Below are 144,179 nucleotides of genomic sequence, written 5' to 3' on the forward strand. Positions count from 1 at the left end.
AATAGTGTTTAATGCAGATCTTTGATCGGTCTTTACTGGCTTTACCTTGCACTAAACATTATTCCCTTTATTGTGTATCTGTACATTGTGGACGGCTCGATTGTAATCGTATATTGTCTTTCCGCTGACTGGTTAGCACGCAACACAAGCTTTTCACTGTACCTCGCTCGGTACACGTGACAATAAACTAAACTGAACTGGGCTGTGACTACTGCTTCCATCGGCTGATGACCACAGACCACGGATTTGGAAGGGATTGTAAATGATAAGTTAGGGAGCTCGCCCGGAAACAGATTAGTTGCTGATTTATACATCTGCGAGTCGCAGCATTTTACTGCATGTAAAATGCCCACTGCATGTGTTCACATATTACCAGCACCCACATGCCTCAACATAGGTCATTGCCTGTAAGGTGCTTGGGGATGTCAGGGATGTGATGGTGTAACATAAGTGGCAGTCTGTTTTATTTCCAGAAAATATTCCCTTCATTCTTTAAACCTGTCGTATTAATACAGATTTCAGCATTAAAATAGATTATGGATAAAAATTTATTCAAATAACATTAGGGCAGCAAATGCTTATTCTATAACCTAAATAGTTGTTTTAATATCTTTCTCTCTGGTGGCACTGCAGTAGAGTTGCTGCCTTACAGCGCCAGGTTCGATCTCGACTACAGGTGCTGTCCTTACGGAGTTTGTACGTTCTCCCCGTGACCTGCGTGAGTTTTCTCCGAGATCTTCGGTTTCCTCCCACACTCCAAAGACGTACAGGTTTGTAGGTTAATTGGTTGGTATAAGTGTAAATCGTCCCTAGTGTGTGTAGGACAGTGTTAGTGTGCGGGGATCGCTGGTCGGCGCGGACTCGGTGGGCCGAAGGGCCTGTTTCCGCGCTGTATCTCTAAACTAAACAAAAAAACTAAACTGATCTTAAATTCAAAATCACTTTTAAGCAATTTGATCTTTTTTGTTGTAAAATACATCTACTAGAATAATGGAAACACGAAATGGCGTGTAAAAAAAAGTACACCGTTAGGCATGTACCATATCTAAATGTGGTAACAACAGTTTAAGATTTGGATAGATGTGATTGCTGCTGAGAAAATGGTCAATAGTTGTTTGTGATTTTCTCTGCAATAATCTCTGGTTGTCAGATGTTCTGCTGTAAATGTTTGTGGTTGCAAACCCTAATTTTCCTGTAAACCCCATTAGACATCATTCCCCCTGAGTTGACTTCCATTGGAAATTTAGTTTCACGGAATTGCAAAAATATCCAACCTAAGCCGAAACTCTCCAAACATTTTCTGATAAACCAAAAACAAAATGAACACAAGAAAATCAAAATTATTCCCACCTGCGATCATTCAGAACTCATGCCATTTATACCAAACCAAAGATAGACACAATGTGCTGGAATTTAGAGATGTAGTAGCCCTTCTGACAGCCGAGTCTGCGCCGACCAGCGATCCCCGCACACTAACACTACCTACACAGCCTACAGAATCCTTTGTTCACTGCCCCAGGGTGGAAATATCAAAGACTAGAGGGCAGTGATCTAAAGCGAGAGGGGCAAAGTTTAAAGATGTGCAGGACAAACTTTTTTATGCAGAGGGTGATGAGTGTGTGTGGAACATGCAGCGTGGTGGTGCAGCCAGATACAATACCATAGCTAAAATCAAACCATTCCTCCAATTTGACGACATTGAAAAAAATCATCCACGCATTCATCTCCTCCCGCCTAGACTACTGCAACTCCCTGTACACTGGGATCAGCCAATCATCCCTGTCCCGCCTGCAATTGGTCCAAAACGCCGCAGCGAGACTCCTGACGGGTACCCGTAAAAGGAACCACATCACCCCGATTCTGGCCTCTCTCCACTGGCTCCCAGTACAGTACAGAATCAACTTCAAGCTCCTCCTATTCACATACAAAGCCCTAAATGGGCTTGCTCCCCCCCCCCCCCCCCCCCATACAAAAATCTTCTAACCCACCACTCTATCTTCAGGTCCCTCAGGTCGGCCGACTTGGGGCTACTAACTATCCCGCGGTCTAGGCTGAAGCTCAGGGGTGACCGCGCTTTTGCGGTTGCAGCTCCTAGACTGTGGAACAGCATCCCTCTCCCCATCAGAACTGCCCCCTCCATCGACTCCTTTAAGTCCAGGCTCAAAACCTATTTCTACTCCCTAGCGTTTGAGGCCCTCTGAGGGGGCGCTGTGAACTGTTTATGTATGTGCTGTTATGTTTGTGTGCCATTGTATGTTCGTTTCTTAGTACCTGAACTGATGTACAGCACTTTGGTCAACGTGGGTTGTTTTTAAATGTGCTATACAAATAAAATTGACTTGACAACAGTGGCTTTTATGTGGCTTTTAGATCGGCACATGGATATGCAGGGAATTAAATGATATGGATCACGTGCAGGCAGAGGAGATTAATTTAACTTGGCATCATGTTCAGCACAGACAGAAAGGCCTGGATAGAGTGGATGTGGAGAGGATGTTTCCACTAGTGGGAGAGTCTAGGACCAGAGGTCACAGCCTCAGAAAAAAAAGGACCCTCTGAACCTGTCCTATCCATGTACACCTAATTGTTTTTAAACATTGCAATAGTCCCTGCCTCAACTGCCTCCTCCGGCAGCTCGTTCCATACACCCACCACACTTTGTGTGAGTTACCCTTCAGCTTCCTATTTAATCTTTTCCCCTTCACTTGAAACCTTCGTCCTCTGGTCCTCGATTCCGGGCAAGAGACTCTGTGCGTCTACCCGATCTGTTCCTCTCATGATTTTGTACACCTCTATAAGATCTCCCCTCATCCTCCTGCGGTCCAAGGAATAGAGTCCCAGCCTGCTCAACCTCCCCCTGTAGCTCAGGCCCTCGAGTCCTGGCCACATCCCCGATGTAGAGTTCTTTAGTAAGCCATCTTTATACGCAAACTCGATGATATGTATGTCCTAGTAAACGTCACTCAGTGAAATGGTACAAAAGTTTAATTTATACCCAGCAGTTTTCCTTTGTCAAAATCCTTAACTAATATCTTCGGTTGTGAAGTGGCAGAGCTTTAACACTAAGGAAGGAATGACCATTGCATCTATAAGAAAATAACTGCAGATGCTGGTACAAATCGAAGGTATTTATTCACAAAATGCTGGAGTAACTCAGCAGGTCAGGCAGCATCTCGGGAGAGAAGGAATGGGTGACGTTTTGGGTCGAGACCCTTCTTCAGACTGAAGAAGGTAACTGGAGACCATTGCATCTATAATCAATTGCAGGTTTTAAAAACATTATTAAAAAGCAGCAGTCATTTCATCTGTTCTATTGGTGATCATCTTACAAGAGAAAAAGAACTTCCGGGGAACTGAAAATATTTCACGTTTTTAAATAATGAATGAATGAACATCTTCAGAACATAGACCCAAATACACCCCTGCTGTACTTTGCTATGTTCTCTGTGTCCTGGTCCACTCCCATTTCTGGATAAGAGAGATTTAAGAGGCTTGAGAACCACAGGTTTAAGGTGAGGGGGGCAAGATTCATGAGGGGGAACCTGAGGGGTAACTTTTTATTTTACACAATGGATGGTGGGCGTATGGAACGAGCTGCCGGAGGAGGTGGTTGAGGCAGGGGCTATCATAACATTTAGGAGGCATTTGGACAGGTACATGGAGAGGAATTGTTTAGAGGGTTATGGGTCAAATGTGGGCAGGTGGGACTAGTGTAGATGGGACATGTTGGTCAGCATGGGCGAGTTGGGCTGAAGGGCCAGTTTCCCTGCTGTATGACTCTATGACTATTAAGTGATCTGAGTAAGGGGAAATACTGACTTGTGATACAGAATAATACTGGGTGGACAAATCTTTCCAAAGGATCAAACTCCCAATTCTCCTTATGTGGGGTCTAGAATAGGTGGAATTGCACGAGTTACTTTGCAACGTTTGTGCCACTTATTGAAATAGGATGTTGGGATGTTGCGTGTGAATCTGGTTTTGCAGACAGTCCCACAATAATCAAGAGTCCACATTTTCCCTCTGTTATGATGAAAACCAGCATCCCAGGGTCCAGCAGAGACGATCAAGGCTCTTTCTCAGCTTCTTTGACATTTCCAAACATCGATCTGTATAGTTCGGACCTGGAAGGGAAGAAAATAGAACATTTAGAACAAGTTCATCCAGTTGGATAAACGTAAGTCTACCTCCAGTTAGCCAATCCTGGCCCGGAAGCACTCTCACATTCTTTCAGAAGTAGAAACAGGAAAATGCAGGTGCTGCTTTACAACAACAAAAAAAGACACAAAGTGCTGGAGTAATTTAGCGGGGGTCAGGCGGCATCTCTGGAGAACATGGATAGGTGAGGTTTCAGGTCGGTACCCTTCGTCAGACTCCAGTCTCTGGGAGATGCTGGAGGTTCATGTTCTCCAGGGATGCTGCCTGAGCCGCTGAGTTACACCAGACACTTTGTGTTTCAAATTCTTTTAGCACTTTCATAAAGTTTTAATGGTTGCCTGAAATTTAATGACATTGGTAGAAACACCAATGTAAACCAGTTCTTACGGATTATTGGAGCTTGAGTTTAAATACAATTTTCCGATCCCCACCTTCACTCTAACCGTTTGCTTTTGCCCCGGAGCTGTTGGAAATAGATTTCCCAACGAGACACATCCTCACGGTGGGAATTTTGTTTCCAGTTCTTAACTTTTAATGAATGACTGTTAATAAAGCACACTCGAGCCTTGGCCTTAATAAGCGAGTTATAGTTTACAACAGCAGAGAGGTTATGCTAAAACATTGATATGGATGAGGGGGGGGACCTTGTTGAAACTTACCGAATCATGAAAAGCCTGGATAGAGTGGATGTGGAGAGGATGTTTCCACTAGTGGGAGAGTCTAGGACCAGAGGTCACAGCCTCAGAATTAAAGGACGTTCCTTTAGGAAGATGAGGAGGAATTTCTTTAGTCAGAGGGTGGTGAATCTGTGGAATTCATTGCCGCAGAAGGCTGTGGAGGCCAAGTCAATGGATATTTTTAAGGCAGAAATTGATAGATTCTTGATTAGTGCGGGTGTCAGGGGTTGTGGGGAGAAGGCAGGAGAATGGGGTTAGGAGGGAGAGATAGATCAGCCATGATTGAATGGCGAAGTAGACTTGATGGGCCATTTGTGCCTTATTGTGATCCTATCACATATTAATTTTTAAAATACAACTTAGGATTAGACTGGAGTTTGGTGACTGACACAGCCCAGACCATCACACAAACCAACCTCCCTTCCATTAACTCCATCTACACCTCACGCTGCCTCAACAAGGCCAGCAGCATAATCAAGGACCAGTCTCACTCCTGGTCATTCCCTCTTCTCTCTTCTCCCCTCTCCCATTCGGGCAAGAGGTACAGAAGTGTGAAAACGCACACCTCCAGATTCAGGGACAGTTTCTTCCTGGCTGTTATCAGGCAACTGAACCGTCCTCTCAACAACTCGAGAGCAGTCGTGAGCTTCCATCTCCCTCATTGGAGACCTGACGCTATCTTTAGAAGTTAGAAATAGCTGTGATCAGCGATTGCTTTCTGCAGTTACTGCCTTCCCCAGCACTGCACAGCACACGTAGCTAGGGTTGCCAACTTCCTCACTCCCAAATACAGGACAAAGGGTGACGTCACCGCCCCGCGTGACCTTACCCGGCCAGCGGCCACGTGCTCCCGCTCCACCAATGGCGGCCACCCGGGCCGGGAGCACGTGGCTGCTGGTTGGGCGAGGTCGCGCGGGGCGGTGACGTCACCCTTTGTCCCTTATTTGGAAGTGAGAAAGTTGGCAACCCTGCTAATACGGGACTCGGACGGGACAAACTAATTCAGCCCAAAATACGGGATGTCCCGGCTAATACGGGAGAGTTGGCAACTCTACACACAGCACAGCACAGCCCAGCCCAGCCCAGCCCAGCCCAGCCCAACACAGCCCAGCCCAACACAGCCCAGCCCAGCCCAGCCCAGCCCAGCCCAGCCCAGCCCAGCCCAACACAGCCCAGCCCAGCCCAGCCCAACACAGCACAGCACAGCCCAGCCCAACACAGCCCAGCCCAGCCCAGCCCAACACAGCCCAGCCCAACACAGCCCAACACAACACAGCACAGCCCAGCCCAGCCCAGCCCAACACAGCCCAGCCCAGCCCAACACAGCCCAGCCCAGCCCAGCCCAGCCCAGCCCAACACAACACAGCACAGCCCAGCCCAGCCCAACACAGCACAGCACAGCACAGCACAGCAGGGCAGGAAAAAAACCAATATGCTTACTAAGTGAGCTTCAAGCAGGCACACTATTTTAATTAGGGTCAACTTTCCTCTCTAATATTCAACAGAACAGACCAGATTACTCCTCTTGGGGAATGGTAACAAGGGAAAAATAATCTCCCGTCAGTAGCTGACATTAATTGCCTTTGTTCTGAAATAAACCTAAGGTAAAGCAAAGTTCTCTACAAAAACAGCAGCCAAATTGCGTCAGTCAAGATCTGCTGCTGGCCCACAAACATCACCCCCTTTCCCACAAACCAGGGTCAACCGCTATTTGTACAATGCGTTGATCCGAGGCCCTTCTACAATTTCCCAGCTCCATGTAAAGTTGCAGGAAGGACGTGGAGGCTTTGGAGGGAGTGCAGAGGAGGTTTACCTGCATGATGCCCAGATTAGGGCCATAGAACCATGCAGCGTGGAATCTGGTTCTTCAGCCCAACTTTCCCAATCCGACCAACATTCCACATCTGCACCAGTCCCACCTGCCTACATTAGGCCCATATCCCTTTAAACCAAGCTTCCACCCTCAGTTAAAAAGTTGCCCCTCAGGTCCCCATCAAATCTTCCCACTCTCACCTTAAACCCATGTTCTCTGGTTCTTGATTCCCCTGCTATGGGTAAAAGGCTCTGCGCATTTACTCTATTCCAATGCTTGTGATTTATTCTATGAATACCACATACAGATGATACAGAATCTTGAAAGCGCGCACCACCAGACTCAGGAACAGATTCTTCCCCTCTGTTATCAGGTTTCTGAACAGTCCTTCCATAAGCTAGGGTACTGTCCAATTCGTCTCTACCCCAGTGCGGGCATTGGACTTCGATTGGACTTTACTGGACTTTTATCTTGCATTAAACGTTATTCACATTTTTCCCTTTATCCTGCATCTGTACACTGTGGACGGCTCGATTGGAACCATGTGTTGTCTTTCCGTTGACTGGATAGCACGCAACAAAAGCTTTTCACTGTACCTCGGTACGTGTGACAATAAGCTGAACTAAATGGAGAGGAAAGGTTAAGAGGGATGTGGGCCAAATGTGCAAACGGGACTTGCTTAGATGGGACAACTCAGGCAGCTTCCATGCAGGGAGGAACGGCAGATCTGGTTTAAACCGAAGATAGACACAAAAAGCTGGAATAACTCAGTGGGTCAGACAGCATCTCTGGAGAGAAGGAATGGGTGACGTTTTGGGTCGAGGCCCTTCTTCAGACTCTGAAGAAGGGTCTCGACCCAAAACATCACCTATTCCTTTTCTCCAGAGATGTTGCCTGACTCGCTGAGTTACTCCAGCTTTTTGTGTCTATCTTCAGCCTGTTCCTAGGCCTCTAAAACCACTTAGGTGGCAATTTATACATAGGTTTACTTTCTCTTGCTGTAGCGTCCAAATCTCTGAACGACACAAGGTCTGTTTTCGTGAACAATAGGAAGCCTCACCAGCTAGCGGCTTGGAGAAAGTCATAGAGTCATAGTGTGTGGAAACAGGCACTTCAGCCCAACTGAAGTCCACAACAACTAAACATGTCCCATCTACACTAGTCCCACCTACCTGTCCTATCCATGTACCTGTCTACCTGTTACTTAAATGTTGGGATAGTCCCTGCATCAGCTACCTCTTCTGGCAGCTTGTTCCAAACACCCACCACCCTTTGTGTAAAAAGGTTACCCCTCAGATTCCTATTTAAATCTTTTCCCCTTCACCTTAAACCTATGTCCTCTGGTCCTCGACTTATCTACTCTGGGCAAGTGACTCTGTGCATCTACCCGATCTATTCCTCTCATGAATTTATATACCTCTATAAGATCACCCCTCATCCTCCTGCGCTCCAAGGAAGAGTCCCAGCCTACTCAACCTCTCCCTATAGCTCAGACCCTCTAGTCCTGGCAACATCCTCGTAAATCTTCTCTGTACCTTTTCCAGCTTGACAACATCTTTCCTATAACATGGTGCCCAAAACTGAACACAATACTCTAAATGTGGCCTTACCAATACCTTGTATAACTGCAACATGACCTCCCAACTTCAATATACTCAATATTCTGACTGATGAAATAGTGAAAGGCATGGATCGGGTGGATGTGGAGAGGATGTTTCCACTAGTGGGAGAGTCTCGAACCAGAGGCCACAGCCTCAGAATAAAAGGATGTACATTTAGAAAAGAGATGAGGGGGAATTTATTTAGTCAAGTGGATGGTGAATCTGTGGAATTCATTACCACAGAAGGCCTTAGTGACCAAGTCAAAGGATAGTTTTATGATGGAGAATGATAGGTTCTTGATTAGTACGGGTGTCAGGGGTTATGGGGAGAAGGCAGGAGAATGGGGTTAGGAGGGGGAGATAGATCAACCATGATTGAATGGCGGAGTAGACTTGATGAGCCGATTGGCCTAGTTCTGTTCCTACAACTTGTGAGCGTATGATGAAAGGCCAGGGTCTTTTTGACCACCTTATCCACCTGTTTGTGTCAAGACTTGTCCATGTAATCCGGACCAACTCCCCAGAGCAGAACTGGGAGGGAGGGATTTCTTAATTATTGACGGGGTTGGCTTTTGGACGAGACTTTTAAATTGGTAATAAAAAGGTCCCGAGGTAGTAAAAGGAAAGGAAAATAGTCCTCCCAGAGTCTTGGCCAACCAGCCACTCGGTTAGCATTGCCAACAGCTTCATTCATCTCATTTGCTGCTTCCAGAATTTCGCTGTGGGCAAAATTGTTATCATATTTCCAAGCATAAGAGTGATTAAACTTCAAAAAAAAAAAGTAATTTATCGGATGTGAAACGCATTCGGACATCCCGAGGATATGAAAGGTGATGCATAAATTAAAGTTCTCTTTATTGCCAGCAAAGAACAGCGTGGTGAAAGAAAGAAAATGTGCAGAAGAAAGGGGTTCAAGTGGAAGTCCATGTCAAATATATTCACAGGAATAAATGTTTTGTGAGAAAACGTGCAGGAAGGAACTGCAGATGCTGGTTTAAACCGGAGATAGACAAAAAACGCCGGAGTAACTCAGCGGGTCAGGCAGCGTCTCTGGAGAGAAGGAATGGGTGACGTTTCGGGTCTGGACCCTTCTTCAGACTGAGAGTCAGGGGAGAGAGGGGGGACATAGAGATATTGAATTGAATTGAACACGTTTATTGGCCAAGTATGTACACATACAAGGAATGTGCCTTGGTATGGAAGGTTAAGGTGTGAAAACGGCAGATCAAATCAGAAGCTGATAAGGTAATGTAGAATGGTTTTTGTGTAGGATCGAACTGCAGATGCTGGTTTACATCGAATGCTGGAGTAACTCAGTGGGACAGGCAGCATCTCTGGAGAGGAGTAGGCCCTGACTCACAGTCTGAAGAAATGTCTCGACCCGAAACATCACCTATTCCTTTTGGCCAGCTGAGTTACTCCAGCTTTTTGTGTCTACGAATGTTTGGTGATATTTGCGCACCAATAATGTGCCGAAATGTTCATCTCAGGACATCGGGCATTGTAATTTAAAGGAAGGAAGCATCAGGGCAAAGTAACACAGAATATCATTAATTAGTGTGCGTTAAACTGGCAGAACATGAAACGTTATCCACTGTAGAACACAAAGTGCTGGAGGAACTCTATGGGTTAGGCAGCATCTCCGAAGGACATGGATAGACCGTGTCTCAGGTCGGGAACCTTCTTCAGACTGATCAGGTGGATTTGGTTCTACACTCCTGCGGTTTCTTGTGTCTATTTCTGAGCTTTATCCACGTTTAGTTTAGATTAGTTTAGTTTAATTTAGTTTAATGATACAGTGCGGAAGCAGGCTCTTTGGCCCAATGAGTCCACCTCGACCAGCGATCCCCGCACACTATAACTATCTTGCACACACTCGGAACAATTTATTATTTTACCAAAGCCAATCAACCTACAAACCTCTATGTCCTTGGAGTGTGGGTGGAAACCGGAGCACCTGGAGAAAACCCACGCAGGTCACGGGGAGAACGTACAAACAGCAGCCAGGTTGCAGCGAACAGGTTGTTGGCCAGGATGCGAGCGGGCAAGATCATCCCTGACCCCTCTCACCCTGGACACAAACTCTTTGAAGCACCTCCCTCTGGAAGGCGACTCCGGACTGTCAAAGCAGCCACAGCCAGACATAAAAACAGCTTTATCCCACGAGTAGTAGCTCTACTCCATAACCAAAAGTCTGTAGTCTCTTTTTGCTCTGGTTTATTTCACTCACATGTTTAAACCGTAATGTTGTATTCGTAATGTTTAATGCTTTATTCTTAATTGTTTACTGTATGTTCGTGTTGTTACTTGCGAGCGGAGCACCAAGGCACATTCCTTGTATGTGTACATACTTGGCCAATAAACTTATTCATTCATTCATTCATTCATAGTCAGGATCGAACCCAGATCTCTGGCTCTGTAAAGCATATGCGCCAACGTGCCGTGTTGTTTGACAGCTTAACATAAAAAACATATTTTGCTCTGAAGGCTATCAAAAACCCCAAGAAACAATTCCTAGCAATTCCCAATCTGAGTTACCCTGTTCATCTGAGATTGTGGCACCTTCTACTCATTATTGTGTGTCTGTCCACAATGCTTTCAGAACTGCACACATGTAGAAGTACAATGGTCACACAAGGAACTGCAGGTGCTGGAAACCTTGAGCAAAACACAAAGTGCTGGAGGAACTCAGCAGGTCAGTGGAGGCACATGGACAGGCAACGTTTCAGGTCGGGACTCATGGTCAGACTGATGGAGTGGAGGGGGTGGGGGGGAGCTTGGACAGAGAAGGAATACGAGTTTGGTGGAAACTAAAACCTGGATTTTCACTCTGTAAATACTGCAAGAACTCTAGTAGATGAATGCTGTAAAATTGGAGCAAAATTTGAAACCTCGTTTACTTTGAAGGAAGACCAAACTTAAGAGCTTAAAAATCCATGTTCTCCAGAGATGCTGCCCGATTTGCCGAGTTACTTCAGCACATTGCATATTTTTGTGAACTTAAGAAGTTACCTCTCCTGGTATTGCACCAGAAATAACCCAGTCTTACAGAATAAATGCTACTTGTACGTATTCTATGAATTAGATTTTCTCCTTAAGTGAACCATCCCAATACTCATCTCCATAGATGTTCAATGGTTCAAAGCTACTTAATTGTCACATGTACTGGTACAGTGAAATTCATTTTTGCATACAGTTCCCTACAAGTAAGACTATGCATAAGCACATCTTCGATACAGCACGTGTATAGAACAAGAGTCTCCAGATTTTGTGCCATTTTCTCACGTCCCAGCTCGCTCGGTCGAGGCACTGTCTGCCTGTCTGCGTATCGGGCCTTTGATCCAACTCTGACACCTTCCTCTCTGGTCCTCGGAGCGGGCAGAGGCCGGGCTCGTGGCTTCCCTTTCTGAACGGGTCCACAGTTCTACGCCTGTTGCCAGGTGCGGCAGCCACTTGCCGGGTAAAGCCAAAGGCACCGTCCTGTAATGTGCGGGAGGTAACCACATTCCTACATTACAGCGATTTCACAGATGGGAAAACCGGCTCTTTGGGGGATGTTCGGTCACGTCATCAGTTGACGCAGGTTCTAATTCAAGTCTCCAGTTTGCAGTCTCCATAGATTATAAATGTCAAAATTTAGCTTTCCAAATGAAGATTTCTAACCTGGTTTTAGATTGACCCGAAATAGCAATAACGTTCATTTAGGAGTCAAACGAGCTTTTGAATATCAGTTGTCCAGGTACAATTGAAAACTAGACACAAAGTGCTGGAGTAACTCCGCGGGTCAGGCAGCATCTCTGCAGGTAATGAATGGGCAGGCTATATTTTGGGTTGGCACCCTTCTTCAGGGTTCTGACCCAAAACGCCACTTGTCCATTCCTCAAAAGATGCTGCCTGACCTGGTGAGTTTTGTGTTTTGCTCAATTTCCCAGCATCTGCAACCTCTTTTGTCTCCAATTGAAACCGATGTCCCAGCCACTAAATAACTAACATCCTTCACAACAAGAATCTTGTTTTTAAATGAAAGAATTCCTTGCGGTCAGGGCTAAGTTCAAAGTGAGGGGGAAAAAAGGCAAAGGTTGCTGGAGTAACTCAGCAGGTCAGGCAGCATCTCTGGAGAACACAGATAAGTGAGGTTTCGGGTAGGGACTCTTTTTCAGACACAAATTGAAACCTTCAGAGATACTCCAGCACTTTGCAGTTCCTTGTGCCTTCATAGTAAGGGATTCAGTTTGACCGGTTGGCAGGGTAGACTAGATAGATTGTGTAGGAAGGAACTTCAGATGCTGGTTTACAACGAAGACAGACACAAAATGCCGGAGTAACTCAGCGGGTCAGGCAGCATCTCTGGAGAGAAGGAATGGGTGGCGTTTCGAGTCGAGACCCTTTCTTAGACAGATTTGTTTTGCATATCACACAGCATCCAAAGTGTCAAGTCGACAAGATGCAGTCAAGGACTTGCTGCAGTATTTTCTTCTGTGGAACCCATCCTCGGACTGACCTCTGAAGAAGGGTTCCGACCCGAAACGTTTTGTGCCTATCTGAGACCAGATAGATCATTGGTCTTCAAGCCCAATGTTATCAGATCATTGTGTTCAATCCACATTCAATCGGCAAAATTAATTGGCAGCGACTTTGTGGCATCTGGTAACATTAGGTTGGAATCTCAGATCTGGCACGACAAAGGAAAATAATTGGGGGGAGGGGGAGGAAGAATGAGGACAAAGAATATGATTCCCCGGCAACAGAATAACCCCTGGCTCCCAGGCAAATTTAAAGAACTTTCAGAGGTGGATTAATTTCTGGTCCACTTGCAGCATCGCTGTTAGCACAATTGTGTTTGCCAGCATCAATTGATTTGTGATTTACATATAAATTAGACAATTACTACACAAGACCGTATTTAGCATATAAAATTAATTTACAACTATAACTGTTCGTAAATCTCCGCCACACATTCAAATGACACTCCGGGAAAGGGCAGGAGAACGGAAAACTTGAGGGACACAAATGATTATTCGGTAATTTCTGATCGTGAAGGAATGATTTTTTTGAAAAAAATAAATAAAAAATGAAAATATTAATACCATCTACAAATAAAGCAAATCAATACTTGATAAGAGATTTCAACCCAATGAAGCAACTGGGGCCACGAATAATGCACATCAAGATGGATTACGGCATTTGCGGTTGTCTTTTCTGCTGCTTGCTGTAGCTACACTTTTTTTCTCGCAAGGTGCACCATGCAGAAACAGAAACTCATCAATCCTGCAAGTTTAACCTTGTCACAGTTGAAATTCACCGGGGTAAGGGTACATTTTAATACTTTCATCTCCCTTAAGGCTATGCAAAATGAAGCATGATTCTTTGATTTTTCGTATTAAAAGTAGATTTGAGCCACTGATTTGTAACAGGTTTCCTCCCCCCTTCCCCCCCCCCCCCCCCCCCCCACCCCACCTTCCCAGCATTTTCTTAGAATATCATTATCCAAGGTAGGTGCAGCAAGGTATTTCACGGTTGGTACGGATTCATATGAAGCAGTACGCGTTATTATCCTGATGGTGTATTTGTGAAATTTGGTAGCTTGTGCAAGAAGTTCAAAAACTTAATATGGACGAGTGTAGTGGTGTGGAATAAATGCTAACATGTGCTTTCTGATCGAGTAATGTCAGGCAGGAAAGTGATGTGCAGCAAATGCAATGAGAGAGGTAGAAATCGCAGAGAAAGGCAGGGTGGCGCAGCTGGTAGTACTGCTGCCTCGCTGCGCCAGAGACCCGGTTTCGGTCCTGACCCCTCGTGTGCTGTCTGTGCGGAGTTTGCATGTTCTCCGGGAACCCGCCTGAAGGCTCGTCGGTCGGTCAGCGTAACCAGGAGGGAGCCGCTGGAGACGTGGAATGCCAGGAGCGAGGGCCGGTAGGAGGGTGAACCGGGGTAATGCCTCCGGCACCTGCAGGAGACGCCCCCTGGGACACAAAGATGGCCGGCCGAGGAGAGGAGAGGAGAGGAGAGAGACGTCAGTTCGCGGGAACTGCTCCAGTAGACCGAGGGTGCAGGCCAACTGGACTTTGGAAATGAAGCTAAAACATGGCGGTTATAAAAACATTTGGCTGTAAAAATATTTTTAGACACCATTTGCAATCATGTCGAGTTACAGGGATAGGTAATGCACAGATTTTGTTCTCCAGTTATTAGAACATGGATGTGTACAGCAATACCCTCTAATCCAGGCAGCATTCTGGTAAACCTCTAGCCTCCACATCCATCCTATAATGGGGAAAGCAGACCTGACCACAATACTCCAAATGCAGCCTAATCTTAGTTCCACAGAACTGAACCACGACACCCTGCCACTTATACTGTACTCAATGCCCCGACCGATGATGGCAAGCATACGATATGCATTGTTTACCATTCATTAGCTTCGTTTAGTTTAGAGATACAGCGTGGAAGCCAGCCCTTCAGCCCACCAAGTCCGCACCGACCAACGACCACCCATACACTAGCTCTGTCCTACACGCAAGGGACAATTTATACAAGACCCGCACGTCTTTGGAATGTGGGAGGAAACCGGAGCACCCGGAGAAATCCCACGCAGGTCACGGGGAGAACGTACAAACTCCGTACAAACAGCACCCATAGTCAGGATGGAACTCAGCTCTAGAACGGAGATGAGAAAAATGTTTTTCAGTCAGAGAGTTGAAAATCTGTGGAATTCTCTGCCTCAGAAGGAAGTGGAGGCCAATTCTCTGAATGCATTCAAGAAAGAGCTGGATAGAGCTCTTAAGGATAGCGGAGTCAGGGGGTATGGGGAGAAGGCAGGAACGGGGTACTGATTGAGAATGATCAGCCATGATCACATTGAATGGTGGTGCTGGCTCGAAGGGCCGATTGGGCTACTCCTACACCTATTGTCTATTGTCTCTGGTGCTGTAAAGCAGCAACTCTACCGCTGCATTGCCCTTGCATTTAATCTCTTCAATACATGCTACTATAAGGGAAAGCCAAGCCTTTTTGATACACCATACTCGAAATGTAATTCTGACACTGACTTTGGTTGTAACTATTCACATAAATATTCAAGGTGTAGCGCGGTAGAGTTGCTGCTTTACAGCGAATGCAGCGCCGGAGACACAGGTTCGATCCTGACTACGGGTGCTGCACTGTAAGGAGTTTGTACGTTCTCCCCGTGACCTGCGTGGGTTTTCTCCGAGATCTTCGGTTTCCTCCCACACTCCAAAGACGTACAGGTATGTAGGTTAATTGGCTGGGTAAACGTAAAAATTGTCCCTAGTGGGTGTAGGATAGTGTTAATGTACGGGGATCACTGGGCGGCACGGACTTGGAGGGCCGAAAAGGCCTGTTTCCGGCTGTAGATATATGATGATGATGATGATAACTATTCAGAATGTGGCCACCAGATGGCAGCATCTAATGGCCGCTCCATCAACTAAAACAACACTGAACACCGCACAAGTCAAAGTACATAATGAAATGATCCTGACAATTTAGGGAAACTTCAATTGTCATGTGGACTTTTAACCAGGTACTAAATAACAGCACACTGTATCCAGTGTACAGTACCCTCATGCTCTCCATAGAGTCACAGCATCACGCAGCATGGAAACAGGCCCTTCGGCCCAAATTGCCCATGCTGGCCAACATACACTGGTCCCACCTGCCCGCATTTGGCCCATGTCCCTCTGAACCTTTCTTATCCATGTACCCGTCCCAATGCCTTTTAAATGTTAACATTTTAAGCGAGGTTTTAACAACAGTCACTCACAAGTTGCAGACCATCTCCAGATTTAGACACAAAATGCGAGAGTAACTCAGCGGGCCAGACAGCATCCCCTGGAGAACATGGATTGGTGATGTTTTGGGTCGGGACCCTTCTTCAGACTATCTTGTTTTGTAAACCAGAGTCTCCAGTTCCTTGATTCTGCAGATCTCCAAAATCAATTGAGCGACCACCAGGTTTTGTAAGCCCGATACAGAAGATAATGGAGGGGATTTGTTCATCTTTGTTCAGTGTTCATCTGTTCACTGAAAGGACATTGGAAATTAGCTGGGAGCAGGGACTGTGGCAGGTCATTTCATAAGTGATAGGAGCAGAATTAGGCCATTCGGCCCATCAAGTCTACTCCGCCATTCAATCATGGCTGATCTATCTCTCCCTCCTAACCCCATTCTCCTGCCTTTTTTCCCCATAACCTCTAACACCCGTATTAATCAAGAATCTATCTATCTCTGCCTTAAATACATCCACTGACTTGGCTGCCACAGCCTTCGGTGGCAAAGAATTCCACAGATTCAGCACCCTCTGACTGAAGAAATTCCTCCTCATCTCCTTCCTAAAAGAACGTCCTTTAATTCTGAGGCTGTGACCTCTAGTCATACGACACTCCCACTAGTGGAACCATCCTCTCCACATCCACTAAGCCTTTCACTATTCTGTACGTTTCGATGAGGCAGGCTTTTATCCACCTGATTGCATTGATAAAAGTACAAGCATAGACCAAAAGATTTCTTTGAGTAAGCAGAGATCAAAATGGATACCTATTGAGGAGAACTATAAAGAGGTACACGTTGCCAAACCTACAGCATTATAGGATCAATCAAAAGGTACAAAAGCCAGGAAGAGACACAAGGAAATGCAGATGCTGGAACAAGGACTATTGTGTCAAGTTAGAAATGAACAGTCTTGAGCAAAAAAACAAAGTGCTGGAGGAACTCAGTGAGTCAGGCTGCATCTGTGGAAGGGAAAGGACAGGCAACAATTTGGGTCGATCTCCTTTCAGAAGAAGGATCCCAGCCTAATTCCATTTCCATCCGCAGATGCTGCCTGAGCCACCGAGTTCCTCCAGCAGATTGTCTTATGCTCAAGATTCCATCAGTCTGGTATCGCCAATGAACAACCTTGACTGATTTACTCTACCAAACCGAGGAGATACAATCCAAATTCAACCTCACTAATGTCACAAAAGGCACGACCAGGTAATGTCACAGAGATGGCGCGGAATTGAACGGAAATCCTTTCACATCCACACCCTGCCATGTACAAGTTGGTGCAGAGCATGGAGTGGTACTGCAAAGGGTAAAGGAAAAACAACCTCCCTTCCATTGACTCAATTTATACCTAGCGCTGCCTCAGCAAGGCAAGGCCAGCAGCTTACTCAAAGACCAGTCTCACCCTGGCAACTTCCCCTTCTCCACTCCTCCATCAGGCAAAAGGCATAGTGTGAAAAAACACACACCTCCAGATTCAGGGAGTTTCTTCCCAGCTGTTATCAGGCAACTGAACCATCCTATCAACGACTGGAGAGAAGTCCTGAACTACTATCTACCTCATTGGAGACCCTTGGACTACCTTTGATCGGACTTCACTGGCTTTACCTTGCACTAAACGTTTTCACGTTATTCCCTTTTCTCATGTATCTGTGCACTGTGGACGGCTCGATTGTAAACATGTATTGTCTTTCCACTGACTGGTTAGCACGCAACAAAAGCTTTTCACTGTACCTCGGTACACGTGACAATAAACGAAATTACTTTTTAAAACTTGGAACCTGGGATAAGGCCAAGAAGTATGCTAATAAATTACGCCTTGCATAGCAATGGGATGCATGGGGGAATGTCTTTGGCATATATTCTTTGCACACAGTGTGATGGTAGTCCAGGGACCCAGCAAGCTGAGTATCTGAGAAACACGCACTTTATCAATGGTTTTCTTGCTCTTTTATTTCTAACAGATACATAAATAATTCATAAACCTAAGCTACGCAGTACAATTGAAATCGAGCTTTGGAAACTACAATGCCAGATTTAACAAAAACAGTGTACTTTTGATCATTACTTCAAAACAGCTATCACCAATTGTGATGTCTTAACAATGTGGGATGGATGGACCTAGATGCTGTTTTGGAAGATCATTATTAAACCAAATAGAAATCAAATAATATTCCAGAAATACTTACGAAGAAAAACACTTTGATTTAAGCTAAATGCACACTATTGCTTCCAAGCAATGATAAAACGATTACCTTGGGCAAAGCCGATATGGCCACCAAATACTCGTGACAACTCACGTCTATGAGAATTTAATAACTTCTGTATCATGCTACACAAATTAATTTCTTATGGTAGATATTCTAAATAATTATTTTACGAAACAGGTGTCACAGTTTAAGGATAAAGGGGAAGTCTTTTAGGACCGAGATGAGGAAACATTTCTTCACACAGAGAGTGGTGAGTCTGTGGAATTCTCTGCCACAGAAGGTAGTTGAGCCCAGTTCATTGGCTATATTTAAGAGGGAGTTAGATGTGGCCCTTGTGGCTAAAGGGGTCAGGGGGTATGGAGAGAAGGCAGGTACGGGATACTGAGTTGGATGATCTGCCATGATCATATTGAATGGCGGTGCAGGCTCGAAGGGTCGAATGGCCTACTCCTGCACCTATTTTCTATGTTTCTATGAAACAATATTTACACACAAAACTGTTCTTTGGTGATATATCTGATGTCTGCAATTTAAAAAAAACTTAATGGATAATTTAAATATTCCAAGGAATATTCAGTCTGAAGAAGGGTCTCGACACGAAACGTCGCCCATTCCTTCTCTCCTGAGATGCTGCCTGACCTGCTGAGTTACTCCAGCATTTTGTGAATAAATACCAAGGAATCAAATGATCACTGCGATTTCCAAAGATATGTTGAGGAATTGGGAAATAATGAAACAAGCCCCTTTATCTTTTAAGTTTAGACTTTAGAGATACAGCGCGGAAACAGGCCCTTTGGCACAGCGATCATCTTACACACACTCAGGACAATTTACAATCTTTACCGAAGCCAATCAACCTACGAACCTGTATGTCTTTGGAGTGTGGGAGGAAACCGGAGCACCCGGAGAAAACCCACCCGGTCACAGGAAGATCGTACAAGTGCATTGATTTTTATTTCTTTGCAGGGCTGGAGCACATACAAACGATCATGAAGTTAAAAGATCACTAAAAGGAAGAAAAATCTATCATGGTTGGGAAAGGTTTAGAGGGATATGAACCTAACGTGGGTAGTGAGACTAGTGTAGATGGGGCATCTTAGTCGCATGGGTGTTGGGCCGAAGGGCCTGATTCTGTGCTGTTGACCATATAAAAATACCTACCTTTTTAAACATTTATTATAACTAAAACAAAATAACCAAACATGCGCTAATATTTAAGAGAAGGCATTTTTTGATGTATAAATTCACAAGTGACAGGAGCAGAGATGGGCCATTCGGCCCATCAAGTCTACTCCACCATTCAATCATGGCTGATCTATCTCTCCCTCCTAACCCCATTCTCCTGCCTTCTCCCCACAACCCCAGACACCCGTACTAATCAAGATACCTTTTCAATTTATTATAGAAACTCTCTATTTTAATTTTTAAAAGTACTGCTGTGTGCTTCTGCAAGAGCAAACGGAGTAATCAGTAAATCGGAGCAAAGATAATTTAATGCAGAAAATAAGGCATTACAAGCTATTACGGCATGCACAGATTGGGCACTTCCCCACAGCAAAAAGAGGGATGCTAGGAATCGTAAACTCCCATCCTGTACATCCTCTATTAGCTGGTTACACTACACCGAGCAGAAGGGGGCAATGCATGAACAGCTTGAACAAGATCAACAGCAGTTAAGTCTGGATACAAAACGCAGCGTTTAGCATATGGTTGTTCTTCAAAACTGCCAGTCTGGCTACTCCAGCCTAGCGGTACGAATATTGATTTCTCCAACTTCTAGGAACCCTCTCCCTCCGTCCCTTCCCTATCCCAGTCGTTGCACTAGTTTCACTGTCGATCCGCTGAGTTTCACTGTTTGTATTACTCCTTATCACCCTCCCCACAGCCAACAACAGACCATTGTGGGCTCCACCTTCCCTTGATCATCGTTGCCGTCTTTGTGTCTTTTTGCATATCTTTCATTAATTGGTTCCATGTACCTTTTCATATCTCTCGGTTCCCCTCTCCCCTGACTCTCAGTCTGACGAAGGGTCTCGACCAGAAACGTCACCCATTCCTTCTCTCCATAGATGCTGCCTGACCCGCTGAGTTACTCCAGCACTCTGTGAAACGTCACCTATCCATGTTCTCCAGAGATGCTGCCTGACCCGCTGAGTTACTCCAGCACTCTGTGAAACGTCACCTATCCATGTTCTCCAGAGATGTTGCCTGACCCGCTGAGTTACTCCAGCATTTTGTGTCTGCTCTGTTGGGATTCTACCCACCATCCCATTTCACTGATTACCAAGTCATAGAGTGACATACAGCTCAGAGGCAGCCCTGCGGTCCACTCTAAACTTTTCCTGTGCATGTACAGGTCCACCACCGATTTTCCGGCACCCTTGATTCCAGAACCTTGAGGGATTATCCGTTTTTTCCGGAAAGACAGAGGTCACGGCCTCCGGGAGAAGTCGAACGTTACCGGAACATTCCGCCTGGGCCGCCGAGATACCGGCCCGCAAAGTTGGCCGCAGAAGTCGGCTATGGGAATGGATCTGCCGGCTCCGGCCGGGCCAGAGTTCCAGAGCCCCAGCCGCAGGGGGCAAACTTGTCCTGCCGGTCTGGGTACAGAACGGTCTTTTCATAAACTAGGACCTCCACCCCATTGCAGACATTGGAGTTCGTCATAGAGTCTTATAGTACGGAAACAGGCCCTTCGGCCCCACTTGCATCAGCAGAATGACTAAGCACTTCATGCATTGTTTCGGTGGACCTTGTGGAATAAGCTGCCAGAGAAAGTAGCTGAGGCAGACACAAAATGCCGGTGTAACTCAGCGGGTCAGGCAGCATCTCTGGACAGAAGGAATGGGTGACGTTTCGTGTGTCGAGAGCCTTCTTCAGACTCTCTTCTTCAGAAGGGTCTCGACCCGAAACGTCACCCATTCCTTCTCTCCAGAGATGCTGCCTAACCCACTGAGTTACTCCAACATTTTGTGACTACCTTCCATTTAAACCAGCATCTGCAGTTCTTTCCTCCACAGAATAAATAGCTTAGCCTTTCACAGCACAGTGGATCACTTGGTTTACATCACCACACCATCTTTTCGAAGGTGTCGTCATGTTAGTCTCATTCCACTGCCTTTTTCCATGTTGCAGTCATCTTTCATCCTTCAAAGATTCATCCAATCCTGTTTTGGATGTTTAGATCAATTCTGCCACTAATACCATTTCAGACATTGCATTCCAGGTCATAATGACTTAGAGCAAAAATAATTCTCATCTCACCTCTTGCACTTATATCAATTATCTGTGTGGGACTGTGTTCTCTTCAGCCAGAGAAAAGTTCCTTCTTATTTATTCGAACAAAACCTCTTATTATATCAAACGCATCTGTCAGAACTCCCAACAGTATTTGTGTTCCAGTTCTCTCTCGTCTCCCCATGTAATTGAAGTCTCTTGTCCCCTGTATCATCCTAGTAAATCTCTTCTACACCCTCGGCAAAGCCTTGACATTCTTCCTAAAGAGAACTGATCTAACGAGTAGCTATAAATGTCAAATCTGGTTTATTAAAAGTAACAATTACCTAGCAGCAGAAAAATCAATGTAGAAGGGTTCACTTAACTGAGATATTAAAAGAAAATAACAAAAAGTCTTGAATTTAAGTGTAGATCGGGATACCCTTCCCTTGATGGCATTCGACTGGGATGAGTACTTATAACAAAGGCTTGTACAAGGTTTTATCCGACGGAGAAGGGTCTCGACTCAAAACTTCACCCATTGTTTTTCTCCAGAGATGCTGCCTGACCCCAGAGTTACTCCAGTACTTTGAGTCTTTCATCCAACAAAATCTTCTGAGTGCTCAACTCCATTTCAATGTTCTCTCTAAATCTGCGGAGCTGGGAACATGCTGTACGAGACACGAGGATCGTGTCCTGAACATTGCCTATCCATTCCCTCAGATGCTCTTCGATACGCTGAGTTTCTCCAGCATTTATTAATTGCAGATCTCTGAAGATCTATCCTGGACCCAGCACATTGATGCAACCTTACAGATCACCAATGCATCTCCTATCCTCAGATGATTGAGGGGACTTGATATGTCGATGAATACTTCCTTGAACTTCTAGGGGTGTACGGTGGGGAGCATGTTGACTGGTTGTATCACGGCCTGGTTTGGCAACTCGAACGCCAGGAGTTTCAGTGTCAGTTTAGTTCGTTGTCACGTGGTACAGTGAAAAGCTTTTGTTGCGCGCGGACCAGTCAGCAGATAGACAATACACGATGACAATCGAGCCATTACACCAGCAGAGGGTAATGGACAGATGGCATTTTGGGCCAGGAACCCAGACCGAAGAAGGCTACTGACCCAATACTTCATCTGTCCATTTCTCCACAGATGTTGACTGACCTGCTGTGTTTATAAGACGTAGGAGCAGAATTAGGCCATTCGGCCCATCGAGACTGCTCCGCCATTTGATCAAGGCTATCTTATTTTTTTCCTCGCAGTGCCTCCAGCGCTATGTTTTTTAAACCAGATGAAGAACATACATATGGACACTGCCCATGTGAAAATACACGTGCAAAAGACTTGAAAAACTGGTGTATCAAAGAACTGCAGATGTTGGTTCAAACCAAAGATAGACACAAAAAGCTGGAGTGACTCAGGAGGTCAGGCAGCATTTCTGGAGAAAAAGAATAGGTGGTGTTTTTCAGGTTGAGACTCTTCTTCAGACTGAGAATCAGGGGAAAGGGAAACGAGAGATATAGAAGGTATAACAAATGAATGAAAGATATGCAAAAAGCAACATTGATCAAGGGAAGGTGGAGCCCACAATGGTCCATTGTTGTCTGCGGGGTAGGTGACAACAAGTTATACCGACGGTGAAACTCAACAGGACGACAGTGAAACTAGTACAACAACTAGGATGGAGGAGGGATGGAGAGAGAGGGGATGCAAGGGTTACATGAAGTTAGAGAAATCAATATTCATACGGCTGGATTGTAAACTGCTCCAGTGAAATATGAGGTGCTGTTCCTCCAATTTGAGTTTGGCCTCACTCTGACAATGCTGCCTGAACCACTGAGTTATTCCAGCTTTTTGTGTCTATCTTGATTTGAAAAACTGGAAGTGTTTTCAGAAAAAAAAGGAACGCAAAGTGCGGATTGGTAGAAATGCTTAATAATTACAAGAATTTGGACAATATCCCAGAAGCAGATTGTTTCCACTGCTCATGCGGTCTGGAAATGATTGGTGGCTTTGAACAATCTGTTTCTGTGTCGTGAATTCAATGTAATTTTAAGTAATAGCAGCAAACAGTTGGCCAATCTCAGAATCATGTATCTGTAGAGTATGGCATTAGGCCCACAGCTAGGGTCTGGGTAAACAGTTAACATACATCTATCTGCCAAGGATGGCTGTTTGGACCAGGATATTCCTCGTAGCCAAACACATTTTACCAAGCCAATTAGCCTAAAAAACATAAACATCTTTGGAGTGTGGGAAAGCCCACGCAAGTCACGAGGTGAACGTACAGACTCTGTACAGAGTGCACCATAGTTAGGATCGAACCCAGGCCTCAGTCTGAAGAAGGGTCTCGACCCGAAACGTCACCCATTCCTTCTCTCCTGAGATGCTGCCTAACCTGCTGAGTTACTCCAGCATTTTGTGAATACCTCCGATTTGTATTAGCAACTGCACTTATTTTCTTATAGAACCCAGGTCTCTGGTGCTTTAAGGCTGTAAAAAAATCTTACAGTTTCGGTCACAACTTTGCGGTTTTACTTTACAGTTTATTTTAGAGATACAGAGCAGAAATAGGCCCTTCAGCCCACTGAGTCCTCGCCGATCAGCGATCACCCGCACACTAACATTATCTTGCACACTAAGGGCAATTTACAGAAGTTAATTAACCTACAAACATGTGCGTCTTTGGAGCATGGGAGGAAACCAGAGCTCCCAGATACAAATCACACAGACCTAGGGAGAACGTGCAAATTCCGTACAGACAGCACCCGTAGTCAGGATTGAACCAGCGTTTCTGGAGATACGAGGCAGCAACTCTACCATTCTACCTCCCTGAGGAGGGATTTTATGGAAACAACAACAGCAATAATAATAGCATTTATCACCATTAAGAAACCAACTAGAGATTTCCTCCAAAGTGTCGTTTAATATGGAAATTCACAAATTGCACTCAACTGGGCCATTTGGTGTGTTTACTGTCACCGTCAGGCATATGCAGTTCATTCCTACACAAATGAAAGTTTAACATATGTACAACATATGTAGTTTTACTCTAAAACAAAGATGATTTTGCATTTTGTTAGATGAGGTATGAGAAAGGTTTTAATGTTAGAATTACTGCTTACCAAACTGCTTCTAAAATGCAAATTTTACTTAATTTCTTTACGTGAAATTATCAAAATGAGATTTTTTAAAAATGTCTTAATTATGCGGCACGGTGGCGCAGCGGTAGAGTTGCTGCCTCACAGCGCTAGAGACCCGGGTTCCATCCTGACTACGGGTGCTGTCTGTACGGAGTTTGTACGATCTTACCGTGACCGCGTGGGTTTTCCGCGGGTGCTCTGGTTTACTCCCACACTCCAAAGACGTGCAGGTTTGTAGGTTAATTGGCTTCGGTAAAAAAATTGTAAAATTGCTGAGTTACTTTAGTTTAGTTTAGTCAACTCAAGCCAATAGGAATGACCATTAAATATGAAGTAAAGCCCCACAAAAGAATGGATTTTCCCCCTCAACCTGATATTTTTGGGAATAACTTTGGAATCGCCACTTTCCCAATTGTGTGAGCAACATATAGTTCAGATCACTTCCTAGAGTGGAGCTGTAAATTGTGAGCCATAAACTATGTGCATTTAGTAATTAAGCACATGGGCTAAACAAGGGGAGTTTGATGGGAAGATATTGGACTCAAGTTTAGTTTAGAGATATAGCGTGGAAACAGGCCCCTTCGGCCCACCGAGACCGCGCCGATCAGCGATCCCCGCACATTAACACTATCCTACACACACTAGGGACAATTTACAATTAAACCAAGCCAATTAACCTGCAAACCTGTACGACTTTGGTGTGTGGAGGAAACCAGAGATCCTGGAGAAAACCCTTGCAGGTCACGGGGAGAACGTACAAACTCCGTACAGACAAGCACCCGTAGTTGGGATCGAACCGGGGTCTCTGACGCCGTGAGGCAGCAACTCTACCGCTGCGCCACTGTTAGTGGTTGGTCAGGAAAAAATGCAATTCCACAATAACAAGATGAATCTATTTGAGCATATAGTTAATAACGAGGATATGGGAGTAGGATATGTTCATTATCAACATAGCCACTGCTCCCTGCATCCTAGATTACCTGAACAGTGGATCACTCCACTCATTGATTTAGAATTTATTTCTGACTGGAAACAGCTTTCATTTTTAGTAATCATCACTTGTGGAAAGCTCAAAGAAAAGATTAATCCAATTAGTTGCAATTAATGGTTGTCCAGTTGAATGCTGGCCAGGTCTGTATAATTTCAGCTGCTTTAGGCTGCAGTCTTTAGCAGATGAAATCTCCATATTTTTGGCAATTGACTTTAAAAATTCAATGCTGTTTTTTTCCTTTGGTATTCTTTGCCTTCTGCAGATTTTACTTACAAATCTTAAGGTGGTAAAAATCTTAGGACACGGTACTGAAGTGAAATGTCAAATTGTTTGTGGACTTGAATTGAAAGACAAAGGCCCTTCAGCCCACCGAGTCCATGCTGACCATCGATCACCCATTCACACTCACTAGTTCCATTGTAATCAAATGGAACTGCAGGTGCTGGTTTATACCAAAGATAAACACAAAATGCTAGAGTAACTCAGCATGTCAGGCAGCATCTCTTGAGAACATGGATAGGTGACATTCCGGGTCGGAAGCCTCGGGAGATGCTGCCTGACCCGCTGAGTTACTCCAGTATTTTGTGTCTATCACACTAGTTCTCTGTTATCCCCACTTTCACCCACACAGCAGGGGCGATTTTACAGAGTCCAGTTAGCCGACAAACCCACGCGTCTTGGGGATGTTGGAGGAAACCAGAACACCAGACGGTCACAGGAAGAACGTGCAAACTCTGTACAGACAGCACTCGAGGTCAGAATCGAACCCGGGTCTCTGGCACTCTTGAGGCAGCAGCTCTACCCACTGCGCCACTCTGCCAATTTACCAGAACATTTATTGAAGAATTATTTTCTCAATAGCTACTATTTTGCTTTAACACCAAAGAATGAAAAACAACGGCAAAATTAATTAAACCTGTACTCTTTGCACACTTAAATAGACACAAAGTGCTGGAGTAACTCAGCGGGTCAGGCAGCATCTATGGATAAAGGATGCTGTGACGTTTCCGGTAGGGTCTGAAGAAGGATCCTAACCTGAAATGTCGCCCATCCTTTTTTTTCTTTTTCCGCACCTGGAGTATTGTGTGCAGTTTTGGTCTCCTACTCTGAAGAAAGACGTTCTTGCCTTAGAGGGAGTACAGAGAAGGTTCGCCAAATTGATCCCTGGGATGGCGGGACTTTCATATGAAGAAAGACTGGATAGACTAGGCTTGTACTCGCTGGAATTTAGAAGACTGAAGGGGGATCTTATAGGAACATATAAAATTCTTAAGGGGTTGGAGAGGCTAGATGCGGGAAGATTGTTCCCGATGTTGGGGGAGTCCAGAACCAGGGGTCACAGCTTAAGGATAAGGGGGAATTCTTTTAGGACCGAGATGAGAAAAAAATTCTTCACACAGAGAATGGTGAGTCTGTGGAATTCTCTGCCACAGAAGGTAGTTGAGGCCAGTTCATTGGCTATATTTAAGAGGGAGTTAGATGTGGCCCTTGTGGCTAAAGGGATCAGAGGGTATGGAGAGAAGGCAGGTACAGGTTACTAAGCTGGATGGTGAGCCATGATCATATTGAATGGCGGTGCAGGCTCGAAGGGCCGAATGGCCTACTCCTGCACCTATTTTCTATGTTTCTATGTTTCTATGCTGCCTGACCCGCTGAGTTACTCCAGCACTTTGCGGCTACCTTTGGTGTAAACCAGCACCTGCAGGTCTGTGTCTACTCTTTGGTATAAACCAACCCCTGCAGTTCTGTGTCTACTCTTTGCGCATCAGTTCTGCTGACAAAATCAGGTTCAATCTCGTGAACCTGTTTTTGGAGCAAATCGCTGTTTCCTTTGACTGCGTTTTACATGCACACGCCGCTCTCAACTTAAAGGACAATTTCAAAGAGGTGACATTGAATGGCAGATGGCTTGGATAGAGTGGATGTGGAGAGGATGTTTCCACTAGTGGGAGAGTCTAGGACTAGAGGTCACAGCCTCAGAATTAAAGGACGTTCTTTTAGGAAGGAGATGAGGAGGAATGTCTATAGTCAGAGGGTGGTGAATCTGTGGGATTCTTTGCCACAGAAAGGCTGTGGAGGCCAAGTCAGTGGATATATTTAAGCCAGAGATAGGTAGATTCTTGATTGGTACGGGTGACAAGGGTTATGGAGAGAAGGCAGGAGAATGGGGTTAGGAGGGAGAGATAGATCAGCCGTGATTGAATGGCGGAGTACATTTGATGGTCCAAACGGCCTCATTCTACTCCTATCACTTATGATCTTATGACAAGTGAGATTCCCATCAAGGTTGAAACATGGCGACCAGACACGTCCCACTCTGACAGATAAACATATCTAGCGTCAAAGCCCAGAGGGAGCAGCGGATAAAATCAGGAAAAAGATTCTTCTGACACTCCCACTCCCCATAAACCTTATCCTATTTGTGAATATGTTTCATGTTCAGTTCTGTAGATCACAAAATAATTTAACGTTAATTTTAAAATAGTGGCCAATTGTCTTCATCTTAATACTTATTTCATTGGCATGTCTACACTAGATGTTAAAAATCAATAAACCTCATTTATTTCAGCACATGATTCAGCTATAGTGTTACGAGGAATTAATGTGCAGAAATCTTTACTGATTCCATACGAGTAATCATTTTTGGTGTGATAGAGATTGATTGGCAATCATTAACGTTTATCAATGTGTTAAAAATGGTAGGTATTCTCAGAATTACTAGTGCTCCTAACATTTAGAAACAAGGAACTGCAGATGCTGGTTTACCAAAAAAAAGACACAAAGTGCTGGAGTAACTCAGCAGGTCAGGCAGCATCTCTGGAGAACGCGGATACATGGATAGGCGATGTTTCAGGTCAGGTCCCTTCTTCAGATTGATGGGGGGGGGGGAGAAAGCTGGAAGGGAGGAGTGGCAGGCCAAAGCCTGGCTGATGAAAGACACAAAAAGCTGGAGTAACTCAGCGGGACAGGCAGCATCTCTGGAGAGAAGGAATGGGCGACGTTTCGGATGGAGACCCTTCTTCAGACTAGTCAGGGGAAAGGGAAACATGAGATATAGACGGCGATGTAGAGAGATAAAGAACAATGAATGAAAGATGTGTGAAAAAGTAACAAAATATGAGATGCTGTTCCTCCAATTTGCATTTAGCCTCACTCTGACAATGGAGGAGACCTAGGACAGAAAGGTCTGTGTGGGAATGGGAAGGAGGATTAAAGTGTTTCGCAACCGGGAGATCAGGTAGGTCCAGGCAGACTGAGCGAAGATGTTCAGCGAAACGATCGGCCAGTCTACGTTTTGGTCTCGCCGATGTACAGGAGTCCATATCTCGAACAACAGATACAGTCGATGAGTTTGTGGTGGTGCAAGTGCACCTTGTCGCCTGGTCGATGCTTTTTCTCGCTGATGTACAGGAGGCCACATCAGGGACACCGGATGCGGTAGATGATGGTTAGAGGATGTGCAAGTGAACCCATCTTATAGCATTGGGTTGTAAGCTACCCAAGCAGAATATGAGGTACTCCAGCACTTTTCTATACCATTTACTCCATAAATAAAAGATACCACCACTAGCCTAGCCATGGAGACACACAGAAGATTATTAAGGGGTTGGACACGTTAGAGGCAGGAAACATGTTCCCAATGTTGGGGGAGTCCAGAACAAGGGGCCACAGTTTAAGAATAAGGGGTAGGCCATTTAGAACTGAGATGAGGAAAAACTTTTTCAGTCAGAGAGTTGTGAATCTGTGGAATTCTCTGCCTCAGAAGGCAGTGGAGGCCAATTCTCTGAATGCATTCAAGAGAGAGCTGGATAGAGCTCTTAAGGATAGCGGAGTCAGGGGGTACGGGGAGAAGGCAGGAACGGGGTACTGATTGAGAATGATCAGCCATGATCACATTGAATGGCGGTGCTGGCTCGAAGGGCCGAATGGCCTCCTCCTGCACCTATTGTCTATTGTCTATGGAACCACAGATGCTGGAATCCTGACCTAAAGACAAATTGCTGGAGTAACTCAGCAGGTCAGTGCATCTCCAGAGGGAATGGAGAAGTGATAATTCAGTTCCGAAGAAGGGCCCCGACCCTGAACGTCGCTTATCCATTTCCTCCAGAGATGCTGCCTAACCCGCTGAGTTACTCCAGCACTTTATGTATCTACCGAGCCATTGTTGACAGCAGAGCCGATATATTTCAATAGAAATCTGGAGAGTACAAGTCATCAAGGGTCTCAACCTGAAACGTCACCTATTATTCCTTTTCTCCAGAGAGGCTGCCTGACCCGTTGAGTTACTCCAGCACTCTGTGAAAAGACACCTATCCATGTTCTCCAGAGATGCTGCCTGACCCGCTGAGTTACTCCAGCACTCTGTGAAACGTCACCTATTCCTTTTCTCCAGAGATGCTGCCTGACCCGCTGAGTTACTCCAGCATTGTATGTCTATCTTCGTGAAAATCTGAAGTGCTTCACAATTGAACAAAAAGAAAACCCTTGAAAATTAAGTCTTAAAATTATATTTCAGTACCAAAACAATTTTGGTGAAAATGAAAGAACAAACTTCATTAAAAGCAGCATGCCACTGATACTCATTTGTTAGGTTTTCAATTGAACAAAATGTACTGCAGTTGTGCAGCACCCACTGAAGGTTTCTGACGCTGCCATAATGCTCAAGTATTCATATTTAAACTGGACTTTAGATTTCAGCTTGCACTTGAAAGTGCCTCCTTTGTCCTTCGTGACAATTACTGCAGGAAGACCCTGTGGCTCTGGCTCTTTTGTGAATGCCATCTTTAACGATGATGTATGGTTGTCCCTTTCCTCTTCGCCGCTGCAGGTCAAACGCATGACATCGCTGCATGTGTATCAACAAGCAAATTATAAACCGTGTCAATCTGAGTTAATGCAAGGCTATAATCCCCTTACAAGAGATCTAATATGTGGCGTGAGTTATGTTCATTTTGTAATCTGATAAGAATGGAGTGAGTTACAACGGTCTAATAAAAGAGTAATGAGGCTCCCTAATGACACTGTTAAAAGGTAAAATAACTTAAAATATTGCTCCTGTAAAAACTGATTAAATCTGCGTTGCATACTTGTACTGTCCATGCTACTTGTCAGATAGGCCATAGATAAGACTAAGGCATCCCACTGTTACAGGCACTGTAATCAGCCAAACTCAAAGAAGGATGTGTATGATAGCTGGAAGAAAGTATGAGATATTTAATAACGTCCATATAAGCAAGTAGATAAAATAATAATGAAAATTAAAGATGAAGTTAAGCTGGAATCTAATTCTGAAATGTAAATTTTTGTCATGTGAGAAACCGTCGAATTTTTAAAAATTCAGTTAGTTTAGAGAATGGAAACAAGCCCTTCGGCCCACCGAGTCCATGCTGACCCGCGATCCCCGCACATTAACGCCATCCTACACACACTAGGGATAATTTACAATTTTGCTAGCCAGTTGGCCTACAAACCTGTATGTCTTTGGAATGTGGGAGGAAACCGGGGCTCCTGGGGAAAACCCACGCAAGTCAATTGGAGAACTTAAGAACTCTGTACAGACAGCACCCGTAGTCAGGATCAAACCCTGGTCTCTGGTGCTGGAAGGCAGCAACTCTACCGCTGCGCCACCGTGTCACCCTGTGCTCTCAGAATACATTATGGTAGGTGATTTAGCAGCTTTATCAGACTCTAGATCTTCCTTTCATAAGTTACAGGAGCTGAATTAGGCCATTCGGCCCATCAAGTATACTCCACCATTCAGTCATGGCTGATCTATCTCTCCCTCTCAACCCCATTCTCCTGCCTTCTCCCCATAACCTCTGACACCCGTACCAATCAAGTATCTGTCAATCTCCTCCTTAAAAATATCCATTGACTTGGTCTCCACAGCCTTCTGTGGCAATGAATTTCACAGATTCTCCACCCTCTGACCAAAGAAATTCGTTCTCATTTCCTTCATAAAGGTGCATCCTTTTATTCTGAGGCAATGCTCTAGTGGGAGAGTCTAGGACCAGAGCCCATAGCCTCAGAATAAAAGAACATACCTTTCGGAAGGAGATGAAGGATTTTCTTCAGTCACGATGTTGAATCTGTGAAATTAACTGTCACAGACAGTGGTGGAGGCCAAGTTATTGGGTATTTTTAAAGCGGAGATTAACAGGTTCTTGATCAGTGGGGGGGGGGGGGGCAGGGGTTATGGGGAGAAGGCAGGAGAATGGGGTCCAGAGGGAAAGATACATCAGCTATGATTGAATGGTGGAGTAGATTTGATGGGCCGAATGGCCTAATTCTGCTCCTATGTCTTATGTGTATAGGTTAAGATAAACACGTGAAAAGACAGCTACATCTCCCAGCAGGACTGGTAGCACCAACTGTGAGGAAGCTGTTGGACTTTCCTCATTGCCCGGATAACACTGGAGATAAAACCTAAACTAGGTGGCTCTAAACTGAAGCACAGCAGTCCAAGCTTCTGTCAGCACATTTATCAGCCAAGGTATTCAACAAGATCAGACTGAGGAAGGATCCCAACCCAAAACTTCATCTGTCCATCCCCTCCACAGATGCTGCCGGAACTAAGGGGTTCCTTCGGCACGATGTTTTGCTCAAGATTCCAGCATCTGCAGTTCCTTGTGTTTCCATTTCTTGAATTGTGATTTGTTCACACCTTCTTAGTTTAGTTTAGATACAGAGCGGAAACAGGCCCTTCGTCTCACCAAGTCCACACCGACCAGCGATCCCTGTACAGTAGCTCTATCCTGCACTCCATTTTTACAATTGTTTACGAAGCTAATTAACCTGCGCGTCTTTGGAGTGTGGGGGGAAAACCGGAGCACCCGGAGAAAACCCACGCGGGTCACGGAGAGAACGTACAAACTCAGTCAGGATGGAAGCCGGGTCTCTGGCGTTGTGAGGCAGCAACTCTATCGCTGCGCCACCGTGCCGCCCATTCACTTGCACATTGTTAAAATTAGTTACTGCTCTAATCCTTTGCAATTAGGGATGAAAAATGGAATTACAATCGCAATGAAGACTGTTGTTCTGACCTCTAAATTAGAAATAATAGTTGTAATTGGTCTCCGGAGATGAGAAAGTGTTATTATTTGAGTAAATAAAAGTTGCGGAATCAGAGAAAGCAATAAAAAGGAAAAAAAAAATCATTTCAGTTTAGGGAATTTTACCTGAATGTAACTATATTTACTTTGATGAGTGGGAAGGCCTAATAGGGGAAAAAAAGCTAAACAACTGGGTTTTAAAAGATCCCTGGTAAGTTATTTCCATCTGTCTCACTCACACTATAATCAATCTGACAAAGGGTCCAGACTCAAAACTGTCCATTCCCTCCAGGTTTTGCCTGACCCACCAAATTTCTCCAGCACTTTGTGTTTTGGTTCATCCAATTGCACTAATAATGAATACATTTACCGACATGAATATCCATTGTAACAGATGTGGACGTTGTGGGCCGAAGTGCCTGTGCCTGTACTGTACTGCTCTATGTTCTATGAGTAATTTGCTGAGGAATCGAGGGGCGGCAGAGTGGCGCAGTGGTGGAGTCGCTGCCTTACAGCGCCAGAGACCCGGGTTTGATCCCGACTTCGGGTGCTGTCTGTACGGAGTTTGTACGTTCTCCCCGTGACCTGCGTGGGTTTTCTCCGAGATCTTCGGATCCTCCCAAACTCCAAAGATGTACAGGTTTGTAGGTTAATTGGCTTGGTATAAATGTAAAAATTGTCCCTAGTGTGTGTAGGATAGTGTTAGTGTGCGGGGATCGCTGGTCGGTGTGGACTCGGTGGGCCGAAGGGCCTGTTTCTGCGCTGTGTCTCTAAAGTTAACTAAACTAAACAAAATGCTTCTTAGAAAAGGTCATACTCCCAAATATGGAAGATACTTGGATTAAAAATGAAGTTTAAAATGTAGTGTAGGAAAATAACTGCAGATGCTGGTACAAATCGAAGGTATCACAAAATGCTGGAGTAACTCAGCAGGTCAGGCAGCATCGCAGGAGAGAAGGAATGGGTGACGTTTCGGGTCCTGAAACATCACCCATTCCTTCCCTCCTGAGATGCTGCCTGACCTGCTAAGTTACTCCAGCATTTTGTGATACCTTAAGTTTAAAATGTATATGCTTTGCGTGATGGAGAGGTTCATAATTCAGTTGCGTATTATTAGCTTTACCCGTCACTTATATCAGATGCACTGAAATTATTCATTTACACCTTATTAATTATCCAGGTCTGATACACAAATGATAGACTGGCATTCCAGAGCTCACAAAACTATCTATTCCATTTCATCACTGGTTCTTGTACAGTCAGGGAAGTATATTTTACAAAGTAGAGAAGGTAGCTTGCTTGTTCACTATACGTCATTATCCAGCCTGGTACATACAGGACCAACAAAATAATTTCCTGCTGTCTTACTACAATCTGAAAGCATCTTCCTTTACGATGCTTTGTTCTGACACAATCCAAACACATAACTCCTTTAGAACAGAGATGAGGAAAAACTTTTTTAGTCAGAGAGTTGTGAATCTGTGGAATTCTCTGCCTCAGAGGGCAGTGGAGGCCAATTCTCTGAATGCATTCAAGAGAGAGCTAGATAGAGCTCTTAAGGATAGCAGAGTCAGGGGGTATGGGGAGAAGGCAGGAACGGGGTACTGATTGAGAATGATCAGCCATGATCACATTGAATGGTGGTGCTGGCTCGAAGGGGCGAATGGCCTTCTCCTGCACCTATTTTCTATTGTCTATTGTCTATTGTCCATAACAGCAAGGTGTTAGTTTTTAAATGATGCCTATAATAATCAGCCATTAATACATGAACAACTTACAACATTTGGAAGGTCACAGCATTTCAAGCCACAGGTGTTATCATCACTGTTCACATTTAGTCAAAGAGATACAGCGTGGAAACTGGCCCTTCGGCCCACCGAGTCCATACTGACCAGCGTTCACCCCATACACTAGCATTACCCTACGCACTAGGGTCAATTTATAAAAGCTAATTAACCCACAAACCTGCACGTCTTTGGGGTGTGGGAGGATACCGGAGCACCCGGAGGAAACCCACGTGATCACAGGGAGAAGTCTGTACAGACACGTTATTATCACATGTACCGTGACACAGTGAAAAGCTTTTTGTTGCGTGCTAACCAGTCAGCGGAAAGACAATACATGATTACAAACAAACAGTGTGTGGATATATGATAACGTGAATAACATTTAAAGCAAGAGAAAGTCCAGTAAAGTCCAATTAAAGATAGTCTGAGGGTCTTCAATGAGGTAGATAGTGGCTCAGGATCACTCTCTAGTAGTTGGTCGGATGGTTCAGTTGCCTGATAACAGCTGGGAAGAAACTGTCCCTGAATCTGGAGGTGTGCGTTTTCACACTTCTGTACCTTTTGCCCGATGGGAGAGGGGAGAAGAGGGAGTGACCGGGGTGAGATTGGTCCTTGATTATGCTGCTGGCCTTGCCGAGGCAGCGTGAGGTGTAGATGGAGTCGATGGAAGGGAGGTTGGTTTGTGTGATGGTCTGGGCTGCATCTGCAATTCCCTGCATTTTCTTGCTGTCCTGGATGGAGCTGTTCCCAAACCCTGCTGTGATGCATCCTGATGCCCTCTAATCTTTTACATTGCTCATTATGACTATGATATAAATAATAAAACTCATTACCCGAGTGGTCTATTCCACTACCTGCACATTTTTATTGGATTCTGAATGCTTTCCTTCTATTTCCTTAAGCTGGTGGAGGCTGATGCTCCTCATAGAGTCATAGAGTGATACAGCATGGAAACAGGCCCTTCAGCCCAACTTGCCCACACCGGCCAACATGTCCCGGCTACACTAGTCCCACCTGCCCGTGTTTGGTCCATATCCCTCCAAGCCTGTCCTGTCGATGTACCTGTCGAACTGTTTCTTAAATGTTGGGATAGTCCCAGCCTCAACTACCTTCTCTGGCAGCTTGTTCCATACACCCACCACCCGTTGTGTGAAAAGTTACCCCTCAGATTTCTATTAAATCTTTTCCGCTTCACCTTAAACCTCTGTCCTCTGGTCCTCGATTCACCTACTCTGGGCAAGAGGCTCTGTGTGTCTACCCGATCTATTCCTCTCATGATTGTATAAACCTCTATAAGATTACCCCTCATCCTCCTACACTCCAAGGAGTAGAGTCCCATCCTACAAAACCACTCCCTTGAGTCCTGGCAACATCCTCGTAAATCTTCTCTGTACTTTTTCCAGCTTGACGACATCTTTCCTATAGCGCGGTGCCCAGAACTGAACACAGTACTCAAAATGTAGCCTCACCAACGCCTTGTACAATTGCAACATGACCTCCCAACTTCTAAACTTAATACTCTGACTGATGAAGGCCAATGTGCCTGAATACTGACCAAACAGAGTCACTATAGTTCACCTTATAGACAAACCACTTGGTTTTAGCACTTTCTTGGAGGAGCAGAAGAATATGACAATTAATTGGAAAGAGTTGAGTAATTAACAAGAAAGTCGCCTCACCTTATTTTTTCATTTCATTTTAATTTCATATATACATATACATATGTATATACATATATGTATATATGTGTATATACATATACATATACATATGTATATACATATACATATATACATATACACATATATTCTTCAGTGAAACTTAACCTTTACTTGCACTTTGATGCACTCAGCATTAATCACACCAATATTGCAAGGAATGCCAAAAGCTATACTTTATATAATATTGTATAATAGTCAATTTATATAATAGTCAATTTATATTCAAGGTTTCCCACTTATTCTAAAACCATCTTGTTGAGGACAATGGATATTTAAAGTACCGAGATAGAAATGAAGAACTGCAGATGCTGGTTTTCAAAAAAAGACACAATGTGCTGGAGTAACTCAGCAGGTCGTGTAGCGCCCCTGGAGAACATGGAGAGGTGATGTTTCGGATCGGGACCATTCTTCAGAGCAAGTGTTCACTGACATTTAAAGTAAGTCTTCACACCAAAACAAGGCAGAGATAGACAGAGATAAGGCAGAGATAGACAAATTCTTGACTAGAACGTTGTCAAGGGTTATGGGGAGAAGGCAGTAAAATGGGATTAGTAGGCAGAGATCAGCCACGATTGAATGGCGGAGTAGACTCGATGGGTCGAATGGCCTAATGCTACTCCTATAACTTGTGAACTTGTGAAAACCTGGGAGATTTTGCAATATAAATACCTTCCAAATAGAAACTGGATTCATTTCAGCAAAATAACCATCTTTCACCTAGTTAGAGCCCAGGTGAGCTTGCTGGTGAGGAGTCACAGTTTATGACCAGTAGTCTGTAACAGTTTTCTATTACCTCTGGAGATCCTAATCTCAAAAAGGTAAGTAACACTCTGTCCTCAAAGCTGACCATTATTAATAGACTACATTCAGTGCATATTTGCCAATATCACCTTTGGCAAGCTCAGTAGGGCCAACAAAGCAAAACGTAGGGAGGTCTTGTGCGTGCAGATAGAAATGTAGTTACATGGAGGTTTATTGCTAATATTGTCAGAGAAGTTCATAAGTTCTTAAGTGATAGGAGCAAAATTAAGCCATTCAGCCCATCAAGTCTACTCCGCCATTCAATCATGGCTGATCTATCTTTCCCTCTCAACCCCATTCCCCTGCCTTCTCCCCATAGCCCTAGAAGCCTGTACTAATCAAGAATCTCTCAATATTTGTTGGAAAAATGTCCATTGACTTGGCGTCCACAGCTGTCTGTAACAATGAATTCCACAGACTCGGCACCCTCTGACTAAAGAAATTCTTCCTCATCTCCTTCCTAAAGGAACGTCCTTTTAGTCTGAGCATAATATGGCTCTCTAATTCCCCGGTCTATGGTGTTAAGGTTTGAAGTGAAAGTTTTCAATGATTTCCCCCAGCTTTATCATTAATTATTTGTACAGCAGAAGTGGCCACGGTGGTGCAGCGGTAGAGTTTCTGCCTTACAGCACTTGCAGTGCTGTCTGTACGGAGTTTGTACGTTCTCTACGTCACCTGCGTGTGTTTTCTCCGAGATCTTTGGTCTCTTCCCACACTCCAAAGTAGTATGGGTATGTTGGTAAGTTGGCTTGGTGTATGTAAATTGTCCCTAGTGTGTGTAGGATAGTGTTAATATGTAGGGATCGCTGGTCGGTGTGGACCCGGTGGGCCGAAGGGCCTGTTTCCGCGCTGTATCTCTAAACTAAACCAAATTAAAGTAGAATTATTCTTCTTCTGTCAAGTGAAGACTAAACAAAATGCACAATATCTTTACAGATACAGTCACCTCTGTGAACATTGTTTTACTAAATTGGGGCGGCACGGTGGCGCAGCGGTAGAGTTGCTGCCTCTCACTGCACTAGAGACCCGGGTTCTATCCCGACTACGGGTGCTGTCTGCACGGAGTCTGTACGTTCTCCCCGTGACCTGAGTGGATCTTCACTGAGATCTTTGGTTTTCTCCCACACTGCAAAGATGTACAGGTTTGTAGGTTAATTGGCTTGGTGTAAATATAATTTGTCCCTAGTGTTTGTAGGATAGTGTTAATGTCCGGGGATTGCTGGTCGGCGCGGACTCAATGGGCCGAAGGGCCTGTTTCCGCACTGTATCTCTAAACCAAACTTTAAACAAAAATAAACTAAACACTCGGAAAAAAAAGCATCACCCAAAACAATACTTGTATGAATAACACAGATTAATTTAAACACTACTGAATGAAAAACATTTCGTAGTTAATACATTAATGCAAAGCTTTGAAAATATCCTTTCCCAAGAGTAGCGCACTGTGACATAGAGTTATTGCAGTGCCTTCACTGCCCATTATGAAGAATGGTAAGTGCTTTTCTCTCGGTTTCCAAATCCAATATACATTTTACATTGTGACGACCCAGTTTCTTCAGCCACACAGCACAGCGATGGGAGTCAATCCGTACAGCAATGAACCCGGGGCCAAATCATAAATTTGCAATTATTTTTCTTTTACTAGCATTATAATTAGAGGGATGAAAGAAGCCAAGATCACTTTGGTAGATCTGGCATGGGCTGGACTTTGATGCCAGTGACAAATGGTGATCTGATAACAAGAGAAGGGGCAGGTGATGGGTTGAAGAACAGGTCAATATCACCATGCCACGAGACGCTTTTGATGACCGTAATTTATTACTTGCCTCGCATCATCGTTCATTGTAGCCTGGTCAATAGGTGCCATGAAACTCACTAATTTGTTGTGGACATGGAATCTGTTGGAAAGAATTGAAAATGTTATTTGCTTCTGATTTCTTTACCTCAGCCAATTTAATTCTGGCTCTGCATAGTCACACTCCCAAATCACACTGACCATGTGGTGTACTAATTGTATGGTAGATTTATTATCCCATTGGTAACTGGATTATTTTTTTTAAAATGCACGATATCTTTACAGATTCAGTTCAGTACAGGTTCGGATTCGCAAACATGTTCACACATGTTTAGACACAGATGCAGTTTTTGATGACTTGTTATGGCTCAAGTACATCAATTTAAATTGGTAGTTGGCCCTTTCAATATTATTAAAGTGCGATGCCTTAACAAAAAATTAAGGTATCTATCTGGTTTGTTTCATATAGACAACACTTGTTTTAAATTATAGTTCAGTTGCAGATCTTGTTATTAATCAGGTCTTGTTATTAATTCTAATTTGAACAATGCGTCAGGGTATTGAAATACCAGTTTACATTGAGAACTTTATTAACTTAATAAACTCTCAATGCCAATAAAGGGAGGGGTTGCTGGAGAAGGCATGTTTTAAGGGTGAATTACACATCAGGGCGGCATGGTGGCGCAGCGGTAGAGTTGCTGCCTTACAGCTCCAGAGACCCGGGTTCGATCCTGACTACGGGTGCTGTCAGCACGAAGTTTGTACGTTCTCCCCGTGACTGCGTGGGTTTTCTCCGAAATCTTCAGTTTCCTCCCACACTCCAAAGATGTACAGGTTTGTAGGTTAATTGGCTTCGGTAAAAATTGTAAATTGTTCCTAATGTGCGGGACAGTGCTGGTGTGCGGGATCGCTGGTCAGAGTGGACTTAGTGGGCTGCAGTGCCTGTTTCCGCGCTGTATCTCTGACTGAACTAAAAAAATTGCGCCAATCCAAAGGAAAGCAATTTATCCCTATCCAGGTCAGCCACTGCTCACTCTCTTTAATACCCGACTATTCTTTGGGTAATGGATCTTGGTGTAAATACTGAAAAGCAAAATTGCCGTACAAATTACCTTATTTTTCTGCCCTTGCTTGCTCTGGTATCAACTTTTCTCTTAATCTTACTCCGTAGTTTTTGAATAGCAAGCCACTGTCTGCATAAAGAAGAAAAGATTAATATGGTAGTGAAAAAATAAAGGAAGAAAACCATAGAAAATTAATTATAAAGAAAATTCTAGGTCAGGCAGAGCTTAGATTTTCACTTTACACAGTTCCTACATTTGATCAATTAAATACTGAGGTTATCCATCCAGCGTACAAACCAAACCATCTACAATCAAACAAGACTGGACCAGTCTCACTCCCTCTTCTCCCCTCTCCCATCAGGTAAGAGGTACAGAAGTGTGAAAACACACACCTCCTGATTCAGGGACAGTTTCTTCCCAACTATTGCCAGGCAACTGAACCATCTAGAGAACGGTCCTGAGCTACTATCTACCTCATTGGTGACCTTCGGATTATCATTTATCATTCCATATATCCTGTGGTCAGTTTGAAAAGTCCGGGAGCAGAGCAAGGACGCCCGTTGGCTGAGAAGAAAAGTAAGTGTTAATTACAGTGGAAAAGGCAGTTTAAAAAGAGCGCCAAGAGGAAGCTAGTAGTCAGTTTGAAAAGTCCGGGAGCAGAGCAAGGACGCCCGTTGGCTGAGAAGAAAAGTAAGTGTTAATTTAAGTGAGAAGTCAGGTAAATTGGACAATCAGGCAATTTAATTGGTGATATAAGCAAGACTTGCAAAAGGGTGCAGCCCTGTTCGGGTAGTGCCCAGTGAGAAAAGTGCCCAGTGAGAAAAGTGCCCAGTGAGAAAAGTGCCCAGTGAGAGAAGGGCCCAGTGAGAGAAGGGCCCAGTGAGAAAAGTGCCCAGTGAGAAAAGTGCCCAGTGAGAAAAGTGCCCAGTGAGAAAAGTGCCCAGTGAGAAAAGGGCCCAGTGAGAAAAGGGCCCAGTGAGAAAGGGGCCCAGTGAGAAAAGGGCCCAGTGAGAAAAGGGCCCAGTGAGAAAAGGGCCCAGTGAGAAAAGGGCCCAGTGAGAAAAGGGCCCAGTGAGAAAAGGGCGAGTCTTTGGCTGCGCGGCTTTGGCGAGGAGGCTGAGGTGAGGAGGTTACAATTGTTTTAAGCCAGAACTGTTTATAGACACAAGGTAATGGTGGAAAAGTTGGTGTTGTGTGTTTCCTGCAGGATGTGGGAAGACAGGGACGTCGCTGGAGCTTCTGGGAGCTACACCTGCAAGAACTGTGTCCAGGTGCAGCTCCTGAAGGGACGTGTGGTGGAGTTGGACAGGCAGTTGGATGACCTCAGGGCCATCCGGGAATGCGAGAGTTTCCTCGACAGGACCTATTGTGAGGCTGTCACGCCAAGGGTCCAGGTCGAGCGAAGGTGGGAGACTGTTTCAGGGGGGAGTGGACGAGGACTACAGGACCCTCTTGGGAACTGTCGGGGCAAAAGACGTTTCCAGTCCGAGTGGCGGACCTGTTGGCAAGGATACTCGACAGGGGAGACCGAAGTCAGGAAGAGCCGTAGTGGTCGGTGACTCCATCGTCCGAGGGACGGACAGAAGATTCTGTGGCAGCAGGAGGGACTTGAGGATGGTCTGTTGCCTCCCTGGTGCCAGGGTTCAACACATCACGGACCGGCCTCAGAAAATCCTAGTGAGGGAAGGCGATCAACCTGAAGTCGTTGTGCATGTGGGCACGAATGACGTCGGGCGGAAGAGGAAGGAGGTGCTACAGCGGGAGTTTAGAGAGTTGGGAAAAACACTGAGAAGTAGGACGTCGAAGGTGGTTATCTCTGGACTGCTACCGGTACCTCGTGCTGGTGAGGCCAGGAACAGAGAGATAGAGGGTATGAATTTATGGCTGAGGGGCTGGTGCAGAGAGCAGGGATTTAGATTTCTGGACCACTGGGATCTCTTCTGGGCTAGGGGTGACTTGTACAAAAGGGACGGGTTACATCTTAACAGCAGGGGGACAAACATTCTGGCAGGCAGGTTTGCTAGTGTGACACCTGTGGCTTTAAATTAAGTAGTGGGGGGAGGGGTTAACAAATTGTGAATATGAAGATGAGGTAAAAAAAAGGGAATACAGGAGATATTGCAAAAGACTCTTGGAAGAATGGGAACAGAAGTTCTAGAGGGGAAAAGAAATTAAGGGCAGGGCCAATTGTGACCGATGTGAGAGGGGAGGTAAATACAGAAGTTAAAGTGTTGTACTTAAATGCGCGTAGTATAAAAAATAAAGTGGATGAGCTTGAGGCTCAGTTAGTCATGGGCAAGTATGATGTTGTAGGGATCACTGAGACATGGCTACAAGAGGACCAGGGCTGGGAACTGAATATTCAGGGGTACACAACGTATAGAAAAGACAGACAGGTGGGAAGAGGGGGTGGGGTTGCTCTGATGGTAAGGAATGATATTCATTCCCTTGCAAGGGGTGACATAGAATCAGGAGATGTTGAATCAGTATGGATAGAAATGAGAAATTGTAAGGGTAAAAAGACCCTAATGGGAGTTATCTACAGGCCCCCAAACAGTAGCCTCGACATAGGGTGCAAGTTGTATCAGGAGATAAAATTGGCGTGTCAAAAATGTAATGCTACAGTGGTTATGGGAGATTTCAACATGCAGGTAGACTGGGAAAATCAGGGTGGAAATGGACCCCAGGAAAGAGAGTTTGTAGAGTGCCTTCGAGATGGATTCTTAGAACAGCTTGTACTGGAGCCTACCAGGGAGAAGGCAATTCTGGATTTAGTGTTGTGTAATGATCCTGATCTGATAAGGGGACTAGAGGTAAAAGAGCCATTAGGAGGCAGTGATCACAACATGATAAGTTTTACTCTGCAAATGGAAAGGCAGAAGGGAAAATCGGAAGTGTCAGTATTACAGTATAGCAAAGGGGATTACGGAGGCATGAGGCAGGAGCTGGCCAAAATTGACTGGAAGGAGGCCCTAGCAGGGAAGACGGTAGAACAGCAATGGCAGGTATTCCTGGGAATAATGCAGAGGTTGCAGGATCAATTTATTCCAAAGAGGTGGAAAGACTCTAAGGGGAGTAAGAGACACCTGTGGCTGACAAGGGAAGTCAGGGACAGCATAAAAATTAAGGAGAGGAAGTATAACATAGCAAAGAAGAGTGGGAAGACAGAGGATTGGGACTCTTTTAAAGAGCAACAAAAGTTAACTAAAAAGGCAAAACGGGGAGAAAAGATGAGGTACGAGGGTAAACTAGCCAATAATATAAAGGAGGATAGCAAAAGTTTTTTTAGGTACGTGAAGAGGAAAAAAATAGTCAAGGCAAATGTGGGTCCCTTGAAGACAGAAACAGGGGAATTTATTATGGGGAACAAAGAAATGGCAGACGAGTTAAACCGTTACTTTGGATCTGTCTTCACTGAGGAAGATACACACAATCTCCCAAATGTTGTGGGGCCGGAGAACCTAGGGTGATGGAAGAACTGAAGGAAATCCACATTAGGCAGGAAATGGTTTTGGGTAGACTGATGGGACTGAAGGCTGATAAATCCCCAGGGCCTGATGGTCTGCATCCCAGGGTACTTAAGGAGGTGGCTCTAGAAATAGTGGAAGCATTGGAGATCATTTTTCAATGTTCTATAGATTCAGGATCAGTTCCTGTGGATTGGAGGATAGCAAATGTTATCCCACTTTTTAAGAAAGGAGGGAGAGAGAAAACGGGTGATTATAGACCAGTTAGTCTGACATCAGTGGTGGGGAAGATGCTGGAGTAAATTATAAAAGACGAAATTGCTGAGCATTTGGATAGCAGTAACAGGATCATTCCGAGTCAGCATGGATTTACGAAGGGGAAATCATGCTTGACAAATCTACTGGAATTTTTTGAGGATGTAACTAGGAAAATTGACAGGGGAGAGTCAGTGGATGTGGTGTACCTCGACTTTCAGAAAGCCTTCGACAAGGTCCCACATAGGAGATTAGTGGGCAAAATTAGGGCACATGGTATTGGGGGTAGGGTACTGACATGGATAGAAAATTGGTTGACAGACAGAAAGCAAAGAGTGGGGATAAATGGGTCCGTTTCGGAATGGCAGGCAGTGACCAGTGGGGTACCGCAAGGTTCGGTGCTGGGACCCCAGCTATTTACGATATACATTAATGACTTAGACGAAGGGATTAAAAGTACCATTAGCAAATTTGCAGATGATACTAAGCTGGGGGGTAGTGTGAATTGTGAGGAAGATGCAATAAGGCTGCAGGGTGACTTGGACATGTTGTGTGAGTGGGCGGATACATGGCAGATGCAGTTTAATGTAGATAAGTGTGAGGTTATTCACTTTGGAAGTAAGAATAGAAAGGCAGATTATTATCTGAATGGTGTCAAGTTAGGAGGAGGGGGAGTTCAACGAGATCTGGGTGTCCTAGTGCATCAGTCAATGAAAGGAAGCATGCAGGTACAGCAGGCAGTGAAGAAAGCCAATGGAATGTTGGCCTTCATAACAAGAGGAGTTGAGTATAGGAGCAAAGAGGTCCTTCTACAGTTGTACCGGGCCCTGGTGAGACCGCACCTGGAGTACTGTGTGCAGTTTTGGTCTCCAAATTTGAGGAAGGATATTCTTGCTATGGAGGGCGTGCAGCGTAGGTTCACTAGGTTAATTCCCGGAATGGCGGGACTATCGTATGTTGAAAGGCTGGAGCGATTGGGCTTGTATACACTGGAATTTAGAAGGATGAGGGGGGATCTTATTGAAACATATAAGATAATTAGGGGATTGGACACATTAGAGGCAGGAAACATGTTCCCAATGTTGGGGGAGTCCAGAACAAGGGGCCACAGTTTAAGAATAAGGGGTAGGCTATTTAGAACGGAGATGAGGAAGAACTTTTTCAGTCAGAGAGTGGTGAAGGTGTGGAATTCTCTGCCTCAGAAGGCAGTGGAGGCCAGTTCGTTGGATGCTTTCAAGAGAGAGCTGGATAGAGCTCTTAAGGATAGCGGAGTGAGGGGGTATGGGGAGAAGGCAGGAACGGGGTATTGATTGAGAGTGATCAGCCATGATCGCATTGAATGGCGGTGCTGGCTCGAAGGGCTGAATGGCCTCCTCCTGCACCTATTGTCTATTGTCTATTGTTTCTGTACACTGTGGATGGCTCTATGGTAATCATGGAGAGTCTTTCCGTTGACTGGTTAGCACGGAGGAGAAGCTTTTCACTGTATCTCGGTAAACTAAACTAAACTTAACTAAACTAAACTAAAAATAATAGACCAGGCACTGCTTCTCCGGTGTTCTGAGGTGTGCTGGAGTAACCCAGCGGGTCAAGCAGCATCTCTGGAGGACCTGGACACGCGATGTTTTGGATCAAGATGCTGAAGAAGGATCCCACCACAGTTCTCCGGGGATGCTGCGTGACCCGCTGAGTTACTCCAGCACTTTGCGTCTTTTTTTTGGATATCATAGAACTATGCTGGTGATCGCTGGTCAGCGTGGATCCGGTGGGCCGCAGGACCTGTTTCTACGCTGCATCTCTAAACTAAACTGGATAAATCAAAAACAGCACCATCGATGAAACAAATGTATTTACTGTCCATTTTGCGTGGAACAAACCACTTTAATTTTCATATCCATAGCAATTAGCTAAATTGCATTGGCATTATTTAATTAAAAAACTTAATTAATTCTAAAGTGGCTATTGTAGAGTGTTTAAGGAACAGCGTAAATAAATTGTGTTGAATAATTACTGCAATTGAATAATTTAGAAATCCAGAAAGTGTAAAAGATTTTAAACTTGACTGTTATATTTACATACTTTTGGAGCATTAACTGGTCACAGTCAAACAAATCCAACTCTAATAAAAACTTTAAATCTCAATACTTACCGGCCCATAGCAACCTGATCATTTGGATCAACAGTACTAGTCTTTCGTTCAATTAGTTCTCTGAGGAGCTGCAGAAAAATAGGAGAATAAAAATACACTGAGATTAGATGTAAAATTGTCTGCTCCATTTGCTCCAAGCACATTATAAGTTACAAAGGAACAAACAGATGGAGCAGTGGGTAGGTGAACAATAAGGTCATAAGCCATACGTGATAGGCCATTCGGCCCATCAAGTCTATTCAGCCATTCAATCATGGCTGATCTATCTATCCCTCATAACCCCATTCTCCTGCCTTCTCCCCATCATGCCTGACAATGTAGAAACAAGGAATTGCACATCAGTCTGAGGTAGAGTCTCGACTCGAAATGTCACCCATTCCTTCTCTCCGGAGATGCTGCCTGACCCGCTGAGTTACTCCAGAATTTTGTGTCTATCTTCGATTTAAACTAGCGTCTGCAGTTCCTTCCTACACAGGAACTGCAGATGCCGGTTTATACCAAAGATAGACTACAAAGTGCTGGGGTAACTCAGAGGGTCCGGCAGCATCTCTGGAGAAAAAGGACAGGTGACGTTTCGAGTCGGACCTGAAGACCAGAATCATCATCTAGCCTTTTTCTCCAGAGATGATGCCAGACCCACCGAGTTACTCCAGCATTTTGTGTCTTTCTATGGTAGGTGGACAACATTGTCTTTTGGGATAACATAATTCCTTCATTCATCCAAAATGGAAGACAAAACCAAAATATAGCCACAAGCCAAAGCTCAGATAATTCAATGGGAAAACTTTATCCCGTAAACAATCAGCTACCTCCCAACTTGCATTTGGCCAATTTATCAATATTGAAATCTGCATTAACGACGTATGTATGTGTGTGGAGCTGAACAGAAGAGAAGGAAATAAAACATACAAATGCGATTAAGAATGTCCAGACAATATTGTAGCTCGCTGAAATGCTCATCAGTTCGTAAGTCACAGGTGTATCCAGCCCTACTCCGCCATTCAATCATGGCTGATCTATCTTTCCCTCTCAACCCCATTCTCCTGCCTTCTCCACATAGTCTTGACACCCTTACTAATCAAGAATCTGTCAATCTCTGCCTTAAAAATACCTAATGACTTGGACTTCACGTCCATCTGTGGCAATGAATTCCATACATTCACCATCCTCTGACTAAAGAAATTCTTCCTCATCCTCCTAAAGGTATGTCCTTTAATTCTGAGGCTATGACCTCTGGTGCTAGACTCTCCCACGAGTGGAAACATCCTCTCCATATCCACTCTATCCACTATAGCCTTGCACTATTCGATGCTTCAATGATGCTCCCCCCTCATCCTTCTAAACTCCAGCGAGTACACGCCCTGTGCTGTCAAACACTCATCATACGTTAACCCAATCAGCCCTGGGACCATTCTCGTAAACCTCCTCTGGACCCTCTCCAATGCCAGCACATCCTTCCTCAGATATAGGGCCCAAAACTACTCACAATACTCCAAATACCGTCTAACCAGTTTACAGCCTCAGCATTACATCCCTGTTTTTATACTCTAATCCTCTCGAAATAAATGTTAACATTGCTAAGGTACAGTGCCGATTCTCCAATCTATCATGCTGAGAAATATATTCAGCTCTCTCTATCTTTCCCTTCATCCAATCTATTGTACTTGAGTTTAGCTTATTGTATTCATGTTCAGTGTTATCCCATTTGATTGGACAGCATGAAAACAAAAGCTATTCACCGTACATCGTTACACGTAACAATAATAAACGTAAACTTAAATAGACGGTGTTTGTTTTGCCAACAATCTGACAAACATTTTAAAAAATATATATATATGCATGGTTTAAATATAACTAATTACTGAAGCACAACCCATTATTGCGGTAGAGATACAGGTATGTACAGGTATGTAGGTTAATTGACTGGGTAAATGTAAAAAGTGTCCCTAGTGAGTGTAGGATAGTGTTAATGTGCGGGGATCGCTGGGCGGCGCAGACTCGGTGGGCCGAAGGGCCTGTTTCCGCGCTGTATCTCTAAATCTCAAATCTAAAAAGATGTGTAGGAAAGAAAACTGCAGATGCTGGTTTAAAAGGTCTCGACCCGAAACGTCACCCACTCCTTCTCTCCAGAGATGCTGCCTGAGTTACTCCAGCATTTTGTGTCTACCACAGCGGTAGAGTTACTGCATTACAGCACCAGAGACCCGGGTTCGATCTCGACTACGGATGTTGTATGCACGGAGATTGTACGTTCTCCCCGTGACCGCGTGGGCTTTCTCTGAGATCTTCGGTCTCCTCCCACATTCCAAAGACGTAATTAGCCTACAAACCTGCACGTCTTTGGAATAAATATGAAATGTCCCTAGTGTGTGCAGGATAGCGTTAATATGGGGGGATCGCTGCTGTATCTCCAAACTAAAAAATATCAGCTTTCTGATTATTGCCTTTTTATCTTTTATCTTTATACACCTTCATGATTAAAAGAATGTCCGTCTGCTTAAATTACTAGTTTATCACTTTTTTTTTTTTGGAATAACACCAGTATCATTTCATTAATTTATTAAGCTACTACACTCACTATATTCCTAGAATGCACCCCTCTTCAAAGTCTATTTGTGTGACCTACTTCCAACCTGTCTTTGGCAGACAATCTGTCAGTTTATCTACTGTTGTTCATCATAGTCACTCCTGGCAGCTAAATAAAAGATTACAAATCCGCCAATGCAAGGGCTTATGACACTGTAAACCCACATCACACTGCTGTTCAGTAAACTTATGCCCTTAATCATTGCAGCGACTTCAGCGGCAATCTCTGCCAAATCCCGCTCAGGAGAAGAAATTAACCAGGTCAGCAAAACAGGTGCAACTGTGTGTCTGTCAACCACTCTCTTCCCACAATTACTTGTACACAATGAAGCAGTAATCTTTACAGATCATCTCTCTGAAGAAATGTATTGAAAACCGTAAAGGAAAATGAATGTGCTGCTGCCTTGCGGCTCAGCAGATGTCTGTGGGTGATGTACAAGGCAGGGATGAGCTGTCGTAGGAATCTGTCAAGGTTTGGCTAAGTGATTAAAGCCTCCACAGTCTAAACACCATATTTAGAGTCTACAGGAGTCAGGACTTGCACCCATTCCTCGCTGCGGTGCCAGATGTTGTCTAAGACTTCAGCTTCCATTTAGTCCACGTGGACAGAACGAGTTGGCACAGCAGTCGCACAATCTGGAACGTTCTGCAGTTGCTGCGTTAACAAGTGTCAGGCTTCGTTCAACCAAAAGAACACCAGCACGTCTCCTCCTTGCTGCCATTTCAAGATGCACTGAATACGTTGGGGACTGACGATCACGTTCATTGCGCCAAAAATACGCCGCTACCTGCTGCAAATTCACTCATTCACCACCGTTAACTCTTTAAGTGTAGTTATTTGAAATAATTGTCACATTTGGGTATTTCTTCATCTTTTAACTCTCCAGTTTAGTTGTGTTTATTGTCGCATGTACCGAGCGAGGTACAGTGAAAAACGTTTTGTTGCGTGTTAACCACTTGGCAACCGGAGAGACAACACATGGTTAAAATCGAGCCGTCCACAGTGTACAGACACACGATGAAGAGAATAACCTGAATAATGTTTAGTGCAAGATAAAGCCAGTAAAGTCCGACTCTTAACTCCTGTATAGTAATTTGAAATAATTGTCACATTTGGGTATTTCTTTACCTTTTAACTCTTGTTAAGGGATAAAGAAAACCCAGATGTGACAATTATTTGAAATTACTATACGAGTCATAGAAATAAAATGGAATTGGGTACTTTACCTCAAACTTCCTCTAATGATATTTCAGTGTTACTTCAAACAGCCAAATTAATGTAAAGAAGAATGAGGGGGGACCTCATAGAGACGCACTGAATAGTCAAAGGCCTGGACAGAGTGCATGTGGAGAGGATGTTTCCACCAGTGGAAGAGTCTAGGACCACAGGTCACTGCCTCAGAATTAAAGGATGTCCTTTTAGGAAGGAGATGAGGAGGAATTTCTTTAGTCAGAGGGTGGTGAATCTGTGGAATTCTTTGTCACAGAAGGCTGTGGAGGCTAAATCAATGAAAATATTTAAGGCGGACATAGATAGATTCCTGATTAGTACGGGTGTCAGGGGTTATGGAGAGAAGGCAGGAGAATGAGGTTAGGAGGGAGATATAGATCAGCGATGATTGAATGGCGGAGTAGATTTGGTGGGCCGAATGGCCTAATTCTGCTCCTATCACTCATGACCTTATTACCTTAAAACACAGAGTGCTGGAGAAACTCAGCGGGTCAGGCAGCATTTCTGGAGGACATGGATAGGTGACGTGGAGGGGGAGAAATCTGGTAAAGAGGTGGGGGCAGGACAAAGCCTGGCAAGTAATAGGTGGAAGGTAGACACAAAATGTTGGAGTGACTCAACGGGCAGCATCTCTGGAGAGAAGGAATGGGTGACGTTTTGGGTCGAGACCCTTCTTCAGAATAGGTGGATACAGGTGACGGGGGGTGATATTAATATACAAATGTTACAAGGCTGTATGCTGTAAAAGAGAATTTGGCAGACACAAAAAGTAACAGCAGATCAAAACACACCAACATCTGATAAAATCAAGGACTAAAATGTTTTATATGGTTTTTAATTATAAAGGCGTTCATTTGGATCTGCTGATGGTGAATTTCATGACAGAAAGATTTATACCCACCATGGATGTTGACTTATCAGACTTGACCTATAAGTATGCTGCAACCGTCCTTAATACTTATGTTAGGAAGGGAAATGCAGTAAGTGTTTGCAACCCTGATCACTAGATCAACAGATCGAGTAGTCGCAGAGTCTCTTGTCCAGAGTACGGGAATCAAGAACCAGAGGAATTAGGTTTAAGGTGAGGGGATAAAGATTTATTAGGAATCTGAGGGGTAACGTTTTCACACAAAGGACGATGGGTGTATGGAACGAGCTGCCAGAGGAGATAATTGAGGCAGCGTTTAAGAAGGCGCACAATTGTTGAGTTGCTGCCTTACAGTGCTTACTGCCCTGGAGACTTGCGTTCGAACATGGCTAAAGGTGCTGTCTGTACGGAGTTTATACGTTCTCCCCATGACCGCGTGGGTTTTCTCCGGGTGCTCCGGTTTCCTCTCACACTCCAAAGAGGTACAGGTTTGTAGGTTAATTGGCTTGGTATAAATGTAAAATTGTCCCTAGTGTGTGTAGGGTAGTGTTAATGTGCATGGATCGCTGATCGGCGCAGACTCGGTGGGCCGAATGGCCTGTTTCCGCACTGTATCTCTAAACTAAACAATTAAGACAGGTACATGGACATGACAGATTTTGAGGGATATGGGCTAAACGCAAGCAGGTGGGACTAGTGTCGATGAGACATACTGGCAGCGGTAGGCAAGTTGGGCCAAAGGGCCTGTTTCCGTGCTGTATGACTATGACTCTATGACTCTCCGAGACTGTAGCTGGAAGCAAGTGTGCATGCAGGGAAATGGAAGCTGAAAGCTGCAGTATATTAGACTGGCAATTCTGTGCCTGGACTCGCATGGAGTGGCCAGTTGAACAAAATAACACAAGTAGCAATAAACGACTCAATGGGGAAGGCAAAAGTGGAGAACAAAAAAGCATCCACAAAGTGTAGCAATCTATTGTTGCTGTGAATCACTCAAAGGCTCAATGTCAAGAAGCCTTTATCATCTTAACAGCATATATATATGTAATATGAAAGGACGTAATTTCCCATTCAAAAGCACTGGAAATAATAGAGAACTGCTCTGAAATCTGTACACCAAAACTAGAGAAATACTGCTGGTCAATGTAAAAAACATTTTCCAAATGGGCTTTTAAGAAACATGAATAACAAACTCGCCTTTTCCAAAAAGATTAAATTCTGAGGCTCCAAATAAACATATTACCTGCATTTTTTTAAATTTAGTTTAAAGATACAGCATGTAAAAAGGCCATTCAGCCCACCGAGTCTGCGCCGACCAGCGACCCCTGCACATTAACCCTATCCCACACACACGGGACAATTTACAATTATACCAAGCCAATTACCCTGCAAACATGTACGTCCCAAACCTGATTTATATCCACCATGAATATATGATAAGCCAACAGAACACGGTGTGGGAGGAAACCAGAGCACCTGGTGAAAACCCACGCAGGTCCTGGGGAGAACGTACCAACTCCATACAGACAGCACACGTAGTCGTGATCAAACCCGGGTCTCAGTCGCTGTAAGGCAGCAACTCTATTGGTGCACCACTTGTTTAAGCAAATAATTTTAATCCAGCAAAATCACTACTCGGGTAAATTTAAGGCAGGTTGCACGTACACCAAGCATTCTTAGAAAATTCCTATTTTTTTTAAAAAGCCTCTTCAAATGAAGCCTTTCTTGTGAAGCTGTTGACACACAACCAGGTTCACAGAAGATTTTTTTTTTTTTAAGTGTCCATAATGATTAGTATTTTATCAGGACATGATAAAGAATAAGGCTAGGTTCAAATGCTTAGAAGGTGGTGACCTCTCTTCATTATGCCCTACATGAAACTCTCCCCCACTCTGTCGTTAAGTTACATCAATTAAACTGACAACGAGTGACGAGCGACTTTGGTAGTGACTTAATATTTACACATATACAGTTTGAAACATATGGCATTGGCAGTCAGTAGCTTCAATTTGCTGTTCTATGCTTAATGCGGGATTACACACTGAACAGCCATTATAGAAGAGGGGGGGAAAAAAGTCTAAGTCATTTTATCTCACTTAAATGGAAAGAAAATTGGTAGGATTCGGTACCCCCTGCAGCAGAAATATTACTGCCTTTTAAACAGTAGCTTCCCACCGTACACAGCATCGTTTGCTCATTAACTAGGCAGTAAATGGGAGTGCTCCAACAGTTCTTTCATTATAATTTAGTGACCAGCACTAAATTATGCTGGAATTGGAGTTGCACTTCATAAAGGTGGAATGTTTAGTTCGGTTTAGAGATACAGCGCGAAAACAGGCGCTTCGGTCCAGAGTCCGCACCGACCAGCGATCCACACCCACTAACACTATCCTACACACACGAGGGACAATTTACAATTAACAGAAGCCAATTAGCCTACAAACCTGTACGTCTTTGGAGTGTGGGAGGAAACTGCAGCACTACAAGAAAACCCACACAGGTCACAGGGAGAACGTACACACTCTGTATAGACAACACCTGTAGTCAGGATCGAACCCGGGTTTCTGGCGTTGTAAGGCAGCAACTCTACCGCTGTGCCGCCCTTTTGCTTCTGTTTCGTGTGATACATTTCCTTGACAACTTTAACTGCATTTGTGCGTCGCTCTCTTATATACAGTTTTCAATGTCATTCTAACACTGTCAGAATTAAAGGACGTTCCTTTAGGAAGAAGAGGAGGAATTTCTTTAGTCAGAGGGTGGTGAATCAGTGGAATTCATTGCCACAGACAGCTGTGGAGGCCAAGTCATTAGGTATTTTAAAGGCAGAGATAGAGAGATTCTTGATTAGTACGGGTGTCAGGGGTTATGGGGAGAAGGCAGGAGAATGGGGTTAGGAGGGAGAGATAGATCAGCCGTGATTGAATGGCGGAGTAGACGTGATGGGCCAAAAGGCCTAATTCTGCTCCTATCATTTATGAACATGAATTAGCCAGATGCATATTTCAGCTTTCCTGCCATCTCTCATGGTTTGAAGCATATTTTCCTCAGCTTAGAAGGAACCTGTTAAAATTATTTTCGCACAAGCCAGTTATAACATCATCAGCGCATTTCCTGGCACTCTTCCCCATCTTTATTAACATCCTGCAAATTGCAATACAAACTTAGGCCTTGCAAATGCTAACATCTTTACACAGTCTACTGATAATGCAGACATACTCCAAAGACGTACAGGTATGTAGGCTAATTGGCTGGGTAAAAATGTTATTAAAAAATAAAAAAAATAAAAAAATTGTCCCTAGTGGGTGTAGGATAGTGTTAATGTACGGGGATCGCTGGGCGGCACGGACTTGGTGGGCCGAAAAGGCCTGTTTCCGGCTGTATATATATGATATGATGATGATATGTTACACCAATCAAACAAATTGAATTAAGTCATTTCATTACAGAGTAAAGTTGGAAATACTTGCTGAATTATTTTATCTACTTGGAATTTGACTCATGGTGTAAATCAACAAGTCATAAGACAACAAATAGCAATTTGTACAAAAGGCTTGTCATTTTGAAATGCCTGAAGAAGGGTCCCGACCCGAAACATCACCTATCCATGTTCTATAGGGATGCTGCCTGACCCGCTGAGTTAATCCAGCAACTTGTGCCTTGTCAGGGCAGCACGGTGGCGTGGCGGTATAGCTACTGCCTTATAGCGCCAGACCCGGGTTCGATCCCGACTACGGGTGCTGTCTATATGGAGTTTGTACGTTCTCCCCGTGACCTGCGTGGGTTTTCTTCCAGATCTTCGGTTTTCCCCCATACTCCAAAGACGTACAAGTTTGTAGGTTAATTGGCTTGGTGTAAATGTAAAAATTGTCCCTCGTGTGTGTAGGGTGGTGTTAATGTGCGGGGATCGCTGGTCGAAGCAGATTCGGTTGGCCGAAGGGCCTGGTTCCGTACTGTATCTCTAAACTAAACTAAATTCACAGATAGTCCGATAATTAATTTTGTTGTAACGGAGCTCTGACTGTATAAGTGACCACATTTCCCCCACAGTATACAACGGTTGAGCTTTTTGCAGTATGTTAGCTTGGCCAAGCCACGCTGTAGGTTAGCCTTCTGTATAAATTCAGTTCAGTTGAGCTTATTGTCACTTGTACCGAGGTACATAAAAGCTTTTTACAGCCATTTGCAGCGTGCAAGGTGCAAGGTGAAGCCAGTAAACTCCGATCAAAGATGGTCCGAGAGACCCCGATGAGGTAGATAGTAGTTCAACTTATTTACATCGGCGAAACCAAACGCAGGCTCGGCGATCGCTTCGCTCAACACCTGTGCCTCGGTCCGCGCAATCTGATCTCCCGGTGGCTGAGCACTTCAACTGCCCCTCCCACTCCCAGTCTGACCTCCTCCTCCAGTGCCATAGTGAGGCCCACCGGAAATTGGAGGAACAGCACCTCATATTTCGCCTGGGCAGCTTGCAGCCCAGTGGTATGAACATTGACTTCTCCAACTTTAGATAGTCCCTCTGTCCCTCTCTTCCCCTCCCCATTCCCAGATCTCCCTCCATCTTCCTGTCTCCACCTATATCCTTCCTTTGTCCCGCCCCCCTGACATCAGTCTGAAGAAGGGTCTCGACCCGAAACGTCGCCCATTCCTTCTCTCCCGAGATGCTGCCTGACCTGCTGAGTTACTCCAGCATTTTGTGAATAAATACCTTCGATTTGTACCAGCATCTGCAGTTATTTTCTTATGGATAGTAGTTCAGTATTGCTCTCTGGTTGTGGTAGGTTGGTTCGGTTGCCTGATAACAGCTGGGAAGAAACTGCCCCTGAATCTGGAGGTGTGCGTTTTCACACTTCTATACTTTTTGCCCGATGGTACAGGGATAAATCATATTCATATTGAGCAAAAAAGCACATTTCAAAATACTGCTGCGTTTCTCCCAGGCGCAATCACTCTCAGAATATCACTTCAGATGAACCCACAGAAAAAAAACTGCTTATCCATGTGACATTTCTTGAACATGATCAGTTATTCACTGTGTTTGGCATTTTAATCCAGCTTTGTAAAAAAAAAAAAGTTGATAACAATGTCTATTATCCAGGTCACTTTACTGTTCATCCAGAACAGGTGCCAGCTCTGTATCTTTTCTGAAATGATTTATTGCAAAATGACTCTTAATGCAAGACTTGCTGACTGAAATGTTTCTCCGATTTGAAAGAATCTGACTTCCATGACCCCTGTCTTCTCTATTGCTCGGTTGTTCATGTCAATTTAGATGCTTTATTGATATCCAAACAGCAGACTGGGTAGGTGAATACCACACTTTATTTAGAGACACTCACCTGATGGTAGAAGTCATCGTCATCAAAAATCTCTTCATCTATGTCTTTCAAATGTGCGTTTGACTTTCCTTGTGGCACAATCTCCTGTGCAGAGAGAAAAAAAAATGCCGTAGAGGTCAGGAGAAAAGAATTCCAACTTCAATAAATCTCACCCAAGTCGTTGTACGAGCTTCAAAGTCGTCTTGTTGAGTCTTATTGTCTGTAATTCGTTGTAACCTATCCCACAGCTAACAATGGCCTATTTCCTTTATCATTGTTACTTTTTTGCATATCTTAGACAATAGACAATAGATTTCATTTATTTGTTCTATATCTCTCTACATCACTGTCTATATCTCTCGTTTCCCTTTCCCCGACTCTCAGCCTGAAGAAGGGTCTCGACCCAAAGTGTCACCTATTCCTTTTCTCCAGAAATGCTCCCTGACCGGCTGAGTTACTCCAGCATTTTTGCGTCTATCTCAATAAAAGTTCAGTCACATTTTACTGCACTCTCCAGATAAAGCAACTCCAGATTCTTATCTCCAGATAATAGTGAAAGGCTTGGATAGAGTCGATGTGGAAAGGATGTTTCCACTAGTGGGAGAGTCTAGGATTAGAGTTCATAGCCTCTGAATTAAATGACGTTCTTTTATTAATGAGATGAGGAGGAATTTCTTTAGTCAGAGGGTGGTGAATCTGTGGAATTCTTCGCCACAGAAGGCTGTGGAAGCCAAGTCAGTGGATATTTCAATGGCAGAGATAGATAGATTCTTGATTGGTACAGGTGTCAGGGGTTATGGGGAGAAGGCAGGCACAGGTTACTGATTGTATATGATCAGCCGTGTTCACAATGAGGTGGTGTTGGCTCGAAGGGCCAAATGGCCTCCTCTGGCACCTATTTTCTATGTTTCTAAGGCAGGAGAATGGGGTTAGGGGGGAGATATAGGTCAGTCGTGACTGAATGGCGGAGTAGACTTGATGGGCCGAATAGACTAATTCTGTTCCATTCACATGAACGTACGAGCAACAAACCTTTTTTGCATATTTTAACAAATCTCTACCTCATAGCATCCATCGTACAGCACCAAAACAGGCCCAATCATCCCACCTCATCCATGCCGACTGTAAATTGTGATTTTTGATAGTCCCTATCGTTTGCCTTGGGCACATGTTCCTCTCAGCCTTTCCTGTCTAATTACCTGTCCAAGCGTCTTTGAACAGTGTAATTATATCTGGCCAAATGCGTTTAAACGTTGTAATTGTTTAATCCCAATCCGTCTTAAGTTTTAATACTCATTAAAGACTCCTTCTGTTCAGCCCAGTCCGTCACATAGACCAGACTACCCACCATTCACTCCATCTACACCACGATGCTTCGGAAATGCAGCCAACATAATCAAAGACTTGTCCCACCCCAGTCATTCTTTCTTCTCCCCGCTCCCATCTGTCAGAAGGTTCAGAAGCTTAGAGTCATGGAGTCATAGATCGTGGAAATAGGCACTTCAGCCCAACTTGATCACACTGACCAACATGCCTGCAATTGGAAATATCCCTCTAAACCCATCCTATCCACGTACCGGACTAAATATTTATTAAACATTGCGATAGTACCTGCCTCAACTGCCTCCTCCGGCAGCTCGTTCCATTCACTCACCACCCTTTGTGTAAAAAAAGTTATCTCTCAGGTTCCTATTAAATCTTTCCCTCCTCACCTTAAACCTATGTCCTCTGATTCTTAATTCCCCTACTTTGGGCCACGGACTCTGAATTTACCTGATCTATTCCTCTCACGAATTTGTACACTTCTATAAGATCACCCCCCCCCCCCCCCCCCCATCCTCATGTGCTCCAAGGAGTAGAGTCCTCGCCTGCTCAACTGCTCCCTATAGCTTGAGTCCTGGCAGCATCCCCGTAAATCTTCTCTGTGCCTGTTCCAGCAGTCCTTCCACAAGCTCGGGTAATTCACCTCTAGCTCATTGCAAACATCGGACTTTATGGAATGCTGACAACTGTATTCAGTGTACCTTCTGCTTTGTGCCGTCTATTGTACTTGATTGTATTTATGTATAGTATTATCTGACCTGACTAGACAGCATGCAAAACAAAGCTTTTCACTGTACCTCGGTATACGTGACAATAATGAACCTAATCCTGTTCCACTTCTTCCCCTGCCCGACTCGAAGCTGCCGACACATTTCGCTGGCAGTCAGGAAGTTATGGCAGACGATTTATCCCCAGGTGGCGCCACAGATTAGCCCATTCAATCTCACTTTCACTAAACTCCCTTCTCACGAAGCGATAAGCAAAGCCAGTTATACTATGGAAGCCAGGCTCAAACTCTTTAACACACACAGACTGCGGATCCCGATTAAGCCCTTCAATAGCCTGATGGCTCACTGCCATATCACATAATGCTTTTATCTCCAGAGTTTGCAGGCTACTGTGATTTGTTTTAAACTTGCGTTCCTTGCTAGCATGCTAAGATGTGTTTGTTTAAAAATATTCCGGACCAATTTGTGAACACACCATACATAGAACATAGTTCTATCATAGATGTACCAGCATCTGCAGTTATTTTCCTATAGAACACAGTTATAGCTAGTGTCTGAAGAAGGGTCTCAACCCGAAACGTCACCCATTCCTTTTCTCCAGGGATGCTGCCTGACGCGCTGAGGTACTCCAGCATTTTGTGTCTATCTTTGGTGTAAACCAGCATCTACAGTTCTTTCCTACACATTTTGGCTGCTCCACTGCAAAATGTCCTTGAGGTATGCCGACTAAGAGGTTTTCTTCCCCTTTCCCATGGGAATTCTGTTACGCCCTCTCTCGCTGCTTAGTCTGAAGGGTCTCGACCTGAAACGTCACTATTCCTTTTCTCCAGAGATGCTGCCTGACCTGCTGAGTTAATCCAGCATTTTGTGTCTTATCTTCCAGCTATATTTTAATTATACTTCAGTTTATTTTAGCACATGTTTAACTATTTCTTGTTTCAGAGATGTTGCCTGAACTATTTCCTGTTCGCAGAATTTTCTGTTTTTATTTCTATGTTCGCCATTCAAAAAAAACAGAGGATATTTTAACTTTGATTAGTAAGAGTGTCAGGGATTAGGGGGAGAAGGCAGGAGAATGGGGTTGAGAGGGAGAGATAGATCAGACGAGATTGAATGGCGGCGTGGACCTGGTGGGCCTAATTCTGCCCCTATGACATGAACTTTCTGAGGTTATCCAATGACTTATCGATTTTTGCGGAATGATCACTTTCTGATACGATACGATTGAACTTTATTGATCCCAGGAGGGAAATTGATCTGCCAACAGTCATAAAACACAAGATACACGAAATAAAACACAAGATGCATGAAACAATACCTCACTCAAGGGGCCATTCTTCATACAGACCCTGAACAGTAAGCCCTGGCAGAGGCCGTGACTGTGGGAGGTTGAGGCAACACAATCATGTCCAAACCTGCCCACGCTCTGACTTACACTTTCCACCAGGTGTCAATGGATAACGATCAGCAGATTAGGAATCCGAACGTGGTTCTTTTTCTCCGTAGCCTGGAGCAAGGAGACTAACCACAGTGCTCCTGCCTTTCTGACAGCCGAGATCAGCAAACTTAACATAGGCGGAGACTGAATCCGAGAACTACTTAGGACAAGCAAAACACTGCCAATTATGTGCAAGGAGGAAAAGTAGATGGAAACACAAAGCAAATCAATTGTCCTGTGAATAGGCAGTGGGTGAATTTATCTTTAATCAATTCATAGGTTTAGAGGAAAGGTACGAATTTGAAGCATTTACTAACTTCTTCTCCATTCTGAAGTTAATTTGGAGCTTAGCTGCAGTACAGGAACAGATCCATCAGCCAACAATGTCTGTGTTGAACATGTTGCTAAGACCAACTCTTATCTGCCTGCATCATGATCCATATCCCTCCAATCCCAGCATATCCATGTGCCTATCCAAAAGCCTCTTCAACGCCACTATCGTACCTGCCTCTACCACCACCCCTGGGAGTACGTTCCATATGGGCCATTTAGAACTGAGACGAGGAAGAAAAAAAATTTCAGTCAGAGAGTTGTGAATCTGTGGAATTCTCTGCCTCAGAAGGCAGTGGAGGCCAATTTTCTGAATGCATTCAAGAGAGAGCTGGATAGAGCTCTTAAGGATAGCGGAGTCAGGGGGTATGGGGAGAAGGCAGGAACGGAGTACTGATTGAGAATGATCAGCCATGATCACATTTAATGGCGGTGCTGGCCCGAAGGGCCGAATGGCCTCCTCCTGCACCTATTGTCTATTGTCACCCACCACCCTCTGTGTAAAAAAAACTTACCCCGTACATCTCCTTTTAAACTTTGCCCCTCTAACTTCAAGGTGAGAGTGACAAAACCTACCCTCTACTATTTGATATTTCCATCCTGCAGTAAGTTTCTGACTGTCTACCTTATCTATGCCTCTCATAATTTTATATACTTCAGTCCAGTCCAGTTTCGTTTATTGTCACGTGTGCCGAGGTACAGTGAAAAGCTTTTTGTTGCGTGCTAACCAGTCAGCGGAAAGACAATACATGATTACAATCAATCCTTTTACAGTGTGTAGATACATGATCAGGGAATAACGTTTAGTGCAAGGTAAGGCCGAGAAGGTACAAGGTGCAAGGTAAAGCAAGGTACAGCCACTTCTATCATGCCTTCCTGAATTCCAGGCAACACAATCTAAGTCTGTCCAATCTCTCCCTGTAGCTAATACCCTATTCCAGACTGCATTCTGGCAAACCTTCTCTGCACCCTTTCCAAAGTTTCCACTTCCTTCCTGTAATGGAACGACCAGAACTGCACACAATATTCCAAATGCGGCCTAACCAAAGTCCTCTAAAGCTGCATCATGGCTACCCGACTCTTGTACTCAATGCCCCAACCAATGAAGACAAGTATATGGTACGCCTTTTTACCACTCTGTCCACTTGTGTTGCCACTCTCCGGGAGTTATCACCCCACGATCCCTCTGCACAACGACAGTTTTGTTGTTTTTGTTTCTAGGAATGTTAAACCTATTTATCTCATAGCCCAGCCAGAAAAATATATATATCTTTGTTAAATAAAGGCTAAACTGTCCTCTCAGAACAGCAGATGAAAGCAGGGAGTGCAGCGTAGGTTCACCAGGTTAATTCCGGAATGGCGGGACTGTCGTATATGTTGAAAGACAGGAGCGACTGGGCTTGTATACGCTGGAATTTAGACGGATGAGAATGGATCTTATTGAAACATATATATGATTATTAAAGGATTGGACACGTTAGAGGCAGGAAACATGTTCCCAATGTTGGGGAGTCCAGAACCAGGGTCCACAGTTTAAGAATAAGGGGTAGGCCATTTAGAACTGAGATGAGGAAAAACCTTTTCAGTCAGAGAGTTGTAAATCTGTGGAATTCTCTGCCTCAGAAGGCAGTGGAGGCCAATTCTCTGAATGCATTCAAGAGAGAGCTAGATAGAGCTCTTAAGGATAGCGGAGTCAGGGGGTATGGGGAGAGGGCAGGAACGGGGTACTGATTGAGAATGATCAGCCATGATCACATTGAATGGCGGTGCTGGCTCGAAGGGCCGAATGGCTTACTCCTGCACCTATTGTCTATTAAGTTCCATGTGGACTTACCATCTCTCCAGGCACAGTCTCTGGAATCACCGGGGAATCCTTTTCCACCTTCCCAAGGATGTTGTACAAGGATCGTTTGGTCTGCGTCCGTAGCAGCAGCCTCTCTTTATCCATCATAATCTGCTCAATCTGAATCACGATTGGACGCTCAAAAGCACTGAAACCCTGGAATATTAAGTGCGGCAAGAATTTCAGTTTCATTCTATTTGTAATGGCAGCTTCTATACCTCTCAAAGTCCAGCTTCGATAGCCATTACTGCTCGGGGATGTGGTGGAGGTAAAGCTTATGCACACACCGCACTCTGAGATGGCAGAAACAAATCTTCCAAACGCTGTTTCTTGATTAATTGGTCTTTATTAAAGTTCACAAATCAAAAGAATAATTCATAGCTTATCGTTTTTATCAACTGTTTCTTCTTCAAACAGTACAGTCGAAACCGTGTGGTCGTTAGCATGTGGTAAAAACCTGTGTTCTCTCCATCCTCCGACACTACACTGACCCCCAATCTCTGTGGCTATGCTCACCTCCTCAGATGTAGACACTCCCCATTACGTATCAAATCACACCCACAAGCATGCAAAAAACCCCCAAAAAACTAGAAATATTAAACGTCAGTAACTAATGACAGTAACTAATTTAAGCGTAAATGGCTCCTACACTATTTAAAAGCATACTAATGGCTTGAGAGCTTTCAACCACCTGCATTAGATTAGTTTAGAGATAACGGCACAGAAACAGGCCCTTCGGCCCACCGTCAACTAGCACTATCCTACACACTGGAGACAATTTACAGAAGCCAATTAACCAACAAACCTGTAAGAGTTTGGAAGGTAGGCACAAAATGCTGGAGTAACTCAGCGGGACAGGCAGCATCTCTGGAGAGAAGGAACGAGTGACGTTTCGGGTCGAGATGTTTGGGATGTGGGAGGGAACCGGAGCACCCAGAGAAAACCCACGCGGTCATGGGGAAAAGCATACAAACTCCACACAGACAGCACCCGTAGTCGGTATCGAACCCGGGTCTCTGGCGCTGTGAGGCAGAAACAACCATGTTATAAAATTATCTGTTAAAATTATCTTTTAAGTTGTCTCCTCTCATTATGGATGGTTTGATTAAATATAACTGCCAAAATATTTAACCCAGCAACATCCAATATGAAAGGGTGGCACAGCGGTAGAGTTGCTGACTCAAAGCTGCAGAGACCCGAGTTTGATCCTGACTACGGGTGCTGTCTGTATGGAGTTTGTACGTTCTCCCTGTGACCTGTGTCAGTTTTCTCCAGGTGCTCCGGTTTCCTCCTACATCTCAAAGTCATGCAAGTTTGTAGGTTAATTGGCTTCTGTAAATTGTCCCTAGTATGCAGGATAAAACTAATGGATGATCGTTGCTCGGTGCGGACTCGATGGGCCGAAGGGCTTGTTTCTACACTAGATCGCTAAATTAAACTAAATTGCTACTACAAACAAAGATTGTTGCTAGGTTAAGGTGTATCTGAGTTGTTCATATTTTGTGCAGGTACTTAACTATCTTACGGAACTGGAAACGTTTAACAGAATATCATTCTGTATCAATTATAAAACGTCGCAACCATGGCCTTCATTTACATTTTAATTTTTTTGCAATTGCATAGCAAACTTGTTAATAAGCATGCAAATACCAAATGTGTAGGAAAGAACTGCAGATGCTGGTTTAAACCGAAGATAGACACAAAACTCCAAGTTCCCTTGCACTAGAATTCAAAAATATCTTTGAAAACAGCCCCTTAAAAAAAACCCACTGACCTCTTGCTTTAAAGAAATATTAAAATCAAAGCAGAAAGACAAGATCAAGTCACCTTGCCCATTTTTCCTGAGGCTAGTTTGGTCTTCTCGTGCCATTTCTGCAGCGTGCTGTTCCGATAGGTTTTGAAGTCAGCAAAGCGTTTGGCCATGAACTCTGGGTATTCATCCATTTCCAGCTTCCTTTTCAGTGGTCGTTTCCTCTCTTGGATTCTCTCCCTTTCATCATCGCTGGGAATTTCATCACTGCAATCAAAGGAGCATTTAGGTTTTAGGTTTATTATTGTTACGTGTACCGAGATACAATATACCTAGTCGAAGGCTCTGTAGTACCTGTTTCGGGACCAAGGATCGTAGTACCTGGATCGGGAACCGCTCCAGTAGACCAAGCGTGCGGGCGGACAGGACTTTGGAAACGGCGCCAAAACATGCCGGTGCCCGCGTGTGTAAATTAGCAATAAGAATTTCACTGTGCAGTTGTACATATGTAGAATAAAGTACCATTGAACCACTGATTGAACCATTGTACAGTGAAGAGCTTTGTTTTGCATGCTTTCCAAACAGATCATATAATACGAAACATAAATACAATCAAGTCAAACTCAGTACTTTATCGGGAGGCACGGTGGCGCAGAGACCCGGGTTCAAACCTGACTACTGGTGCTGTCTGTACGGAGTTTGTATGTTCTCCCCGTGACCTGCGTGGATTTTCCTCAGGTGGACCGGTTCCCACCCACAGTCCAAAGACGTGCAGGTTTGTATATCAATTGGCTCTGGTAAATTGTCCCTAGTGTGCAGGATGGTACTGTGTACACAGGATCACTGGTCGGCATGGACTCAGTGGGCCGAAGGGCCTGTTTCCATCTTTAAACTAAACTAAACTAGTAGAGCAAAGGGGAAGATACAGAGGGTGGAATGTAGTTCTCAGCATTGTAGTGCACCGGTTCCCGAGACAAAGTCCAATGTCCGCAGTGGGGTAGAGGTGAATCGGACAGTACCCTAGTTTATGGAAGGACTGTTCTGAAGCCTGATAACAGAGGGGAAGAAGCTGTTCCAGAGTCCGGTGGTGCGCGCTTTTAAGCCGGACTGTCACTTTCTTCACTAGTGCACATTTCCCGCCATCCCACAGGCAACTTAATATACAAGGTGCATCAGGATAAAATGATGCCTCCCTCTATTTCATCTATCCTGGGAACCTCATCACTGGAAGCAAAGGAACATTTATGTTTAGGTTTATTATTGTCACATGTACCGATTGGCATGGGGTAGAGAGATACAGGCCTAGTCAAATGAGATTAGTGTAGGCGGGCAGAGGGAACAGCATGGAGATAGTGGGCCAAAGGGCCTGTGCGTGTGCTGTACAACTCTACGAGTATTTCCTTGGGAAAAATCAGCAACTTTGGTCACTGTCAGATGCTAACTGTTTAAAGGACAGAAAGCGGAAATAATTAGAACATCAACTAATATTTATACAAGAGCAAAAGTTCAATATGAAAAGAGACAGCTGTGAATTACTGGGAAGATGTACTACACATGGAGGAGAACACTTAAGAACAACTGAAGACTTGGCATCCACAAAACTCTTCCTAAGTGTCGTATAAATCTTTTGAGCTTGAAATCACTAGCATTCATTTTGACAGCCAAATAAAGGCAGGAAATTCATGTCCGCTGGGAGTGTACTTGGACTGCCGATGCAATCTCATCGGCTGTGACTCCCAATAGCTTCACAAACACCTGCTCAACATCCACTGCAATTAAGGCTGAATATGGTGTTGGCAGCACTTTGGAGGTGACTGAAATATCCCATTATCATCTCGCTTACATTTCGCCGCCGTGCTTACACAAAAGTGAAACGGGGCATCCATTCACTCCAGGAATGAGCGGGTTAGCACATGATGAGCCCTTGATAGCACTGGGCCTGTACTCGCTGGAGTTGAGAAGGTTAAGGTGGGACCTCATTGAAACTTACAGAATAATGAAAGGCATAGATATAGAGTGGATGTGGAAAGGCTGTTTCCACTGATGGGAGAGTTTAGGACCAGCGGTCAGAGCCTCAGAAATAATGGGCGCTCTTTTAGAAAGGAGGTGAGGAGGAACTTCTTTAGTCAGAGAGTGGAGTCAGACGTTAATCTGTGGAACTCATTGCCACAGAGGGCTGTGGAGGCCAAGTCAATGGATATTTGTACGACAGAGATACACAAATTCTTGATTAGAATGGGTGTCAAGGTTTATGGGGAGAAGGCAGGAAAATGGGATTAGGAAGCTGAGATCAGGCATGATTGAATGGCGGCGTAGACTCAATGGGCCGAATGGCCTAATTCTACTCCGATAACTTGTGAACTCACCTATCCGGCTCTGGCTCCCTGCCGCTGACAATATGTTGCGTGTCTGGATGCCGGAAAAGCAGCCCATCCTGCAGCTCAACCAGTGACCTCAGGAGTGCCTTCAATGCCTTGCAGCCTGAGGAGAGAAGCAAACACAAAGCTTACATGTTTAGTTTAGTTTATTGTCACGTGTACCGAGGTACAGTGAAAAGCTTTTGTTGCCTGCTATCCAGTCAGCAGAAAGACAATACATGATTGCAATCGAGCAATTTACAGTGCATAGATACGATACGATAGAACGTTATTCATCCCCGGAGGGAAACTGGTCTGTCAACATGATACATGATAAGGAAATAACCTTTAGTGCAAGGTAAAGCCAGCCAAGTCCGACCATGGATAGTCCGAGGGTTACCAACGAGGTAGAAAGTAGTTCGGGACTGCTCTCTGGTTGTGATAGGATGCCTCAGTTGCCTGATAACAGGTGGGAAGAAACTGTCCCTAAATCTGGAGGTGTGCGTTTGCACACTTTTATACCTTTTGCCTGATGGGAGAGGGGAGAAGAGGGAGTGGCCAGGGTGAGACTGGTCCTTGATTATGCTGCTGGCCTTGCCGAGGCAGCGTGAGGTGTAGATGGAGTCAATGGAAGGGAGGTTGGTTTGTGCGATGGTCTGGGCTGCATCCACAATTCGCTGCACATTTGACTCCACCTGTATTAATTTAACATTTCACTCACTTCAGAGATAAACCTTTCTATCTGAGGGGGAAAATATGGAATTAGTATGCAATTAAGATCCAAGCTTGTGAATATATTCTTTGCTGGAAAAAGCTTGATCCAAGATCATCCTCGCCAGTCTGAAATGGAAATCAGCCTTAAAACTAGTCACATAACAATAAACTGATGTGAATAAGGTCTTCCAAATATGCAATAAAGATCATCTATGATAGGTGCTGCATTGTAGGCACAGATTAAACACAAAAACTGTACAAACATGAGTAGCTAAAGGTCAAGGCTATCCCAGAATGTAATGAAAATTTATTGTTCAGATTATTTTCCATATAAACATACCCCACAATTATATCATTTAAGCTAGTGTAAGAAAATAATTGCAGATGCTGGTACAAATCGAAGGTATTTATTCACAAAATGCTGGAGTAACTCAGCGGGTCAGGCAGCATCTCAGGAGAGAAGGAATGGGTGACGTTTCGGGTCGAGACCCTTCTTCAGACTGATTGCTACATTGATTCAAAACAGAGGTAGTTTGCATTTCAGAAAGAGAAGGTAGTGATTTTATACTTTGGAGATACAGCGTGGAAATAGGCCCTTCAGCCCACTGAGTCCGCGCCGACCAGCGATCACCTCGTACACTAGCATTATCCTTAACACATGGGGCAATTTACAGTTTACAGAAGACAATTAACCTGCAGATCTGTACGTCTTTGGAGTGTGGGAAGAAACCGGAGCATCCAGAGAAAACCCACATGGGGGAACGTACAAACTCCGTACAGACAGCACATGTGGTCAGAATCTAACCCAGGTCTCTGGTGCTGTAAAGCAGCAACTCTGTGCCACCAATGATTTTGAAAGAACAGGGGTATGAGAAGAAGGACAAAGACTGAATAAGCAAGAAAGGAATTGAGTGAAATTTACAGATATGCAATAATTAAAACAAAAATCAGTTCAGAGTAACGGCTGGTGTTTCTGAACTGGCAACCATTGATCAAGGCACAAGTTTACATCCTGTTTAACCAATTTAAGTTGGAATTAAAAGGAGCCACAAAAAACCTGCAGGTGCTCGAATCCTGAGCAAAACACAAAGTGCTGGACGAACTCAGCGGGTCAGGCAGCATCTGTGGAGGGAATGGATAGACGTCGTTTCAGGTCCTGATTCCTTCTTCAGACTTTAAAGTTAAAAAATGTAAGTCTGAAGAAGGATCCAGACCTGAAACCTCGTCCGTCCATTCCCTCCACAGATGCTGCCTGACCTGCTTTAAAAAATGTAAAGACGATAGAATTGTCATAGAACTCCATCTGTTTCAATAATGTCCTGCAGTGAAAGAAATCGTCCAAGAGAGTGTTTCTTTGTCATAACAACTGGATATGAACTGGATATGAACCTGGACAAGTACATTAAAGACAATAGGTGCAGGAGGAGGCCATTCGGCCCTTCGAGCCAGCACCGCCATTCAATGTGATCATAGCTGATCAATCTCAATCAGTACCCCGTTCCTGCCTTCTCCCCATACCCCCTGACTCCGCTATCCTTAAGAGCTCTATCTAGCTCTCTCTTGAATGCATTCAGAGAATTTGCCTCCACTGCCTTCTGAGGCAGAGAATTCCACAGATTCACAACTCTCTGACTGAAAAAGTTACTCTGTGACTGAAAAAGTCCTTCTTACTGGCTGCAGCTTTCCAGGCACATTAGATGCAACAACGCAAAAAATATACAATGAAATTTAGCGGATGTTCCAGGTAAACGAGACCACGATATTGCAAAAATCAAAGTATGAAGAGCAAACACAGTAGCACAATGTCCGCATTGATTTAGTCGGGTTGTGGCCAGATTTGTGTAGGTAATGGTTCCCACCTGCTTTACAAAACCTATTATACTGGTCACACGTCTGTTTAGAGATACATCATGGAAACAGGCCCTTCAGCCCACTGAGTCCACACCGACCACTGATCACATGTTGACACTGGTTCCATGCTATCCCATTTTCTCATCCACTTCCTACAATAGTGGCAATTTACCCAGACCAATTCACCTGAAAACCCGCACGTCTTTGGGAAACCAGAGCACCCGGAGGAAACCCACACGGTCACAGGGAGAACGTACAAACTCCACACAGACAGCATCCCAGGTCAAGATCGGAACCAGGTCTCTGGCAGGGGAGCAGCACTACCAGCTGCAGAAACAAAGAATTGCAGATGCTAGTTAATGCACAAAAAGACACAAAATGCTGGAGTAATTCAGCAGGTCAGGCAGCATCGCTGGAGAACATGGATAGGCGACGTTTCGGGTCAAGACCCTTCTTCAGACCTGCTGGCTTCTTCAGACCTGCTGGCTTCTTCAGCTCTACTAGCTGTGCCACTCTCTGCCCTGATTTCTGCTGCCACTTTTACAATTAAACCTATGGGAAGACGACATTTGCACAAATCGTGCTGTATCTGCACATGAAATTATTTGGTGTACTTGCTAACACAACAAATATGTTTATTCACAAAATGCTGGAGTAACTCAGCAGGTCAGGCAGTGTCGTGGTTACCGGTGTTCAAAATGAAGCAGATGACACGGAGAATTCTTCAAGAAGTTAAAAGCAGCATCTCGGGAGAGAAGGAATGGGTGACGTTTCGGGTCGAGACCCTTCTTCAGACTGAAGAAGGGTCTCGACCCGAAACGTCACCCATTCCTTCTCTCCCGAGATGCTGCCTGACCTGCTGAGTTACTCCAACATTTTGTGAATAAATCGATTTGTACCAGCATCTGCAGTTATTTTCTTATACAACAAATATGTTGTTAATAAAGGTAGACACAAAATGCTGGTGTAACTCAGCGGGTCATGCAGCATCTCTGGAGAAAAGGAATGAGAGACATTTCGGGTGGTAACCCTCCTACAGACAGATATGTTTTGTGTTTCACTCAGCATCCGAAGTGTCAAGTACTTGCCACATTATTTTTTTTCCGTGGAACCAGTGAAGTAATACTTTTGACAGCAGGGGGACTGATGCACATCTTTGGTGCCCTTTTCAATGGAGCAGATTCTTTACGACTCAAACGGTTTGATGATCAGTCAACCTTAAAACGAACAGAAATTAGAACGTGCTCTCTCCCTTTCGTTTTCTGTGTGCTTAGTTCAGTTTAGATTTGAGATACAGTGCGGAAACAGGCCGTTTGGCCCACCGACCGGCGATCCCCGCACACGAACACTATCCTACACACATTAGGAGACAATTTCCACTTATACCTGGCCAATTAACCTACAAACCTGCACGTCTTTGGAGTGTGGGAGGAAACCGACCGAAGATCTCGGAGAAAACCCATGCAGGTCACGGGGAGAACGTACAAACTCCGTACAGACAGCGCCCGTAGTCGGGATCGAACCCGGGTCTCCGGCGCTGCCAACGCTGTAAGGCCGCTGCGCCACCGAGCCGCCGTGTTAATTAACGTAAGCGAACCATCCACGGAAGCAACAAGCCCCAATGTATTTCACGGCTTACAAGAGGGAAGCAAGTTCAAGGAGAGAAGACAGATTGCGGAAATAAAGAGCAGAACACAAGGAATGGCAACATACCTATTTTATTGATGATTTCTTGCATTCCAGTTTCACACAGAAATTGATTGCCACTTACTGCACTCTAAATCTGCCTGCCTTGGGCAACCCAGACACCCTGTGTCACTGCATGATCTGTTTCTTAAGTTTACCAAATGTCAACTTAGGTATTCTGAAAAATTTGCTATTTTACTGGTTGTTAATGTATTTCAAAAATTTCCATATTTATTTACTCCCGTGCCAAATTGAGTTATGTTTACGTTCTTTTTGGGAGGGGGTGGAATCGAGGGACATATCCCTGAGAAGCGACAAGTTTACAAGGCAACCACAGCAGATTTTAATTTTTGGAGAGCTGAACTACAAACATACGGCAGATTGAGAACGCATAGCGGACAAACATTCAAAATATGGCTAATCATTCCCGAGCATTTCGCGGGCTGGAGAATTTATTTACTTTAAATGGAACTTAAAAATCTGGTGCTTCAGGCATTACTCAGTTCCTGACCAATAATTCGCGGTACGCTAACATAGAAAAATATTTAATTGAAGCTTACAGGGGAGAAAGAAAAGCTATAAGGCGCTGCCGGGGGTGGTGGTCGAGGGAGATATGATAGTGGCGTTTAAGAAGGTGTTGGATAGGCGCGTGGATGGGCAGTAAATGGAGGGATATGGATTACGTGCTGACAGATAAGATTTAGTCTTGGCATCATGTTCAGTATAGACATTGTGGGCCGAAGGGCCTGTTCCTGTGCTGTACTATTCTTTGTAAAAATAGCATATGTGTACAAATTTAATGCATGCAAGACAAATACCTTATTTATACAGTGCGGCAATTGTTAATTTTCTTTCAATTGAGGTCAACGTTATCTGACACCTTTGATTAACTAGTCAAGGTCATTTCTTGCAGCCTTTAAAATATGCCAAGATTTTCTCCTGTATACCCGCAAAAAAAAATTACACTTCTACGACCAAATGCAAGATAGAAAAATTGTACCATTTATCGACTGACAATAAATTTTGTAATTGAAAACAATTTTTTTGTAATTATATGTCATCATTAGCATTTCACAAAGAGTTAATGGAAGACAGCACAGTGGTTATGTCCTTGGAGGGGTAACCCAAAGGCCCGAACTAATGATCCAGATACACAATCTTAAATCTCACCACAGCGGCAAAATTATTTAAATTAATTTTAAATAAATAATTCTGGAATATAAAACCAGTATAGCAATGGGGACGACGAAACTACGTCAGTATTGGAATAATCGACCCGGTTCACTAATGTCTTTCAGTGAAATTATTTAAAGGCAATTCATGCCAGTTTTGCCTTGCATTCGACTCCAGACCAATGTGGTTTCATTTTACAATTGTTTGAAATGTCCTTGCAAGCCATTGCATTCCCAACAAGAAAGAATTCTCATCGCTAGCAACTGGAAACATTCCAACACTGGGGCAGTGTTCAACAGTATTCAACATAAAGATTCAAGATAGAGTTTTCGAGTCATACTAGACCAAGTGGACCCGTTGGGCCCAAACCTCTCCTGCATTGGTGCATCACCCTCTCCTCCCCCCCTCCCTTCTCCCCTCCCCCCCCCCTTCCCCTTCCCCCTCCCCCTTCCCCTTCCCTCCCGCTACCTCCCTTCCCCTCTCCCCACCATCTCCCTCAACCCCCCTTATCCTCCCTCCTCCCCTAATCCTTCCCTCCCCCCACCCCCCTCCTTCCCTCCCCCCCCTCCCCCCTCCCTAGGAGATAGATTTAAACTTTAAAATATAAATAACTTAAAAAATATAACACCGATTTCAATTAAACGTCTTCCACTAGCACCAATGGGACGACGGTGAGTAAGGTGGGCCTATAATTGTTGCGCTATCGTGTACCGTTTTGGCTGTAGTTCAGGAACAAACAAACAAATGAGAGTTTTAGTGTATAGAAATGCCACACAGAAACGGGCCCTTGGGTCTAACTCGCCACATTGACCAAGATGCCTCGTCGAAGCTAGTCCTATTTGCCCACGTTTGGTCCATATCCTTCTTAACCTTCCCTATCCACATACCTGTCCAAATGCTGTTGTAATAATCTGCCTTAACTACCACCTCTGGCAGCTTGTTCCAAATATCCACCATTTTCTGTGTGAAAAAATTAGCCCACAGCTTCCTATTAAATCCCGCCCCTCTCACCGTAAACCTCTGTTCTCTGGTTCTTGATTCCCCAACCCTGGTAAAAGACTGTGCATTCACCCTATCTATTCCATGATTTTATACATCTCTTCAGGTTCACCCCTTGACCTCGTGTGCTCCAAGGAATAAAGTCCTCGCCTGCCCAACGTCCCCCTATATCTCAGGCCCACGGGTCCTGGTGACATCCTCATGAGCCTGCATTCACTCCCAACATCAAGTCTGGTGGTACTTGGATTGGTACTTGGATGCACAGAGAAATCATTTGTCTCCATTCCCTCCCTTAGCCCCCCAATGCCAAGGGGTGGCAAGGCGACATCCTCACTCAAGTAACTGTTGCAGAAACATCACAGAAGCCAGTCCGAAAGCAACATCTCACGAAATTAATTAATCCAATGGTTATGAGCACATTGCCGGAAAATACAGTAGCACCTGAGGCTTGAAGTTCTTGGCGCAACTGAATTGTCCTTTCGCAATTTGCTTAAGAAAATAACTGCAGATGCTGGTACAAATCGAAGGTATTTATTCACAAAATGCTGGAGTAACTCAGCAGGTCAGGCAGCATCTCAGGAGAGAAGGAATGGGTGACGTTTTGGGTCGAGACCCTTCTTCAGACTGATGCGGAAGGAATGGGTGACGTTTCGGGTCGAGACCCTTCTTCAGATTGTAGAAGGGTCTCGACCCGAAACGTCACCCATTCCTTCTCTCCCGAGATGCTGCCTGACCTGCTGAGTTACTCCAGCATTTTGTGAATAAATACCTTCGCAATTTGCTTTGTTCATGCAACAGTACAGCACAGGAACAGGCCCGTCGGCCTACAATGTCCATGCCGAACATCATGCCAAGTTAAACCAATCTTCTCTGCCTATGATCCATATCGCTCCATTCCCTTCATATCCATGTACCTATCTGATAGTCTCTCAAAGGCCATTATCATTATCTGCCTCCACCACCACCCCTGGCAGTGTGTTCCAGCCACCCACCACTCTGTGTAAAAAACATCTCCTGTTCGCTATGAAAAAAGAGCCACAAAAATATCTACTGCCGCCACAGCCCTCTGTGGCAATGAGTTCCACAGATTAACTACCCTCTGACTAAAGAAGTTCCTCCTCACCTCCTTTCTAAAAGAGCACCCTTTAATTCTGAGACTGTGACCTCTGGTCCTCGACTCTCCCACCAGTGGAAACATCCTTTCCACATCCACTCTATCTGTGCCTTTCATTATTCTGTAAGTTTCAATGAGATCCTTACAGAATGAAAGGCATTGAAAGGCATATTCCTCTGTTGATTGGAAATATCAGCCTTCTTTGGGTGCCATCAGGTCAGAGTCCTGGAGTACCCTCCCTCAGCACTCCGCGAACAGCTTCATCACACGCAACGCAATGAACGAAGGAGGCAGCCCATCGCAAACACTTCAAGGGCAATTGGGAACGGGTAATTAATGCTGGCATTTCCAGTGATACCCAGGTCTCAGAAAATGAAACAGACAAAATGATTTGGGTTAGGGGTGGGGGGAGGAAAAAAAAGTACAAAATATTCGGGTGATGCCTTTCATATACCCTAGCCTTTTTTTGGATCAGTTTCAGATTCTTTCTAGTCCTGAAAATAATGAGTGTTACTTATTAAGCAGAGGAGGAATGACTTTCTAAAAAAAAAAAGTGCTTTGTCCACCATCACTCTTAGGATAGCAAGTCTATCGCTCAATATGACAGGAAACCCACATCTGTGACCCGAGAACAATGGTTTTCATTCAAATCCACAAGCCTGCTGTTTTCTCTAGTCGTCCCCTGCAATTAATCCCAAGAATACATTTGATTAAATCTTTTCAACCAAATCCTTTGCTTTGCTTTTGTTAGTTCATTTCTTGTCAACATCCATTAAAGTACGCCTTTAATTCTCCTACAATCTAAAAAACACCGATCCTGCCGTCTTCAACTTTAATCAACTGTACACCAGCATTTTTCATTTCATAATAATGTGCTGCTTGGAATTCAAAAGGCAGGCTCCACATCAATCATTCCTTGTGAATTTTTCCACTGCAATAAATATGCAAATGAGAAGCTAGTCATTCGTATTTCAGGCCAACTTGCTAGTGTTTTAAAAAGACACAAATTTATTAATTGCCAGTGGCCAGAGGAATCCTATTACTGTGGGCATTGATTACAAAGCTGCCTGAGTGATTATTGTGCAACTTGCAGACTACCCAGGCATGAGGAAAAATTATTAAACCAGTCGAAGATTATCAACACGGAATGACAATAAGCCCTGACATTAAGGTTCTGTAAAGTTCCTTAACAAAGAATAACATATGAACTGCTCTGCTGCTGAATTAGCATTATTCCATAATCTTAAAACCCACTAGTGCTACTTTTTCAGTTTATCCCGTAATACCCTACAGAATTATAATTCTGACAGAAAGAAGCTCTGATGAATTTAGACTGTTCAGTCTGACTGACAGAAGTGTTGGAAGTATTAATTCAGCCCAACCTTCCACATGTTTAATACCTTATCAAACTTAATTTGAATGCCAATATAGAGTCAGCAAAAATCCTTTATTAGCAGGTAATCAACCATTTAAATGAGCTGTTATAAGCAGTAAAGCTTACAAATACAGATACTACACATTATGTATGCGCAAGATATAGGCTTAGATTAATATTTGTAATGTATTTTGATCTGAAAAGAATAAAGGCAATTCATTTCCTTACTAGTGGGTCAATGTTGATGAAAATATATGTGCAGCAACTTTTAATTTGCTATAGACAATAGACAATAGGTGCAGGAGTAGGCCATTCAGCCCTTCGAGCCAGCACCGCCATTCAATGCGATCATGGCTGATCACTCTCAATCAGTACCCCGTTCCTGCCTTCTCCCCATACCCCCTCACTCCGCTATCCTTAAGAGCTCTATCCAGCTCTCTCTTGAAAGCATCCAACGAACTGGCCTCCACTGCCTTCTGAGGCAGAGAATTCCACACCTTCACCACTCTCTGACTGAAAAAGTTCTTCCTCATCTCCGTTCTACTTGTTCTATATTCTTTCTGTTATTTCTGATAGCAGTTCACAAAACCGGGTGGCGGCAGAAATGGCTGCCTCGCCAACAGTCTGTCTGTCCTTTGTGTTTTAATAGTATGTGTTAAATGTATGTTTTTAGTGTTTTTTTACAGCTTCTGCTGTCTCTGTTTGTTGTCGTTCACCTGACTGGGGTCAGTTGACAGGGCTCAACACGTGGAGGTCGACAATGTGAGGTCGACAGTATGGATACGCAGATGACTTGGCCCACCTGCACTCGGACAAGAGGTGGTCAAATGTTCAGGATGTGCTCTCGGCGGATATGGAACTTGTCACGGGCTACCTTAAGACCCGGAGACTAAAACTGAGTGTGGCAAAAACCACCACAACGGCCTTTCACCTGAACAACAAGGAAGCTCCACGCCAGCTAACCGTCACCCTCAATGGGTCACCCCTACCCTACAACCCATTTCCTACATACCTCGGGGTGAAACTAGATCGGCAGCTGACATACAAGCAACACCTTGAAGCTCTCCGTGCTAAAGTCTCGGCACGGAACAACCTCCTGCGTTGCTTGGCCGGATCGTCATGGGGCGCCAGGACATCTACTCTTCGAACCAGTGCTCTTGCACTCGTGTACAGCGCCGCTGAGTACGCCGCCCCAGCATGGTGCCGCAGCGCTCATACCGCAGCGATCATTGGTCGATGCGGACTTGGTGGGCCGAAGGGCCTGTTTCCATGCTGTATCTCTAAACAAAACTGAAGTCATATCCTTCACTTTAGCTTTAACTTTTTGTACCATCCAGAACTGCCAGTTTCCTATATAAGAATTATGGTGGGTATGAGAAACTGTCATCAAACCTTGAATTAATTTCGTCTAAATAGAAATCTTCAAACAGATCTGTAGATATACAAACACAGTCTAAAAATCAAACTTTTTTTTAAGGTGGTATTACCAATGTAAGCAATTTGTCAACTTTAAAGTCTGAGACGGTGGCAATGGCAAGAACAAAGACAGGAATGAAAGCTACAAAGGTTAAAAACAGATGTTAGTTAAATATATCATTAAAGTTATATAGGGCGCAGTGGTAGAGTTGTTGCCTTACAGTGCCAGAGACCCGGGTTCAATCCTGACTTTATACATTCTCCCCGTGACCTGTGTAGGTTTGCTCCGGGTGCTCCGGTTTCCTCCCACACTCCAAAGACGTACAGGTTTGTGGATTAATTGGCTTGGTATAATTGTAGATTGTCCCTAGTGTGTGTAGGATAGTGCTAGTGTGCGGGGGTCGCTGGTCTGCTGACTCGGTGGGCCGAAGGGCCTGTTTCCTCGCTGTATTTCTAAATTAAATTAAACTAAACTAAAGCTATATCTTTCAAAACCTGAAATATAAGATTTATAAGGTGCTTCTTCAGTGTGTAACAGGTCAAGGTGCAACAGAACAAAGGAGCATTCAATATAAGAGTCAGGAAGCCATGCTGCCACTTTGTAAAACTTTTGTTAGGTCGCATTTCGAGTTTCGTGTGCTGTCTGGTCGCCCCATTACAGGAAGGATGTGACGGCTTTGGAGAGGGTGCAGATGTGGTTTACCAGGATACCTCCTGTGTTAAAGGATATTATCGATAAGGAGAGGTTGGGCAGACTTGATTGTTTTCTCTGGAGTGTCACAGGCTGAGGAGAGACATAATAATGGTTTATAAAATTATGGTAGACGTTCAGAACTTTTTCCCAAGGTGGAAATGTCAAAGCCCAGCTTTGAGGATAGAGCGGAAATGTTTAAAGGAGAAGCATGGGGCAAGGATTTATTCACAAAATGCTGGAGTAACTCAGCAGGTCAGGCAGCATCTCGGAGAGAAGGAATGGGTGACGTTTCGGGTCGAGACCCTTCTTCAAACTGATGTCAGGGGGGCGGGACAAAGGAAGGATATAGGTGGAGACAGGAAGATAGAGGGAGATCTGGGAAGGAGGAGGGGAAGGGAGGAACAGAGGAACTATCTAAAGTTGGAGAAGTCGATGTTCATACCACTGGGCTGCAAACTGCCCAGGCGAAATATGAGGTGCTGTTCCTCCAATTTCGGCAGAAGGTGCTAGGCACCTGGAAGGTGCTGGTGAATTTGATGGGAATGGAGAGATATGGATCACATAAGCAGAAGGGATTAGTTTAACTTGCCATCATATTTGGCACAGACAACGTGGGCCAAAGGGCTGGTTCCTGTGCTGCATTGTTCCATGCCCCATGCTCTAAAACACATATAAACCATTATTAGGATTGTGCAGAGTCATCATCAATTTATGAAAGGAAAATCTGACGATGTGATAGAATAGGTAAGATCGACACAAAATGCTGGAGTAACTCAGCGGAACAGGAACTCTGGAGAGAAGGAATGGGTGACGTTTCAGGTCGAGACCCTTCTTCAGAAGGATCTCCTGAAGAAGGGTCTCAGGAGAAGGGTCTCGACACGAAACGTCACCCATTACCTCTCCCCAGATACGCTGCCCGTCCCACTGAATTACTCCAGCATTTTGACTCATCTTCAGTTTAAACCAGCATCTGCAGTTCCTTCCTCCATGATAGAATAGTCAAGATATGGGTGGCTGGACCTTCAAAATATTTTCAATAAGGAGCCATACACGAATTGGTCAACAAGGTTACCTCCTGCAGAAGTTAACAGTCCTAATGTTCACCAGTAAAATTCCCACATAATATAACACCAGAATTCTTTGAAACCTACTGCTATTTACTGATTCGGTGAAAATAGATGATACCTACATGGATAAGGTGAGCAAATTTATTAAGGCAAATATGTGTACATTTTCCAAAAAGAAATCAAAGTACTTGTACAGCCTGAAAAGACTCCAATTGAAAGATTACATCTCCAGATACAGAATGCAATGAGTCTTACAAGCCTTATTCAAGTCCTGAGAACTGCTTATCATTATACAAATATAAGTGGTGTTTGGGAGATATTTACAAAAATGATTGGGTTTAAAATTACAAAAGAAAAAAGCTAGGAATGATTTAATAGGAACCTGAGAGGCAATGTTCCCTTCCCACTTGGAGCATGGTGGGTATACGAAACGAGCTGCCAGAGGAGGTAGTTAAGGTAAGAACAATGACAACATTTAACATTTGCTCAGGTACATAGAAAGTAAATGCTTAGAGGTTTGTAAGTTAATTGGCTTGATATAAATGTAAAATTGTCCCAATTGCGTGTAGGATAGTGTTCTCGTGCGGGGATCGCTGGTCGGTGGGCCGAAGGGCCTGTTTCTGCGCCTTATCTGTAAATTAAACTAAACTCAGCAGGTCAGACAGCATCTCTGGAGAAAGGGAATGGGTGACATTTCGGGTCGAGAACCTTCTTCAGACATTCCTTCTCGAGTCTGAACCCAAAACATCACCTAGTCCTTTTTTCCAGAGATGCTATCTGACCTGCTGAGTTAATCCAGCATTTTGCAATTATCTTTGCTGGAATAAATAAATGGGTCAGGCAGCATCTGTGGAAGGAACGGATAGGTGACATTTTGGGATGGGAATCAGTACAATCTCTAACTTATTTGGTATGCAAGTCTCCTGAAAGTACACACCACATGTTAGTGGTTGTGCGAATTAACCTGGGCAATTAATAAGCATTGGATGTTTAAATCATGAAAGAGTTTGTAATTAAGAAAGAAAATATTCATACTGTGCCTTGTAGTTCCTCAAGAAATCCGAGTGCTTCACTAATATGGCACAAATGTACATAAGTAAAACGTCAATAAAACCCAACTAAAAGTGTGAGCAAATAATCTACTTTGATTAATTAGGTGAAAGTTGAACGTTGGGTTGGTCATTGGAGAAAACTTGTTAGACTTTCATAACCCTAAAGGTGTCTCATCGGGCAATTAGACAGAACCTTAAAACACAAAACATACAGCATTGAACAGTGCAGTGCAGGAACATGCCCTTCGGCCCATCATGGCAGTGCCGAACATGATACCGTTAAACTAATCCCCTCTGCCTCCACGGTGATCCTCATGCCTCCACACCCACTTGCCTTTCCAAAAGCCTTTTCAATCCCACCATAATATCTGCCTCTACCCCCCCCAACCCCTAAAAAATATGGAACGTTCAACAAATTTGCGTGCCATGTTTCCACAGGGGTCATGCTCATCTAATATTGGGTTTACAACTAAACTAATAATGGTCGCTCCAACGCAATGATGCAGAAATGCATCCTTGTCAGTGCACCTGGCTAGACTAATGCCATTAACCCAACAAAGTGTTTCCACAACTGAGCAACGCCGATGTTTGGATTTTGAAGAGTAATTTTCAATGTTTGATCCTCCGAAAGCTACATTAAAAATTAAATGTTTTACATTTTGGTCGACACGATCCAAGGAAGTAGACTTTGGTGTACAGCAACGAGTGTGGCAAAATGCCGTGCAGCTTGCCATTCAGGAAGGGCAGTAGTGCTTTATTCAGTCACTGAAAGGAAGCATGCAGGTACAGCAGGCAGTGAAGAAAACCAATGGAATGTTGGCCTTCATAACAAGAAGAGTTGAGTATAGGAGCAAAGAGGTCCTTCTGCAGTTGTACAGGGCCCTAGTGAGACTGTACCTGGAGTACTGTGTGCAGTTTTGGTCTCCAAATTTGAGGAAGGATATTCTTGCTATTGAGGGCGTGCAGCGTAGGTTCACTAGGTTAATTCCCGGAATGGCGGGACTGTCATATGTTGAAAGACTGGAGCGACTAGGCTTGTATACACTGGAATTTAGAAGGATGAGAGGACATCTTATCGAAATGTATAAGATTATTAAGGGGTTGGACACGTTAGAGGCAGGAAACATGTTCTCAATGTTGGGGGAGTCCAAAACAAGGGGCCACAGTTTAAGAATAAGGGGTAGGCCATTTAGAACTGAGATGAGGAAAAACCTTTTCAGTCAGAGAGTTGTGAATCTATGGAATTCTCTGCCTCAGAAGGCAGTGGAGGCCAATTCTCTGAATGCATTCAAGAGAGAGCTAGATAGAGCTCTTAAGGATAGCGGAGTCAGGGGGTATGGCGAGAAGGAAGGAATGGGGTACTGATTGAGAATGATCAGCCATGATCACACTGAATGGCGGTGCTGGCTCGAAGGGCCGAATGGCCTCCTCCTGCACCTATTGTCTATTGTCTATTTGTCACATAAGCAACTGCACAGTGAAATTCATTTTGCATAGAAAACATAGAAAATAGGTGCAGGAGGAGGCCATTTGGCCCTTCGAACCAGCACCTATTACACACGTGGGTGCCGCCACTATTGGCACCATTATGCAATGTCCGGCCTGGTGTACTGGAGCAGTTCCCTCAACCACGGTCCCTGTCATCTCCTCGCCCGGCCATCTCTGTCTCCCGGGGTCGCCTCCTGCAGCCGAGCTGAAGGCACCAGAGGCATTACCCCCGGTTCACCCTCCGACCGGCCCTTGTCCAAATGGAAAGAAAACTGAGTCAATGCAGTAGGCTGCTGATAGATTATCCCTACAATGCAAAGCTTTTGTATGTACAACGGGTCATATTGCCTTACGCCACAGCAGATGTAATACCTTACATTCTCTGAAGTGAAAGGTTAGATTTACAAGGAAATTTAACATCTCTTTTTAATTAGAATTGTTGAAAATCTTATCTGTTTATAATTGATAAAAACAAAGGATACAGGCAACATACATAAATAATGACCCTAACTTTATCCAGTCGCACGGCCTAATTAATTATTGTAGCTCCGAAGCAGATCTATTGGGTGACAAATGAACGGGAGGTTCCAAAGACGCAACCTCTGCAGGAATCTTTTATTTGAAACCAACCTCGGAATCCGTGTACCAACACGACTTTACAAGAGGAAACATATAGCTGCTTACCTATCTCATCAATTTTAAAATCAATTCCTCTTCCCCTTCATTATATACCCATTTTGGAGCATGCACGCTGTTATCATTTAGCTAAAAGGGATTAGGAAAGCAACTTAAACCATACCAGGCACAGTCACAATCATTATCTTCCTTCAAGCAAGTTGAATTTTACATTCTATGCCTTTTCCCACTTAATGACACTGATTCATGCTGGATTTAACATCCACAGCTACTCTGTGTTGTAGGACGATGGCCATGTTTCACGAGCCAGTTTAGACATCGCAAGCTATCAAGCTCTTGAGCTTTCGGAAGCACAAAACCAAGACCATTATTTATTGTATACGTAACTACAGTCAGCACCCGAGAACCTTGCCAATACTCACTCATCTTTCAAACAATAATGTGATTGTAAGGGGCAAAATTAAAACAAAAATCCTTTTTTCAAAACCTTCTCTATAATGACAAGGTATTGAAAGGGTGCTAAAGTGATAAGCAATGTTGTGCTAGTGCAAAATAAACATGATGTAATTCAGTGAGACGTAGTAGTATTTTAGGGTGTTTAAACAAAATATCTTTCAATTAAACCTTTTAAAGAGATTCCTATATGTATACATGATATTCCTGAATGTCTCTCTCTCTCTCCTTCTCCTCCTCCTCTTAAGTCCTTCTATTTTGGTTGTCCCACTAATCTTCGGTTCGACAATTCAATTAGTTTCCTCCAAAATAACAGTTGGTAGGTGTTGCACTTCCCACTGCCATTCCTTAACTTTAATCTGGATCCCCTACTGTTTAATCCAGACAAAAAGACGAACCTCCTTTAACATCACCGGCACAGCCCTATCCTGGTTCAAATCTTACCTCTCTGACAGGCACCAGTTCATCTCCATTAACAACTGTAAATCCCCCACCGCTCCCCTCCCCCAAGGTGTCCCCCAAGGCTCAGTCCTTGGCCCCCTCCTCTTCATCCTCTACCTGTTCCCCCTTGGTCAATTAATCCGCCGTCATGGTCTCAACTTCCATTGCTTCGCCGATGATATCCAGCTCCTCATCTCCACCAAGTCAATCTCCACCACCACACACTCTACACTGACAAACTGCATCACTGAAATAAAATCTTGGCTTCAATCAAATTTCCTCAAACTCAACTGCAACAAATCTGAAATCATCATCATTGGTCCAAAAACGCTCACCAAATCCACCCAAAACTTCATCCTCAATACTGATGGTCTCCCAGTATCCACCTCCCCTCACATCCGGAATCTTGGAATCATCTTTGATCAAACCCTCTCCTTCGACAAACACATCAAACACATCACAAAGACAGCCTTCTTCCACCTCAAAAACATTGCCCGTCTCCGTCCATGCCTCTCCTCCACAGCTGCAGAAACCCTCATCCACGCCTTCATCACCTCCCGTCTGGACTACTGCAACAGCCTCCTCTGTGGCGAACCCTCAAAAATCATCAGTAAACTTCAATACATTCAAAACTCCGCTGCCCGTCTACTCACCCACACCCCGATCCGTGACCATATCACCCCCGTCCTTTACAAACTCCACTGGCTCCCCATCCCCCAGAGAATCCAGTACAAAATCCTCCTCATGACCTACAAAGCCCTCCATAACCTGGCCCCATCCTACCTGACCGACCTCCTCCACAGGCACACTCCCACCTGCACCCTCCGCTCTGCTGCTGCCAATCTCCTATCCCCCCACATCCGGACCAAACTCAGATCCTGGGGGGACAGGGCTTTCTCCATCGCTGCTCCCACCCTATGGAACTCACTACCTCAAACCGTCAGAGACTCCTCCACACTAACCACATTCAAAACATCACTGAAGTCTCACCTATTCAGTACTGCCTTCAACCACTGAAGGTCACCCCACCTTCTGTCTCCTTTCTCTGTTCGTTTACTTATTTATCTATTTATTCACTTCCCTATGTTCTCTAAATCCCTGTAAAGCGTCTTTGAGTATATGAAAAGCGCTATATAAATGTAATGTATTATTATTATTATTATTATTATATCATTTTAGATTTACCTTGGTTAAGTACTGTTTGCTTTTAGAGTCATAGAGTCATACAGTGTGGAAACAGGGCCTCCAGCACAACTTGCACACACTGACCAAATCTTGAGTTGCCAGATACGGCGCCATTTCCAAAGTCTGGCCTGTGTGCCGGGTTTAATGGAGGCCAACCCAGGCGAGACCCTGGATCGTTCAGGCAGTCCTCCGCACGCCCAGCCACTATTGTGCTCCGGGGGCTCCACTTGCAGCCGACCATAGGTAAAGCATTGAGGCACAAGTCGGTTGGACATTCGGAACCTTTTTGCCCAAGGTGGAAATGTCAAAGACTAGAAGACTGAAGGGCATAGCTTTAAGATGAGAGGGCCTCGTTTAAAGATGATATGCGGGTAAAGGTTTTTTTTTACAGTGAGTGGTGGGTGCCTGGAACACACCGCCAGGGGTTGTGGTGGAAGCAGTCAGAGGCATTTAAGAGGCTTTGAGACAGACAAATCGATATGGAAGGGATGGAAGCATATGGAAAGCATGCAGGCAGAGGATATTAGTTTATGTTCGGCACGGACATTGCGGGACGAAGTGCCTATTCCTGTGCTGTACTTTTCTATGTGTAGGAAGGAACTGCAGATGCAGGTTTATACTGAAGGTAGACACAAATTACTGGAGCAACACAGCGGGTCAGACAGCATCTCTGGAGAAAAGGAACAGGTGACATTTCGGATCGGAACCATTCGTCAGGCTGTACTGTTCTGCGTTCTATGTTTCATGCTTCATAAGTACACAATAAGAGTGCTATAGGGCAGAGAAGAGGGAAACAAGAGATATGAAAACGTATATAGAAAAAATGAATGAAAGCTTTGCAAACTGACTCTCAGTCTGAATAAGGGTCTCAACCCGAAATGTCACCCATTCCTTTTTGCCAGAGAGGCTGCCTGATCCGCTGAGTTACTCCAGCTTTTTATGCCTATCTTCAGTGTAAACCAACGTCTGCAGTTCCTTCCTGCACAAAAGAGTTATAGAGTTTGGTACTACACTGTCAACGCGCATTCTTGGTTAGAAACATGGACATTTGAATCATTTTAAAGTGCTCTGTGGACAACAATTTGAAAACCAGTAGTCTACATTAAGTGAGACTTACCATGATATGTTTGCGGGCAACAGACTGAAATCTTCCCATCTCCAACTCCCTGCACCACCAATTCTCTGAATCAATTGCACTTATAAAATTTTATCTGCACATATACCAAGAATTACCAACGTTGTTTCTTTTTTACAGGATAGAAAATTCACAAATATAAGAGAACAATAATTCATGCATGTTGAAGCAGGCAAATGATTGATGAAGTCCTTTCACAAGAGAAGAGATGTAACACACTCTGGCTAGTGAAGCACTCACTCTGCATCGTACAGCTACAACTCAAAAAATTAATTCAAATCTCAAATTATGCAAGTATTCGCTTCTGATTAGGTATTTATTGTATACTCCTTTGGACCGGGACTGGAAAATGTTCGATAAACCAAATTTGGAATCACTAAAAATGAGGGATGGCTGAAGTAACTACTACATTTCAAGTGAGCGTGCAATGTACGATTTAATTTCCACACATTTGAAATATTACCAAAAGGGACAGAAAATAGTATTCACAAATAAGGCATTCTAAGATATAATTTAAATACAACAAATGACATATGTCCCTCCACCCACGGAGCAAACTAATTTCTCAGTATATCTACACAATAATAAAAAATAAGTGGGCATTTCCAATCTTTCTTGGAAGCTGCTTTGCATCGGAAAAATGTCTTGGGGTGCTGGCTGAGGAACGACATAACACAAGAGATGAAAAGAATAAAAATTGAACTTGTTAATTACTGTCTTGCCCGTTGTCCAAATAAAAGCCCCGTCATATCATAGAGTGACAACATCACGAAACAGCTCGAACAAGCAGGGAAAGATCAAACTATAGATAGAAACAAACGTTCAGATGACAGTAAGTGTGAAACTGGAGAACACAAACCAAAAACGATCTGTACCCAAACTCCAAATTAAACACAGGTTATGTGCCAGGGTGGTGACTCTGTGGAATTCATTGTCACAGAAGGCAAGCCAATGGATATTTTTAAGGCAGAGATAGATAGATTCACGATATGCATGGGTGTCAGGGGTTCTGGGGAGAAGGCAGGAGAATGGGGTTAGGAGGGAGAGACAGATCAGCAATGATTGAATGGCAGAGTAGGCTTGATGGGCCGAATGGCCTAATTCTGCTCTTATCACTTATGAACTTAAAGTGGGAAAATAGATGCAATGTGAATAAATCATACAAAAACTAATTCAGATTATATTTCCTTAATTTTAATCTAAATCCCTTATGTTCAATTCTGCGATAGTGGGAATGAACTTTGTATTATTTAATATTTATCCTGATTACGTCCAGTTTGCATTTGTTCAGCTCATCAATTTAGCCCCTCCGGACCTTTTTTAGTGGATCAAACATCGATTGGTGTTACCCGCTGCTGCAAATGTCATCCACAGAAGTTGATATTTTGAACAATAACTCATTCTGCATGACATTTACACAAATTGTAAACATCAGGCCCAGTCTCAGGAACAGCTTGTTCCCCTCTGTTATCAGACTTCTGAACGGTCCTTCCGTAAGCCAGTTTACATCCCAATTCTCCTCTACTTTATTGTGGACACCTTTTCTCTGGAACTGTTACGCTACAAAGCAGCCACAGCCAGACATAAAAACAGCTTTTTTTCCACGAGTGATAGTTCTATTCAATAACCAAAGTCTGTAGTCTCTTTTTTGCTCTGATTTATTTTCACCCACATGTTTAGACCGTAATGGTGTATCCTTACTGTTTTGATGTGTTTATGCTTTATTCTTAATTGTTAACTGTGTGTTTGTGTTGTAATTTGTGAGCGGAGCACCAAGGCACATTCCTTGTGTCTGCATACTTGGCCAATAAACTTATTCATTCATTCAATACTGAGAAATATATTCCGCACTTTAGTATTTTTCTCTTGCTCTATTTTAGTAAACCATCCTAACAACAACTAGAGAGCAGTCCTGAGTTACTATCTACCTCATTGGAGACCCTTGGACTATCTTTGATCGGACTTTACCTTGCTAAACATTATTCCTCTTATCATGTATCTGTACATTATGGATGGCTCAATTGTAATTATGTTTTGTCTTTTTCCGCTGACTGGTTAACACGCAACTTTAGCTTTTCACTATAACTCAAACTTTAGTTTATTGTCATTTGAACCGAGGTACAGTGAAACACTTTTTTTGTTGCGTGCTAACCAGTCAGCGGAAAGACTATACATGATTACAATCGAGCCGTTCACAGTGTATAGATGCAGGATAAAGTGAATAAAGTTCAATGCAAGATAAAGTCCAGTAAAGTCCGATTAAAGATAGTCTTGAGCGTGTCCAGTGAGGTGGATGGTAGTTCAGGACCACTCTCCAGTTGGTGACAGGATGGTTTGGTTACTGTTGCTCTACCTGTTGTACTTGTGTTTGCGTTTGCGGTTGCAGCTCCTAGACTGTGGAACAGGATCCCTCTCCCCATCAGAACTGCCCCCTCCATCGACTCCTTTAAGTCCAGGCTCAAAACCTATTTCTACTCCCTAGCGTTTGAGGTCCTCTGAAGGGGCGCTGTGAACTGTTTATGTATGTGCTGTTATGTTTGTGTGCCATTGTATGTTCGTTCTTAGTACCTGAACTGATGTACAGCACTTTGGTCAAGGTGGGTTGTTTTTAAATGTGCTATACAAATAAAATTGACTTGACTTGACGTGATTGTCTTCATGTACAGTATTATCGCTTTTTATCTGGATAGCAAGCAAGCAAAAACTTTTCACTGCTCCTCCAATTTGCGTGTGGCCTCACTCTGGAAATCGAGGAGGCCCAGGACAGTAATATTCTACTGTACCTATCTCAGCTTTAGAAATATCCATTGACTTGGCCTCCACAGCCTTCTGTGGCAAAGAATTCCACAGATTCACTACCCTCTGTCTAACAAAACTCCTCCTTATCTCCTTCCTAAAGGAATGTCCTTTAATTCTAAGGCTGTGACCTCTGGTCCTAGACTCTCCCACTAGTGGAAACATCCTCTCCACATCCACTCTATCCAAGCCTTTCACGATTCGGTACGTTTCAATGAGGTCCACACACATTCTTCTAAACTCCAGCGAGTACAGGCCCAGTGCCGACAAACGCTCATCATAAATTAACCCACTCATTCCTGGGATCATTCTTGTAAACCACCTCTGGTCCCTCTCCAGGACTAATACATTCTTCACCAGCTATGGTGCCCACAATTGCTCACAACACTCCAAATGCAGCCTGACCAGCGCCTTGTAGAGCCTCAGCATTACATCCCTGTTTTTGTATTCTAGCCCTCTGATATAAACGGTGCAACTAGGTTTTCTAACCATCTCTTCTTTCCTGAATGGGTGACCTCTTTGAGACTTTAAGGTGGGCACATGGATATGCAGGGAATGGAAGGATAATGCCAGGACTCGAGGGTCTGAGCTATAGGGGAGTTTGAGCAGCTGGGACTCTATTCCCTGGAGCGCAGGAGGATGCGGGGTGATCTTCTAGAGGAGTGTAAAAGCATGAATGGAATAGGTCAGGACGACGTACAGAGTTTCTTGCCCAGAGTAGAGGAATCTTCTTCCTTAAAGAATTGAGGAGATTAAGTATGTCGGCAAATAGGCTTTCAAACTTGTTCAGCTGCACGGTAGAGAGCCCACTGGGTACCCCATTAAAGATGTGGATGCTTTGGAGAGGGTGCAGAGAAGGTTTACCAGAATGTTGCCTGGATTGGAGGCTTTCAGCTACAGGGAGAGGTTGAATAGATTTTGATTGGTTTCTCTGGAACGTCAGAGGTTGAGTGGAGACTTGATGGAAGTACAGTCTATAAAAACCTTTAGAAAGGAGCTGAGGAAGAATTTCTTTAGACGGAGGTTGGTGAATCTGTGGAATTCATTGCCCCAGACAACCATGGAGGCCAAGTCAATGGGATTTTTAAAGGAGATTGACAGATTCTTGATGAGTACGGGTGTCAGGGGTAATGGGGAGAAGGCAGGATAATGGGGTTGAGAGGGAAGGAAAGATCAGCCATGATTGAATGGCAGAGTAGACCTGATGGGGCAAATGGCCTAATTATGCTCCTACAACTTATGAATTTATAGCAAACAGATTTTGAGCACGAGCTGAGTTTGGGCAATGTTGGGCGGGCGGGCGGAGTGCAGGGGGATTGGCTGAAGGTGGGTCCTGATCCCTAATGTCATCACTTCACTTCCCTTCACTGATGCCTGACCTGCTGACTCCACCATCCACAGCCTCGTGTCTCTCCATTTTACAGCTTTTTAATCACTGGGAAACCCTGAAACTGTTTAATTTTTACATTTTGCCCAAGTAATACTCTTAGAACAGCGCAAAATAGTTATAGCAACCCGATTGAAAATCTTTTCTGCAGCATCATCGAATATCATAATTATGCTTAGAAAGTTTGCTGAAGAAGCGTTAACCTATTACAGTTGACGCTGTACAAATGTATACCTGACCTAAGCACAATTCTGATCCAATCAAAGGATTCCAATGTTCCAACTCAACGTCCATTCACCAATGTACAGAAGCCCTGATCTAAGCACGCCATGTCCCCAAACTATTTAAATGTTCATTGCTCAGCACACAAAACACTGTCAATCCAGCAGTTGTCAGTCTGCTTTTTGCATAGTATTATGTATACCAAAGTATTATAATTTTGAATTTCGATTCAGCTAAAGAGCAGGCTGGGACAAATACTGTGCTTTTCATTGCCACTCAAAGAAATCCCCATCTAAACACAATTAGAAATAATGCATTTCCTGACACTGATCTTATTGAAATGTACAAAATTCTTCAGGGGCTTGACAAACTTGATAAAGAGTTGATGATTTCCACTGGTCTAACAAACTCTAACCAACATAATGCCAAGGTAAATTAATCTCCTCTGCCTGCACGTGATCCATATCATAGAGTCATAAGGTCATACAGTGTGGAAACAGGCCCTTCGGCCCAACACCGACCAAATGTCCCACCCACACTAGTCCCACTTGCCTGCATTGGCCCCAAATCCCTCTAAATCTATCCTATCCATGTCCCTGTCTAATTGCTTCTTACACGTTGTAACAGACCCCGTCTCAACGACCTCCTCTGGCAGCTCGTTCCATACATCCACCGCCCCTCAGATTCATACAAAATCTTTCTCACTTAATCCTTTGCCCTCTGATTCTCGATTCCTCTACTGTGGGCAAGAAACTCTGTACGTTGTCCTGACCTATTCCATTCATGCTTTTATACTCCTCTCGAAGATCACCCCGCATCCTCCTGCGCTCCAGGGAATAGAGTCCCAGCTGCTCAAACTCCCCTATAGCTCAGACCCTCGAGTCCTGGCATTATCCTTCCATTCCCTGCATATCCATGTGCTCACCTTAAAGTCTCAAAGAGGTCACCCATTCAGGAAAGAAGAGATGGAGAGGAAACCCAGTCGCGCCGTTTATTCAAGACAGTTATTGATAATTATTATAGGTATTAAGGAAGTCAAGTCTGAAGAAGGGTCTCGACCCGAAACGTCACCCATTCCTTCTCTCCAGAGATGCTGCCTGACCCGCCGAGTTACTCCAGCATTTTGTGTCTACAAGGGATATGAGGTTTGTGTCGTAAAGTGTGGCTGAGGTAAAGGATCAATCATGATCATAATGAAACCTCCTGTCAGGGCAGCGTGGTGGCATAGTGGTAGAGATACTGCCTCACAGCACCAGACACCCGGGTTCAATCCAGACTACGGGTGCTGTCTGTACAGAGTTTGTAGTTATCCCCGTGACACGCATGGGTTTTCAATGAGATCTTCGGTTTCCTCCCACACTCCAAAGGCATACAGGTTTGTAGATTACTTGGCTTGGTGTAAACATAAAATTGCCCCTTGTATGTGAGTGTAGGGTGGTGTTAATGTGCGGGGATCGCTGGTCGGTGCAGACTTGGTGGGCCAAAGGGGCCTGTTTCCGTGCTGTAGCTCTAAAACTACAACTAAAGGTAGGGTAGACAGTCAGAACCATTTTGCCCTCAGGGTGGTAATATCAAAGACAAGAGAGCACAGCCTTAAGGTGAGAAGGACAAAATTTAAAGGAGATGTACGGGGCAAGTTTTTGTTACACAGAGAGTGGTGCGTAGCAAGAAGGCACTGCCAGGGGTGGTGGTAAAGCCAGATACGACCAGTGGCTTGGAAGAGGCTTTTAGATAGGCACATGGATATGCAGGGATATGGATCACGAGCAGTCAGAGGAAGTCAGGGGATACGGGGAGAGGCAGGCACAGATTACTGATTGTGGATGATCAGCCATGATCACAATGAATGGCGGTGCTGGCTCGAAGGGCCAAATGGCCTCCTCCTGCACCTATTCTCTATGTTTTTTGGTTAGTTTAACTTGGCATCGTTGTCAGCATGGGCAGTGTCTGAAGGGCCTGTTCCTCTGCTAGACTGTCCTAATGTTCTACATTGTAATGTACAGGGGACTGAATGGTTTAATCCTGATTCATACCAAAATCCTAAATTTGCTTTGATTTCTTTATTTTAGATTTGATTATTTTACTGACTTTAACGCAAGGTAGTTACATTCCTGGACTTACAACCATAGGCTATAACCTTGTAATTTTAATTGCAGTAATTTTATAGCACAGGGGCAATCGGGCGTGTTTAACATGTCAGCATCAATACTTGGCAACATTTATTGAAATTCTGAAACTCTAAAACATGTGTTGATTTCAGTCTGAAGAAGAGTTTCAACCCGAAACATCACCTATCCATGTTACCAGAGATGCAGCCTGACCTGCTGAGTTACTCCAGCTATTTCGTCCCCCAGGTTTGTAGGTTAATTGGTTTTGGTAAAATTATAAATTACCCCGAGTGTGATGGATAGTGATGGTGTACGGGGTGATGGCTGGTCGGCGTGGACTCGGTGGGTCGAAAGTTCTGTTTCCACACTGTATCTCTAAAGTCTAAAAGTCTAATTAAAAGATGGTCTAAAAGAGCAAAACTTTTTTTTCAGAGGGGGGAGACAGGGCAACAAAGAAACTTTACTCAACCATTTTCTGTGACATTGCGATTTAGAATCCGACTGCGATACCTCGTATACCGAATGCTGCAAAAATATCCCTCAAAATTTGACCTCCTTTCATTAAGGTTAATTTTAGCACTTTTGATTTTGATTAAAGAATGATCCAGAATAATGGGCCTGGACTACGCTTGGATCTACACCACCAGATTCAGACACAATAGTTTATCAAATTCAGCCCATTTCACAAAGTAAATCCTTTTTCTGTTCTACCCATAATCAGCCAACTGCCTTCATCCAAATTTAATTATATGCATGGATAAAAAAATCTGTTTTTTTATATAAACTGCAAGGAAATCCACAAAGAAACGTCAGGTAGAACAATGTGAAGTATGTCAGTTGAAAGGGCCCTAAGACGCACAGAAAACGTTATAAAGGCATGTAGAGTGTTTTCTTTTATCAGTCAAGATATAAAAAAAGACGCAAAGGAGATTTACAAGGATATTCCGACGGCAGGAAAATATTGCCTGCAAGCTTGGACTAAGCATGGGCAGCGCAGCGTTAGAGCTGCTGCTTTACAGCGCTTGCAGCATCAGAGACCCGGGTTCGATCCCGACTAGAGGTGCTGTCTGTATGGAGTTTGTGCGTACTCCCTGTAACCTGTGTGGGTTTTCTTCCGAGACCTTCGGTTTCCTCCCACACTACAAAAGAAGTACAGGCTTGTAGATTAATTGGCGTGGTATAAGCATAAATTGGGCCCCAGTGCGTGTGGGACAGTGTTAGTGTGCGGGGATAGCTGGTCGGTGCAGAATCCGTGGGCCGAAGGGCCTGTTTCCGCGCTGTATCTCTAAAATAAACTAAACCTAGGCAGGTTTCAGTTTATTTGGAACAGAGATTTAATTGAAGAGTGCAGAATTTTCCAAGGTTGAAACAGAAGGTAGCCTTGTGTGGAAATGTCAAGGACTAGAGGGCATAGCTACAAGGTGAAAGGGGCAAAGCTTAGAGATGTAGAGGGCAGGTTTTTTTTTACATAGCGTGGCGGATGACTGGAACGCGCTGCCAGGGGTGGTGGTGGTGGTGGTGGAGGCAGATATGATAGTGGTGTAAGAGGCTTTTAGATAGGCACATGGATATGCATGGAATGGAGGGATATAGATGACGTGCAGGCAAAAGAGATCAGGGTCAGCACAGAAATTGTTGGCCGAAGGGCCTGTTTCCGTTCTGTACCATTCTATGTTCCATGAAACAGGGTGAAAAAAAGCCTATTTCCCTTTCGAGGAAGAGTTAAATACGAGGGAACTGGTTAAAGAATAAGAGTTGAGGAAAACTGTAAATTGTCCCCAGTATGTAGGATAGAACTAGTGATCGTTGGTCGGCACAGATTGAATGGGCCGAAGGGCCTGTTTCCACGCATCTCTAAACTAAACTAAACAAAGGATGGTTGATGCCTGGAAGTTACTGGAAGGGGGACAGTGAAAATAGAAGCTCACATAACACTGTGTAGGGAGGAACTGCAGATGCTGGTTTAAACCAAAGACAGACACAAACAGCTGGTGTAACTCAGTGGGACAGGCAGCTTCTCTGGAGAAAATGAATAGGTGATGTTTCGGGTCAAGACTCTTTTTCGGTCTGAGACTCAGGGAAAAGGGGAACGAGAGATATAACAGGACTAAGTCCTTTGTCCCGAGTACCGTCTATATCTCTCTTTCCGTTTGTCCCTGACCCTGACCTTGACCCGAAACATCACCTATTCCTTTTCTCCAGTGATGCTGCCTAACCCGCTGAGTTACTCCAGCTTTTTGTGCCTGCCCACATATCATTTTATTTTTAAAAGTACTTAACTAGGCAGATAGAAATTGTAAGACTGTGACGGGTCGATGGGCTGAATGGTCTCCTATTCTGTACATTTCTATGATTTTATAGCAGATGATAATAGGCTGCAAAGAGGAGGCTCCTTCCAGACTTTAAACCTTGAGCCAAGATATTTGGCTTTAAATCACAGCTTAGGCATTACATCAAGGATGGTCATAATTTCCATCACTATAAAGAAGCATATCCTCTTCTCCCAATCTAGACGATTGCAACCCTTTAAGAGAAATGGATTAGAGAAGGTATTAAATTGTCTCGGACACCAATTAGAAGGAACAGTAGCGGAGGATGAAATGATATTAACCTTGGGTTGACAGTCATAGCAAATAATTAAAAATAGAGAGCAAGTTTAAAATGCAAAAAAAAATGCTTCGAGAGGGCAAGGCACCTCAATTCATAAGCCACTTAACCAGAAACTTGATTTGGCCACTTCCTAGCTTTTGAATTGAAAAAAAGTTTCAGCTTGGGTGGCACAGTTGCTGCAGCACAGTGCCTGGGACCCAGGTTTGAACCTGATCTCGAGTGCTGTCTGTGTGAAGTTTGCATGCTCTCCCTAGGACATTAAAAAAGGTGCCAAATCCTGGGACATCTTGCATATGGACTCAGTGGGCTGTTTCTATGCATTATGAACTTAACTGGGGATTGTACTTATGTATGGCAATAATCTTTCAAAAATATTGGCTTCAATTATTCTTAAACGCCTCCTACATTCAAAAAAAACTTTAAATCTTGATCTGACAAAAGACAATGATGTGCACCATCGTTTGGCAGTAGAAATAAAGACGTAGACTATATTCTAAATGGGGAGAGAATCCAAAAATCAGAGGTGCAAAGGGACTTTGGGAACCTGTACCAGCACTCCCAAAAGTAATCGGCAATTTGAATCGGTAGTAAAAAAGGCAAACGCATTTATTTCAAGAGGGCCAGAATACAAAAACAAGGATGTAATGCTGAGGCTCGATAAGGCGCTGGTCAAGGTTTCAAGGTCAGTTTATTGTCACATGTACCAATTAAGGTACAGTGAAATTCGAATTACCATACACCCATACTAAAAAAGCAACAAGACACACAACTACATACAAGTTAACATAAACATCCACCTCAGCGGGTTCAATAGGCAATAGACAATAGGTGCAGGAGTAGGCCATTCGGCCCTTCGAGCTAACACCGCTATTCAATGTGATCATGGCTGATCATTCTCAATCAGTACCCTGTTCCTGCCTTCTCCCCATACCCCTGACTCCGCAATCCTTAAGAGCTCTATCTAGCTCTCTCTTGAATGCATTCAGAGAATTGGCCTCCACTGCCTTCTGAGGCAGAGAATTCCAGAGATTCACAACTCAAAAAAGTTTTTCCTCATCACTCTTTATTCTCCCGAGGTCGAGGCAGTTGAACCATTCGCAGTCGGGGCAATCGAAGCTCCTGCAGGAGCAATCGAAGGTCTCGCGTCGGGGCGATCGAAGGTCCCGTGTTGGGGCGGTCGAAGCTCCCGCGACGGTCGTAACTCCCGCGTCGGGGTCGATCGAAGGTCCCGCGTCGGGGCGATCGAAGCTCCAGTGGCTTGGAGTTCCCAAAGTCGGTCTCTGACCAGAGATTGCGAGCTCCACGATATTAAATCGCCGACTCCTCGATGTTAGGCCGCAGTAGGGATGGAAAATACAATACCAAAAAGGAAAAAAAATTTGCATCTCCGTCGAGGTAAGTGATTAGAAAAGGTTTCCCCCAATCTGACACCCCACATAAGACAAGCTAAAGAACACTAAGAACATACAGTTAACACATACAAACAGACAACAAAGAAGGAAGGGACAGACTGTTGGCCAGGCAGCCATTGCTGGCGCCACCCGGTGGCCGCATTTGTAGTATTGTGAGCAATTTTGGGTACCAGATCTGAGGAAGGATGTGCTGGCTCGGGAGAGGGTCCAGAAGAGGTTGCAAGAATGATCCCAGGAATGAGCGGGTTAACATATGATGAGCGTTTGATGGCACTGGGCCTGTACTCACAGGAGTTTAGTATAATGAGGGGGGGCCTCATTGAAATGTACCAAATAGTGAAAGGCTTGGGTAGAGTGGACGTGGAGAGGATGTTTCCACTAGTGGGGGAGTCCAGGACTAGAGGTAAAGCCTCAGAATTAAAGTTCCTTTAGGAAGATGATGAGGAATTTATTTAGTCAGAGGGTGGTGAATCTGTGGAATTCTTTGCAACAGAAGGCTGTGGAGGCCAAGTCAATGGATATTTTTTAAGGCAGAGATAGATAAATTCTTGATTAGTACGGGTGTCAGGGGTTATGAGGAGAAGGCAGGAGAATGGGGTTAGGAGGGAGAGATAGATCAGCCATGATTGAATGGCAGAGTAGACTTGATGGGCCTAATGGCCTAATTCTTCTCCAATCACTTTTGACTTCACCATTGCTTCACCAAGACTCCAGAATTGGGTTGCCTAAGTGTGGCCTTGCAGGGACTTGGTGGTCCACCTCCAAGCAGGGATAGGTGCCGGGGTAGCCATGATGTAGTCCATCCAACCACAGGAGCAAAGCTCCTTTGATGCACATCTCAATGTAAAAGGCACATAGAACCTTTGTTTGCATGGTCTTCCTGTGATCACGTGGGTTTTCTCCGGGCGCTCCGGTTTTCTCCCACATCCCCAAAATGTGCAAAGCTTGTTGGTTGTTTGAGCTTCTGTAAAATTGTCCCCAGTGCATAGGATAGAACCAGTGCACAGGGAAGGCTGGTCTGCAAGTCGAAAGTCCTGTTACCACTCTTTATCTCCAAAACTAAAACTGACTACGTTGTACTTGCAGCTGCTAAAATTGGAGTAATTATTGCCGAAATCACAGGATATTACATGTATTGTGAATGAGGGCACAGTGTGGTTTCTTTAAATTAAAGTGTTAACCACTCTTGATTTCTATTTGTGAATCTATAATTTTGTTAACACCTCACTCTGGATGATTTTACAGTAACCAAGGACGTTTCAGTCTTTTGAGATGTAACTTGAATGACTCTCTAGAACAGATGCATCTGTCAAAGTCCTCTGAGGTGATACTGTTCAATGCACTTATTTAACCTTGATCACCTGGCTGAAATATCTTTGGATTTATTAGGTCCGTTCTGAACAAACTTGTATTACACAGATGTAAGAAACCAGTCTAAGTCATGAACACACAATTTGAAAAATGACTCACAGTGATGTATAGAAAAGCATTAAAGGAGGCCCCAGGTGTAAAATAGGTCTGTTCATAACACGTCAAATGATATTGTTACAGAAATGGTTTTTCATATCACCATTTGGCAATTTAGTCACTAAGCTGACAATTATACAACAATAGTTTACCTCACAATATAGTTTCAGTTGCAAAGCATGCTGTTTCTATTATTGGACACAGTTGACTAATTTGACGAGTCACAGCACCAACTGTTTATTCTGCAATACCTCTGTAATGATATTGCATTCCTGGCTGGTAATGAAACATGGCACTTTCCACAGCTTGTAATGTAACTCATTAAATAAGTTAACAACATGCATTTTGCAAACAAGGTGAAATAATTATTACGCATTTTGACCCATCCAATCACCTTCATTCAACACAATGTATGCATCAATCAAAATTCCCAATGACTAAAGTCCTACTTTGGCATTTATCCAGTCCAGTGTATGGCAGCACTCAAAATTAAAAGCACAGCTTTGCTTTATTTGACAGTGGCTGAGATGCTAAATCAAAAGAAAATAGCATGTCTGAAGTAAAAGAACATTGTGTTTATTGTACCATCACCACACAGTAATGCGATTTATGTAAGATGAATCTTGCAGAGAACAATGTTATTGGCTACTCTACTGAGTTGATTTTAATAAAGTTTCTATTAAAAGATTGTTTGCAAAATTAATTATTGCTTTTAACTTAAATTAATTAATGCCACGGTTTTATCGTGACCAATTAAAATTGGATTTTTTAAAAATAAATCTTTGCAATCTCTGGATCATTTGCTAAGAGTGCGAAACACTTTTCTTCACCTTGTGTTTGATGCACCTAAAGTGGGCAGCACAGTGCCACAGCGGTGGAGTTGCTGCCTTACGGCCGAAGAGACCTGGGGTCGTTCCTGCCTATGGGTGCTGTCTGTCCGGAGTTTGCACGTTCTCCCAGTGAGCTTGTGGGTTTTCCCCCGAGTGCTCTGGTTTCCTCCCACACTCCAAAGGCACAGGTTTTGTACGTTAATTGGCTTCGGTAAAAGATTGTAAATTGTCCCTAGTATATAGGATCGTGCTAATGTACGGGGTGGTCACTGGTCGGGGCAGACTCAGTGGGCAGAAGGACCTGTTTCCACACTTCCATCTCTAAAGTAAAGACTAAACTAATGTAAAGTGGCTTTTTACTGGATTCTAACTGATTTAGAGTTTGCAACTACTGTCCAAAATCCTGGGTAACACGTGGAGAACCTGCGTAACATTATAAAGTAACCGTAATTGATAATTTGAAGAATAGGCACTTGATTATAGGATGTAATGCTCCAACATTCAAGGCCACAATAGATGCAGGAGTAGGCCATGGAATTTAGCAAAAATAGACACAAAATGTTGTAGTCACTCAGCGGGACAGGCAGCATCTCTGGAGAGAAGGAATGGGTGACGTTTCGGGTCGAGACCCTTCTTCAGAAGTAACCCAGGCATTATATGCACCCTACAATTGTCAAATACACAATTACAATGTAAAACAAACAATTCAACACAACTTACTGTCCTTCAAAGCAGTTGCAAATTCACGTCCACCTTTCTTTTTGAAAGAAGCCATGGAGTCCGTCTGGGGAAGAGTATTGGCCGTCACAAGAGCTTTCTGCAGGAGGATTCGTCCTTCAAGTAGTTGATCCCACAGAGCTTTAAAAGAGAGAAGGCAAATTATTTTCACCTTTCTGCCCTGGGCCTCTTCCACTGTCAGAATGAGGCCACATGCAAATTGGAGGAACAGCACCTCATATTTCGCTTGGGCAGCTTACAATCCAGCGGTATGAATATTGATTTCTCTCATTTCAAGTAACCCTAACATTCTCTCTCTCTCCCCCCAACACTAGACATCCTGCTAGTTTCACTGTTCGCATCCCTTTGTTATCATCACCTCTGCAGCCAACAATGGATCATTGTGGGCTTCTTCACCAATTGGTGCAGGCTCTGATCTGTTCTGTACCTTTTCGCAACTCTGGTTTCCATCTCCCCTGACTCTCAGTCTGAGGAAGGGTCTCGACCCAAAATGTCACCTGTTCCTTTGCTCCAGAGATGCTGCCTGACCTGTTGAGTTACTCCAGCATTTTGTGTCTATTCTATGCAAATTATTGTAGTTGCTTCCACTCTACTCTGAGTCTTGTCGATAATCAAGCAATTTCTGAGGTACAGGAGTGGGATGTGTTGGTAGTAATGCAACGAATTGTAACTGACTGAAAGATAACAACCAAATAGTTTATCAAGTGTCTGTTTCAAGTTACAGAATACAATGGGGCCACTGCCATTTTTCTCAATAAAATTTGTTAGAATGTGTTATGTGTCTTCGGATTTTGCACTATTATGACTACCTAGTATTATGATTTTAATTGATTGAATTTTTGATTATTGTATTTTATCTATGTCTATTGCACTTATGGGCCTGTTGAGCTGCTGCAAGTAAGAATGTTATTGTTCTGTTCTAAGTACATAAGACAATTAAACACTTTTGACTACTAATGTAGCTTATAAACTTCCCAAGATCTTACAATTTCAGATTCCATACTGCTTCTCAAACTAAAATGGAAGGTATCATGCAACACAGAACAGTATAGCACAGGAACGGGCCCTTTACTCCGTTGAGTTACTCCAGCACTTTGTCTCTCCCCACTCAGCGGGTAAAACAAGAACAAATCGGCAACGGCAACAAATCAACAGAATAAATTTAAGAAAGGCACCCAATTATATAATCAGGATGGAAATAGTTTAATCCCCAATTTAATCACCAGTATTGAACTCGGCACCCAAGCTACTGTTAGCAGAGTTATACCCAACTTGTATCCATTACACCCAACTTGTATCTGCTAAAAAGGAGCAAATACATTGATTTCCCTCAAGAAAAGGGCGGCACAGTGGCGCAGCGGTAGAGTTGCTGCCTTACAGCGCTTTGAGCACCAGGGACGTGGGTTCGATCCCGACTACGGGTGCTGTCTGTATGAAATTTGTACGCTCTCCCCGTGACCCCGTAGGTTTGTGGGTTTTCTCCCTGATCTTCGGTTTCCTCCCACACTCCAAAGACGAACAGGTTTGTACGTATAAATGTAAATTGGTGTGTGTGTGTGTGTGTGTGTGTGTGTGTGTGTGTGTGTGTGTGTGTGTGTGTGTGTGTGTGTGTGTGTGTGTGTGTGTGTGTGTGTGTGTGTGTGTGTGTGTGTGTGTGTGTGTGTGTGTGTGCGCGCGCGCATGCATATCGTTGGTCGGTGTAGACTCAGTAGGCTGAAGGGCCTGTTTCCCTGTTGTATCTCTAAACTGAAAGAGAAGATCGAGGCAAAAAGCTGGAGTAACTCAGCAGGTCAGATAGCATCTCTGGAAAAAAGGAATAGGTGACGTTTTGGGGTACAGATCTTTCTTCACACTGAGGGTCAGGTGAGAGGGAAATTATGGTCTCGACCCGAAACGTTACCTATTCCTTTTTTCCAGAGATGCTGTCTGACCCGCTAAGTTTCTCCAGCTTTTTGGGTCTATCTTCGGTTTAACCAGCATCTGCAGTTCCTTCCTACACATTAAAACTAAAAGAGTACAATTGAGGCCTGTAGTTGAATTTTCTGCCACTGTCTAAATTTGAATGTTAACAGGTAGTACTGTCAGCAACTATTGAATTCCAACAAACATCAGTTATTGCTATTGGAGAGAGTGGGAAAGGTTGGAGGGAATGAAAGCATTCATCAGCTTACCATTGCACACAGACTATTTTGTGAAAATGGGAGGGATAAAAAAATCAGCATTTATCAGTGGAAAGATACATGACATGTGAAAGTAATGAATAGAATGCAAGACTAACTTAATTTCAAAGTCTGTGTGGAAAGCTTAGAAATCTATCTGGAGCTTTAATCATCCAGATTTCTGAACCAGTCAAAGTAAGATTTAAATCATAGCAAACAGCAATAGAAGAATTTTAATTAGATTTTCTTTTAACACAGGAAAAAGCAGCAAAGACCAAATCGTGCTTAATTTGCCTGTATACGTTCACGTGCGTTATTTTAATATACCATCATCTCTTTCTTCTATCAATCTGGGCGGGTTGAAAGTTAAAATTGAATCTTGCATTGAAAAGAGTGAATGCTTAGAGAGAGCCAGCATTTCCTGCACATGATTCACGAAACGGTGGCGCAGCGGTAGAGTTGCTGCCTTACAGCGAATGCAGCACCGGAGACCCAGGTTCGATCCTGACTACGGGCGCCGTCTGTACGGAGTTTGTACGTTCTCCCCGTGACCTGCGTGGGTTTTCTCCGAGATCTTCGGTTTCCTCCCACACTCCAAAGACGTACAGGTATGTAGGTTAATTGACTGGGTAAATGTAAAAATTGTCCCTAATGTGTGTAGGATAGTGTTAATGTGCGGGGATCGCTGAGCGGCGCGAACTCGGTGGGCCGAAGGGCCTGTTTCGGCACTATATCTCTAAATCTAAAAAATGATTCGCTAAAGATTAACAGGCAAAGTTCAGGAACTTTGCAGGTTGCAAGTGACCTGACTTACACAACATCCAGATTCAGGCAAATTCTCCCATGCGCCTTTAAAGTATTTTTAAGCTAATAATAATACATTTTTCATGGTGCTCAATGGAGACACAAGCTGCTGTAGTTGCTGGAATCTTGAGCAAAACACAAAGCACTGAAGGAACTCAGCGGGTCAGGCAGTATCTGTGGAGGGAATGGACAGACGACGTTTTGTGTCGGAACCCTTCAAGTTTATTTCGAAATCAATAGAATATTTCTAGAAAGTGCCAGCGTAAGACATTTGCAGTCATGACACCATCAGTGACCTTACTTACACAACATCCAAATTCAGGCAAATTCTCCCGTGCGCTTTTAAAGCAGTTTAAAGCTAATAATAATACATTTTTCATGGTACTCATTAAATGACTGTATAAACTATATATTCCATTAGTTTAATTATGGGTAGTGGTTGGGTGATTATTCAATAAAATTAAATTGGAGCAAAGGTAAGTTTCACCCAGAGAGTTGTGAATCTGTGGAATTCTCTGCCGCAGAAGGCAGTGGAAGCCAATTCCACTGGATGTTTTCAAGAGAGAGCTAGATTTAGCTCTGAGGGCTAACGGAATCAAGGGATATGGGGAGCAAGCAGGAATGGGGTACTGATTTTGGAATGATCAGCCATGATTATGTTGAATGGTAGCGCTGGCTCGAAGGGCCGAATGGCCTACTCGCACCTGTTTTCTATATTTCTATGAATGATACTATACAAAAAATGGATGTTTCTAACCTCTGAAAAAAAAATCAAATAATGGATAGTTCTTACGAATGGAACCTTTACTTATCCCAGAGATGGCCTCATAATGGCTTATTTGACTTTCATTGGCACAACTTTAGTCCTCATGTTGATAAACAGCAATAAAAGTTTCCAAAGGTGATGGAAAGACTGGAGGAAAGACTAGGTGCTGAGAGCTCTCTTATACCAGCAATTAAACACACCCAAGCAATTACAAACACCTGTGAAGCCATGTGTCCCAAACATCATGATGCCATGAAACGGGGGTGGGGGGTGGCTATGTATAAACGCAGCTGTAATTTCTATATAGTAAAACCAAAATGGATAAAAATGGCCTTTAATAAAATCTGACAATGTGCACTTTAACCACATGTGATTTTTTTCCTATTACAAATCTCAAATTGTGGAGTACAGAAGCAAATAAATAAATGATGGGTCTTTGTCCCAAACATTATGGAGGGCACTGTATACACTGTATATGGCTCGATTGTAATCATGTATTGTCTTTCCGCTGACTGGTTAGTACACAACAAAAGCTTTTCACTGTACCTCAGTACACATAACAATAAACTAAACTGAAGCATATCGCTCACTTGCATCATGCCCAAATGGCCTTCCACAAGTGTCTGCAAATAACACGTTTCCTTTGTTGGCCAAGGGCATCAAAGCTCAGCAATGTCAGCGCGTATATATATTGTAAAGCAGAGATCGCTGGATAGTGACCATTGTCAGATTTTATCTCTTCTTCTGCCCAAGGACACTCAAGCTAACTGCAGTGTCTCAAATGCTGAGCAGACTTCAGTTTGAATTGAAAAGAGAAAACTAGAACGGCGCACCAACACAAAAGCTGGAGTAACTCAGCGGGTCAGGCAGCATCTCTGGAGGAAAGGAATAGGTGACGTTTTGGTGACGAGACCCTTCTTCAGAACTGTGTGTTGATTTGTTTGTGCTCCCATCAGGAAAGGCCGCTTGTTATTTTTAAATTCACAAATAAAGACGTCACTAAACCTAATCCATAATCATAAAGACTAAGCTTCTGTGCATAAATGTCCTGAGTTAGTTTTAATTTTCAGTTTTAGATTTAGAGATAACCATGGAAACAGGCTCTTTGGTCCACCAAGTCCATTCCGACCAACGTTCACACTAGTTCTATCCTACACACTAAGGACAATTTACAGAAGCCAATTATCTACAAAACTGCATGTCTTTGGAATGTGGGAGGAAATCCACGCGGTCACAAACTCCGTACAGACAGCGCCAATAGTCAGGATCAAACCCGGGTCTTTGGTGCTGGAAGGCAGCAACTCTACCACTGCTCCACTACCATTTATGTTTTTAGGAATTAACTAATCATCATGACTTTTGACTAACATCCACAATATTCATAGACAGTGAAGGGAAAGAATGTTTGCGACGATAACTATCAATCTGATTTTTAGTGTCCAAAATGGGAAAATGTGGTGCAGAAGGCATATGATATATATAGACAATAGACAATAGGTGCAGGAGGAGGCCATTTGGCCCTTCGAGCCAGCACCGCCATTCAATGTGATCATGGCTGATCATTCTCAATCAGTACCCCGTTCCTGCCTTCTCCCCATACCCCCTGACCCCGCTATCCTTAAGAGCTCTATCCAGCTCTCTCTTGAATGCATTCAGAGAATTGGCCTCCACTGCCTTCTGAGGCAGAGAATTCCACAGATTCACAACTCTCTGACTGAAAAAGTTTTTCCTCATCTCAGTTCTAAATGGCCTACCCCTTATTCTTAAACTGTGGCCCCTGGTTCTGGACTCCCCCATCATTGGGAACATGTTTCCTGCCTCTAACGTGTCCACCCCCTTAATAATCTTATACGTTTCGATAAGATCTCCTCTCATCCTTCTAAATTCCAGTGTATACAAGCCTAGTCGCTCCAGTCTTTCAACATATGATAGTCCCGCCATTCCGGGAATTAACCTAGTAAACCTACGCTGCACGCCCTCAATAGCAAGAATATCCTTCCTCAAATTTGGAGACCAAAACTGCACACAGTACTCCAGGTGCGGTCTCACTAGGGCCCTGTACAACTGCAGAAGGACCTCTTTGCTCCGATACTCAACTCCTCTTGTTATGAAGGCCAACATTCCATTGGCTTTCTTCACTGCCTGCTGTACCTGCATGCTTCCTTTCAGTGACTGATGCACTAGGACACACAGATCTCATTGTACGTCCCCTGTTCCTAACTTGACACCATTCAGATAATACTCTGCCTTCCTATTCTTACCACCAAAGTGGATAACCTCACATTTATCCACATTAAACTGCATCTGCCATGCATCCGCCCACTCACACAACCTGTCCAAGTCACCCTGCAACCTCATAGCATCTTCCTCACAGATCACACTACCACCCAACTTTGTACCATCTGCAAATTTGCTAATGGTACTTTTAATCCCTTCATCCAAATCATATTAATGTATATTGTAAATAGCTGCGGTCCCAGCACCGAGCCTTGTGGTACCCCACTAGTTACTGCCTGCCATTCTGAAAGGGACCCATTTATCCCCACTCTTTGCTTGCGTTCACAGGTCAGGGCATTGAGTACAGGAGTCAGCTAGTCATGCCGCAGCTTTTGAGGAGTTTGGTGAGGCTGCATTTGGAGTATTGCGTGCAGTTCTAATCGCCACTTTGCAGGAAGAATGCGGGAGCTTTGCAAACGATGCAGAGGTGGTTTACCATAATGCTACCCGGATTAGAGGGTGCGGGTGCTCCTCAGCTTACGATGGGGTTCCGTTCTGAGAAACCCATCGCAAACCGAAAATATTGTAAGTCGAAAGGCTTTTAATACACGCGATCATGTGGCCGGAAGCGAGCGGCGGCTCGCCACGGGTCACTGCCGTTTGCAGCCGGAGCGCAAAGTCGGAACATCACAAGTCGAAGCATCGTAAGCCGGGGAGCACCTATATTAGCTACAGGGACAGATTGGACAGGACTTGGATTGTTTTCTCTGGAATACTGGATGATGTAGGGAGCCATCTTAGAAATATATAAAATAATGAAAGATATAGATAGGGTAGATGATAGACAATAGGTGCAGGAGTAGGCCATTCGGCCCTACGAACCAGCACCACCATTCAATGTGATCATGGCTGATCATTCTCAATCAGTACCCCGTTCCTGCCTTCTCCCTATAACCCTTGACTCTGCTATCCTTAAGAGCTCTATCTAGCTAAGAACGTTGTTAAGAGAATTTTGGATAGGCATATTTCATTTTACATTACTTACCGAATGGTGAAAGGCCTGGATAGTGGATGTGGAGAGGATTTTTCCACCAGGGCAAGAGGCTAGGTCAAGAGGGCACAGCCTCAGATTAAAAATACATATCTTTTGAAAGGAGGAAGAATTTCTTTAGTAATAGGGTGAAATTCAATGCCACAGGCGTCTGTGGTGGCCAAGTCATCGGGTATTTTTAAGGCAGAGGTTGACATATTCTTGATTAGTAAGGGTGTGAAGAGTTATGGGAAGAAGGCAACAGAATGGGGATAAGAGGGAAAGATAGATCATCCATGATTGAATGACGGATGGGCTGAATGGCCTATTTCTGCTCCAATAAGGGGTAGGCCATTTAGAATGGAGATGAGGAAAAACGTTTTCAATCAGAGATTTGTAAATCTGTGGAATTCTCTGCCTCAGATGGCAGTGGAGGCCAATTCTCTGGATGCTTTCAAGAGAGAGCTAGATAGAACTCTTAAAGATAGCGGAGTCAGGGGGTATGGGGAGAAGGCAGGAACGGGGTACTGATTGAGAATGATCAGCCATGATCACATTGAATGGTGGTGCTGGCTCGAAGGGCCGAATGGCCTACTCCTGCACCTATTGTCTATTATCAATGATTTATGAATACATTGATATGCAGAGAATGGAGAGATATGGATTATGTCAGGTAAGAGAAGGTCTTGGGATCATGTACAGCACACATATTATGGGCTGAAAAACCTGTTCTTGTGTTGTACTTTTCTATGTTCTATCTAACTGTAGCCAGCTGAGAGACCACTGAAACCTATGTGTCAATTTCAGACTTCACAACATATTATGGCTTCTGGTTTCTGATGGATGTATACAAAAACATAAAGCTTTTCTATACAGACCAGTAAATCTGTGATATTTTATGTTGTAAATTGAGTAAATTTATTTATAATAGGAATGTTACATCAAGCAATTCACATAATGATGCAGTATTTGCAGCCATTACATCCACACTTTCCGTTAGTATTTATATTAGAAATTGATAATTAAAATTTCAGTGTGGCAGCCTCCAATAATGGCTCTAGACGTGGATGAATTGTACAGCAATCAGAATGAACAGCTCATAATGGTGAGAGTCTAAACTAGGAAATGTAACTCAGAAGATATAAAACATATAGAATCATGCTTAAATGTCAAGAGAAAGGAAGGAAGATTGAGAGAGAGATAGGCCTTGTTTAAAATATTACATGTAAAAAAATTTACAAACAATTAATAAGGCATCGTTAATTTATATCCAGGGGTATCAGGGGTTATGGGGAGAGGGCAGGACAATGTTGAGAGGGAAAGATAGATCAGCCATGATTGAATGGCGGAATAGACCTGATGGGCTGAATGGCCTAATTCTGCTCCGAGAACTTATGAATTCACTTGCATGCAGTAACGTCACAAACAGAAGAAATCTCAATGGAGACACAAGTTGCTGTAGTTGCTGGAATCTTGAGCAAAACACAAAGCACTGAAGGAACTCAGCGGATCAGACAGTATCTGTGGAGGGAATGGTCAGATGACATTTTGCGTCGGAACCCTTCAAGTTTATTTTGAAATCAATAGAATATTTCTAGAAAGTGGCAGCGTAAGAAATTTGCAGTCATGACACCATCATCGCATTCACGTATAAAGATTATAAAAAGTTATTTCTCAGTGTAGCTTGGTAGAATATTAAAAATCTCAAATATGCTAAGCACTGTAATTTCAGATGAAAGACACAAGATGGGAACAATGAATATGAACAGAAAGCAGAGGAGAAAGGGCTTTTGTTTTATAAGGTCAAAGCATATTTTTCCGAATGTAAACATAAGACAACAATGACTACTTCATCAACAAGATAAAGAAACTTGTCAACGTACCGATTTGGTTTCTGACTGACTTTCCCTTCTCCACTTCTTCAGCGACTTTAACCTTGGAGAAAGTCACCAGCGAGGCATTGTCCTTCTCCACGTCTTCGTCACTTCTGTCATCTTCATCCTCCTCCTCCTCATCATCACTGTCACTGTCTCCCAAGTCGTCCATGCCTTCAGCAAATTTCTCATAGTCTTTGATTTCTTCAAAGTCAAAACTGCCTCCATTCACTTCTTCACGCACAGGTTCTTTGTTGTTCACTTCCTCACCATCTTCGTTCCCGGTGCTTTCCTCGATCTCTGTCATGTCTTCATCTGACATAAGAATGAACACAAAGTGTTAAACGTTTAAAACCGCCATAAGATTTTATGCCTCCCCCTGCTTACTTAGCAAATGCGTTATGTGTCGGAAACATCTTTAATATGCATATTAAAAGGGTGTATAAAATAAATCTAAATTTCCATTTAAGAGTTTCTGCCACGTAACCTAATGGGAATTCTCCTCAGCTTTAAGGGTTTGCTAAACCTGGGGGCGAGACCACTGCTCTACAAAACCTTAAGCCGGCAGCCGTCGTCCAATTTAATTCTTCATCAGCCATGCAAACTGAAACCATAAGATTAATCAGACGACTCAATTTGTTGGGAACCCTGCTGCCAGTGTGAATTGGTACACGGCAAATGCTAATTTTCCACACGTTCGAGGTTTGCGTGAAGCTAATTCATAGCCATTGACACCAGTTGTTTAAAGCAAGAACCGACAAATATTGTGACTTGTCCAATACTCCAGGTGGAATTCAACGGGCTGCACTATTTAGATTTTTCTTTTTGCAATTCCAAATTTTAGTTTTTTAACTTTAGTTTAGAGATACAGCATGCAAACAGGCCCTTCGGCACAACCAGTCCGTACCGACCAGCGATCCCACACACCAACACTATCCTACACACACTAGGGACAATTTACAATTTTACCAAGCCAATTAGCCTACAAACCTGCATGTCTATGGAGCGCGGGAGGAAACCGGAGCACCCGGAGAAAACCCACACAGGTCACTGGGAGAAGGTACAAACTCCATACAGACAGCACCCGTATCATCTGGCGCTGTAAGGCAGCAACTCTACTGAGACCCTTCTTCAGATATAGTGTAAATAGTCATTTAATGAGTAGCATGAAAAATTATTATTATTAGCTTAAAAATGCTTTAAAAGCACATGGAAAATTTAGGTGAAGCTGGATTTTGTGTAAGTCGGGTCTTCTGAAGAAGGGTCTCAACCCGAAATGTCACCCTTCCTTGCCTCCAGAGATGCTGCCTGACCTGCTGTGTTACTCCAGCATTTTGTGTCTATCTTCGGTGTAAACCAGCATCTGCAGTTCATTCCTACACTCCTTAACAAATATATTAATTTTTGCAGAATGCAAATGCGGCCCATTAATTTACAATCGACATTTTAAAATCCGAACGACTCCAGCTGAAAACAGAAACCAAAACGTGATTACTGTATTTCTAACTGAATCTCATTTGACCAAAACTATTTTTGTCGTTTGCTTTTTCAAGCTAGAAAATAGTGCGAGTAAAAACAATAAATCAATTAATTTTCCATCAGCATTTGATAAGAAAAAACATAAAGTGGATATTCTTACTAGAATTGCATATAACTATGACAACATTGAGCATAGAACAAAGCAGCAGGGGAACAGACCCTTAGGCCAGAATGACCATGGCATACATGATGTCACGATAACTTATCTCCTCTGATTGCATGTGATCGATATACTTCTGATCACTGCATGTCCATGTGCCTATCTCACACACCTTAAAGCTGTAGAGGCTTTAAGGTGCGAAAAATTATTATTGTTAGCTTAAAAATGCTTTAAAAGCGCATGGTGGCCCCACCACCACACCTGACAGTTCGTTCCAGGCACCGCCACTCTGTGTAAAACAAAACTTTTCTCGCAGATCTCTTTAAACTTTGCCACTCTCATCTTAAAACTGTGCCCTCTAGTCTTTGGCATTTCCACGCTGGGGAGAAAAGGTTCTGACTGCCTACCTTATCTAAGCCTCATAGTTTATATACTTCCATCAAGTCTCCCCCTCAACCTTGTCTGGCGTTCCAGACAAAACAATCCATGCCTGTTCAACCTCTCCTTATAGCTAATGCACTCTAATCCAGGCAGTATTCTGGTCAACATTTTCTGCACCCTCACCAAAGCCTCCATATCCTTCCTGTAATGGGGCAACCAGAACTGTATGCAATACTTTAAATGTGGCCTAACCCAAGACTTATAAATCTACAACATAGCTTCCTGACTCTTGTACTCAATGCTCCTTTGTTGTTTTGCATACTGACCTGCAGCATGTCCCTAACAACTCTCACCAACTTCTACCACTGCACCGTAGAAAGCATTTTATCAGGATGCATCACAGCACGGTTTGGGAACAGCTCCATCCAGGACCGCACGGATTGCAGAGAATTGTGGACGCAGCCCAGACCATCACACAAACCAACCTCCCTTCCATTGACTCCATTTACATCTCACGCTGCCTCGGCAAGGCCAGCAGCATAATCAAGGACAAGTCGCACCCCGACCAATCCCTCTTCACCCCTCACCCATCGCGCAAAAGGTACAGAAGTGTGAAAACGCACACCTCCAGATTCAGCGACAGTTTCTTCCCAGCTTTTATCAGGCAACTGAACCATCCTATCACCAACTAGAGAGTAGTCCTGAACTAGTATCTACCTCATTGGAGACCCTCGGGCTCTCATTGATTGGATTTATCTTGCACTAAACATTATTCCCTTTATCCTGTATCTGTACCCTGTGGTGTTACGATTGTAATCATGTATTGTCTTTCTGCTCACTGGTTACCACGCAACAAAAGCTTTTCACTGTACGTTGGTCCACATGACTATAAACTAAACTAAACATACTCTGAAGAAGCACCTTGTTAATCTTGCATTTCAGGTTCTGATATGGGTTTTTTTAAATAATAAATTTAACTAACACCTATTTTTTAACATTTGTAGCTTTCATCCTGACTCTGTAATCTATTAACCTTGTCCTGATGTTGATACTCAATGCCCCGACCAGTTATGGCAAGCCGACCATATGCCGCCTTCACCACCCTATCTACTTGTGTTGCCACTTTCAGGGAGCTATGGACTTGGACCCCAAGATGCCTCTGTGCATCCATGCCGCTACGGCTCTTGCCATTGACTGTACAATTGAAAAAAATGAGAAACATCTCCTACCTGAGGCGTCCGACAAGGAATCCTCACTGGCCTCGTCTTGCAAAGCCTTTCGAGAGGTCGCCTTCCCTGCGTACCTCCCATCTGTGTCACACAGCAAAGCCGACGCTTGTTTCCGCAGTTTACTGTCAAATGCCAGGCTGTTGTCTCCCTCATCGAACCTGTCGATGACTTTAGCAATGGTCGCTGAGAAAGAAAGATAAAACTTCAGTCCAAGAAAGCATTTAGTTTTAATGTTAACGTAATGTTAACATAACATCAATTCACCAGAGTAAAAGTACATGTAAAACAGTTCAACAATATTCCATTTTTAAACAGAATTTAGCTGCGTTTATTGCCTCCCTTTTGAACTTGACACTTGAAGAGGAGGTGGGTTGTTTCCTATCTGTAGTCCATTCTCCATCAATACCTTGTAATAGGACTAATGGGGACAGCACAGTGGCGCAGCAGTAGAGTTGCTGCCTCACAGCGCCAGAGACCCGGGTTCAATCCTGACTTCGGGTGTTGTCTGTACAGAGTTTATTCGTTCTCCATGACCTGCGCAGGTTTTCTTCAGGATCTCTCGTTTCCTCCCACACTCCAAAGACATACGGGTTTGTAAGTGGGACTAGTGTAGCTGGGGCATGTCGGTGAGGGCAAGTTGGGCCAAAGTACCTGTTTCCACGCTGTATGACTCTAAAGCACTTTAGGCATTCATGCACTAGTTTGGGGTTATTAATTTATTGATACTGTATTTTATTTATTATTAACTATCCATGTGTATTGTGTTTATAGGCCTGTTATGCTGCTGCTCGGAAGAATTTCATTGTTCCATTTGTCGATACGTACAACAATCAAACACTCTTGACTAAACTGTGTTTCACTCTCTCCATTTGCAGCCCCCCTGCTAAATGCTTCCTGCAATTTTTGGTTCTATTACATGGGGCAGGAATGGAGACACAAGGAACTACGGATGCTGGAATCTTGAACAAAGCAAAGGAACTCGTTTTGGGAACTCAGTGGGTCATGCAGCAACAGTGTGAACCGACAACTCGCAAAGGTAGACAACTCGGATCTGTCAACTTTCGACAACTCTCTTCAGTACTTTTATCTACACTGCTAAGAGAATTTTGGGAAATTCTCGATGCTGCTTGTGGCCTGTCCTCAAATGGGAACGTACTCTTCTCAGAGCATGGTCTGGTTGACTGCAACAGATTCAATGGGTTCAAGCTACGTGGAGGTGGACATGATATAAGAAAATAACTGCAGATGCTGGTACAAATCGAAGGTATTTATTCACAAAATGCTGGAGTAACTCAGCAGGTCAGGCAGCATCTCGGGACAGAAGGAATGGGCGACGTTTTGGGTCGAGACCCTTCTTCTGAACGTCGCCCATTGCTTCTCTCCCGAGATGCTGCCTGACCTACTGAGTTACTCCAGCATTTTGTGAATAAATACCTTCAATGGAGGTGGACATGAAATCGTCGATGTAAAATATCTTTAATCGGACTTTACTAGACTTTATCCTGCACTAAACGTTATTCACATTATTCCCTTTCATCATGCATCCATACACTGCGAACGGCTCGATGGTAAATCATATATATTCCTTCCGATGACTGGTTAGCACGCAACAAAAAAGGTTTTCACTGTACCTCGGTACACATGACAATAAACTAAATTGAACGGATGTAGCAGGGCATGATGCTGCCCAATTCTAAAGGTGCAAATTAAAAGCTGCAGAAACTGTTATTTCACACTGAAACATTTGCCAGAACTGTTTTTCAGAAACTGGGCTCAAATAAAATCAAATGATACAAATAAGCAAGCAGTGCCTGCAAGGCTTCTTAAAATATGTAATCTTAATAATAAAAATGTTTTCCTCTATAATTTCTCAACAGTAAATGGTTATCTGTCAAATTCGGGAATCATAAGCCTATTAAATGCCCTCATGTATGAACACAAACTAGCATGACTGATGAATTATTGCATCTCCTATAATCATTGGTGGGTATAGATGAAGTAGCCAGTACAACATCATACACAAGATGTGTTGACAGATCTGCATCAAACCAATGGTAGTACAAATAACAATCCACTTTTGAATTCTGCAACTGTACTGTCTGATGTATTTTAGTTTAGGTTAGTTTCGGAAGGCTGCAGCCGTAACCCCCTCCCACGGTGGCCTTCACCTGCCCCCACTGTTCCCGCGTGTGAAGCTCGTGCATCAGATACCAGAGCCACACTCGATCCCACAGGACATGAGACCGCACAACTATGCTATCGTAGTCTACAACGGGTCACCACAAGTTTACAGCATGGAAACAGGCCCGACGGCCCGGGCCGACCATCGATCACCCGTTCATATTAGTTCTATTTTATCCCACTTTCTCATCCACGCCCTGCAATGTATGTGCAACTTACAGAGGCCAACTAACCAAACTCCACATGGACAGTACCCGAGGTTAGAATCGAACCTGGGTCACTGCCGCTGTAAGGCAACAGCTCCCTCAGCTGCGTCATTGTGCCGTTCTAAGTAGAGATTTGCAGTGGTTAGACCAAGTAACATGGGTGGGAAGATGGCGCAGCAATAGAGTTGCTGCCTCACAGCGCCAGAGACCCGGGCTCGATCCTGAATACGGGTGCTGTCTGTACGGAGTTTGTACGTTCTCCCCATGACTGCGTGGGTTTTCTCCAGGTGCTCTGGTTTCCCCCAACACTCCAACGACGTACAGGTTTGTAGATTAATTGGCTTCTGTTAAAATTGTAAATTGTCCCTGCCGCTAGTGCATGGGAATTGCTGGTCAGTGTGGACTCGATGGGCTGAAGGGCCTGCTACTGTATCTGTAAACACTAATCACTTAAAGAACGTTGGAATATATCGAAATCAAGACAGTACAGGATTTAGAAGGTAACTTGGAGCTGGCTGTTTTATTAAATTAGCACCTGATTTTGCCAAACTGTATAGGCTGTTCTTGCATCAAAGTAATCTTTTTGCTAAAAATTCCCAAACCTCTCTGATTATGAATCCTCAAATTAATTTCTTCCAACTTTTATTTTTTCGAGTTAACAGCAAATGATGACGATTTCTAACAGCTCAAACGAAGCTGGACAGAAAAGCTACGAACACAAAAGGAAAAAGTTGTCCTTCGTGATTTGTTTGGAAGACTATTATGCACTGTTCCTCATGACGTTAAATGAAGCATAGACCAAAAATTGGGGCACTAAATGCAACGAGACAAACGCCAACTTGTTTGACTGCGCTACCACCAATGAGTGACGGTTCAAGGTGTAGAAACACTGGGGAAACTCAACCTCAATCCGTTTAATATTAAAAGTGCAAGGAAGTGACATATTCCGCAGGTGAATAATGAGTTCCGATTAGGTTTAATTTAATATTCAAAACCTTGCAATCAAATATTCTGTTTATGGAAGAATAAAAATTCCATTTATCACATTTTGTCAGCATCATTGTTAACACAAAGGGCACTTTAGTGCCTCCCATCTCCTTATTGAAAGTGCCTTCCAAATCTCTCCAGAGAATTTGGTCCGCCATCATGAAAATCACATTAGTGGAAATTACAGTTAGGAATTATGGCTTGGCACAGTCCCAGCTGTCCTATATTTTCATTATATATTGAAGCTAGTTTAATTCTTTTAGCTCTGTGATCCACTGGTACTATAAATATTATAAAATATACAACCAAAAATATATGCCTTTAATGCCAAGTAGAAATAGAGTTCCCACCATTAACTCTTCTCCGATTTAATTTTGGAAATAACTTTGATTAACTTAATACAAGAGAGTGCCAGTGAATCAGGAGAACTCGGGGTAAAACGCAAGAACTCCATGAAGTCTAATTCTATTCCAACAAAAAAAAATGATTGTGACTAACTTTCCAATGAATTATCGAGGGAGTGTGTCATTGTGGGAGGTGACATTGTTCAGTTGGGGTATTAAAGCAAGTATGCCTTCTCAGCTAGACACAGAAGATAAAAATCACACTACAAGAAGAACATCCAAGAAATTCTTTCTGCATGGTGCCAAAAACAGTTCAGTTTAGTTTAGAGATACAGCACGAAAACAGGCCCTTCAGCCCACGGAGTCCGCGGCAACCGGGCGGCGCAGCGGTAGAGTTGCTGCCTTACAGCGAATGCAGCGCCGGAGACTCAGGTTCGATCCTGACTACGGGCGCCGTCTGTACGGAGTTTGTACGTTCTCCCCGTGACCTGCGTGGGTTTTCTCTGAGATCTTCGGTTTCCTCCCACACTCCAAAGACGTACAGGTATGTAGGTTAATTGACTGGATAAATGTAAAAATTGTCCCTAGTGTGTGTAGGATAGTGTTAATGTGCGGGGATCGCTGGGCGGCGCGGACTCGGTGGGCCGAAGGGCCTGTTTCCGCGCTGTATCTCTAAATCTAAAATCTAAATCTAAACCAGTGATCCCTGCACATTAACATTGTCCTACACACACTATGGACAATTTACATCTATACCAAGCCAATTAGCCTACAAAACTGTAAATCCTTTGAGTGTGGGAGGAAACCGAAGCTTCCCGGAGGAAACCTAAGCAAGTCACGGGGAGAGCGTACAAACTACATACAGACAGGACTCGTAGTCAGGATCGCACCCAGGTCTCTTGCACTATTAGGCAGCAACTCTATCGCTACGCCACTGGGCTGCCATTTAATTGAAGACGCAAGAGACTGCTGGTGCTGGAATCTGAAGCAACCTGCTAAGGAGGATAAAGCAGGATTTTGACTCGCATATGCTATGTGAACTGCTGATTTCCTCTGATATATTGTTTACTGCCCCAGTTTAGTTTAATGCTATTCTTTTTAAGATAACATTAAAAAGTACAACATGGAGATGGGGCAGGAGGGGAGGGAGGACGAGGAGGGGGGAAAGTTATGTAGTTATTTAAAATTGGTGAATTCAACTTTCAAACATAAGGTACCCGAGATTTGAGGACTCAAAATGATAATTCTCTTTCATTCTATACATTAGTATGGGAGTCAAGGGTTACAGGAAAAAGGTAGGCGAATGGGGTTGAGAGGGAAAGATAGATCAGCTGTGACTGAATGGCAGAGTAGACTTGATGGGCCGAATGAACTTATGACTTAAATGTTATTGGACATCTTCAGTATTGTTGGCATTTTCTGTTTTACTACAATGTCGAAAAACAATGTCGTAACAATTGTGTTCTTAAGAGACAATGATGTCTGATTACTGTGAGATTACAGGTAAACTCTTTTTCCCTAAACCGTTTAAATCCAAGACAGCTTTTTTCTAATCGTCAATTCCCAAAGTAACTTTTAAGTGGTTCTCTAGCTCCCGATCAAAACGGTTATCAACCACTTTACCCGTGTTTTGTAAATATTGTTGCCTAATTCACATTTGTCTTATATCCTACCTGCATGCAGTAGGAAAAGATAGATCTTATTTGAAAGACAAATAAAAATTTGAATAGGTGATTCCGATAGGCTTTAGAGTACCAAGTCACAAGTATTCAAATGAGCTTTCTTGCTATCTGATTCAGAATTGTTCACCATTCGTAAACTTCTTGCATAGGTTGGCGTCCATTTTTGTAACATAATGCATCTGTGAAATACCATTAAATTTGTTTTAACCAGTTAATGGCACTAAGTTATTACACTTTGCTATTGTATTGTAAATATTGAAGTGGCAGGGAGGGAGGACAAACCTGCAAGAACGGTTTGGACCTATAATAGATCATCAATCCAGTTGATGCTGATGGGTCAGCATCATCATTGATGCGGCCCGACGTGTTGTATTTCCAGCTTTCTCGGGGTTTTCAGCTATTTGTTTAGCTTTCTCAGCTGTTTCAGGTTTCCAGCGATTGCTGTATTTTACTTTTGTGTATATATTTTTTAGGTTAGTTTAGTTTAGAGATAGAGCGCAGAAACAGGCCCTTTCGGCCCACCGGGTCTATGCCGATCAGCGATCCCCACACATTAACACTGGGGACAATTTTTACATTTACGAAGCCTGTACGTCTTTGGAGTGTGGGAGGAAACCGAAGCTCTAGGAGAAAACCTACGCAGGTCATGGAGAGAACGTACATATTCCGTACAGACAGCACCCGTTGTCAGGATCGAATCTGGGTCTCCGGCGCTGTAAGGCAGCAACTCTACCGCTGCACCACCGTGCCGCCCCGTGTCATGTGTACCGAGGTGCAGTGAAAAGCTTTTGTTTACATGCCATTCAATTAAATCATTTCATACTATATATGAATGCAATCAATCCATACACAACTACAACAGGTAGGGCAAAGAGAAAAATAGCTGAGCTCAGAATATAGTTTGACAGCATTATAGCCGGCCAAACAGCAGAAAAGTCCAACCTTCACAGAGAAAGTAGGTTGGATGGTCTGGACTACTCCTAGCATAAGGGAGGACCACTTAGTAATCTGATAACAGAGGGGAAAAAAATAGTACCCGAATCTGGTGGTACGTCCTTTCATATCTCTGGCCGATGGGAGAGCGGAGAAGAGGGAAGGACCTCGGTGAAATTGGTCGTTGATTATGTTGGCAAGTGGGCAGGCAGCATTGAGAGTCAATAGAAAGGGGGGAACACAAGGAACTGCAGATGCTAGAATCTGCACCATATAAAGCAACTGAACAACATCTGCAGAGGAAAAGGTGTATGGAGACACACGAGACTGCAGACGCTGGAATCTTGAGCAAAACACAAAATGCTAGAGGAAGTCAGCATCTGTGGAGGGCATGGACAGGTGGAGGAGTCAGGATGTTACCGCCGAGTTGCAGAACGGCTTGGTTTGGCGACAGCTATACCCAAGACCGCGAGAAATTGCAGAGTTGTGGATGAATCTGTACACTTATGGACAGCTCGATTGTTATCATGTCGTCTTTCCACGGCCTGGATAGCATGCAACAAAAAAAGCTTTTCACGGTACCTCGGTAATTGTGACAATAAACAAAATTTTAACTAACGAGGCCCAGGCAACTGAAGAGGGCCCTCGACCCAAAACATCACTTATTCCTTTTCTCCAGAGATGCTGCCTGACCCGCTGAGTTACTCCAGCATTTTGTCTATCTTCAGTGTAAACCAGGATCTGCCGTTCCTTCCTAAGCTAACATGTACACACCCCAAAGCAGTATGAGCGAGCCAACCCACTACATTGGGCTACGGCAAACATCTCCCAGCTACAGATTTTCACACTAGTAATAATAAAAAGTTATGTGATTCAGATAACAAAAACAAAAATCTGTACAGTAACAAGTTTATTTATGTCCACGACTTGCAGCAAGATTCAGAAATTATATGTAAGTTCATGTTATAGGAGCAGAATTAGGCCATTCAGCCCATCAAGTTTACTCCGCCATTCAATCATGTCTTATCTCTCTTTCCTTCCCAACCCCATTCTCATGCCTTCTCCCCATAACCCCTGACGCTTATATCAAGAATCTGCCAATCTCCGCCTTAAAAAACCCATCGAAGGCCTCCATAGCCATCTGTGGCAATTAATTCCACAGATTCATTAGCCTCCAACTAAAGAAATGTCTTCCTATCTCCTTTCTAAAGGTATGGCTTTTTATCTGAGGCTGTGCCCTCTGGTCCTAGACTCTCCTACTAGTGGAAACATCCTCACCACATCAACTCTATCGATACACAGTATATATGTCTACACACATGCAAACATATACATATACATACACAGGCAGACCCACACATGGACAGATATACACACACACTTAACTTTTTTCCCATTTACTATATTGTTTGCAGAGTGCTATGTTTATATATTCTGTTGTGCTGCTGCACGTATTTAATTGTAATATCTGGGACAATAAAACACTGGTAGACACAAAATGCTGGAGTAACTCAGTGGGACAGGCAGCATCTCTGGAGAGAAGGAATAGGTGACGTTTCAGGTCGAGACCCTTCTTCAGACTGTAAAGACAATAAAACACTCTTGACTTGACCCTTGACGGACTGCGCTGCGATGGGATGGGCAGCACAGAGGTGACCAGGCTGGGCCAGGCAGAGCTCCGAGCGGCCGGGACCTGCCATGGACGAGCGCACCGACCTCCGCGCTCTGCAACTCTGGGCCCGAGGCCCGCACAAACACACACCCGCCAGCTACACCGCTTCCTGCTCCTCACACCCCCAGCACAGTACTATGCATATAATAAACAGGAAAAAAAGTTAAGTGTGTGTGCATATCTGTCCGTGTGCGGGTCTATCCGTGTATGATTCGATTTATTCACAAAATGCTGGAGTAACTCAGCAGGTCAGGCAGCATCTCGGGAGAGAAGGAATGTCTCGCGAGATGCTGCCTGACCTGCTGAGTTACTCCAGCATTTTGTGAATAAATCGATTTGTACCAGCATCTGCAGTTATTTTCTTATTCTATCCGTGTATGTATATGTTTGCATGCACATGTATGTGCGTGTCTATATATATAGTGTAAGAAAATAACTGCAGATGCTGGTACAAATCGAAGGTATTTATTTCACAAAATGCTGGAGTAACTCAGCGGGTCAGGCAGTTTCTCAGGAGAGAAGGAATTGGTGACATTTCGGGTCGAGACCCTTCTTCAGAATGATGTCTTGTCCCGCCCCCCTGATATCAGTCTGAAGAAGGGTCTCAACCCGATACGTCACCCATTCCTTCTCTCCTGAGATGCTGCCTGACCTGCTGAGTTACTCCAGCATTTTGTGAAATAAATACTGTCTATATATATATATATATATATAGTACAGTATATATATATGTATATATATGTATAAGAAAATAACTGCAGATGCTGGTACAAATCGATTTATTCACAAAATGCTGGAGTAACTCAGCAGGTCAGGCAGCATCTCAGGAGAGAAGGAATGGGTGATGTTTCGGGTCGAGAACCTTCTTCAGTCTGAAGAAGGGTCTCGACCCGAAACGTCACCCATTCCTTCTCTCCCGAGATGCTGCCTGACCTGCTGAGTTACTCCAGCATTTTGTATATATATGTATATGTATGTATGTGTGTGTGTGTAGATATATATAAAAATGCATGTGTGTGTGTGTATATATATATATAAATAAATGTATTTGGGTATGTGTATGTGTGTGTATATATATATATATTTGATGTGGAGAGGATGTTTCCACCAGTGGGAGAGTCTAGGACCAGAGGGCACAGCCTCAGTTTTAAAGCCATACCTTTAGAAAGGAGAGACATTTCTTTAGTGGGAGGATAATAATGAATCTGTGGAATTCATTGCCACAGACGGCTATGGAGGCCCCACACACACCCGCCCGCTACACCGCTCCCTCCTCCACACACCGCTCCCTCCCCCCCCCCCCTCAGCACGGCGCCTCGCCCGCCGCCGTCCCCCGCACCTTCATCCTCATCGTCCTCCAGCTGTGTGAAGGCCGGCAGCGGGTTGAGCAGCTCCTGCAGCTGCTCCGCGATGGACGCCGCCATCTTGCCGCCGCCGCCCGCTGCTCCGAATAGACCGTATTCACGTGACGCGCTTCCGGCGGCGGACAGGACTTCCGCTTCCGGCTGACAGAGGCAGTGGCTCAGGTTGACACAAGGTGCTGGGGTAACTCAAGGTTCATCGATGCAGCATCTCTACAGAATATGGATAGGCACAATGTGCTGGAGTAGCTCAGTGGTTCAGGCAGCATCTCTGGAGGACATGGATAGGCACAACGTGCTGGGGTAACTCAAAGGCCATATAAACATAGAAAATAGGTGCAGGAGTAGGCCATTCGGCCCTTCGAGCCTGCACCGCCATTCAATATGATCATGGCTGATCATCCAGCTCAGTAACCTGTACCTGCCTTCTCTCCATACCCCCTGATCCCTTTAGCCACAAGGGCCACATCTAACTCCCTCTTAAATATAGCCAATGAACTGGCCTCAACTACCCTCTGTGGCAGAGAATTCCACAGACTCACCACTCTCTGTGTGAAGAAATGTTTTCTCATCTCGGCCCATCCATGCAGAATCTCTACAGAACATGGAAAGGCACAACGTGCTGGGGTAACTCAAGGGCCATGCATGTAGCACCTCTACAGAACATGGATAGGCACAAAGTGCTGGGGTAACTCAAGGGCCATCCATGCAGATCTCTACAGAATATGGATGGGCACAACGTGCTGGAGTAACTCAAGGGCCATCCATGCAGCATCTCTGCAGAATATGGATAGGCACAAAGTGCTGGAGTGACTCAGTGGGTCATGCAGCATCTCTGGAGGACATGGGTAGACAGAAAGTGCTGGAGTAGCTCAGTGGGTCGGGCAGCATCTCTGGAGAACATGGATAGGCACAAAGTGCTGGAGTAACTCAGTGGCCATGCAGCATCTCTGGTGAACATGAATAGACACAAAGTGTTGGAGTAAATCAGGGGGTCAGGCAGCATCTCTGGAGGACATGGATAGGCACAACGTGCTGGAGTAACTCAGTGGTCCATGCAGCATCTCTACAGAACATGGATAGGCACAAAGTGCTGGGGTAACTCAGTGGGTCAGACAGCATCTCTGAAGAACATGGGTAGACACAATGTGCTGGAGTAACTCAAAGGCCATCATGCAGCATCTCTACAGAACATGGATAGGCACAAAGTGCTGGGGTAACTCAGTGGGTCAGGCAGCATCTCTGGAGAACATGGGTAGACACAATGTGCTGGAGTAACTCAGTGGGTCAGGCAGCATCTCTGGAGGACATGGGTAAACAGAAAGTGCTGGAGTGACTCAGTGGGTCGGGCAGTATCTCTGGAGAACATGGATAGAAACAAGGTGCTGGAGTAACTCAGTGGGTCAGGCAGCATCTCTGGAGGACATGGGTAGACAGAAAGTGCTGGAGTAACTCGATGGGTCGGGCAGCATCTCTGAAGAACATGGATAGACACAAGGTACTGGAGTAACTCCGTGGGTCAGGCAGCATCTCTGGTGAACCTGAATAGACACAAAGTGTTGGAGTAAATCGGGGTCAGGCAGCATCTCTGGAGGACATGGGTGGAGAGAAAGTGCTCGAGTGACTCAGTGGGTCAGGCAGCAGCTCTGGAGATCATGGATAGACACAGTGCTGGTATTACTCAGTGGGTCAGGCAGCATCTCTGTAGAACATGGATAGACACAAAGTGTTGGAGTAACAGTGGGTCAGACAGCATCTCTGGAGAACAGGGATAGACTCAAAGTGCTGGAGTCACTGCCGGTCTGGCAGCATCCCTGGAGAATATAAATAGACTCGAAGTGATGGAGTAACTCAATGGCCATGCAGCTTTTCTGGAGAACATGGATAGACACAAAGTGCTGGAGTAACTCAGCGGGACAGTCGGCATCTCTGGAGAGAAGGAATGGGTGACGTTTCGGGTCGAGACCCTTCTTCAGATCTGAAGAGATCTCCACCCGATACGTCACCCATTCCTTCTCTCCAGAGATGCTGCCTGTCCCGCTGAGATACTCCAGCACTTTGTGTCTATAAGGGGAGATGGATCACGCGCAGACAGATAAGAGTCGGTCTTGGCATCCTGTTCGACACAGATATTGTGGGCCAAAGAGCCTGTTCTTGTGCTGTATTTTTATGTTATATAAATCAAAAGAATGTAGCCTTAGAATGGCAAATATTTTAAAAAGCGTTTGTCTCTACCTTGGTACACGTGACAATAAACTAAACTAAACTAAATTATATTTATTTGTCCACTAAAACACTAAGTGCTCGAGTAACTCGGTATATTTGGAAAACATTTGGAGAGCGTGCAGCGTAGGTTTACTGGGTTAATTCCCGGAATGGCGGGACTGTCATATGTTGAAAGACTGGAGCGACTAGGCTTGTATACACTGGAGTTTAGAAGGATGAGAGGGGATCTTATCGAAACGTATAAGATTATTAAGGGGTTGGACACATTAGAGGCAGGAAACATGTTCCCAATGTTGGGGGAGTCCAGAACCAGGGGCCACAGTTTAAGAATAAGGGGTAGGCCATTTAGAACAGAGATGAGGAAAAACTTTTTCAGTCAGAGAGTTGCGAATCTGTGGAATTCTATGCCTCAGAAGGCAGTGGAGGCCAATTCTCTGAATACATTCAAGAGAGAGCTAGATAGAGCTCTTAAGGATAGCGGAGTCAGGGGGTATGGGGAGAAGGCAGGAACGGGGTACTGATTGAGAATGATCAGCCATGATCACATTGAATGGCGGTGCTGGCTCGAATGGCCGAATGGCCTACTCCTGCACCTATTGTCTATTGTCTATAACATGGTCAGAACCCTTCCTCAGACTGATCTTCATGTTCTCCCAAGTTGCTGCCTGACCCGCTGAGTTTCTCCAGCACTTTGTGATCTCGATATTCCACCTGCATGTGCAGTTCCTTGTGATGGTCTCTTTACTTCTGTAAAAGCAGCTGGCGAAATCTTTTTTGCATTCTTATAAAATGAGTCGGCAAATATTTCGGTTATATTTTTCCAACCTCGTCGACCTCAAGACTTTTAAGTTTCCCTGGTATTAACGTAACACCACGTCTGAAGAAGGGTCTCGTCACCAAAAACGTCACCTTCTCTCCAGAGATGCTGCCTGTCCCGCTGAGTTACTCCAGCTTTTTGTGTCTATCTTCGGTTTAAACCAGCATCTGCAGTTCCTTCCTACACATACCACGTATTCGCTTACTACTGAACCACCATAGAGTCATGACAATGGAAATATTAACCGCAATATATACATACGATGAACATCGTGAAATATTGAGCCAGTGACCACCGTTATTATCCACCAAAGCTCCTTATATATGAATCCTCTGATAACACGATTATATTACCATATTAAAATATTCATAATGCGTGAATAAATATGATTGAAAATTTATTGCCGCATCTTTCAGCGTTATAGTTTATTATTTTAACGCAGTTTATAAATTAATATACCGAGTAGGATTAAACAGCTGTTAAAGTATGACATGCGACATGCGTTGTTAAAAATGTTTAACGTTAATAACATGTATTTATTGTATTCTCGGAAAATATATAATCAACTTTATGATAGGCCGTATGGCGAGCGGTTTGTAAATTATATTGGTATTCAATCAACGTACAGTCTCACAAATAACTCAGCGGCAAGGGTGATATATGCTGTTTGTCCTATCAGTCTGAAACCTCTCAAGAGAAACCAAAGAATTGTGCCAAGATAGTAGTATTGGAGAGGATGGAATGACAATTTGCAAGCCGTGTCTGTGGAAAGAGTACAATAAGTTATAAAAGTGCAATCTCCCAACCAGAAAAGTGAAATCGACTGGAGCCTTAAACAGTTAGCAGCGAAATTCTTTCCTAATTATGTTATTAAAGCAATTTATATTGCTGTTAATACGATTTCAGTCGGTGTTGGTGACTCTAAAATCATCAATTCTGCACCAGAATTAGAAATTCGATTTCTCATATCTTTGGAGCTTGTGGATTCTGAATTCTAGTTTTTAAGGGGATATTCGGGGTACATTTCTTTATGGGGAAAAAAACCCCACGAGAGTGTTGGAGTTACTCAGCGGATCGGGCAGCGTCAATGGAGGGGACGGAGAGGCGAGTTTTTGCTGTGTTGACCCTCCTGCAGTGAAGAAGAGTCGGGGCCCGAAGCGTGGTCTGTCTAATTCCTCCACAGATGCTGCCTGACCCGCTGAGGTCCTCCGGCACTTTTGCTCAAGATTGCAGCTTCTGCAGTTCCTTGTGATCACGTGTATTTTAAATCATAGTTTCTCAATCATTTAGAATAAGAAAATAACTGCAGATGGTGGTATAAATCGAAGGTATTTATTCACAAAATGCTGGAGTAACTCAGCAGGTCAGGCAGCATCTCGGGCGAGAAGGAATGGGTGACGTTTCGGGTCGAGACCCTTCTTCAGACTGGTCTGAAGAAGATCGGGTCAGTCTGAAGAAGGGTCTCGACCCGAAACGTCACCCATTCCGTCTCTCCCGAGATGCTGCCTGACCTGCTGAGTTACTCCAGCATTTTGTGAATAAATACCCTCAATCATTTAGATATCTATGGAATACACCGTCTCTCAGATGTTATCTGAAAGATCATTCAATGGGTTTTCAGTGGTTAAACGTCAACCAACTTGAAGGAGGAGGATGGTTTATTTTGAATGAAAATTGGATGTTCCTTGGATATTTATATATTTGTCCGCTCTTTTATTTGGTGGTGGTGGGGGGGGGGGGGGGGGGGGGACACACTTTTTCCACAGTACAGCTATCATTTATCATAAATTCTTGCAAATTTCCACAGTAAAAAGACGAGGTCCACGAATCACGATTTTCCTTCTTCTCCAATTACTTTTAAAAACCATTTGCATGAAATGGCACAGCATTTTTACAAACTCTAAACCTGGCATAAGCCAACAGGTTTACGCAAATATTACTTCTTAACTCTAGAAGCAAGACCACAAATTGTTAATCATCAGGCAATGTATTTAAGCAACAGTTAAAAAACTTTCCTTAAAATGTTACTATTTGGCGCTATATGTATTTAATGTGAATCAAGGTGATTCCATCAATCGCAATGTTAACACTAGGTTCATTAAAAACATATAATGTGATGGGGTACGAATTTATATATTTACCTTGCTTACAGGAAATATTTTAGCTGAATTTTTAATATTATTTATTTAGTCAATGGGTATTTTAAGGCGGAGTTTGGCAGGTTCTTGATTAGTACAGCTGTCAGGAGTTACGGGGAGAAGGCAGGAGAATTGGGGTTGAGAAATAGATCAGCCGTGATTGAATGGCGGGGAAGACTTGATGGGCCGAATGGCCTAATTCTGCTCCCATCACTTATGAACATGAACTTATTTAATTCACCTAACCTTCCACTTAGAAGTAAGCGTTCGTTTCAATGCTAACTAGAGATATTGTAAAGTGCATTTTTTTTTATTCATAATTTTGGGCTGATTAATTCAGTAAAAGAGGTACTGCTATTTTTGAATGAAAAAGGGTAGAGATATGAAAATGATCAAGTCACTTTTACTGCAACACCTCGTTCATTGACCTTCAAAGACATTAAAACATCAATTTGCTTTTTTATTAAAAAGTCACAAATTTTATTCAACATGTTTTTTCTCATTTATACAGTGAATGGTAATGGTCTAATATGCAACGGAGGTCACAAAAGCTTAGGTCTATTGTTATGACAAAAGATTGATATCATGAGGAATTCTATACTGTATAAAGAAAAAAAATTAGCAGCTACCAACTGCATATTTGACCATGTAGTAAAATTGTTTAAATATTTGACCTTTCGTTTCTGTAAGACACAAAAATAAAATCCTGTATGAATCTATATGAGCATTATTAACAATATGAATGATTTCTATGAGAGAGCTAAAAATGAGCAGAAAGTTTAAAAAAAATTTTAACACTCCCTTTCTGAACACTTTCTCCAATGGCCGAGAGGAATTGTGCTATGACTTATCTATTTGGCACCTTTCTAGTTTGTTTCTCCACTTTGTAAACATACGCAAAAACAAAACAAAAAAAAATCACTTTGTACAAACTGGAGCCTTTGAACCACAACTCCAGTGAAAAAGTTTGGAAAACAAAAAGTTTGGTTACATGATGTCCGTTTGTTCAAATCAGATCAAGAGGTTTTAAAATGCTTTCTAAAACATTCAGCTCCTGAATTAAATATAGTACGTAAACAGTAGACTCTTTCAGTTTATATATGAGCTTCTTTTTGTTGTTCAGCTTCGTGTAGGTAGAGTAGTTGAAGTGAAGTCTTGAAGGCTCCCGAACGCCTTTTATCTTTTTTTCTGAAACATGTACTTTTTTGGAATTTTAAAAAAAGATCTCCGCTCGCAATGCTGTCCCGTACAAAAAAAATATTCGTTGCACCACTAACTCTTTTTCTTCTGGTTTGTGGCTTTTGCATTTTTTTTTAATGTTGAGTTTTCTTTAGTGTTTTCGTGTTTTAGTGTTTTTAGTGTGTGGGAGTCCAGTTTTGTGGATAATCTTGGCGTCGTTCTGTCGTTCTTGCTTACCGGGCAGCGGGCGAATAGTCTTTGGGGTGGGACAGAGCGCACAGAGAGAGAGAGATAGAGAGATAGAGAGATAGAGAGATAGAGAGATAGAGAGAGAGAGAGAGAGAGAGAGAGAGAGAGAGAGGGGGAGATGGGGGGAGAGAGAGAGAGAGAGAGAGAGAGAGAGAGAGAGAGAGAGAGAGAGAGAGAGAGAGAGAGAGAGAGAGAGGAGAGAGAGAGAGAGAGAGAGAGAGAGAGGAGGGGAGGGAGAGAGAGAGAGAAAGAGATGGAGAGGGAGAGAGGGAGAGAGAGAGCGACAGAGATACAGAGAGACAGAGAGGGAGAGGGAGAGGAGAGAGAGAGAGAGAGAGAGAGAGAGAGAGAGAGAGAGAGAGAGAGAGAGAGAGAGAGAGAGAGAGAGAGATAGATGGAGAGAGAGATGGAGAGAGAGGCAGGAGACGCGCTGTCCATTTCATCCGTTACCAAACAGCAGCCTCGTTCATTTCTGGAGGTGCATGTGACAAGTGGTTGGCGTATCCGCCATTGGTGAGAGAGAAGGACGGGCTGGGACCCGGGCCGAAGACATCCGCCGCCATCGTGTGCATTGACGGTCCTGTTAAGCCCGGCTCCGGGCTGGGCGAGTCCCCGTGCGAGTGAGAGATCATGTCAGTGAAGCGCTGGCCGTCTCCTGGCCCCGGGAGGTTGCTGGGGTGGTGGCCGGGCAGTGCATGCTCCAGACCGCCGAGTGGGGTCGCCCCAGGCCCGGAGGAGGGCACGAAGCCCAGATCTATTGGTGTCTGAGCTTGAGAGGAAGGTGGCCCTTGAGGAAAGAACTCGTAGTTGCTTCCAGGGCCATAATATTCAGTCTGGTAATCTGTGTTGGGGCAAAGAAAGAAGACGCAATTTACACACTGCGGTTTCAAGTTACAGTCAGTCTGATAATCAGTCCAGGCACAAATAAAATATGTAAGAAGGAACTGCAGATGCTGGTTGTATAAGAAGATAACTGCAGATGCTGGTACAAATCGAAGGTATTTATTCACAAAATGCTGGAGTAACTCAGCGGGACAGTCAGGCAGCATCTCTGGAGAGAAGGAATGGGTGACGTTTCGGGTCGAGTCCCTTCTTCAGACTTATCTTCACAAATAAAATATACCAGGATAGACATGATGCACAAAAGGAAATAGGTCAGGCTTCTGAACGGCCCTTCCATAAGCTAGGGTACTGTCCGATTCACCTCTACCCCATCGAAGGTATTAATTCACAAAATGCTGGAGTAACTCAGCAGGTCAGGCAGCATCTCTGGAGAAAAGGAATAGGTGACGTTTCGGGCCGAGAGCCTTCTTCAGACTGAGAGTCAGGAGAAAGGGAAATTAGAAGGAAAGGGGAACAAAGAAACTAGAGATAAACAACCTCTGGTTCCCCTCTTCCCTGACTCTCAGTCTGAAGAAGGGTCGCGACCCGAAATGCCACCTATCCCTTCTCTCCAGAGATGCTGCCTGACCCGCTGAGTTACTCCAGTATTTTGTGTCCACCTTCGGTGTAAACCGACGACTGCAATTCCTTCCTACAGATATATTCTGCACTCTGTCTTTCCCCCTTTGCTCCATCTATTGTACTTGACTTTGGCTTTGATTACATTTATTGATAGTATTGTCTGATTTGATTAGACAGCACGCAGAACAGAGCTTTTCAGTGCACATTGGTGACACTAAGAAACGTAAACCTAACGTGTGTAACATGAGAAAATCTTACATCTTGTGGTTTCAAGGCGTGTGGATAAACCTAAGAAAAGATTCTTACATGTATGTCTATTGCGCAGCTGTGAAGAACTTCAATAAATGTTTTTAGCTGCCAACAATTAAAACATCTGTAATTTTACATTAAAAAGAAATCTCCTAAAATAATTATCAGGCAACTGAACCATCCTACCACAACCAGAGATCAGACCTGAACTACCATCTACCCCATTGGTGACCCTCGGACTATCCTTGATCGGACTTTGCTGGCTTTATCTTGCACTAAACGTTATTCCCTTTTCACGTATTGAAGGTATTTATTCACAAAATGCTGGAGTAACTCAGCAGGTCAGGCAGCATCTCGGGAGAAAAAGAATGGGTGACGTTTCGGGTCGAGACCCATCTTCAGACTGAAGAACCCGGCCCGAAACGTCACCCATTCCTTCTCTCCTGAGATGCTGCCTGACCTGCTGAGTTACTCCAGCATTTTGTGAATAAAATACCTTCGATTTGTACCAGCACCTGCAGTTATTTTCTTATACACTGTAAATGGCTCGATTGTAATCATGTATTGTCTTTCCGTTGACTGGTTAGCGCGCAACAAAAGCTTTTCACTGTACCTCGGTACACGTGACAATACACTAAACGGAACTGAACTAAACTTCATCGATGATCTCCGAGTCTTATTGTGTAAGAAGGAACTGCAGGTGCTGGTTTTATTGATCAGGGTGGGTTTATTAAATTGTTAGGACTCTGTGAAGGTTGATCCCGATTTATTTCACGACGCTACAGAACATAATACAGGACTCGAAGATAGATACAATGTGCTGGAGTAACTCAGCGGGACAGGCAGCGTCCTGGAGAGAAGGAATGGGCGACGTTTCGGGTCGAGACCCTTCTTCAGACTGATCAAGGTCTGGGAGAAGAAAGGTCACCCATTCCTCCTCTCCAGAGACGCTGCCCGACCCGCTGAGTTACTCCAGCAGTTTGTGTCTATCTTCGATTTAAACCAGCACCTGCAGTTCCTTCATACACATCACAGAGGACTCAGCAGTTACCAGAGATCTGTGAAGATGGAGTTGATGGTCACAGACTTTATATTGGCGCATGTTTCACTAAGAAGTAATATATTCCATAAACAGGTAATTTGGGCTTTCTGAACGAGTATTAATAACAGCCTTGATCACAAGCAAAACGTGAGACAAGAGAAATCATAATGGAAACACAATTACATTATTAAAGCTTCGAGTAACAACGTATGGAATTTCTAACTTGGCCATGCCTTGCGCTGCGAACACTTTTGGACTAAAATAATTATGCTTTGACTCCTTCTGCTTTCACTTAGGGGTACATTGAAGTTTTTTTTATTGTAAGATTGAAAGATACAGCATGGAAATAGGCCCACCTGGTCCACGCCGACCATGGATCACCCCACACTATTTCTATGTTGTCCCACTTCCTACACACTGGGGGCGATTTACAGAGGCCATTTAACCTCACAGACCCGCGCAGTGTGGGCGGAAAACTGAGCAACCGGAGGAAACCCACGCGGTCACAGGGAGAACGTGCAAACTGCGGACAGACAGCGCCCGAGGTCAGGATCGAACCCGGTCTCTGGCGCCGTGAGGCAGCAGCTCCACCAGCCCAAAGTTGCGCCAACACAATTGCCCTTTAAATGCAATGCGCCAAACTCCAACCAGTTCATCCGCTTCTAACGCAGAGAAAGATTTACCATTTGGTTTGTAGATTCAACCAAGAAAACAAAAACATGCGCATTTATACCTAAATCATTTCATTTCATTGTGTTATTCTTTGTAAACCTCTGCCGTCAACATGAAATCTGTGACCCGGAGCTCAACCGTCATATATCTCGAGTTACCGTAGAGTCCTCCATTATATCGCGTCCCACTGTGAAACAAATCGCGATCAACGTATAGAGAGGCCAAGAGTCTGAAGAAGGGTCTCGACCCGAAACGTCACCTATTCCTTTTCCCCAGAGATGCTGCCTGACCCGCTGAGTTACTCCAGCACTCTGTGAAACGTCACCTATCCATGTTCTCCACAGATGCTGCCTGACCCGCTGAGTTACTCCAGCACTCTGTGAAACGTCACCTATCCATGTTCTCCACAGATGCTGCCTGACCCGCTGAGTTACTCCAGCACTCTGTGGCCCATTAGCCACATAGAGGCCTAACTATGTTATTAAGACCTTTCTGTTCAATAATGCTCAGTTACATGCGAAGTTCCCAATGAAGGTTTCTAGTTTTCTTTTAATGTAAAATTATAGACGTTTTAATTGTTAACAGATAAAACATATATGAAATTATTTCCTGGACGTAAAGAACAGTTTCCTTGTCTTTGGAAGACGCACACAGTATTTAGTTTGGATTTAGTTTAGATACACAGCAAGGAAACACGCCCCTCCCTTGGCCCACCGAATCCACACCGACCATCGATCGATCGATCGCCCGTCCACACTCGTTCAGTGTTAACCCACTTTCTCATGCACCCTCTAACATATTAAGGCCAATTTTACAGAGAACAACTAATCGACAAACCGGCACGTCTTTTTGGGATTGTGGGAGGAAACCGGAGGAACCGGAGGAAACCCACGCGGGTCACGGGGAGAACGTGCGAACTCCACACAGACAGCAGCGGAAGTAAGGATCGAACCCGGGACTCTGCCTTCTGCGCCACTGTGACGCCTTTTGCTATTTTTTCCTCTTTTTTTGCTAGTACAACTTAAATCCTAGCTTCCCTGAACGTGGTTGATCAGAATAACCCTGAATTCGCGGGGGGTGTTTTTGTTCCAATGTACGACCCGTTTGTAAGTCAGACTGACGTCTATTTTGTTTTTTTAACATTTCTCTCTCTCTCTGAAGATTTCATTTCTGTAAGTGAAACTGAAGCAGATGTGAATGTAAACAAACGCTTGGAATACGATTCCGTGTTATTAATCCTGATCACACAGAAGCTCCGGCGCAGCGGGGACTCTGTTTTTTTGAATAATGCTCACTCGTTGTATACAAACGCAAGTGTTCTCACACACAAAAAACACCACTCAACTAGTTACATTAAAGCATTCTACAAACAACAGCCCGCCGTGGCAGAGTCGTGGCTTGAAAAATATCCCCCTCCCTCTCCACCAAAAAAACAAAAACACTTTCAAATTCCGAACCCAGTTTTAAACCTGCACGCCAAATCATGAGTTCAGTTAAAGTGCTTTGAAACAAGTCTTCTGCCTCAATACTCCACACCTCATATCGCTTAATGTTTAAATCCAAGCGTTGAAACCAATGCCCTATTTACCAACATCAATTCTACATCAGTCCATTTTGTTTCAAAGTTAAAAGTTCAGAATTGAGCGCTCAGTTAACCCTTCCTGACAAAGTACTCTGAAATTCATCTGATCTGCCTGTAAAATGTGTATTTTCGTTTGGGTTTTCAGCTGCGACCCCCCCCCCCCTCCCCTCCCATTAATTCTGTGCAATCCAGCCTGAATACACGATCATTTACATAGGTCAATGAAATGGAGCGACTGTGCGCGCCTTATATCGCCCGCTTCGATTGAACTAAAAGATGGGTGAAAATATCGCCGCGACTTTATGAAACTAGCCAGTAGAATTATTGGAAACTTAACAGTGGTCATGGCAGATGCCATTACAATTTCAAAATGTTCTGTTTCAAAGTGAGTTGGAACAGCGGGAAAAACTGCCACTTGGCCCGATTGTCGCGGTGTGTAAAACACCTTTATTCAAAATATTTTCTAATTTAATGAACTTGGGTGACAAATGTAAGAGCCCTGGACAATCCAATGTACGTTACAATATCCACCCTGTCAATACTGAATATGTGAGCAATATTTACATACATGTAGCGTGGCGTTCTTTATGTATGTAAATACATACATCTAACAATCTCGTTGTACAATGGCAATAAAGATATATTGTATTGTAAAAAAATAATAAACATTCCCATAATTCCGGTGAAATTAATGTAAAAATGCAAACCCAAGGTTTTTTTAAAGATAAGTGTTTTATTTGGGTGGGATAAAGCAATATTTCCCCTTGGTTCTCCGGTTTTGTTACCGGCCTTCTACTTATGCTGGATATTCACGCCATGTTCATTAACCCCATCCCCTCCGAAGCTGGTCCCATGTTCCGAACAACAGCGAGTATGCTGTTTGTAATCTATTGGAAGCCTCACCAGCCCGTCACTAAACACGGAGACATGGAAACTCTCTCAACAGCACAGTTGACCAAATGTTGTCCCAGCTCAGTTACACCGGATGGACCTTTATCACAACTCGGCAAATACATGAAATAATTACACCTCAGTCCACTTCTAAATATAGTGTAAAAAACGCAATTCAGATGCAACCAATTCCAGGCCCTTTTCTAACCGTGCACTGTTCTGAATGGACGCGTCATACTAATTGGAACAGTTGCTTCAGGAAAACATTTCATCAATAATTATCATAATTAAAACGTAAGTACTTATAACATTTGGTCCGCATTACAAAAAATACTAAATGTATATGTTAAGTCATTATTATATATTGTACGTTTCAATATACACGTACTCTATAACAAGTCATATATATATATTTATAGTTTTATGTGTGCATATATATGTGTGATTTGTATAAATATATATATAGTTATATATATATATATATATATATATATATACAAATCACACATATATATGCACACATATAAAACTATAAATATATATATATGACGTTATATATATATAATGTTATACACACACAAATATATATATGTTATTGCTTATATATATATATAAGCAATGACATATATAAACACACACACACACACATATATATGTGTGTGTGTTTATATATGTTATTGCTTATATATATATATATATATTTGTGTGTGTGTGTATATATATATATATATATATATATATACACACACACACACACACACCGTATATACAATATATTAAAGGGCCATTAAGTTAAAGAACAGCTGATATATAATTTAATCTAATATATAATCTGCAGTTCTTTCCTACACATATATTATTTAAATGTGCTCTCCAATCTATTGGAAAATAAAACCTACAATTAAAACCAACTTCACACTATCTCGTTTTAATAGGAATGCAGGAACCCTTTAAACCTATTTTTTTCATAACTATTGTTTCATTGATAAACGGAATCTCCTTGGAGTGCATCATCCTCCCGCTCTCTGGGTCTTTTTTAATGCAAATGCGTCTGCATATAGGAACATATGGTGCGTTTATTCCGGATCTTTTTGTAAACGCTGGGCGAGCGGTTTACTGCGGACACTACGTTTCTCAATGCGATCGTGTAGTACTTAGCTGGCTGCTCACCCCCACATACACACCCCCCCCCACCCACCCACCCCCGCCATATGCAACTGATCAGACATTGACGGGTAGATAGTTGAAAGCAAAGATATACTTTAGCCTTAACACAGCGCAGATTCCCTCCCTTTAATCAGTGATTGAACAAGTCAATAACAAGTCAATAAATGGCCAACTTCAACACAGCATTTCAATCGCCCGTCAATGGCGACTGTAAAACTGAACTTGCAGCATCTTTCTCATTAAATAAGTAATCAGTTTTTAAGCACATCCCGGGGAGTATTTAACAGGAATGAATTGAGACTTACCCCCGTAGTAATTGAAAGGGCCGTTCCCCATCATGTCGGTCCCGTCGAGACGATCTCCTAAGGGGCGCATCCGTCTGGGACTGCGGAAAAACGCGTGTCTCCGGGCCCCTAAAGCGCTCAGCTGTTTCATCCTCCTCTCCTTAGACCTTCTGTTCTGGAACCAAACCTGGGGCGCAGAGGAAGCAGCCACGAGAAACCCTTTTATTCCAACAATCCCGGGTTAATATTAAAACCACACTCACAGCGTTAAAACAAAAACACTGATCTTCCAATCCCAGAGTTTAGAATTAAGACAAGCCCGAAGCATTTTTTATTTTTTTTTAAAGGTTGGTTGTAACTCCGTGCTTTGGCATTAATCTGAAACCACTCTTGAAAGGCAGGGCGCTAATGCTTATAATGTAACACCAAGGAACTGCAGGTGCTGGTTTATGTCACTATTATCGCCGAGGTTTACACCAGCCTTTTCATCAGATGAAAGAAAGCTAAAAGGCCATCGCAGAATTAAACATTAAAAGACACTAACAGCCTTGCACGGTTCCCCCTCCATTCTGCGATTGGAATATATTTTGAAGTTGAATTGTGAATTGTTTCTTACAGCGTTCATTCGCCTACAGAGTCGGGAGATGTGGTGAAATAATGGTCAGATTGTCATGTCTTGGGAGAGTAACTATCCGAGAAAGGAAGCGACTCTTAAACATGACAAAAATAAAGTGGAAACATTTTTTCGTCAACTGAGGTTTTAAGACTAATAATGATAGTGATAATTGTTCCAATTTTAAGTTTCAAGTTTTCATTTTTAAAAAAGCAAGCTGTTGGCAATGGCAATATTACTTTGAAAAGTGAGTGAATTATTTGTGCAAAAACGATATAAAATTGGGGGGGGGGGGGAAACATGAGTATAACGCGCTTTGTGAGGCAGGTTGCTCTGTAAGATTATGTGATTATTGTCACTGGCCCGAGGATAAAGTTCTCTTTACTTAACCCGGGTCACCAAAGTGATGGCCTTATCCTTTGGGTAACCCACTTGACAATTCCATACTTATTCCATATTTGGAACAAGTGGAGACAGTGTTTCCAGTTTTGTTCCCTTTGCCCGGTATTACTTTACCCATTGAGTCAAAAATCGCCCTTACCTTCCAATTGCCTCTATCCCCTCCCCTCAATAAAGAGCTGGAGGTGAGCGCACTTCAGAGGGGCAAGTCTGAAGAAAGGTACCAACCCCAAACGTTGTCTGTCCGTTACCCCCGCAGATGCTGCCTGACCCGCTGAGATACTGCGGCTATCAGTGTCTATCTTCCTTCCACAGATGCTGTCAGACCCGCTGAGTTACTCCAGCATTTTGAGTCTATCTTCCCTCCACAGACGCGGCCTGCCCCGCTGAGTTATTCCAACTTTTTGTGTCTATCTTCCCCCCACAGATGCTATCTGCCCCGCTGAGTTTATGTTGAGCTCGGGAACTGCAGGTGCCTAGTGTGCGATACGCTTTGTAACAACGCTTAAAACGCAACCAGTTTAATTCTATGTGGAAACGTAGAAATAAAAGTTCCGCAGATGCAGGTATATACCAAAGATAGACACAGAGTGTTGGAGTAACTCAGCGGGTCAGGCAGCATCTCTGGAGAAAAGGGTCGGGACCCCTGTTCTGTGTGTGGGATCCCTGTTCTGTGTGTGGGACCCCTGTTCTGTGTGTGGGACCCCTGTTCTGTGTGTGGGACCCCTGTTCTGTGTGTGGGACCCCTGTTCTGTGTGTGGGACCCCTGTTCTGTGTGTGGGACCCCTGTTCTGTGTGTGGGACCCCTGTTCTGTGTGTGGGACCCCTGTTCTGTGTGTGGGACCCCTGTTCTGTGTGTGGGACCCCTGTTCTGTGTGTGGGACCCCTGTTCTGTGTGTGGGACCCCTGTTCTGTGTGTGGGACCCCTGTTCTGTGTGTGGGACCCCTGTTCTGTGTGTGGGGGTCTGATCCACGCCAATTTGTCAATTGTCCCACATTTCCCTCGGACATTCCTGTCCACTTACCCTGAGCAGTTCACAGCTCCCTCGGTTTCCCGAGCAGGGTCTTCTTGGACAGTTTAAAAACGCTTGGTAGGAAGGGTCTGATGTAGGGTCTAGACCTAAAATGTCACCCATTCCTTCTCTCCAGAAATGCTGCCTGCCCCGCTGAGTTACTCCGGCACTATGTGTCTATCTTCGGTGTAAACCAGCGCCTGCAGTTCCTTCATTCACAGTTTACAAACACCGCACCGCTATTGATATTCCCGTGCCTCTTGCTTCGAGGTTAACGCTGTCCCGGGCCACATCTGAACTGAACCCGGCCACGTTAATTACTTGGACCCGTCTTGAGCCCTTGAATGCAACCACGCAGGTTGTCTCTTGCTAATCTCTATCGCATTTTAACTGACTTAAGAGGACACCTTTTCCTGTCCCGTCTCCATTCTTGTGTTGTACCACTTTCTGTATGTGTCTCTGTTGCAGTATATCCAACAGTGCCAGCATGTCTTTTTTTTGGTACAAGTAGCGGCTGGGAATGTTTACCCGGGTTCAGTGTTGTCCGGGGAATAGCCTGATTAATCATTTTCCAGTTCGACCTCTTCCCCGCTTGTCGCGTTTGGACGGATACCGCGATTCAAACATAATTTACATCATTCCCCAGTTTATTTTTTAAAAAACACCTCTAGCTCCGTTTACGGAAGCACGTTTCAGTTGAAACCTTCATCAAACGCGCCCCTCGTAGGTTCTACAACGACCACTAAAATCACAGCCCCCTCTCTCCCCACCACCTGTCCTCGTCGGCTCACCGCCTTAACGTTGAACCCGTGGGCTCGACTTGAATTCGCCCCCTCGGCTCTGGTCACTGTTCCTACCTGGATGACTCTCATGTTGAGCCCGGTTTCCTGCGCCAGTTGCTCTCGGATGTGTCTGGTGGGCTTGGGGGTGGCGGCGAAGGCCGCTTTCAGAGTTTCCAGCTGTTTGGCTTTGATGGTGGTGCGGGGACCGCGACGTTTGGCACCGAGATTCTGCTCCTCGCCCTCGTTGTTGGCCGTCTCTTTATCTGAAACATTGGCGCTTTCTGAATCTTTTGTGTCATCTTGTAAGTGATCTTGAGAATCCGGCGATAAACTTTGATCACTACATGCCGTGACTGCACAAAATATCAAATGAGGCGGGATGAAGAATGCGTAAATAGCCGTTCTAAGATGATAATTACCGAGATTTGTATTAATAATTGACGCTCTGTCCCGGTTAGAGCGCCGCTTTACTCCCCTCGATGCGTTAAAAATGAAATATTTACCAACGCCCAGATTATAGACGATACATTATCTATTTGTCTCGAATTAATCTTTGCCCAAAGCGTATTATAGTTATATTAAAATGTAAATGCGAATATAATATAGCGCGGCAAACAAAAATAAATAGTTCAGACGTTTAATCCGGAATGAAATGGCACTATGAATATACACACAGCAATGTGGTGTGAAAACTACTTTAAAAAAATAAAACTCTCCATAATACATCAATCGGTAAAAACACGTTTAAATTACAAGCGACAGAAAAATGCGGCTAAAATAGACCCGAGTCGGCATTAGATGAGATACAGTAGGTCTTTCAAACGTAGCCCCTTGCACGCTAGCAAATCACCGGCTCATTATGTAATACCGATAAATACTATTTTGTAAAGCACTCGATTTGTTTCCGGACGCGAGGGGCGATGATGGTAAAGCTATACCTTATTGATCAACATATTAGAGTTCAGAGTTGCAGGCTGCTATGAAGGATAAATAATGATAGGCGTGTAAATAAAGAATGGGATTCGGCCTTACCTGACAGCGAGCCGTTTTCTTTCGAATTATTGCTGTTTAAAAAATCGTCTTTGCAAACAAATTTGTTTTCGTCGATGATGTAGAGTTCTTCCCCGGTCGAAAGTTGTTTGTTGCATATCATACATGTAAAACAGTTCAGGTGAAAGACTTTGTTCCTGGCCCTTCTCACCAGATCGCTCGGGGAAATTCCTTGATAGCAGCCGGCACATTTTGTACCAAAGCGACTGGGGGAGGGAAAGCGAAACAAAATCAGTGGGGAAAGTGTCAAGAGAGGAATTCTTCATTTCATTTTTGTTTGCCACATTTGCAGCTGACTATGTGAAATCAATCGCGTAGAATGGCGTTTAAATTACAAATCATGTGGATGGATCATTGTTAATATAGCTGGGCACAAAACTGCTGGAGTTACTCGCTCGGCAGCATCTCTGGGTAGAAAGAATGGGTGACGATTCGGGTGGAGACCCTTCTTCAGGGCTGAGAGTGGGGGGAGAGGGAGACATGGAGAAATGGAAAGGTAAGGAAGGGGTGAATGTTGTTCTCCTTCTGTTCCGAGGCGTGGAGAAAGAGAAAGAACGCCGTCTATGTTTGTTTATGCTGGCGACCGAGACCAGGCTAAATCGCGACCGACAGACACACGGGCTGATGACGGATTGATCAGTGACCAGATCCAGTTTGGAAAATCGACTGAAAACGAGCGCAAACAATTTACGAGAGATCCTTGTCGGCAACCTCGCCAAAAAGCGACACATAATGTTTGTTGTGGGAGTGCTTCACGCTAAAACCGACCTGGACCGGGTCGCGTTCAGTTCGGGACTTGCTCCCCTTAAAGTGGCCGATTTCCCTTCTTATCAAGCCCATGCTTTTTATGCTTGGTCTCCACTTCAATTCAATGCACCAGCATTTAGCAAAAAAAAAACAACCCACATTAATGGCAATTTATGTTAGATATTACCGGTTACACCAAAAATAGTTGTGTTCGCAGTAACAAAGAGGGTCAAATTAATATGCTTATGTTAGTCAGCCAAAAGCTAGCTTTGCCTATATCGATTTGGACATATAAAGAAAAGCTTGCCTGTAAAAAAATTCCACGTTTCTATTTCCATCCTGAAATATTTCGGTACACTGTTTAATTTGAGTCCACTTCTCGGCCTAGATGGTGGTGGACGAAATTGTTTAACAGGTGAGCTGGAATATTTCAACTCTTTGCAAGTTTATCCGTGTGTGTTTTTTCTCCCCAGAAGGAAAAGGTTATTTCGTTTTTATTCGTGGAAAGGGACTTAAATACTGTAAGCGGGGAAAGGGTTCAATTTAAGTGAAAACGTGCCGCAGATAGTCTCAAATATCATCCTAATGGGGAGAAAAAAAACACGTTTAAAATCAGATTTTGGTGCTGGGTGTAAAATCCATTGGATTAATAAATGTTACGTCATTTACAGGTGACGGCGAATTGAAATGATGGCGTGTGAGTTCAGAGGAGGAAGGGGTTTTCAGAAGGGCCTGATTAGAAAGGTCTTCAAACTTGACATTAAACCATTCATTAATAATAACTGTGAAGGTGGCTGCGTTCAATCAATCGTTCCGGTACCTAAGCAATAGGTAAAGGATATTTCCCTGTCACGTTAGCTACTGCAAACTGGAATCTAAATAATACTTTCCAGGAAGGTAGACACGAAACGCTGGAGTAACTCAGCGGGGCCGGCTGATAACAATAACAATAATAATAAAAAATATCATTTCAGACTCTTGTCCGAAGAAGGGTCTCGACCCGAAACGTCACCCATTCCTTCTCTCCAGAGATGCTGCCTGACCCGCTGAGTTACTCCAGCGTTTTTGTGTCTCTCTTCAGCGAAAACCAGCATCTGCAGTTGCTTCCCAATGCTTTCAAGGGATTGGTACTGCAACAACTTTCTGTGTTGATGAATGAAACTAAACTATATTACTACATCGGGCGATAGACTGAGAGGAGGCTACGTTTACAGCCTCCGGCAACAACAACAAAAAGACCCCGAAGCTTAACCAGGTTTCTCCTGAAGATATAGACACAAAAATGCCGGAGTAACTCAGCGGGACAGGCAGCATCTCTGGAGAGAAGGAATGGGAGGCAGGTTCTCCTCCTGAGATTTGAATGTGTCTGAGAACATTCTCTTCCACGAGAGTCTGATTTCGTCCACATTAAACACATATATGTGGGGGTCGTTTGTTTATTTCACACTCTACTCCATAATCTCATTCAGTTCCTTGGCAATTCGAGGAGAATCGTTCGCCTTTGGTTGTGGATAAAAGTCAAACTAAAAGTTTGATAGAAATAACTGATTCCACAAGGAAGGTCGAGTTCATGTAAACTATCACTTCATTTACCCGGGTTGTACGTTTAGATTACGGATTTAGTCCACGAGATTGCTGTTACAATTGTGTAGCTATCCGTGCAGTCTGCTTAGGTGTTTGCTAACAAAGATTTGACCATACACACACTTTCTTTGTCCCTGGTTTCCTCTTCGGGCACTTTGTTATTCAAAAACATTTATCACATCGTTTAAAAAAAACCCGACCAAACACCAAGTGTGTAGACAGTGCCGATGGATTTCCTCTAGGATTCCTAGTTATTGATCTTTCCGTTAATTTGCCTCAGCGAAAGAAAAGTGCGAGGTCTATTTTCTCTTGCTGAATACACACTTTCCGCATTATACAAGATCAGCAAAGTTACCGGTGGCGGATTGAACGGAAGAGTGTAAATATGTTCACATGTTTTAATGCCGCCGTGAAACGGTGAACAGCTGTGATGTCGAATCCCCTCTCTTTCCCCAACGAGACATTCTTAATAAACATGAAGAATATCCAAATGAAACATTTGAACATCCCACGACAAACAACAACATCCAATACCGACTAAGCTGCGGCACGTTATTTATTTTGTGTTTTGCCCACGAAAGAATATTTTGGTATCTTGAAAACAAATACAGTTAAAGCAACAACATCGTATAAAACAAAGTCAAAGCTAAGACGGTATAAGCGTGACATTGGGCACCGTGACACTCACCGAAAGAAGTCGTTCTTGCAGTAGAGTTTTCCTTCTCGCGAAAAGCATTTTTCTGTTAAGTTGCATTTGCATTCGCAACACTGCACGCATTTCACATGCCAAGCTCGGTCCAGCACGTTTAATAGAAACCTGTCCAAGATAGGCCGCTCGCATCCTGCACAGTGAACCATTGTGTTGGGACTAGACCCAGGTGATGAGATAGCCGACGGTTAGATATTTGGCTGGTGGCAATGAGGTCCTTAATCGCCAGGGCGCTGGTGGTTGTTATAGGGCGAAGGTTTCCAAAGCAGAGGGTTTCGATGGGCCGGTCCAGCGTCCTTTCTTCTGAGGTAGCCGATGGTTTAGTCAAAGGAAATCGAAGCAGGTATAATACATATTCCTAAAGAAACAAGCGCCCTCGCAGAGAAATCACTACAAAACAATGCAAAGCTACTCTAACCAACAGGCAACAGTGCCGGCTCGGTGGAGAACTGAAGTAAATAATCTACATGAGCAAAAGACACCAGCCTCTGATTCTGCCTCTTGTCTCATAAGTATCTCTTTAAGTTTGCTTGCATCGAATACTGAAAATTATCAACGCACTTCTATATGTATTAAATACTCCAGAAATAAGATAAGTGTGGCAAGCTTGTGGCAAGCGTTGGTTTCGATTGCATGGTTCAACTTTCCTGGGTTTCCCTTGGAAGAGAGATATCCCCGGCCGTGTTTACTGCGCGGCTCTGGTAGTAGTAGTTAGTCGTGGTGGTGGTGGTGGTAGTGTGGATAAACGTGCCAATGAGCCGCCGCCGCCGCCGCTCCACTCGCTGCTCGCACCCAGCCCACTGCACAGCACTGCATGTTTGGCGTTGCCTTCCCCACACCTTATCCACATCGCTGTCACACGTTCCCCCGCGTCAGCGATGCCCCCGTCCAATCAGCCCGACCGCAACCATGGCAACTGATAATTTATGGCAGGTTTTTTCTCTCGGTTTTGGTCCCCCACCCCCCTACCCAACCCCTACCCACACCTACACCCACCCCGCCCACCCCCTGCCTACCCCTACCCACCCCCTGCCCACCCCCACACCCACCCCCCTACCCACCCTCAACCCACCCCTGCCCACCCTCAACCCACCCCCTACCCACCTCTCACCCACACCCTACCCACCTCTCACCCACCTCTCACCCGCCCCTGCCCACCCCATACCCACCCCTACCCACCCTCAACCCACCCACTACCCACCCTCAACCCACCCCCTACCCACCCCCTACCCACCTCTCACCCACACCCTACCCACCTCTCACCCACCTCTCACCCACCCCACACCCACCCCCCTGCCCACCCCATACCCACCCCTACCCACCCCGCCCACCCCTACCCACCCCCTACCCACCCCGCCCACCCCACACCCACCCCCCACACCCACCCCCTCTTCCCCCTCGCCTTTGGAAAGATTCGCAACATCTCGCCCTGAGATTAGCGGCAACTGGCGGCCGCCTCTCAGCTTTAGGTAAAGTTGCAATTTTATTTCCGCCTTTCTTCGTGTTTATCCACACGTGTGTTTATCTGGAAAGATGCATCTCGCACTTCAGCGTCGCGGGCTTACGGTCGGGTTTAAACTCAACCACGACCCAAAAAAATCAAGAAACTGTAGGAGTAATGGTTCGGGCCCGTGATCCTCTCTCCGGAGTTTGTCTGCTTATCTTTGCTGTTGGTGTTGGTGATGTTTTGGTGGAGTGTGGGAGGGAATGAGAGAGAGAGAGAGAGAGAGAGAGAGAGAGAGAGAGAGAGAGAGAGAGAGAGGGGGGGGGGGGGGGGGCAGAGAAGGAGAGTAAGAGAGCGTCAGAGAGAGGGGGGGGGGGGAGAGAGGGGCAGACAGACAGATAGAGAGGGGCAGACAGACAGATAGAGAGGGGCAGACAGACAGATAGAGAGGGGCAGAGAGAGAGAGTAAGAGAGCGTCAGAAAGAGGGGGTGAGAGAGGGGCAGACAGACAGATAGAGAGGGGCAGACAGACAGATAGAGAGGGGCAGACAGACAGATAGAGAGGGGCAGAGAGAGAGAGTAAGAGAGCGTCAGAAAGAGGGGGTGAGAGAGGGGCAGACAGACAGATAGAGAGGGGCAGAGAGAGAGAGAGAGAGAGAGAGAGAAAGAGAGAGGGAGAGACACAGAGAGAGGGGCAGAGAGAGAGAGAGAACGAGAGAGGGAGAGACAGACAGGCAGAGGGGGGGGGGGAGAGAGAGAGAGAGAGAGAGAGAGAGAGAGAGAGAGAGAGAGAGAGAGAGAGAGAGAGAGAGAGAGAGAGAGAGAGAGAGAGAGAGAGAGAGAGAGAGGGGGGGGGAGAGGGAGAAGTGATTGCGAGAGAGAGCGAGATTGAGAGAGAGAAATGCAAAGCTTGATTTTATTCTAGTTCCCATCTTTCGGTCATTCTGCAATTGAAAAATCGCAGCGGATCGATCGTCCCGTTTCTAATCAGGCGGTAATCCCGAAAGTCACGCACGATACCTCCGCCGGGCCAATCGATGTGAAAGAAGAGGGGGGTTGTTTCCGGGCGGAGTGTGCTGGGGGTGATGATGTGCGGTGGAAGTGGACAAGGAGTGTTTGGCGTCGGTTGGAGACACGGTGGTGGGTGAGTCAGTCAAGCAGTAGGTCCAATATGCGTGAGTGTTTGCCCGCCTTCAAACGCGTTTAACCTTTGAAGTCGTATCCGCTGAAAAACGCGAGAGACGATGTGAAAGACCTCACAAGTCATTTTTATCACCTCGGCACTTGTTGGCCAAAGTGATATTCCACGGGAAACGGGTGCATGTGATGTGTAATGGAAGTGCCTCCAGCTTTATCAGCCAGGTAGCTAGCTGCTCAGCGCGTTTGCATGTCAACGTTTAGAATTGATTTTTTGATTTGTTTTGGGGCGTTTCTGTGTATTGCGTCCCGTGTCAGCGCGAGTGGAAACTGGGCAAGGGAAAGGGCTCGGTCTGGATTTGTTCCTCGGCCCCACGACAATGGTCAAACTCACGACGACGCCAACGTCGAACATTGACCGAGACAGTAAGCTGGAGTAACTCGGCGGGTCAGGCAGCAACTCTGGAGAAGAGGTCTGAAGGGTCTCGACCCGAAACGTCACACATCCCTTCTCGTATAAGAAAATAACTGCAGATGCTGGAACAAATCGAAGGTATTTATTCACAAAACGCTGGAGTAACTCAGCAGGTCAGGCAGCATCTCGTTTCATCACCCATTCCTTCTCTCCCGAGATGCTGCCTGACCTGCTGAGTTACTCCAGCGTTTTGTGAATAAACACATCCCTTCTCTCCAGAGATGCTGCCTGACCCGAAAAGCCTGAGTTACTCCAGCTTTTTGTGTCTATCTTCGATTTAAACAAGCTCCTGCAGTTCCGTCCAACACACTGAACGTCTGCTTTCAGTTAGGACTTTTTTTGCCGTACTTTTCAATTCAAGTTGCCTGTCTACCAAAATGACACTAAAATGCTGGAGTAACTCAGCGGGTCAGGCAGCGTCTCTGGAGAGGGGGAATGAGTGACGTTTGGGGTCGCGGCCCTAACACAGACCGCCTATACGGTACCCCATATGAGTTCAATCTTTTATTGAGGCAAATAGGGTTGGTGCCAGGTGGGAATAGCCAGGCGTTTTATGACTTGTCTGGTTCAGACAGCAGGATTCAAAGGGGGGGGGGGGGGGGGGGGGAGAGGAGGCATGGAGATGACACTAAGACTGAAGAAGGGTCCCGACCCGAAACGTCACCCATTCCTTCTCCCCAGAGATGCTGCCTGTCCCGCTGAGTTACTCCAGCATTTTGTGTCTATGTTCCCCAAACCGACACATGTTCTCCAGTGATGCTGCCTGACCCGCTGAGATACTCCAGCACTTTCCGTCTTTATCTTTTGCCCAAGATGTCCACTATACAACACTCCACCCAATGTCCACTTCCACCGTCCCATTATTAGCGCGGGGACATAGTTGTCGGGGCTGGGGTTGGTCCAGGATGCTGTGTGTCCGGAATACACAAAGCCTATTTGTAAACATCTAGTTGGCTACGATATTAAACGCTGTGAGCTGCTGTGTCACTCCACATCAATTAGGGAATCGTCACGATTGCTAAACAGCATCCGTGCTCTTGTGACCAAGTGCTCTAGTGAGCGCCTTTGGCTCTCTCTCTCTCGTCATTCCGCTCAGAGCGTTCTATTTCTTAGGGGGGAAAAAACTGCAGATGCTGGTTAAAATCGAAGGTAGACACAAAATGCTGGAGTAACTCAACGGGTCGAGCAGCGTCTCTGGAGAGAAGGAATGGATGACGTTTCGAAACGTCGCCCTATTCCTTCTCTCCACAGATGCTGCCCGGCCCACTGAGTTACTCCGGCATTTTGTGC

The 144,179-nt window shown here is 44.1% G+C and overlaps 2 protein-coding genes across 2 annotated transcripts; both read right to left on the reverse strand.

The window, feature by feature from the left end:
• Window positions 1–3,088: 3,088 nt before the first annotated feature.
• On the reverse strand, window positions 3,089–119,059 carry aatf (apoptosis antagonizing transcription factor). Its single transcript, XM_078421996.1, has 12 exons — window positions 118,955–119,059; window positions 109,611–109,793; window positions 106,371–106,676; window positions 97,494–97,631; window positions 65,472–65,586; window positions 63,183–63,372; window positions 61,347–61,511; window positions 55,715–55,798; window positions 45,694–45,761; window positions 39,871–39,951; window positions 38,790–38,861; window positions 3,089–4,124 (listed from the first exon to the last, which is right to left on the reverse strand). The coding sequence occupies exons 1-12, from the start codon at window positions 119,037–119,039 to the stop codon at window positions 4,067–4,069; spliced, it is 1,545 nt and encodes a 514-aa protein (XP_078278122.1). The 5' UTR covers window positions 119,040–119,059; the 3' UTR covers window positions 3,089–4,066.
• A 6,972-nt stretch (window positions 119,060–126,031) lies between these two features.
• On the reverse strand, window positions 126,032–139,997 carry LOC144606268 (LIM/homeobox protein Lhx1-like). Its single transcript, XM_078422196.1, has 5 exons — window positions 139,813–139,997; window positions 136,776–136,999; window positions 135,819–136,096; window positions 132,958–133,123; window positions 126,032–126,426 (listed from the first exon to the last, which is right to left on the reverse strand). The coding sequence occupies exons 1-5, from the start codon at window positions 139,980–139,982 to the stop codon at window positions 126,032–126,034; spliced, it is 1,233 nt and encodes a 410-aa protein (XP_078278322.1). The 5' UTR covers window positions 139,983–139,997.
• Between the last annotated feature and the right edge of the window lie 4,182 nt (window positions 139,998–144,179).

Source organism: Rhinoraja longicauda, chromosome 26 (genome assembly GCF_053455715.1).
Source record: "Rhinoraja longicauda isolate Sanriku21f chromosome 26, sRhiLon1.1, whole genome shotgun sequence".
NCBI classification, from domain to species: domain Eukaryota; kingdom Metazoa; phylum Chordata; class Chondrichthyes; order Rajiformes; family Arhynchobatidae; genus Rhinoraja; species Rhinoraja longicauda.

Bases quoted from the DNA above. Each gene is read 5' to 3' on its own strand.
- aatf (XM_078421996.1), bottom strand. From the start codon at position 119,039: ATGGCGGCGTCCATCGCGGAGCAGCTGCAGGAGCTGCTCAACCCGCTG. The intron at 65,587-97,493 runs GTAAGTTGTGTT...TTCTCTCCTCAG, and splicing joins TGCAACTGCTTTGAAGGACA to GCTGCAAGGCATTGAAGGCA. The intron at 39,952-45,693 runs GTAAGTATTGAG...TTCTTTATGCAG, and splicing joins GATCAGGTTGCTATGGGCCG to ACAGTGGCTTGCTATTCAAA.
- LOC144606268 (XM_078422196.1), bottom strand. From the start codon at position 139,982: ATGGTTCACTGTGCAGGATGCGAGCGGCCTATCTTGGACAGGTTTCTA. The intron at 136,097-136,775 runs GTAAGGCCGAAT...TATTTTGTGCAG, and splicing joins AGAAAACGGCTCGCTGTCAG to TCACGGCATGTAGTGATCAA. The intron at 126,427-132,957 runs GTAAGTCTCAAT...GCCCCAACACAG, and splicing joins CCCTTTCAATTACTACGGGG to ATTACCAGACTGAATATTAT.